Below are 144,179 nucleotides of genomic sequence, written 5' to 3' on the forward strand. Positions count from 1 at the left end.
TACACAGAGAAATCTATGTGTGTGTTTAGTGTTTGCATGTGTATGTATTGTTTATAGCTATGGTTTTTTGGTGACATTATATAATAGCATAAAGTTGATATTTTCACAAGCAGTGTAAGTTAATGTATCTCATAATACTTTGTTAATAGATATGATAATTTTTTAAAATTATCTTCCTATTCAAGGATATTTATATTATTTTTGAAACCTTGTTAATATAAAAATGCTACTATTAATACATGCACATGTCTTCTATTATTCCTCTACTGTCTCTTCAGGATAGTTTCTTAGAAGTGGTGTGGCTGCACATATATATGCACTTTAATTTTTCATAGATACAGAAGCATAATGCCCTAAAAATTACATATCTGCTTCAGTTAAGTTCAGTTCAGTCTCAGTCGTGTCCGACTCTGTGACCCCATGAATTGCAGCAAGCCAGGCCTCCCTGTCCATCACCAACTCCTGGAGTTCACTCAAACTCACGTCCATCGAGTCGGTGATGCCATCCAGGCATCTCACCTTCTGTCATCCCCTTGTCCTCCTGCCCCCAATCTCTCCCAGCATCACGGTCCTTTCTAATGAGTCAACCCTTCGCATGAGGTGGCCAAAGTATTGGAGCTTCAGCTTTAGCATCAGTCCTTCTAATGAACACCCAGGATTGATCTCCTTTAAGATGGACTGGTTGGATCTCCTTGCAGTTCAAGGGACTCTCAAGAGTCTTCCCCAACAGCACAGTTCAAAAGCATCAATTTTTGGCACTCAGCCTTCTTCACAGTCCAACTCTCACATTCATAGATGACCACTGGAAAAACCATAGCCTTGACTAGACGGACCTTTGTTGGCAAAGTAATGTCTCTGCTTTTGAATATGCTATCTAGGTTGGTCATAACTCTCCTTACAGGGAGTAAGCGTCTTTTAATTTCATAGCTGCAATCACCATCTGCAGTGATTTTGGAGCCCCCCAAAATAAAATCTGGCACTATTTCCACTCTTTCCCCATCTATTTCCCATGAAGTGATGGGACCGGATGCCATGATCTTCGTTTTCTGAATGTTGAGCTTTAAGCCAACTTTTTCACTTTCCTCTTTCACTTTCATCAAGAGGTTCTTTAGTTCTTCTTCACTTTCTTCCATAAGAGTGGTGTCATCTGCATATCTGAGGTTATTGATATTTTTCCCGGCAATCTTGATTCCAGCTTGTGCTTCTTCTAGCCCAGCGTTTCTTATGCTGTACTCTGCATATACGTTAAATAAGCAGGGTGACAATATACAGCCTTGACGTACTCCTTTCCCTGTTTGGAACCAGACTTTACTTTAAAGAAAATTTTTTTTGGCCATGCTGCCTGACAGTTAGGATCTTAATTTCCAGACAGGGATGGAAACCATGCCCCATATAGTGGAAGGGAGGTCTTAACCACTGGACTGCCAGGGAAGTCCTTTTCTTTTCTGTCATGACTGTAATAGAAAGACTACTTGATCAAAACCTTACGTGTACTGAGGACTGAATTCTTTGGTGGATTTCGGAGCTTTTAGTTACCTTTCAAGTAGAAATCTCATCATCTGCAGATAATATTTTATTGCAATGACCAGAAATTTCGTAATATTATATATATGCATATTTATGTCTGTATTTCTCTGACTCATCACACAGACACACACAGACAATACACAAACATATATATATATATATATATTTGTCAAATATGTAAATGTGATCAAAGTTGTGACAATTTCTGGGGACAAGAAAGCAGAGGGATTGGGAAGTCCATGTTAGGAAGCCTCTTATTTGACCTGATTTTACCTTTGAGGTGATTATTGATTTGAAATCAAGAGGTGAGAGTCTTAAAGGTTGACTCTAAGGTGTCACATAGGAGTTTTAGAACTCCCCCAAATCTTGCAGATTCTGAAGGCTATCAGAAAAAAAGATGGACCAAGTAGACATTTCAACTTCAGTTGAAGCTTGAAGGTTATGAAGATCTGCAACTAAGGAATAAGATTAGCCTGAAGTTGAAGAATATTTACAAGACCAGAGTGCTTCTTTACATAATTTCAGTCATTGATTAAATGCTTGTTGGAAAAGAAGAAGCAAAACTCTCACTGTTTGCAGATGACATGATCCTCTACATAGAAAACCCTAAAGACTCCACCAGAAAATTACTAGAGCTAATCAATGAATATAGTAAAGTTTCAGGATATAAAATCAACACACAGAAATCCCTTGCATTCCTATACACTGACAATGAGAAAACAGAAAGAGAAATTGAGGAAACAATTCCATTCACCATTGCAACGGAAAGAATAAAATAGTTAGGAATAAATCTACCTAAAGAAACAAAAGACCTGTATATAGAAAACTGTAAAACACTGATGAAAGAAATCAAAGAGGACACTAATAGATGGAGAACTTTCACCACTACTATTCAACATAGTTTTGGAATTTTTGGCCACATCAGTCAGAGCAGAAAAAGAAATAAAAGGAATCCAGATTTGAAAAGAAGTAAAACTCTCACTGTTTGCAGATGACATGATCGTCTACATAGAAAACCCTAAAGACTCCACTAGAAAATTACTAGAGCTAATCAATGAATAGAGTAAAGTTGCAGGAGATGTAAATTAACACACAGAAATCCCTTGCATTCCTATACACTAACAGTGAGAGAACAGAAATTGAGGAAACAGTTCCATTCACCTTTGCAATGAAAATAATAAAACACTTAGGCATATATCTACATAAAGAAACAAAAGACCTTTATATAGAAAACTATAAAACACTGATTAAAGAAATAAAAGAAGACAGAAATAGATGGAAAAATATACCATGTTCATGAGGTGGAAGAATTAATATAGTGAAAATGAGTATACTACCCAAAGCAATCAAGAGATTCAATGCAATCCCCATCAAGCTATCAATGGTATTCACAGAACTAGAGTAAATTATTTCACAATTTGTATGGCAATACAAAAAAAACTCAAATAGCCATAGCCATCTTGAGAAAGAAGAATGGAACTGGAGGAATAAACCTGCCCAACTTCAGGCTCTACTACAAAGCCACAGTCATCAAGACAGCATGGTACTGGCACAAAGACAGAAATATAGATCAATGGAACAAAATAGAAAGCCCAGAGATAAATCCACACACCTATGGACACCTTATCTTTCTCAAAGAAGGCAAGAATATACAATGGATAAAAAGATAATCTCTTTAACAAGTGGTGCTGGGAAAACTGGTCAACCACTTGTAAAAGAATAAAATTATACATGTTTCAGTGCCATTCTCCCAAATCATCCCACCCTCACCCTCTCCCACAGAGTCCAAAAGACTGTTCTATACATCTGTGTCTCTTTTGCTGTCTCACATACAGGGTTATCGTTACCATCTTTCTAAATTCCATATATATGCATTAAGGGTGGTGCACTGGGATGACCCAGAGGGATGGTATGGGGAGGGAGGTGGGAGGGGGGTTCAGGACTTGGAACACGTGTACACCCATGGCAGATTCATGTTGATGTACAGCAAAACCAATACAATATTGTAAAGTAATTAGCCTCCAATTAAAATAAATAAAATTTTAAAAAAGAATGAAATTAGAACACTTTCTAACACCATACACAAAAATAAACTCAAAATGGATTAAAGATCTAAATGTAAGAACAAAATCTATAAAACTCTTAGAGGAAAACATAGGCAAACACTCTGACATAAATCACAGCAAGATCTTCTATAACCCACCACCCAGAATATTGGAAATAAAAGCAAAAATAAACAAATGGGACCTAATAAAATTTAAAAGCTTTTGCTCAACAAAGTAAACTATAAGCAAGGTGGAAAGACAGTCTTCAGAATGGGAGAAAATAATAGCAAATGAAGCAACTGACAAAAAATTAATCTCAAAAATATACAAGCAACTCCCACAGCTCAATTCCAGAAAAATCAACGACCCCATCAAAAAATGGGCCGAAGACCTAAACAGACATTTCTCGAAAGAAGACATACAGATGGCTAACAAACACATGAAAAGATGCTCAACATCACTCATTATCAGAGAAATGCAAATCAAAACCACAATGAGATACCATCTCATGCCAGTCAAAATGGCTTCTATCAAAAAATCTACAAACAATAAGTACTGGAAAGGGTGTGGAGAAAATGGAACCCTCTTACACTGTTGGTGGGAATGCAAACTAGTACAGCCACTATAGAGAACAGTGTGGAGATTCCATAAAAAACTGGAAATAGAACTGCCATGTGATCTAGCAATCCCACTGTTGAGCATACACACTGAGGAAACCAGAATTTAAAGAAACACGTGTACCCCAGTGTTCATCGCAGCCCCGTTTTAAAGAGCCAAGACATGGAAGCAACCTAGATGTCCATTGGCAGACCAATGAATAAGAAAGCAGTGATACATATACACAATGGAGTATTACTCAGCCATTACAAATAATACATTTGAATCAGTTCTAATGGATGAAACTGGAGCCAATTATACAGAGTGAAGTAAGCCAGAAAGAAAAACACCAATAAAATATACTAACGCATATATATGGAATTTAGAAAGATGGTAACGATAACCCTGTATGCGAGACAGCAAAAGAGACACTGATGTATAGAACAGTCTTTTGGACTCTGTGGGAGAGTGTGAGGGTGGGATGATATAGGAGAATGGCATTGGAACATGTGTATTATTGTATGTGAAATGAATCGCCAGTCCAGGTTCAATGCATGATACAGGCTGCTCGGGGCTGGTGCGTTGGAATGACCCAGAGGGATGTGATGGGGAAGGAGGTGAGAGGGGGGTTCAGGATGGAGACCACCTGTACACCCATGGCAGATTCAAGTCAATGTATGGTAAAACCAATACAATATTGTAAAGTAAAATAAATAAACAGAAAATGAAATAAAATATATATACATAGAAAAAAGAAAATAAATTTAAGTTACTTGCTGAGAAAGCCATGAAGTAGTCAGTGTTCTTAAAGTTTCTACTCTCATCCAGGAAGTGGTCAGGTCCAAACACTTCTGGGTTGTGGATTCTTTGTCATCATGTAGCACAGAAGTCTAGAGAAGGCAATGGCACCCCACTCCAGTACACTTGTCTGGCAAATCCCATAGACGGAGGAGACTGGTGGGCTGCAGTCCATGGGGTCGCTAAGAGACGGGCACGACTGAGCAGCTTCCCTTTCACTTTTCGCTTTCATGCATTGGAGAAGGAAATGGCAACCCACTCCAGTGTTCTTGCCTGGAGAATTCCAGGGACAGGGGAGCCTGGTGGGCTGCCGTCTATGGAGTCACACAGAGTCGGACACGACTGAAGTGACTTAACAGCAACAGCAGCAGCAGCACAGAAGTCAGGGATGTTAATACATCTGTTCCCTGGAAAGAACAGATGAAGATAAACTGAACTATGAAGAAGTCATGGAGCTGGGAGAAATGTTACAAATTATTTACTCCAGTCTTATGATATAGATGAATGATCCTAGGTCCAAAGAAGGGCAGTGGTATTTTGAGGCAGAAGAAACAGGTAACAAACAAGGATAAATTTAAGACAAGTGGCAGCGTTGTCGCTAACGTGAACTTCGACAGCATCTGAAATACTCAGTACCTGAGTCCTAGGATGTCAGACCTTATGAATCCAATCTGATCATCATACTAGTATAAGTCCCCACCAGCTGCTTTATTTTATTATGTCAATTTTCACTCATCTCATATGTGGTTTATGACTTAATCTCATCTGTGGTTTATGATTTAAATCATTATTGTTAATTTAAAATATCTGGAGTTATAACCTCTTCTGTGATAACAACACTAAGCACAGTAACAAATATTAGTGTTTACCATTGCCTCACAAATTATTTGTCTTAATTTAAAAATACAGAGTAGACTTTATTAAAGATCAATCCTAGCTTTGAAACCCAGAAGGATGACAAAATTAGAAAAATCATTTTGCAGCAATTCAGCTTAGAATCATTATTTAAAGCAATTTTTATCTATTAATGCTAAAAACTGCTAGGTAAATGAATAAAAAGCATGATATTCAGAAAACCATAAAGAAACATTCAGTTAATTGAATATTAAAAAAAAAAAAACTTTTGTCACAGAGAAATCTGGCAGATACCACTTTATCATATGAACAACATTGCATAACCAACAATGGGATAAGTGATACTATGTGCTCCACCTCCCTAATGAATTTCAGTGGGATACACAAAGCACCCATGTAATTCTCTTACCAAATCATAAATCCTGGAATCTGTGTCCAGGAAACAATCACATAAAACCAGCCTGAGGAAAATTTTGCATGACTACTAAACTGAACTCTTCGCAAAGTTAAATGTACTAAAAGAAAACAAACAAGGCAAAGAGAACAATAACAGGAGGAAACAGGGAAAGATAACCAAATTATAGGCTTGCTCCTGGCTGGATATTGATTTGCAATGAAAAAAAAAAAAAGCTATAAAGAAAATCTTTTTTTTTTCCTTTGTCTTTTTTTTTTTTTTTCTTTCACGGGATTTAGATGCTCTCCGGTATGTGGGATCTTCCCAGATCAGAGATGGAACCTATGTCTGCTACATTGGCAGGCAGATTCTTTTTTTTTTTTAATTTAAATTTATTTATTTTAACTGGAGGCTAATTACTGTACAATATTGTATTGGTTTTGCCATACATCAACATGAATCTGTCACTGGTGTACACATGTTCCCCATCCTGAACCCCCCTTCCACCTCCCTCCGCATACCATCCCTCTGGGTCATCCCAGTGCACCAGCCCCAAGCATCCTGTATCCTGCATCGAACCTGGACTGGCAGTTCATTTCTTATATGATATTATACATGTTTCAATGCCATTTTCCCAGATCATCCCACCCTCTCCCTCTCCCACAGAGTCCAAAAGACTGTTCAATATATCTGTCTCTTTTGCTCTCTCGCATACAGAGTTATCATTAACATCTTTCTAAATTCCATATATATGCGTTAGTATACTGTATTGGTGTTTTTCTTTTAAAAAAAGAAAAAATGTTATCCGAGGAAAACTGGGAAACTTTACATATAACCTGTATATTAGATAGTATTGTTGAATCAATGATAACTCTTCTGTATACATGCTATTACTGCTCTGTATACAAAAATTGTTGAGGAATACATACTGAAGTAGGGAGGTAATGATGTGTAAATGAACAGATTGATAAATGAATACTAATGGAAGAAATTTTCACATATTGAGGTATGGGGAAGTCATTCTGGCTTATACATAACTTAACTTGAATATTATGTTAACTAAAATAAAGACAGTTTGTAGGCTACCAAACACACTCTACATTTGTTTAATCATTGAAGAAAAAGATGCACTGACCAGAAATAATGTCCATATTAAATATAAGGATTAAATGTCCTGTTCCTGGGACATCAATGCTGGGACTCCAGTGATAAGACTCCCCTCCCAGATGCCAATGCCATACTAACTCTCTGTGTCCATGCTGATCTTTTGTTGCTATTGTTTTAAACCTCAAAAGAATATATCCCTGACTTATTGATCTTCATTCTGACAAGGTATAAAACTGTGCGGAAAATCCAGAGCAGCTCCTCAGAGTTATCTGAGGCTGCCTTTTGGGTAATAGTCCTCAGTTTGAATCAAAAATCTTTCCTCTTCCTATTAGAGATTGTTTATTCATGATTTCCACCGACATTGCAAAGCAGATATAGATACAAGTTCATGTATTACATATACATAAACATGTTTTTAATGTTTAAACAATAATTAATGCAAACTTGGGGAAGATTTCCATCCCCTAATTTTCTTATATAAAAGGTCTGCAACTTTTATTATTCCCTTGTATATTTTTATACAAGTAATATGTGGAAATCTTTCTTTAAGGTACAAAAAAAAGGCTTCTCTGGTGGCTCAGTGGTAAAGAATCCACCGCAAATGCAGGAGACACCAACCACATAGACCCCTGATCCAGAAAGATCCTATGTGCTCTGGAGCAACTAAGTCCATGTGCTGCAACTACTGAGCCTGTGCTATAGAGCCCAGGAGTGACAGCTATTGAGCGCACGTGCCACAGCTACTCAAGTCTATGCACCTTAGAGCAAATGCTCTGCAACAAGAAAAGAGACTGCAGTGAAAAGCCCACGCACAGTAACTAGAGAGTAGCCCCCACTGGCTGCAACTAGAGAAAAACCCTTGTAGCAACAAATACCCAGCAGTCATACATAAATAAATGAGTAAATAATTTTTTAAAAGATACAAAACCCAATATACTCTCTACAAATGTTGCTCCAAAAATTGGATAAAATTCATGTTCGTAAAAAGGGAAACATAATCATTATTTTCCATCATAATAAAAATTAACTGAATGAATCAATAATCTATGTCTCCTGCATTGGCAGGCGGGTTCTTTACCACTAGCACCACCTGGGAAGCCCTGAATCAATCATCTAAATGTAAAAACTAAGATTATAAAGTTGTAGCAATAGTTAAGAGTAAATCTGGTGTGATCCCTCATCTAGAGCCAGACATCCTGGAAAGTGAAGGCAAGTGGGCCTTAGAAAGCATCACTATGAACAAAGCTAGTGGGTGATGAAATTCCAGTTGAGCTATTTCAAATCCTGGAGATGTTGCTGTGAAAGTGCTGCACTCAATATGCCAGCAAATTTGGAAAACTCAGCAGTGGCCACAGGACTGGAAAAGGTCAGTTTTCATTCCAATCCCAAAGAAAGGCAATGCAAAAGAATGCTCAAACTACCGCACAATTGCACTCATCTCACATGCTAGTAAAGTAATACTCAAAATTCTCCAAGCCAGGCTTCAGCAATACATGAACCATGAACTTCTTGATGTTCACGCTGGTTTTAGAAAAGGCAGAGGAATCAGAGATCAAATTGCCAACATTCGCTGGATCATGGAAAAAGCAAGAGAGTTCCAGAAAAACATCTATTTCTGCTTTCTTGACTATGCCAAAGCCTTTGACTGTGTGAATCACAAGAAACTGTGGAAAATTCTGAAAGAGTTGGGAATACCAGACCATCTGACATGCCTCTTGAGAAATCTGTATGCAGGTCAGGAAGCAACAGGTAGAACTGGACATGGAACAACAGACTGGTTCCAAATAGGAAGAGGAGTATATCAAGGCTGTATATTGTCACCCTGCTTATTTAACTTCTATGCAGGGTGCAGGGTACATCATGAGAAATGCTGGGCTGGAAGAAACACAAGCTGGAATCAAGAATGCAGGGAGAAATATCAATAACCTCAGATATGCAGATGACACCACCCTTATGGAAGAAAGAGAAGGGGAACTATAAAGCCTCTTGATGAAAGTGAAAGAGGAGAGTAGAAAAGTTGGCTTAAAGCTCAACATTCAGAAAACGAAGATCATGGCATCTGGTCCCATCACTTCATGGGAAATAGATGGGGAAAGAGTGGAAACAGTGTCAGACTTTATTTTGGGGGGCTCCAAAATCACTGCAGATGGTGACTGCAGCCATGAAATTAAAAGACCCTTACTTCTTGGAAGAAAATTTATGACCAACCTAGATAGCATATGCAAAAGCAGAGACATTACTTTGCCGACTAAGGTCCGTCAAGTCAAGGCTATGGTTTTTCCAGTGGTCATGTATGGATGTGAGTGCTGGACTGTGAAGAAGGCTGAGCGCCGAAGAATTGATGCTTTTGAACTATGGTATTGGAGAAGATTCTTGAGAGTCCCTTGGACTACAAGGAGATCCAATCAGTCCATTCTGAAGGAGATCAGCCCTGGGATTTCTTTGGAATGAATGATGCTAAACTGAAGCTCCAGTACTTTGGCCACCTCATGCGAAGAGCTGACTCATTGGAAAGACTTTGATGCTGGGAGAGATTGGAGGCAGGAGGAGAAGAGGGTGACACAGGATGAGATGGCTGGATGGTATCACTGACTCGATGGATGTGAATCTGAGTGAACTCCGGGAGTTGGTGATGGACAGGGAGGCCTGGCATGCTGCCAATCATGGGGTGGCAAAGAGTTGGACACGCCTGAACGACTGAACTGAACTGAACTGAAGAGTAAATCCCTCTCGTCAGGACTGTGGTTTTTCCTGTTGTCATGTATGGATGTGAGAGTTGGACTGTGAAGAAAACTGAGCTCCGAAGAATTGATGCTTTTGAACTGTGATGTTGGAGAAGACTCTTGAGAGTCTCTTGGACTGCAAGAAGATCCAACCAGTCCATTCTGAAGGAGATCAGCCCTGGGATTTCTTTGGAGGGAATGATGCTGAAGCTGAAAGTCCAGTACTTTGCCTGCCTCATGCGAAGAGTTGACTTATTGTAAAAGCCTCTGATGCTGGGAGGGATTGGGGACAGGAGGAGAAGGGGATGACAGAGGATGAGATAGCTGGATGGCATCACTGGCTCGATGGATGTGAGTCTGAGTGAACTCTGGGAGTTGGTGATGGACAGAGAGGCCTGGTGTGCTGTGATTCATGGGTTTGCAAAGAGTTGGACACGACTGAGTGACTGAACTGACTGACTGACTGACTGAAGAATAAACCTTTGGGATTCTGAGCTAGGAAATGTTCTTTAGAGAAACAAACAAAAAACCCAAACAAGACTCTTACAAACCAATCTCATAGCACTGTAAAGTGTTCTACTAGACAGACAGTCTTAGAGCTGACAACTCACATGCAAATATAGCCTACCACCTGGTTTTGTACAATGAGCTCTATATTTTAAATTGAAAAACATCAATGAAGAATAACATTTTGTTACACATGAAGATTATATGAAATCTCAAATTCAGTTTCCATAAAGACTGGAATACAGCCATTCACATTTGTTTAAATATGTCTATGACTGCTCCCATGCTGCAGCTGCAGAAGTGAATACTGGAATCAGATAGGGCAAGTCCCCAAATTCTGAAATATTTACACTTTGGCATATTAGAGAAAAATATTACCAACTCCTTTCTTGGACAATTATCTCTAGCTAGCTCAGTGGCTCAAGACTTGGATAAAAGAAGACACTTACCTGATTGGTAAAAAAGTAAAATCAGTCTGCCAATATTCTGAGATGGCCATACCGAAGGAAATGGTCATTTTCAATGTACACTTGGGAATATACGTATGAAAATATGTTGGTTATTTCCTAATACAGTGGATGTGAAAGATGAGTCAGTCCATTCTGAATTCTAGTGTATTGGTTCCATTTTACTTGGAAATAAAAGAGAAACCAAATTTGACTACTTATTACCTTAAACTCAATATTTTTAAAAAAGACTTTTTAAAAAATTATATCCTTTGGTGAAAAAATAGTGGATTTGAAGTCCTAACCCTTGCACAAAATTGGTGATCATTGAGACAAGTCCCGTAACCTCTTGGCACAGTCAGCAAGTCTGTCTTCTCCATAAATTATCATTAGTACTTGCAGCCTTACCAATCTCATTACTTACATTCCCCCAAAAACTATATTTGGTTACAATGTTTTCTAATATAAATAGCAGTATGTCTTGGCTTCACGTGGAATAGGGTAGTTTGCAGCGTACCAACTAGAAAGTCTGAATGTATACAGAAATTGTATGTTAGAAAACATTAGAAATCTGCTAAGACAAAAATCCATCTCAATATTCCATATTTGGGAGAATCTCAGAGAAGTAAGCTGATATCTAAAGTTAATTTTAGTCTGTGTCAATGTCCAGATTTCACTGAAAATGGGAGAGGTTGTATCATTCTGTCTGCCAAGGGGGAGAGGGATGACCCTTTCTGAAAGAAAATAAATACCATTCAAAACCCTGCATTTTTGTGTTTATAATAATGGATATTTAACCAAAAGTAACCAAGCATTTTGACGACACAACTAATTGGCCATAAGTAGAAGAGGGGAAGACAGCTAAAATTCACTCATATTATGGAACATTCTCATCTAATTTTATACTAGAATTACCTTGATAACAGAAATATGATGAGAAAATTTTGAGGAAGAAAAATTGTAGATCCAAAATTTCTAATGACTGTAAAGAGAGAAGTGCTGAACAAAAAGCAACATATCGAATCCAGCCGTATATACTTACAATACGTGTATTTAGTGGGAATATGAGGCCAATATCTTCAGACATACTAGTAGACAAAGTTGTCAAGTGAAAAAACTACATACATGTTCATGACTAAAAGAAAGCATTAAAAACGAGAGGGTAAGATTCCCTAATCTGAATTTAAATTTTATAACAAAATGTATACAAAAGTCATTCTCAATAGTGAGATGTTAACCTCTGCTCTACTGCAGATCAGAAATGAAACAAGGACAAAACAAAGGTGTTAATCCACAAAGCAGGACAATGTATAGAGAAATTGCAATTAATCTAAAGAGAAACTTTTGGCAATCATATTAAATTTAGCAAGGTTGCTACAGATAAAGACATCAAAATGATAACATTATATTTTCATATTTTAGATAAAAGACTGGAAGAGGGAGGCCTTTAAAAAATTTATAGTGACAGTAACAGATAGCAATTAAAAATAAATATAAGATTTGCAAGTCAAGTCAAATCACTGAAAGAAAACCATTACTGATAAAATTAAAGAAACCCCTTCAAAATTGGGGGCATTTATCAAATTCATTAGTTGAAAGATTCAACATGTCATAAGTCTTTCCATTGCATCTTCTGTCACTCTGATAAAAATCCCAGCAGAGTGTTCTGGTAAATTACAAACTGATACCAACATTCATTTGGAAATGTCAACAGCTAAGGTTAGCCAAACAAGATTAAAGAAGCAGAACAAAATGGGAATATTTATACTGTCAGCCATCAACCTGTTATAAAGTTTTATAGACTAAACTAAAAATAACACAGAATCCATTAAGCTGCCATAAATGCGAGTGTTTTTTTTTTCAACTTCTCTAATATTGTATTCATAGAAAATTTTACCCATACTTAAAAGGAGAACTTCAAGACCACCAAGGTCAGTATAAGAGAAACCAGTCTTACCTTGGGGATAAAGTAGTTTCTGATGTTAATGTCATAGGTCACCACATGGGGCAGACTGATGGGAGTCAGGTCAACATACCTCTGGATCTTGTGGATCACAGCATTCATGTAGGGCATGTAGCCCCCTGACCTGCATGCAGGGGCTCCAGCGTCTGCCAGTCACACAGTCAGTCTCTTCCTGGACCTTAGCTGATAAGAGAAAATTCAGACTGATGGAAAAAGAAAAAGGCACACCACATTTCCATACAAATTCAGAGATAAATAAGGCATTATGAAGATATTTCAATATCATTTTAAACATCAATTATATGCCCATATAACCTAAATATATAGAAGAAAAGGCCATAATATAGAGACATGTAAGTCTCCTGCAAGCTAGGCTTCAATTCAGTCAGTCAGTTCAGTCACTCAGTCATGTCTGACACTTTGAGACCCCATGAATAGCAGCACGCCAGGCCTCCCTGTCCATCACCAACTCCAGGAGTTCACTCAGATTCACATCCATCGAGTCAGTGATGCCATCCAGCCATCTCATCCTCTGTTGTCACCTTCTCCTCCTGCTTCCAATCCCTCCCAGCATCGGAGTCTTTTCCAATGAGTCAACTCTTCACATGAGGTGGCCAAAGTACTGGAGTTTCAGCTGTAGCATCATTCCTTCAAAAGAAATCCCAGGGCTGATCTCCTTCAGAATGGACTGGTTGGATCGCTTTGCAGTCCAAGGGACACTCAGAGTCTTCTCCAACACCACAGTTCAAAAGCATAAATTCTTCAGTGCTCAGCTTTCTTCACAGTCCAACACTCACATCCATACATGACCACTGGAAAAACCATAGCCTTGACTAGATGGACCTTAGTTGGCAAAGTAATGTCTCTGCTTTTGAATATGCTATCTAGGTTGGTCATAACTTTCCTTCCAAGAAGTAAGCGTCTTTTAATTTCATGGCTGCAGTCACTATCTGCAGTGATTTTGGAGCCCAAAAAAATAAAGTCTGACACTATTTCTACTGTTTCCCCATCTATTTCCCATGAAGTGATGGGACCGGATGCCATGATCTTCGTTTTCTGAATGTTGAGCTTTAAGCCAACATTTTCACTCTCCTCTTTCACTTTCATCAAGAGCCTTTTAATTCCTCTTCACTTTCTGCCATAAGGGTGGTGTCATCTGCGTATCTGAGGTTATTGATATTTCTCCCGGCAATCTTAATTCCAGCTTCTGTTTCTTCCAGTCTAGCGTTTCTCATGATGTACTCTGCATGTAAGTTAAATAAGCAGAGTGATAATATACAGCCTTGACGTACTCCTTTTCCTATTTGGAACCAGTCTGTTGTTCCATGTCGAGTTCTAACTGTTGCTTCCTGACCTGCATACAGATTTCTCAGGAGGCAGATCAGGTGGTCTGGTATTCCCATCTCTTTCAGAATTTTCCACAGTTTCTTGTGATCCACACAGTCAAAGGCTTTGGCATAGTCAATAAAGCAGAAATAGATGATTTTCTGGAACTCTCTTGCTTTTTCCATGATCCAGCAGATGTTGGCAATTTGATTTTTGGTTCCTCTGCCTTTTCTAAAAGCAGCTTGAACATCAGGGAGTTCATGGTTCATGTATTGCTGAAGCCTGGCTTGGAGAATTTTGAGTATTACTTTACTAGCATGTGAGATGAGTGCAATTGTGCAGTAGTTTGAGCATTCTTTTGCATTGCCTTTCTTTGGGATTGGAATGAAAACTGACCTTTTCCAGTCCTGTGGCCACTGCTGAGTTTTCCAAATTTGCTGGCATATTGAGTGCAGCACTTTCACAGCATCATCTTTCAAAAGTAATGAAAATAAAAACAAAAATAAACAAATGGAATCAAACTAAGCTTAAAAGCTTGTGTACAACAAAGGAAACCATAAACAAAATGAACAGACAGCTCTCAGAATAGGACACAATATATGCAAATGAAGAAACTGACAAAGGATTAATCTTCAAAATTTACAAACAGCTCATGTAGCTCAGCATCAAAATACAAAAACAAAACAATCCAATCAAAAAATGGGCAGAAGAACTAAATAGATATTTTTTCCAAAGAAGACATACAGATGTCTGACAAACACATGAAAAGACACTCAATATCACTAAGTATCAGAGAAATGTAAATCAAAACAATGAGGCATTACCTCACACTGGTCAGAATGGCCATCATAAAAAATCTACAATCAGAGAGGTATGGAGAAAAGAAAACCATCTTACACTGTTTGTAAGAATACAGACTGATAAAGCCACTAAGTAGAAAAGTGTAGAGGTTCCTTAAAAATAGAACTACCATATACCTAGCAATATCACTACTGAGTATATTCCCAAAGAAAACTGTAACTCAAAGTTATTCATGTACCCCAATGTCCACTGCAGCACTATTAACAATAATCAGGGCATGTAATCAACTTAAATGCCCATCAACAGTGAAAGTGAAAGTGTTAGTCACTAAGTTGTGTCCAACTTAGATGTCCATCAACAGAGGAATGGATAAAAGAGAAGTGGTACACATATATTCAATGGAATATTACTCAGCTATAAAAAGGAACAAAATTATGTCATTTTCAGAGAAATGGTTGGACCGAAGATCATGGCATCTGGTCCCATCACTTCATGGCAAATAGATGGGAAAACAGACTTTATTTGGGGGGCTCCAAAATCACTGCAGATGGTGACTGCAGCCATGAAATCAAAAGACCCTTACTTCTTGGAAGAAAATTTATGACCAACCTAGATAGCATATGCAAAAGCAGAGACATTACTTTGCCGACTAAGGTCCGTCAAGTCAAGGCTATGGTTTTTCCAGTGGTCAATTATGGATGTGAAAGTTGGACTGATAAGAAGACTGAGGGCCAAAGAACTGATGCTTTTGAACTATGGTGTTGGAGAAGACTCTTGAGAGTCCCTTGGACTGCAAGGAGATACAACCAGTCCATTCTGAAGGAGATCAGCCCTGGGATTTCTTTGGAGGGAATGACTCTGAAGTTGAAACTCCAGTACTTTGGCCACCTCATGCGAAGAGTTGACTCATTGGAAAAGACTTTGATGCTGGGAGGGATTGGAGGCAGGAGGAGAAGGGGACGACAGGATGAGATGGCTGGATGGCATCACTGACTCGATGGATGCGAGTCTGAAAGAACTCTGGGAGTTGGTGATGGACAGGGAGGCCTAGCATGCTGTAATTCATGGGGTTGCAATGAGTCGGACACGACTGAGTGACTGAACTGAATTGAAAGACTGTCACACAAAGTGAAGAAAGTCAGAGAAAAAAACAATTAGAATGGTGCAAAAGTAATTGCGGTTAGTACAAAAGTAATTGCGATTCAAAAGTAATTGTGGTTGGTGCAAAAGCAATTGCTGTTGGTTAAAAAAAAAAAGCAACTGAGATTTAAAAGTATTCTCAGTTGACTTTGCACCAATTGCAGTAACTTTTGCACCAGCCTAATATTATATATTAACACATATATGTGGAATCTAGAAAACTGGTGTAGGTGATCTTATTTGCAAAGCAGAAATAGAGACACAGACAAATCAAGAAAAAATGTATGGTTAAGAAGGGAGAAAGGGAGATGTGAGATGAATTTGGAGACAGACTGACATATATACATTTTCAGAATGCAGAGGCAAAATAGTCTTTCCATAGGAAAACCATTGTACAGCCCAGGTCATTTCATGCTACACATGAAATCCAGACGCTGCTGTGCTGATTTTGCTACAGCCCACAGTGTCTTCATCCTTTCAGTCATCTTCTCATATTATGCAAAGATGTCCCATTAGTATTTAATGAAGGATCCCTTCATTAAGTTGGAAAAAATTAAGCTGCTCAAACAGAGATTTAAGTAATTCTCTAAGATTCAAAAATGGAAAGCATTCCCAGTCACTTTCCAATATGTGTTTTGAAATCACCCTACCCACCATGTTATCATACCTGTGACCTCTGGATCTTTCAGCAGGAGGAGGAGCCCATATCTCAGTGGAGTGCTCATTGTCTCTGTCTCAGCTCCAAACAAAACAGATACTAGTGGTTGTCAAGTTTTCAAATGTACATTCCAATTGTTGGCTGTGCTTTCCCTAGGAGTGATTTCATTTAAAAATTGCAAGGTATATACAAAGCAAGTAAATTTTGACCATTAATGGCTAAAAGAAAAGAGAAGTTGACAGGAATCAACTGGGTTTCCCCGAAGAAACCCAGATATTGGACTTACTAGGTAAAAACTTTGAGATACATGTCTTAAGTATACTCAAACAGGTGAAGAAAACCATGTGCAAGGATGAAAGAACATCAGAAAACTGTATAAACAAGTGGGAAATAATGAGAAAGGTATTATAAAAATAAACGAAAAAATTAATAGCTTAAAAAAAAAAACACTTCAAATTTTTAAAAACTTACCAGACAGTTTCAACAGCAAACTGGAGGAAGCCCCAGAAAGAAATAGAAAACATGGATATAGGAGAACAGAAATTTCCTCTGTGACTATCAGGAAGAAAAAGGAATAAAGAAAAATTAACAGAACATAAGAGACATGTGAAATTCAATCAAGTGTACCAATATCCATTTAATGGGAATCTGAGAAAAGAGAGAGCAAAGGAACAGGAAATAAATATTTTAAAAAAGAATGGAAACTTCCCTGTTGGTCTAGTGGTTAAGACTTTGCCTTCCAATGCAGAGAGTGAGAGTTCAATCCTTGGTCAGGGAGCTAAGATCTCACATGCCTCCCAGCCAAAAAACAAAACAAAAAACCTCACAGAACAGAAAAAATGTTGTAACAAATTCAATAGACTTCAAACATTGTCCACATCAAAAAAATCTTTATGAAAATAAAAGAACAGCTGAAAACTTTCAAAATTTGGTGAAATACATGAATCTATGAATCCAAGAAGTTAAATAAGCTTCAAGAATAATAAACCCAAATAGACTCACAGCAAGGCACATTTTAATCAAACTGTCAAAAGCCAAGGCAAAAGAGAGAAAGCTTAAAGCATCAACAGAGAAATGCTTCATCATATACAAAGCATTCATAATAGGATAACAGTTCATTTTCTATACAAACTATCAAGACCAGAAATCAATGGAAAGATATAATTTAAATCCTGGATGTAAAAATGTCAACCAAGAAGTCTATCTCTGGCATAACTATCCTTCAAGAAAATAGAAGATATAAGATATTCCCAAAATAAAGGCTAAGGAGATTTCTGACAAATAGATTGACCCTACAGGAAATGCTAATGGTAATCATCTTCCCAGTTAAAAGCAAAAGGCACTAGATGATAATTCAAAGCCAGACTGACAAAGTTCCTTGTTAAAAAATAACCATGTAGGTAAATATAAAAGTTAATATTATCATATTATAATGTAAAAACTTCTTTTAACTTTCTATCTTATTTAAAAGAAAAATGCATAAAAACAATAATTAGAAATATATTATTCCAGAAAAAATCATATACAGATATATTCTGTGACACCAATGAGATAAAGTAGAATGAAAGTGGATGGGATCAGAATTAACATATACAATTTGAAGCTACAGTGAAAACAATTCACACTGGATTTTTCTAAATTTAAGAAGTTAACAGGATATCCCTGGTGGTCCAGTGGCTAAAAATTTGCCTGCCAGTGCAGGGGATATGAATATGATCCCTGGTCAGGAGAGATTCCACATGCCTTGAAGCAACTAAGCTCGTGTGCCACAAGTACCGAGCCTGCATGTTGCAACTCAAGAAGCCTGTGCACCTAGAACCTGTGCTATGCAGCAAGAGAAACTGCCACAATAAGAAGTCCACATATAGCAACAAAGAGTAGCCCCCACTCACCGCAAGTAGAGAAAGTCCATGCAAAGCAATGAAAGCCCACTGAAACCAAAATAAATAAATAAAATTATTTTTTAAAAGAGAATAACAATAATTCCCATTTTAAAGATTAACTGAAAAACATGCAAAGATTTGATAGGGGAAAAAACGCACACTAGAAAAGAAATGTTCATACAAAGAATAAGGCTATACTGGAAGAACTGAGAAACAAAAAACATATGTGAGAACAAAAACTAACAGCAGGAATAAGTCCTTTAGTATTAATAATCACTTTAATTGATTGGAACTCACAATTTTAAACATATATTTTAAGAATATATGTATATTTATATTTTGGCCACTCCACTTGTAGGATCTCAGGCACTCAACCTAGGCCACGGCAGTAAAAACCAGGAAGCTAACCATCAGCCTACCAAGGAACTCCCAAAATAATACATTTTTAAATTATGTACATAAATATTCCATTACATATCTATAACACACAATCCATACATATATAGAATATAATATAGCCATTAAAAAAGAAGGAAATCCTGACACTTGTGACAACATGGATGGGCCTTAAAGTTATTGTGCTAAGTGAAACATATCAGACACAGAAAGACAAATACTGTATGATCAATCTTGCATGTGAAATACTTTAAAATCTGATCTCATAAATACACATTTGGTATTGGGTATCAGTGCCTGCCAGAGATGAGGGGTGGTCAAAAAGAATGAAGGGAATCAAAATGTATAAACTTCCAGTTATAAAATGTGTTGCAGATAGACTATACCACACGATGACTATAAATAATACTGAATTATATATTCAAAAGTTGCTAGGAAAGTAAATCCCAAGAGTTCCATGACAAGAAAAATATTGAAACTATGTGTTGCAATGGATGTTAACTATGTTTATTGTGGTAATCATTTTGCAATATGCCCTTGTACTGAATCATTATGTTGTACACCTGAAATTAATGTCATGTCAATCACTCTCAATTTAAAATAACTGCATTTTGTCAATTCAAAACTCACTTTTTGAAACACAAAGACAAAAATATGTCAAATGAGACGAGGAAAAGAGACTTTTTCATGCAATGAATAGCCAAATAAAGCAGGAATGACCATACTAAGGTTAAGGAAGAAATGGTTTTTAATAAATAACAATTTAAAAGAAACAATAAGAATGAAATTGTTTGCATGCTAAGTTGCTTCAGTCATGTACAATTCATTGCAACCTATGGATCATAGCCATCCAGGCTCATGTCCATGGGATTATCTAAGCAAGAATACTAGACTGGATTGCCATTTCCTTCTCCAGGGAAACGCTTTATATTGGATTAAAAAAGTAAATCCTTCAAGAAGCAATATAATTATACACACACATATATATACCTAGCAACAGAGCCCCCAAATATATAAGGCAAACAGTGAAAGACCTAAAATGATAAACAGAGAGTTCTACAATAATAGTTACTGTTGTTCAGTTCCTCAGTTTCAGCATCAGGTCTTCCAACGAATATTCAGGGTTGATTTCCTTCAGGATTGACTGCTTTGATGTCTTTGCTGTCCGAGGGACTCTCAAGAGTCTTCTCCAGCAGCACAATTTGAAAGCATCGTTCTTCAGCACTCATCCTTCTTGATGGTCCAACTCTCACATCTGTACATGACTACTGGAAAAACCTGTAGTTTTTGACTAGACAGCTTTGACTAGACAGAGCTTTGCAGAGAAGTGATGTCTCTGCTTTTGAATAAGCTGTCCAGGTTTGTCATAGCTTTCCTTCCAAGGAATAAGCATCTTTTAATTTTGAGGCTGCAGCTACTGTCCACAGTGATTTTGGAACCCAAGGAAATAAAATCTGCCACTGTTTTCAATTTTTCCCCATCTATTTGCATGAAGTGATGGGACCAGAGGCGATGATCTTAGTTTTTTTGAATGTTAAGTTTTAAGCCAGCTTTTTAACTCTCTTTCACTCTCATCAAAAGATAGGCACCGGAAAATGAGCCCCCCATGTCAGTAGATCTCCAGTATTCAATGGGGAAGAGTGGAGAATCAGTCCCAGAAGGAATGAAGAGGCTGGGCAAAAGCAGAAATGACGCCCGGTTGTGGATGTGTCTGGTGGTGAAAGTAAAGTATGATGCTATAAAAAAAAAATTATTGCATAGAAACCTGGAATGTTAGGTCCATGAATCAAGGTACATTGGATGTGGTAAAGTGGGAGGTGGCAAGAGTGAATATTAACATTTTAGATATCATGAACTAAAATGGGCAGGAATGGGTGAATTTAATGCAGACTACCAATATAAGGTCCGTCTAGTCAAGGCTATGGTTTTTCCAATAGTCATGTATGGATTTGAGAGTTGGACTGTGAAGAAGGCTGAGTGCTGAGGAATTGATGCTTTTGAACTGTGGTGTTGGAGAAGACTCTTGAGAGTCCTTTGGACTGCAAGGAGATCCAACCAGTCCATTCTGAAAGAGATAAGCCCTGGGATTTCTTTGGAAGGAATGATGCTAAAGCTGAAACTCCAATACTCATTGGAAAGTCAAACTCCAGTTGACTCATTGAAAAAGACTTTGATGCTGGGAGGGATTGGGGACAGGAGGAGAAGGGGACGACAGAGGATGAGATGGCTGGACGGCATCACTGACTCGATGGACGTGAGTCTGAGTGAACTCTGGGAGTTGGTGATGGACAGGGAGGCCTGGCATGCTGCGATTCATGGGGTTGCAAAGAGTCAGACAAGACTGAGTGACTGAACTGAACTGAACCATTATATCTACTATTGTAGGCAAGAATCCCTTAGAAAAAAATAGAGTAGGAGGCAGTCCTAAGATGGTGAAGGAATAGGATGGGGAGACCACTTTCTCCCCCACAAATTCATTGAATGATCACTTGAACACTGGGCAAATATCACAAAACAACTTCTGAACACTGATGGAGAACACCAGACACCCAGAAAGGTAGTCCATTGTCTTCAAAAGGAGGTAGGACAAAATATAAAAGATAAAAAGAGAGGCATAAGAGTTAGGGGATGGAGATCTATCCTGAGGAGGGAGTCATAAAAGAAGAGAAGTTTCCAAATACCAGGAAACCCTCTCACTGGCGGGTCTGTGGGGAGTTTTGGAATTTCAGAGGGCAACATAACCTGGATGAAAAAATAAATAAATAAAACCCACAGATTACATGCCTAACTGCAAATCCCAGTGGAGAAGTAGTCCAGACACATGCCTCAGCCACCAGCAAGTGGTGGCTGAACAGAGAGGTCCGGGCTGCATTGCTTAGGGTAAGGACAGGGCCTGAATGCCCTGAGGGCAATCTGAGGGGGCTAATATGAGATAGCAACCCAAACTGTGGGATAGCCAGAGAGAGAGAGAAAAAAAAAAAAAAAAAAAGACGAGAGAGAGAGAGAGAACTTTCCTGCAAAAATCTCAAAGCTAAGGCACTGCCAGGCCACTCACAGAACAAAGGATTGAGTGAATACCAGAGGAGAACTAGTCAGCAAAGACCAGCCCATCCCACACTGGAGACAAGGAGGCAGGCGGGTGACAGCCAGAGCAGGAAGGCAAGAGGCAAACAGTCCCAGAAACAGCACCCTCTACCAAACTGCAAGCAGGCTCCCAGTTGCTAACCAAGTCTTCCTGGGATCCTGGAAGGTTGACATCTGCCAGGAGGGTCGCATCCAAAGTTCAGATCCCCAGAGGAGACACATGGCACACCTGAGACTGTGCTCCCGCTCTGCAACAGGGAAACTGCTTGCCTAGGGGAGGTGATAAGATGCACCGCACACCTGGGGAGTGTGCGCTTACCAAGCACCTGGTCAGCTGAGCTGCTCGGACCCAGAAAGGGCACAAAACGCAGGCTCAACCAAGTCTGTGCCTTTGTGGAGTACCCCAGAACCTGAACCTGAGCAGCGTAGACCTGGGAAGTGCATGAAACCCAGGGCCCACCTTAGGACAGTTCCCCTGCAGAGCAACCTGAAGCCTGAGCAGTGTAGACTGGGAAAGCATACACGTCATGAATGGGGGCAAACCCAGTGTGGCCCAGACACTGCAAGCACTCACCACACATGCCAGTGATATTTGTTTGTAATGTTCCTCCCTCCCTGCAGCAGAATTGAACAAGTGAGCCTAAATAAATGATCACCTTTGCCCCCTTGTTTCAGGGCAGAAGTTAGATACTGAAGAGACTTGCAAACAGAGGGAGCCAAAATAAACAAAGAAGAGGGAACCACTTTGGAAGTGACAGGTGCAACAGATTAAAACCCTGTAGTTAGCACTGGCTACATTGGAAGGGACCTATAGAACTTGAGAAGGATGAGCTAGAACAGGAACTATCTGAAACTGAAACGACCCCACACTGCCATCAACAGCTCCAGAGAAATTGCTAGATATATTTTATTATTATCATTTTTTAATATTTTTTGTTTTAAGTTCTTTATTATTCCTTTAATTTTCATTTTTAAAAGCTACTATTACCTTGCAGAAAAGACCCTATTTTTAAAGCAAGTTTCACATATATATATATATATATATAACTTTTGAATTTTGTTTTGTTTTTTAATATTGTATTTTTGAGACTCTAAGATCTACTCTAGATTTTTAATCTTTGCTTTTTGGTATTTGCTATTAATTTTGTACATTTAAGAATCCAATCTTTAGTACCCATTTTTACTTAGGAGTGTGATTACTGGCTTCATTGCTCTCTCCCCCTCTGATTCCCCCTCTTCTCCTCCTGGTCACCTCTATCTCCCTCCTCCCTCTTCTCTTCTCCATGTAACTCTGAACCCCTCTGGGTGTCCCCCATGGTGGAGAATCTTTTCACCATTAACCTAGATGTTTTATCATCAGTGCTGTATGGATGGAGAAGTCTTGAGGCTACTGTAAGAATAAGACTGAAAGCCAGAGGCAGGAAGCTTAAATCCAAAACTTGAGAACACTGGAAAACTCCTGATTTCAGGGAACATTATTTGACAAGAGCTTATCCAAAATCCTCCATACCTACACTGAAACCAAGCTCTGCCCAAGAGCCAATAAGTTTCAGAGCAAGACACACCAAGCAAATTCTTCAACAAAGCAAGAACATAACCCTTAACACAAAAATACAGGCTGCCAAAAGTCACATCAAATCCATAGACACCTCAAAACTCACTGCTAGACACTTCATTGCATCCCAGAAAGAAGAGGTCCATCTCCACCCACTGACGCCGATGCAAGCTTCCCTAACCAGGAAAACTTGGCAAGCCACTTGTCTAAACCCACTCACAGGGAGGAACCTCCACAATAAAGAGGAACCACAAACTTCCAGCATACAAAAAGGTCACCCCAAATACAGCAACCTAAACAAGATGAAAAGGCAGAGAAATATTAGGCAAGTTAAGGAACATGATAAAAGCGGACCAAACCAAACAAAAGAGGAAGAGATAGGGAGTCTAACTGAAGAGAATTCAGAATAATGATAGTAAAAATAATCCAAAATCCTGCAAACAAAAATGGAGATACAGATAAACAGTCCTGAGGCAAGAATTGAGAAGAGGGAAGAAAATTTAACAAGGACCTAGAAGAAATAAAAAAGAGTCAATCAATAATGAATAATGCAAAACTGAGATCAAAAGCGCTCTGGAGGGAACCAACAGTAGAATAACTGAGGCAGAAGATAGGATAAGTGATGTGGAAGATAGAATGGTGGAAATAAATGAAGCAGAGTGGAAAAAAGAAAATAGAATTTTAAGAAGTGAGGACAACCTCAGAGACCTATGGACAATGTTAAACACCACAACATTAGAATCATAAAAGTCCCCGAAGAACAAGACAAAAAGAAAGGCTATGAGAAAGTACTTGAGGAGATAATACCTGAAAACTTCCCTAAAATGGGGAAGGAAATAGCCACCCAAGTCCAAGAAACCCAGAAAATCCCAAACAGGATAAACCTAAGGTGAAACAACCCAAGACACATATTAATCAAATTAACAAAGATCGAACACAAAGAACAAATATTAAAAGCAGCAAGGGAAATACAACAAATAACACACAAGGGGATTCCCATAAGGATAACAGTGGATCTTTCAATAGAAACTCTTCAGGCCAGAAGGGACTGGCAGGACATACTTAAAGTGATGAAAGAGAAAAACCTACAAATCAGATTACTGTACCCAGCTAGGATCTCATTCAAATATGAAGGACAAATCAAAGGCTTTATAGACAAGCAAAAGCTGAGAGAATTCAGCACCACCAAATGAGCTCTTCAACAAATACTAAAGGATCTTCTCTAGACAGGAAACACAGAAAAAGTTTATAAACTCGAACCCAAAACAACAAAGCAAATAGCAACGGGATCACACTTATCAATATACCTTAAATGTAAATGGGTTGAATCTCCCCACCGAAAGACAAGGACTAGTTGAAGGGATAAAAAAACAAGCCCCCTATATATGCTGCCTACAAGAGACCCACCTCAAACCTAGGGACACATACAGATTGAAAGTGAAGGGCTGGAAAAAGATATTTCACACAAATGGAGACCCAAATAAAGCAGGAGTAGCATTACTCATATCAGATGAAATAGACTTTGAAATAAAGGCCATGAAAAGAGACAAAGAAAGACCTACATAATGATCAAAGGATCAATCCAAGAAGAAGATATAAGAATTATAAATATATATGCACCCAACATAGGAGCACCACAATATGTAAGACAAATGCTAATAAGTATGAAAGGGGAAATTAACAGCAACACAATAATTGTGGGAGACTTTAATACCCCACTCACTCCTATGGATAGATCAATGAAACAGAAAATTAGCAAGGAAACACAAACTTTAAAAGATAGAATGGACCAGTTAGACCTAATTGATATCTATAGTACCTTTCACCTTAAATCAATAAATTTCACCTTTTTCTCAAGGGCACACAAAATCTTCTCTAGGATAGATCACATCCTGGGCTATAAATCTAGCCTTGGTAGTTTCCAAAAAACTGAAATCAATTCAAGCATCTTTTCTGATCACAATGTGGTGAGATTAGATGTCAACTACAGGAAAAAAATATTAAAAATATAAACATAGAAGCTAAACAACACAATTCTGAATAACCAACAAATCAGAGAAAACACAAAAACCCAAAACCTATGGGATTCAGTAAAAGCAGTGTTAAGGGGAAGGTTCATAGCAATACAAGCCCACATCAAGAAACAGGAGAGAAATCAAATAAATAACCTAACACTACACCTAAAGCAACAAGAAAAAGAAGAAACGAAACACCCCAGGGTTAGCAGAAGGAAAGAAATAATAAAAATTATGGCAGAAATAAATGCAATATAAACAAAGAGACCATAGCCAAAATCAACAAAGCTAAAAGCTGGTTCTTTTAGAAGATAAATAAAATTGACAAACCATTAGCCAAACTCATCAAAAAACATAGGGAGTACATGTGCATGTACACCCGTGGTGGATTCATGTCAATGTATGGCAAAACCAACACAGTATTGTAAAGTAAAATAAAGTAAAAATAAAAATTAAACTAAAAAAAAAAACAAACGGAGAAGAATCAAATCAACAAAATTACAAGTGAAAATGGAGAAATCACAACAGATAACACAGAAATACAAAGGATCATAAGAGACCACTATCAGCAACTATATGCTAATAAAATGGACAATTGGAAGAAATGGACAAATTCTTAGAAATTCACAACTTTGCAAAACTGAACCAGGAAGAAATAGAAAATCTTAACAGACCCATCACAAGCATGGAACCGAAATTATAATCAGAAATCTTCCAGCAAACAAAAGCCCAGGACCAGATGGCTTCACAGTGGAATTCTATCAAAAATTTACAGAAAAGCTAACACCTACCCTACCCAAACTCTTCCAGAAAATTGCAGAGGAAGGTAAACTTCCAAACTCATTCTATGAGGCCACCATCACCTTAATACAAAAACCAGACAAAGATGCCACAAAAAAAGAAAACTACAGGTCAATATCATTGATTAACATAGATGCAAAAATCCTTAACAAAATCCTAGCAAACAGAATCCAACAACATATTAAAAAGATCATACATCGTGACCAAGCAGGCTTTATCCCAGGGATGCAAGGATTCCTCAATATTCAGAAATCAATGAATGTGATACACCACATTAACAAATTGAAAGATTAAAAACCATATGATTGTCTCAATAGATGCAGAGAAAACCTCTGACAAATTCAACATCCATTATGATAAAAACCCTCCAGAAAGCAGGCATAGAAGTAACATATCTCAAGCTAATAAAAGCCATACATGATAAACTCACAGCAAATATTTTCCTCAATGGTGGAAAATTGAGAGCATTTCCCCATAAAGTCAGGAACTAGAGAAGGGTGCCCACTCTCACCACTACTATTTAGCATAGTTTTGGAAGTTATAGCAATCAGAGCAGAAATAGAAATAAAAGGAATCCATATTGGAAAAGAAGAAGTAAAATTTTCACTGCAGATGACATGATCCTCTACATAGAAAACCCCAAAGACTCTAGCAAAAATAACTGGAGCTAATCAATGAATATAGGAAAGTTGCAGAAGATATAAATTAACACATAGAAAGCCCTTGCATTCCTATACACTGAGAAAGCAGAAAGAGAAATTGAGGAAACAATTACATTCACCATTGCGAAGAAGAGAATAAAATACTTAGGAATAAATCTACATAAAGAAACAAAAGACTTATATACTGAGAACTATAAAACACTGATGGAAGAAATCAAAGATGACACATATGATGGAGAAATATACCATGCTCATGGAGCGGGAGAATCAATATAGTGAAAATGAGTATACTACCAAAAGCAATGTATAGATTCAATGCAATCTCTATCTAGCTACCAACGATATTTTTTCAGATAATTAGAACAAATAATTTCAAGTTTGTATGGATGTACAAAAAGCCTCAAATACCCAAAGCCATCTTGAGAAAGGAGAATGCAACTGGAGGAATCAACCTGCCTGACTTCAGTGTCTACTACAAATCCACAGTCATCAAGACACTATGGTACTGCACAAAGACAGAAATGTAGATCAATGGAACAAAATAGAAAGCCCAGAGATAAATCCACTTACATATAGACACCTTAGCTTTGACAGAGGAGGCAAGAATATACAAAAGAGAAAAGACAATGTCTTTAACAAGTGGTGCTGGGAAAACTGGTCAACCACTTGTAAAAGAATGAAGCTAGAACACTTTCTAACACCACACACAAAAATAAACTCAAAATGGATTAAAGATCTAAATGTAAGACCAGAAACTATAAAACTCCTGGAGGAAAGCATAGGCAAAACACTCTCTGACCTGAATCATAGCAGGATCCTCTATGACCCACCTCCCAGAGTAATGGAAATAAAAGCAAAAATAAACAAATGGGACCTAATTTAAATTAAAAGCTTTTGCACAATGAAGGAAACTATAAGCAAGGTGAAAAGATAGCCTTCAGAATGGGAGAATAATAACAAAAGAAGCAACTGACAAAGAGTTTTTCTCCAAAATATACAAGCAGCTCTTGCAGCTCAATTCCAGAAAAATAAACGACCCAGTCAAAAAATGGGCCAAAGAACTAAACAGACATTTCTCCAAAGAAGACATACAGGTGGCTAACAAATACATGAAAAAATGCTCATCATCACTCATTATCAGAGAAATGCACATTAAAACCACAATGTCATACCATCTCACGCCAGTCAGAATGGCCGCTATCCAAAAGTCTACAAACAATAAATGTTGGAGAGGGTATGGAGAAAAGGGAACCCTCTTACACTGTTGGTGGGAATGCACACTAGTACAGCCACTATGGAAAACAGTGTGGAGAATACTTGAAACCTGGAAATAGGACCACCATATGACCCAGCAATTTCACTCCTGGGCATACACCTGAGGAAACCAGAATTGAAAGAGACATGTGTACCCCGATGTTCATCACAGCACTGTTTATAATAGCCAGGACATGAAAGCAACGTAGATGTCCATCGGCAGACTAATGAATAAGAAAGCAGTGGTACATATACACAATGGAGTATTACTCAGCTATTAAAAAGAATGCAGTTGAATCAATTCTAATGAGGTGGATGAAACTGGAGCCTATTATGCAGAGTGAGGTAACCCAGAAAGAAAAACACCAATACAGTATACTAACGTATAAATATGGAATTTAGAAAGATTGTAATGATGACCCTATATGCAAGACAGCAAAAGAGATTCAGATATAAAGAACATATCCTTCTTGCTCTGAAGTTATTTTTGAAGAAGCTCTAGGTTCACACAAAACTGGGCAACATGTATTCATCCAACCAACAATTTATCCATGCCCACTTCCCTGTCCCCTCTGAAAACCACTAGTTTGTTTAATATGTCTATGAGTCTGTTTCAGCTTTGCATACACATTCATTTGTTAAATACCACATTTCTCCCATCCATCCACTGATGGACATTGAGGATTTTCCACATTTGTCTACAGAGAATAATGCCAACTTGAACATGGGTATGTAATATCTCCTTAGCATCACGATTTCACTTCTTTTATTAAATAGTCCAAAAATGGGATTGCTGGGTGGTGTGGTAATTTCATTTCTAGGTTTTTGATTTACCTCTCTTCTGTTTTCCATAGAAGCTTCACCATTTTGTCTTTTCACCAACTGTATACAAGGATTTCAATTTCTTCATATCCTTGCCAGTACTTTTTTCTTTCTTATAATATTCAGCCTAAAAGATGTACGGAGCTATCACATTGTGGTTTTGATTTGCGTTCTCTGAAGATTACTGATGTTGAGCATTTTTTCATACACCTGCTTGCCATTCTTGTTTTTCTTTAGAGATACAGCTATTCTAGTCTTTGCCCATATTTAAAATGGGTTAATAGGTTTTCTACCTTTTACTATTGAGTTTTAAGAGTTCTTATATGTTTTTTAGATTAATCCCTTATCAGATAGGACTTGCAGATATTTTTCTCCTGTTCTCTATCTTGTCTTTTAACATTTTCGACTGTTTTTGCTTTCTGTGTAGATTTTTGTTTTTACTGTCTCACTTGTCTCAGATTGCTTTAGCTGCCTGTGCTTTTAGTGTCATAAGCATGAAATCATTGCCAGAATCAATGTTATGAAGAACATACACTGTGTTATCTTCTAAAAGTTTTATAGTTTCAGGTCTTATATTTAGTCTTTTTAGTTGACTTTTGGTCTGGTGTAAAATAAGGGTCCAATTTTATTTTTTTGCACAGGAGTATCTATTTTTCCTGCATTATTTGTAAAAGAGACTGTTCTTTCCCCACTGGGTAGTGTTGGCATACTAGATGATGATCACATGACTCTGTAAACTTGGATTCACTTCTGGGCTCTCTATACTGTTATATTGCCCTGTGTCTATTTTTATGTTAGTACAATACTGTTTAATTACCTTTTAAATATATTTAAAATCAGGAATTGTGATGCTTCCAGCTTTGTCCTTCTTTTTCAAGATTGCATTGGCTATTTGGAGTCTTGTGGTTCCACATGAATTTTAATGTTATGTCTATTTTTGTATAAAATGTCATTAGGATTTTGATGCATACTACATGGAATATTAGATGGCTTTGGGTAGTATGGACACTTGAACAATATTAATTCTTCCTACCTATAATCATGGAATATCTTTCCATTTCTATGTGTCTTTTGAAAGTTCTTTCAGCAATGTTTTGCATGGCTTGGTGTACAGGCTTTCATTTTCTTAGTTAAGTTATTAACTTTTTGATATTTTCCTTGCTACCACAGATGTTATTGTATTTCTAATTAACACATAGGTTATTATTGGTATATAGAGAATCAACTGATTTTTGCATGTTGGTCACCTTATGTTCTGCAAATTTACTGAATTATTTCATTTATTAGTTTTTACAGGATTTTATTATGGAACCTTTATGATTTTCTTCATACAAGGTCATGTCATCTGTGAACAGATATAATATTAGTACTTCCTTGTGATTTGAATGCCTTTTATTTTTATTTTCCTAATTTCTCTAACTATGATTTATAATATGATGTCAGGTATCAGTGTGAGAGTGGATTTCCTTCCTTGCTCCAGAGCTTAGTGAAAGAGCTTTCAGCTTTTTGAAATCTATGATTCTAAGTACTGGTTTTCATATGGCCTTATTATTCCTAGTCTGTTGAGTTTTTGGTAATGAAAGCTTGTTGAATGCTGTCAAATGCTTTTATTACATCTGTTGATGTAATCATGTGATTTTTATTCTTTGTTGTGGCAATGTTGTATATCACACAGTTTGAATTTTGTTTGTTGAAGCAGTCCTTCATGACAGGGATAAATCTTGAATAGCTATGATGTATAGTCCTTCTAATTTCCTGTTGAATTTGTGAGACTCTGTCCTTGTCTTTCCTTCTGGCTTTGATGTAGCAGAATTCATACTCACTAAGGGTACAGAAATTTTTCCACTAGTTTCCAGATTGTTATTTTACAAAGAGAATTTATTCATGTTGTTTTGAATCAATATGCCTACAGGGGAAAGTGTAGTTTAGCACTTCCTATAATGTCACATTACAGATATTATTCCTTGTGTACATTTGGTCAGACTGTGTACTTAAGAAATTGACCAGTGTCAATTAAGTCATCAAATTGGTAGACATAGAGTCATTCAGAATACTCTTTCATTATCCTTTTAATGTCCATGGCATCAAAAAGACGACTCCCCATTTCAGTGATAACTTGTGTAATTTCTGTCTTATATCTTCTTTGAGGGTTCAGTTCAGTTCCGTTCAGTCACTCAGTCGGATCCACCTCTTTGCGATCCCATGGACTGCAGCACGCCAGGCTTCCCTGTCCATCACCAACTCTCAGAACCTACTCAAACTCATGTTCAACGCATTTTTGAAGGTAGCCTAGCTATAGATTTATCAATTCTATTCAAATTTTCAAAGAACTAGCATTGGTTTCATTGATTCTATTTCGTGATTTCCTTTATACTATCTTATTGATTTCTATTCTGATTTTTTCTTTTTTTAATATAACTTTATTTATTTTAATTGGAGGTTGATTACTTTACAATATTTTATTGGTTTTGCCATATACCAACATGAATCTGCCACAGGTATACACATGTTCTCCATTCTCAACCCCCCTCCCACCTCCCTCTCCGTACCATCTCTCTGGGTCATCTCAGTGCACCAGCCCCACTGAAGCATGTATATCATATATGAAAAGAATAGCCAGTCCAGGTTCTGTTCTGATTTTCAATTGTAGTTTTCCTGGCTTACTTTGACTTTGAGCTTCCCTTGTGGCATGGCAGTAAAGAATCTGCCTGCAAATGCAGGGTACCCGGGTTCAATCTCTGGGTGGGGAAGAACCCCTGGAGAAGGAAATGGCAACCCACTCCAGTATTCGTGGCTGAGATATTATATCCCATAGACAGAGAGGCACATGGGCCACAGTCCATGGAGTTGCAAAGAGTCGGACATTACTGGGAAACTAAACAACAATCAACAGTGATCTCCATAATCCCTACAGGATGAAGATGATCCTGAAAACAATTTCTTTCACTTTCAAGTCCAAACCTCAAGTAACTCATGGTAACATGCACCTAAGGGAGCTTTTCTACTCTCATTCCCTTTGTCTTTCTCTGTGCTTATGAGGACCATGTGACATCTTTGTCTTTTCTTTTCTTTCCCCACTTGTCTGCAATATGCACAAAGGAAGGAAAGTTTGGTACTGGCTTGCCAAGTTATGTGTTTTATTAGGAACAGGCATAGCAGAAATAGTGCTGTGTTGTATAGAGAGCAATCATCTTGTTTTATTTTGATGGAGTATATAGTCTTATGCATGTAGAACTACTCAACATGAGATAATTATGTGTATTATCTGGTAGCCAATACAGATGTTACAGAGTATGAAGAACAGCAGATACATTTCTGCAGTGAAACTGCACAATGAATGAAGAAAGATCAGAGCAGGCAGTCTCCAGAAAGATGAGGGGAAGCAGGTGAACGATGCTGCAGATGAGAGGGAGTTGAAGACAACATCACTGAAGAAGTCAGATGATCTAACATTCCTCACATAGGAATGAAACAGAGCCAGTAAAAAGGTGGCACAGAAGCTAACCCATTGACAATTGGGGTGGTGTCGAGGTCCTTCAGATCAACCACAGATTTCAAGGTAAATTTTTGTAAAATTGTGGTCAGGAATAAAAAGAGCTCCAAGCAGGCCAGGCCCTTTCCCAAACAAACATGTTTTCCTAAAAATAGCAAACACAGAGTGTACATATTCCTTGAACTCTGTCTTTCTGGCTGTCAGAAAGAGATTATGTAGTAACCATTTCATGAATATTTGAATGGATGGATGGAAAGCAGGATGACTAGAGAGACTGATGGACAAAGAGTAGACATATATGCTATCCACCTGACATCTTACCATAGCAAATATTATTCTTGCAACAAATATTTACTGACTATTCCAAACACTTCTTTCAATTATTCACATATTATAACTGTAATTTCATATTTTCAAGTTTCTATCTATCTTTTTCTAGAAAGTCACAAATACTGGTTGTATTTTCTGATCCTAATCTAGTAGTCCCCCATGTTTCTTTCCATTCTTCACAGCGTCTGTTCTCTGCTTTATGTATACCTACTCTTCATCAACCTCCAATACACCTTGAGATTTTATAACACACGATTCTTTTTGGTTAAGATATGGTTCTCTTACATTTTCAGTTTCCAGCTCAAGTTTTATTTCTAAATTTGAAATAACTGGGTCACCTCACCAAAACTCCAGTAATCTAGCCCAAAAATGACGATGTCTCATGGGGAGGGAAAGTGCGTGGGCATTGGGATTGCTGCCCCTCATCATGGAGAAAGCATTTCTACCAGCCCCATAGGATTGCTATGTAACTCCCAACTGATCCTTAGAAAGTATCTTGTCCTCTAAAGGATTGAGGGGAAAAGAAAAAAAATTATTACCTGTAGAGAAAGCCATGAAATAGTCGCTCTTTCTAAAGTTGCCACACTCATCCAGGAAGTGGCCAGGATCAAATACCTCAGGGTTGGGGAATTCTTTGTCATCATGTAGCACAGAAGTCAGTGATGTTAATATGCCTATGCCCTGGAAAGAACAGATGAAGATAAACAAAACTATGGAGAAGTCACGAAGCTAGAAGAAATGCTGCAAATTGCTTAGTCCATTCTGAGGATCAGTAATGAGGAATATTCAGTCCAAAGAAGGGCAGTGGTATTTTGAGGCAGACAGAACAAGTAATTAACAAGGATAAGTTTAAGACTAGTGGCAGTGATGCTGCTAAAGTGAACTTCAACAGCATCTGAAAACCTCGGTATCTGGGTCCTAGGGTGTCAGACCTTATGAATCCAATTTGTTAATCACCACATTTGGATACAAGTGTCTATTCCCACCATGTGCTTTATTTTATCATTTCAATTCTCACTCATCTCATATTTGGATTATGGTTTAAAATGGAAGTCCCTATTGAGCTAGAGAGATCTGGAGTTGCCTGTTCATAGTGTTTTTATAAATGGATATATGCTCTTCTGTGATAAGAATAAGTCTGATAACAAATATTAATGTTTACCATTGCCATGCAGACTGTCTGTATATATTTAAAAATATATGGTAGGGCTTCCCTGGTAGCTCAGGGGTAAAGAATCCACTTGCCAATGCAGGAGACACAAATTCAATCCCTGGTCCAAGAAGATCCCACATGCTGTGGAACAGCTAAGCCAAGGCACCAAACTACTGAACCTGTGCTCTAGAACTTGGGAACCACAACTACTAAGGCAAATCACCACAACTAGTGAAGACTTTGGGCCCTAGAGCACAAGCTCCACAACAAGAGAAGTCATGCAAAATGGGAAGCCCATGCACTGCAACGAAATTAACCTCCACTCACCACAACTAGAGAAAAGCCTGAGTGTAGCAACAAAGATCCAGCACAGCCAAAAATAAATGAATAAATAAATCAAATTATATAAGAAAACAAAAATACAGTAGACATCATCACAGATTAATCCTAGATTTGAAACACAGAAAGAATGATAAAACTAAAAAATCATTTCATACCAATTCAGATTAGCATCATCAATTTAAACAAGTTTTGCTATCAAAGTTAAAACTGTTGGGTAAATGATTAAGAAACACTACACTCTCAATCACCCTGCTTATTTAACTTCCATGCAGAATACATCATGAGAAACTCTGGGCTGGAAGAAGCACCAGTTAGAATCAAGATTGCCAGGAAAAATATCAATAACCTCAGATATGCAGATGACACCACCCTTATGGCAGAAAGTGAAGAGGAACTAAAAAGCCTCTTGATGAAAGTGACAGAGGAGAGTGAAAAAGTTGGCTTAAAGCTCAACATTCAGAAAACAAAGATCATGGCATCTGGTCCCATCACTTCATGGGAAATAGATGGGGAAAGAGTGGAAACAGTGTCAGACTTTATATTTTTGGGCTCCAACATCACTGCAGATGGCGATTGAGCCATGAAATTAAAAGACGCTTACTCCTTGGAAGAAAAGTTATGACCAACCTAGACAGCATATTGAAAAGCAGAGACATTACTTTGCCAACAAAGGTCTGTCTAGTCAAGGCTATGGTTTTTCCAGTGGTCATGTATGGATGTGAGAGTTGGACTGTGAAGAAAGCTGAGTACCGAAGAATTGATGCTTTTGAATTGTGGTGTTGGAGAAGACTCTTGAGAGTCCCTTGGACTGTAAGGGCATCCAACCAGTCTATTCTAAAGGAGATCAGTCCTGGGTGTTCTTTGGAAGGAATGATGCTAAAGCTCAAACTCCCGTACTTTGGTCACCTCATGCGAAGAGTTGACTCATTGGAAAAGACTCTGATGCTGGGAAGGATTGGGGGCAGGAGGAGAAGGGGAGGACAGAAGATGAGATAGCTGGATGGCATCACCAACTCGATGGACATAGATTTGGATAGACTCTGGGAGTTGGTGATGGACAGGGAGGCCTGGCATGCTGCGATTCATGGGGTTGCAAAGTGTCGGACATGACTGAGAGACTGAACTGAACTGATACTCTCGAATCCCTAATGTACCATGCAATAGATTTTGGTGTATTAAGTGTAATTTTAAAAAAGGACTTCTGCTCTGGAGCAGTCTGGCAAATACCACTTTATCATGTGAATGGCTCTGCATAACCAATAATAATGGAATACGTGACAATATGGAGCCTCACCTCATTTATGAAGAAAAAAGAAAAACACTAGAAAGGTTGTTCCAAGAAAATTGGGATATTTTAAGTCTAGCCGGTGCATTAGATAATATCATTGTTTCAGTGATAAGCCATGCTATTATTCCTCTGTGTACAATAATCACTGTTATTGAGGTATGCATACTGAAGTAAGGAGATTTTGATGGATAGCTGGATATAGATATGTAAGTGATTATTAGTGGAAGAAGTTTTCACATATTGCAATATAGTGAAATAATTCTGGCTTATCAGTGATTTGACCTGAATTCTGCATTAACTAAAACGACCTGGGATGGTCTACCAAATATATATTGTCCGTGTTTCTGCTCAGTCATGTCTGACTCCTTTTGTCCCCATGGACTGTAGCCTGCCAGGCTCCTCTGGCCATGGGATTTTCCAGGCAAGAATACTGGAGTGGGTTGCCCCTTCCTTCTCCAGGGGAGTTTTCTGACCCAGAGATTGAACTGGTGTCTCTTGCATCTCCTATACTGGTAAGAGGATTATTTTACCACTAGGCCACCAGGCAAAAATATACATAAAACATCATTCCTAATAGTGAGATGTTAACCTCAACTTTCTTCAGATCAGAAAATTTTAAAAAGGATGATAGAAAGATATTAACCCAGATAGGCAGGATAATGTATATAGAAATTGAAATTAATTAGACAGAAATTTTCAGAAATGATTATAAATTTAGCAAGTTTGCCATATACAAGGTCATCAAAATGATAAAATCAATTACATTTTTATATTACATACAAAAAATAGAAAAGGCATTTAAAATTTTTATAACTACAATAACCACCTTGACAAAATTGTCCCCAAAATATTCAAGCCAATGCCTGGAATAAATTATTGAAAAACATTACAGAAAGCCCTTTAAAACAGGGAGACTATATCATATTCATATCATGATATTCAGTATTTCTAAATTGATCTAAAATATCACCATTCTATGGTGAAAAATTGAAAGCATTTCCCCTAAAGTCAGGAACAAGACAGAGGTGCCCACTCTCACCACTACTGTTCAACATAGTTTTGGAAGTTTTGGCCACAGCAATCAGAGCAGAAAAATAAATAAAAGGAATCCAAATTGGAAAAGAAGTAAAACTCTCACTGTTTGGAGATGGCATGATCCTCTACATAAAAACCCTTTAAGACTCCACCAGAAAATTACTGGAAGTAATCAATGAATATAGTAAAGTTGCAGGATGTAAAATCAACACACAGAAATCCCTTGCATTCCTATACACTAATAATGAGGAAATAGAGAAATTAAGGAAACAATTCCATTCACTATTGCAACAAAAAGAACAAAATACTTAGGAATATATCTATCTAAAGAAACTAAAGACCTATATAGAGAAAACTATAAAACACTGGTGAAAGAAATAAAAAGAAGACACTAACAGATGGAGAAATATACCATGTTCATGGATCGGAAGAATCAATAAAGTGAAAATGAGTATACTACCCAAAGCAATCTATAGATTCAATGCAATCCCTGTCAAGCTACCAACGGTATTTTTCACAGAGCTAGAACAAATAATTTCACAATTTGTATGGAAATACAAAAAACCTCGAATAGTCAAAGCAATCTTGAGAAAGAAGAATGAAACTGGAGGAATCAACCTGCCCTGCTTCAGGCTCTACTACAAAGCCACAGTCATTAAGAAAGTATGGTCCTGGCACAAAAACAGAAATATAGATCAGTGGAAAGAAATAAAAAGCCCAGAGATAAGTCCACACACCTATGGACACCTTATCTTTGACAAAGGAGGCAAAAATATACAATAGAGAAAAAACAATCTCTTTAACAGTGGTGCTGGGAAAACTGGTCAACTGCTTGTAAAAGAATGAAACTAGAACACTTTCTAACACCATACACAAAAATAAACTCAAAATGGATTAAAGATCTAAACGTAAGACCAAAAACTATAAAACTCCTAGAGGAGAACATAGGCAAAGCACTCTGTGACATAAATTGCAGCAGGATCCTCTATGACCCACCTCCCAGAATATTGGGAATAAAAGCAAAAATAAACAAATGGGGCCTAATTAAAATTAAAAGCTTCTGCACAACAAAGGAAACCATAAGCAAGGTGAAAAGACAGCCTTCGGAATGGGAGAAAATAATAGCAAATGAAGCAACTGACAAACAACTAATCTCAAAAATATACAAGCAACACTTGTAGCTCAATTCCAGAAAAATAAACGACCCAATCAAAAAATGGGCCAAAGAACTAAACAGACATTTCTCCAAAGAAGACATACAGATTGCTAACAAACACAGGAAAAGATGCTCAACATCACTCATTATCAGAGAAATGCAAATCAAAACCACTATGAAATACCATTTCACGCCAGCCAGAATGGTTGCTATCCAAAAGTCTATAAGCAATAAATGCCAGAGAGGGTGTGGAGAAAAGGGAACCTTCTTACACTGTTGGTGGGAATGCAAAGTAGTACAGCCACTATGGAGAACAGTGTGGCGATTCCTTCAAAAACTGGAAATAGAACTGCCTTATGACCCAGTAATCCCACTGCTGGGCATATACATCGAGGAAACCAGAATTCAAAGAGACACGTGTACACCAATGCTCATCACAGCACTGTTTATAATATCCAGGACATGGAAGCAACCTAGCTGTCCATCAGCAGATGAATGGATAAGAAAGCTGTGGTACATATACACAACTGAGTATTACTCAGCCATTAAAAGAATATATTTGAATCAGTTCTAATGAGGTGGATGAAACTGGAGCCTATTATACAGAGTGAAGTAAGCCAGAAAGAAAAACACCAATACAGTATACTGTTGCTGCTGCTGCTGCTAAGTCGCCTCAGTCGTGTCTGACTCTGTGCGACCCCATAGATGGCAGCCCACCAGGCTCCCCCGTCCCTGGGATTCTCCAGGCAAGAACACTGCAGTGGGTTGCCATTTCCTTCTCCAATGCATGAAAGTAAAAAGTGAAAGTGAAAGTGCTCAGTCGTGTCCGACTCTGTGCGACCCCATAGACAGAAGCCCACCAAGCTCCCCCGTCCATGGGATTTTTCCAGGCAAGAGTACTGGAATGGGGTACCATTGCCTTCTCCGTTACAGTATACTAATGCATATATATGGAATTTAGAAAGATGGTAACGATAACCCTGTATGTGAGATAGCAAAAGAGACACTGATGTATAGAACAGTCTTTTGGACTCTGTGGGAGAGGGAGAGGGTGGGTTGATTTGGGAGAATGGTATAGAAACATGTATAATATCATATATGAAATGAATCGCCAGTCCAGGTTCCATGCAGGATACAGGATGCTTGGGGCTGGTGCACTGGGATGACCCAGAGGGATGGTACGGGAGGGAGGTGTGAGGGGTGTTCAGGATGGGGAACACATGTACACCCGTGACAGATTCATGTTGATGTATGGCAAAGCCAATATAATATTGTAAAGTAATTAGCCTCTAATTAAAATAAATAAAGTTACATTAAAAAAAACACAGTTAGTGAAGGTTTACTTAATATGCCAAGCCCTGGTGAGCAACTGTGGTATAAATATGAATATAATATGGTTTCTGTACTGAGAGAAATTTTCACTTCACAAATATATAATTTTCTTTGCTGACAGATGTATTTGAGGGAGAAAATTATGACATGGATCAATATGACAATTCTTTCCTATGTCTGTGGTTCATATGATAAGGAGTCTGCTTGCAGTGCAGGAGACCTGGGTTCGATCTCTGGGTTGGGAAGATCCCCTGGAGGAGTGTATGGCAATCCACTCCAGTGTTCTTTCCTGGAGAATCCCATGGACAGAGAAGCCTGGTGAGCTACAGTCCATGGGGTCACATAGAGTCAGGCATGACTGAGCGACTAACACACACACAAATGCACGTGTTGACAGAAGTATCTGAGGGAGAAGATTATGACCATGGATCAAATATGATAATTTTTTCCTATACTCATATATCATGTTCATAGCACGAATGCATTTTTATATCTGTTCTCTCATTTTTTTACCTCAGTTCTTCCTTACTATCATGATATATGGGATGACATGAAATACTATGATTCACATTTGTAGGTGACAAAAGAATTTAATCAATGTAATAAAGAGCACAGAGCTGGTCTTTGATGTTTCTACTTCTACTTCATAGACTAAAACATAAAATCAGTATTTTAGGACTGAAAGTATCCTAAAAACACATGAAACACAACCAATACTTTATGGATAAAGTAACCGGGCACCAGAGCAATTAAGTGATTTCTGAGAGGGTAGAACATAGCTCAGCACAGGGTACACCTGTGATGTTTATTTATGTTTCTTGCATCAAAACAAAAATCAATCATTTTGTCATTCCCAAAGCAATTACCTTGTATGTTAAGATGCCAAATGAAGCATCAAACTCTCCCTCTTATCCTAGTTGTTCCCTGGCAGTACTCTCCCCCTTGAAGGAGATATTCTCCTCATTAAAAGTAGATATTTCTGCCAACTCATGTGCTTAAGTAGCAATTGTGCAATTGTGTGTGTGTGTGTATGTGTGCGTGTGTGTGTGCTAAGTCACTTCAGTCATGTCTGACACTTTGCCACCCCATGGACTGTAGCCTGCCAGGCTCCTCCGTCCATGGGATTCTCCAGGCAAGAATGCTAGAGTGGGTTGCCATTCCCTTCTTCTTGACTCAAGTATCAAACCCGCATCTCACACATCTCCTGCATTGCAGAAGGATTCTTTACCACTGAGCCACCGGGGAAGCCCTAAGTAGCAACTAAGTGGTGCGAAATTAAAATATCTCCTGCCATATAAATAAACAAGAAATATCATAGCCATTAGCGATTTCTGACCTCCAAATGTGAATGAGAGCTCTTAAACTGAGACCCGACAGATGCTGCCAGCCCTCAAAGTGACTGCTGAGGAGCTGGGGGAATGCAAGAAGAAGCTTAAAGAGACTGCCACGCCTCCAAGTGAACAAGGAAACCAGATCTGGCCCAATAGAGCTGAGGTGCATATGAAAGGAATGAATTCAATGAGCCAAGAGGTTTGCATCTTCTCATACACAAGTTAAATTCCTTAACTTGATATCCGATCTTTGATGTTCAGACTGCTTGCTCCTTTTGTTGCAAACTTGTATATAGCCTGACTCTCCTCCTGCCTCCTTGGAGCAGTTTCCTCAGAGCTACTGAGATGTGGTCACCTGCACTCGGAGTCCTAACCATTCCCACCAAATAAAACAACTCTCTACTTTCAGGCTGTGACTATATTTTTTAGTCAATAGTTGGGATTGATTGACAAGACTTGTGAGTAATGGGAGTCTTTCCAGAAGAATTTGGAAGTCTTTCTACTGCTGTGGGCATCCCTTTGGAGAAGTCACAAAAGTAGTTTCTGGAAACTGGTGGGGAAAACCACTGAACAGTGTCAATAGGACTGAACTGCAGTTCTGTATTCTGGGCATGCATTTTCTTGTCTATCATTAAAGGGCTCAACCATCAGCCCCAGATGAACACTCCATGATGCTAAGCTCTGGGCAAGACTGTGCTCTTCACACTTTCACCTCACAGCTTGGTGTACAGAGGGAGATCTGGATCTCATGGAGAAAAGAGCAGAAAAAAATTCCTCAAGAAGAAAGGAACTTGGCCTCACCTGAACCCATGGAAAGCTCAGAATCCTGAAGTTTTCATTCAATTTTTCCATTAGATTTAGAGAAGTCTGATCTTTATATTCAAAACAATTCTGGAAAATAATGGAGCAGACCACATTGCAGGGAGCACAGCACAGGAGGAAAGTGGGATCTCAGGATGAAGCTAAAAAATCAGAAACAATTTTAAGACATCGAAATATACAGATGAAACATTTGGTGTTTGAGATAGTTAAAGTAGTTTTAGAAACTTTAAATAATATCTTATCTATAAATTCCTTTAACAACATATATTCAACAAACATAAAATCAACACTTCATTTTTATCTTAGCCAAACATAGATTTCAGCGTAGGTAATTAAATAAGGGGTTGTTCTATTATTATTCAATTCATTGCTGTTGCCTTTTCTTGTACCCTTTTCACCCAAGATGCCTGTTAATTTGAAGAAAAAATGGTGAAAATACTTAAAGAAGTAATTTTAAAATACCACTTAATAACTAAAATTATGAGGCTGAATATCATCTCTCTGCAAAGCCTGTAATTAACCACTGATATACAACGAAGGAGAATAGTTAGGGACATCAAAATATTTTTTGTTTAATGAACAGCTGAAAGAATCATATGTTGAATCAGCAGAGGTGAAGCTAATGTTGGGGTCAGTGTGAGGAAAGCAGGAGAGACTCCATCTTGAAGCCTGTCGTCCATCTTAAAGACTAGATGTGAACTGAGCCTGAACCCTGCCCAAGAGTGAAGAAACTGTTGCTAGTGAAAACCAGGTCTCCTGGAGACTTCCCTCCCTGCAGATGACAAACAGGGATTGTAGTTGAGGTCAGGCTGCCCTGGTTAGATTAACCATGGAGACATTCCCCCTTGATGTATAATCATCGCCCCCACACCCCGTTAACCATACTTGTTTGTTCTCCTAGCACCTACTTGTTGTAAAACTCAATCGTATACAACAAAGAGGTTGCTAACATGTAAGCAGTCACGTAGTGGGGGGTATAAAACTGGGCCTCTCAGAAACATCAGAGTCCTTGTTGGGGACTGATTCCCCTTGGATCCGCTGGCTAATAAACTATACTCCACTGTCTTGAGTGTCCTCCTAGGTGTGTTTTACAACTCCAGATTCCACAACATTTCTGGTGCATTGGCTGGGAAGCCCTCAGAGAGACAGGCCACCTGAGCCTCCACCTCCAGCTTGCTGGGAGAGAACCTCCAGGAGGGGAAGACACCTCTCACTCCAGATTGGCTCTTGTTTTAGCAACTTGTCAATTTTTTTAATGAAATCTAAAATGAAACAGTTTCATTATCACTTATCTTCAACCGAAAATCATAGCAAGTGGCCATGAAACAATGTAGGATTTGCCTCCTTTCAAGCAGCAACAGTCCTGAATTTTGCCACCTCACCACTTTTTTAAAATTAATTTTTATTGAAGTATAGTTGCTTTATAATGCTGTGTAAGTTTCTGCTGTACAGCAAAGTAAATCAGTTATACATAAACATATATCCACTTTATTATTTTTGATTTCACTTTATAATGATGTAAAGATTTTTGTTCATGACAAATGTATTACTCTGTTCTAGTTCTGACAATGACAGACCAAAAAAAAAAAAAGCAATGGAAAGATCAGAATCAGAAATTTGATGTATGATGCAGGGAACCTAAAGCAGGTGCTTTGTGACAACCTAGAGGAGTGGGATAGGAAGGGAAGTGGAAGGGAGTTTCAGGAGGGAAGGTATATATGTATGACTATGGCTGATTCATGCTGATGTATGGCAAAATCCATTACGAATCTAAAGTAATTATCCTCCAATTAAAAATAAAATAAAAATTTAAAAAATCCACAGGGAGTGTTTGCTGTAATATGTTCTATTTTAATACTTTGCCTCAAGGAAGATATTTTATTTAAATGTAAGGGTTAATTTCCTTATTCTTTGCAAGCCAAGGAGGAACCTAAAACACACGTATATTGCTTAATGATTTGCTGATGTCCTTAACATCTAACTGTAGGATATTTCCAAGAATTGGGAGAGGCTTCCCTTTCCCAGAGCTCTGTTTCCAGAGTGAGAGGAGAAGCAGACAAGAGAGACAGAGCACCAGGACCAGAGCCAGATCCATTGACGCCTTCTCCTATAAAGTCAGCTTGAGCTAGCAGTCCAAGCTTTTATAACACTTCCTGCTAATCTACTTCTTACTCTTTCATTTGGGCTTCCCAGGTGGCTCAGTGGTAAAGAACATGCCTGCCAATGCAGGAGACATAAGAGACCCAGGTTCCGTCCCTCGGTTGGGAAGATCCCCTAGAGGAGGGCATGGCAACCCACTCCAGTATTCTTGCCTGGAGAATCCCGTGGACAGAGGACCCTGGCAGTCTCCAGTCCATCAGGTTGCTAAGAGCCCAATACGACTAAAATGACTTAGCACTCTTTCATTTGCAAACTGACTAATCGCCTAAGTTCAGTTCAGTCGCTCAGTCGTGTTCGACTCTTTGTGACCCCATGGACTGCAACACCTCATCCTCCCTGTCCATCACCAACTCCTGGAGTTTACTCAAACTCATATCCATTGGGTCTGTGATGCCATCCAACCATCTCATCCTCTGTCATCCCCTTCTTCTCCCTCCTTCAATCTTTCACAGCAACAGAGTCTTATCAAATGAGTCACTTCTTTGCATCAGGTGGCCAAAGTATTGGAGTTTCAGCTTCAGAATTAGTACTTCCAATGAATGCTCAGGACTGGTTTCCTTTAGGATGTACTGGTTGGATCTCCTTGCTGTCCAGGAGACTTTCAAGAGTCTTCTCCAACACCACAGTTTAAAAGCATCAATTCTTCAGTGCTCAGTTTTCTTTATAGTCCAACTCTCACATCCATAATGTACTACTGGAAAAACCATAGCTTTGACTAGATGGACTTTGCTGGTAAAGTAATGCCTCTGCTTCTTAACATGCTGTCTAGGTTGGTCATAAAAGAGCAAGCATCATTTAATTTCATGGCTGCAGTCACCATCTACAGTGATTTGGGAGGCCAAAAAAATAAAGTCTGTCACTCTTTCCACTGTTTCCCCGTCTATTTGCCATGAAGTGATGGGACCAGATGCCATGGTCTTAGTTATCTGAAGGTTGAGTTTTACACCAGCTTTTTCACTCCTCTTTCACTTTCATCAAGAGGCTTTTTAGTTCTTCTTTACTTTCTGCCATAAAGCTGGTGTCAGCTGCATATCTGAGGTTATTGATATTTCTCCCGGCAATCTTGATTCCAGCTTGTGCTTCTTCCAGTCCAGCATTTCTCATGATGTACTCTGCAAATAAGTTAAATAAGCAGGGTGACAATGTACAGCCTCTATGTACTCCTTTCCCAATTTGAAGCCAGTCTGCTGTTCCATGTCCAGTTCTAACTGTTTCTTCTTGAGCTGCTTACAATCAGCTTGATCAATCAGCTAGAAGCACTTTAATCTCTCTTCTGAGTGGACTTTGGCCCACTGATAAAGGTAAAAATAAACAGCTGTTTGGTCTTGCTTTTCTTTCTCCCAATGCCTCACCCTAGACACATCTTGGCTATGTCTCAGGTAGTGGCAATTTTTTATAAGAAGAAAACCCCAGAGGTAGTTACAGCATACAGCCAGGAGTGAGAATTACTGATGTAACTTATTTGATCCAAAAAACTGCCTGATATTCTGGCTTTTCAGACTGAAGATCAGTTAGGAAATTACTTTGAAAGAGATGAGTTTATTTTAAATCTTGTATGTAAAAATTTATCCTATAAAGATTTATCAAATGCTAGAATACATTGTCCTGTAAATGGAAGAAAGCCTTTTAAATAATTAAATGCACTGTACTAACATTACAGTCACCAAAACAAACTTGCAAATATAACTCATATATGAATGACCAAACAAGTAGTGACTTCTCTCAAAGTCCTGCAGTGTTCACAAAACAAAAGATTTCCCATTAAATGGAAATCCAAGGATAACAGGCTTATAGAAATTCAAGAAATGAAAATCAGATTAAGGTTGTCCCCTTCCATTACTAAAGAAGAAACTAGCTCAAGGACCTGGGAAAGAACCCATTTCAGAGAATTTAGGAGGGAGGACTTCCTCCCAGTCACCTCCAGGTACAGTTGCCTCTGTTGCTTTTTTTTCCTATCATATTCAGAAATAATGGAATGATGTATGCGCAGCAAGGAAAGGAGATTCTAAACAGAACAATGGGTGTGGATTCAGTGAAGGATGGGAGACAGGGACATCATTAAACTGACCCAAAGCCCAGCATTAAGATCTGAACAAGAGATGCCATTCAATGATCATGAGATTCTAATTAGCAGGGAATTATATACATCTCTTGAGAAATCTGTATGCAGGTCAGGAAGCAACAGTTAGAACTGGACGTGGAACAACAGACTGGTTCCAAAAAGGAAAAGGAATACGTCAAGGCTGTATATTGTCACCCTGCTTATTTAACTTCTATGCAGAGAACATCATGACAAACGCTGGACTGGAAGAAACACAAGTTGGAATCAAGATTGCCGGGAGAAATATCAATAACCTCAGATATGCAGATGACACCACCCTTATGGCAGAAAGTGAAGAGGAACTAAAAAGCCTCTTGATAAGAGTCAAAGAGGAGATCGAAAAAGTTGGCTTAAAGCTCAACATTCAGAAAACTAAGATCATGGCATCTGGTCCCATCACTTCATTGGAAATAGATGGGAAACAGTAGAAACAGTGTCAGACTTTATTTTTTTAGGGTTCCAAAATCATAGCAGATGATTGCAGCCATGAAATTGAAAGATGCTTACTCCTTCGAAGGAAAGTTATAACCAACCTAGATAGTATATTAAAAAGCAGAGACATTGCTTTGCCAACTAAGGTCCATCTAGTCAAGGCTATTGTTTTTCCACCGGTCATGTATAAATCTGAGAGTTGGACCGTGAAGAAAGCTGAGCGCCGAAGAATTGATGCTTTTGAACTGTGCTGTTGGAGAAGACTCTTGAGAGTCCCTTGGACTGCAAGGAGATCCAACCAGTCCATCCTAAAGGAGATCAGTCCTGGGTATTCATTGGAAGGATTGATGTTGAAGCTGAAACTCCAATACTTTGGCCACCTGATGCAAAGAGTTGACTCATTGGAAAAGACCCTAATGCTGGGAGGGATTCGGGGCAGGAGGAGAAGGGGATGACAGAGGATGAGATGGCTGGATGGCATCACCGACTCGATGAACATGGGTTTGGGTAGACTCTGGGAGTTGGTGATGGACAGGGAGGCCTGGAGTGCTGCGATTCATCAGGTCACAAAGAGTCAGACACAACTGAGTGACTGAACTGAACTGATATACATTACTAGATCAATAATGACCATGCTTGAGTGAGGCATGTTCTGTAAGGAAATTATCATATTGATTTTTTTTAAGTTGGCTAATGTGGTTACTTCTAAACTCTTTTCTTCTCTTTTTTTATTTTTTATTTTATTTTAGTTTACAATACTGTATTGGTTTTGCCATACATTGACATGAATCTGCCACAGGTGTACATGCGTTCCCATTCCTGAACCTCCCTCCCACCTCCCACCTCCATATCATCTCTCTGGATCATCCCTGTGCAACAGCCCCAAGCATCCTGTATTGGAACATAGACTGGCGATTCATTTCTTACATGATAGTATTCATGTGTCAGTGCCATTCTCCCAAATCATCCCACACTCTCCCTCTCACTCAGAGTCCAAAAGTCCATTCTATACATCTGTGTCTCTTTGGCTATCTCGCATACAGGGTTATCATTACCATCTTTCTAAATTCCATATATGTGTTTTAGTATACTGTATTGGTGTTTTTCTTTCTGGCTTACTTCACTCTGTATAATCGGCTCCGGTTTCATCCATCTTATTAGAACTGATTCAAATGTATTCTTTTTAATGGCTGAGTAATACTCCATTGTGTATATGTACCACAGCTTTCTTATCCCATTCATCTGCTGATGGACATCTAGGTTGTTTCCATGTCTTGGCCATTATAAACACTGCTGCAATGAACATTGGGGTACATGTGTCCCTTTCAATTCTGGTTTCCTCGGTGTGTATGCCCAGCAGTGGGATTGCTGGGTCATATGGCAGTTCTATTTGCAATTTTTTAAGGAATCTTCCACACTGTTTTCCTATAGTGGCTATACTAGTTTGCCATTCCCACCAACAGTGTAAGAAGGGTTCCCTTTTCTTCCACACCATCTCCAGCATTTATTGCTTGCAGATTTTTGGATCGCAGCCATTCTGACTGGCTGTGAAATGGTACCTCATTGTGGTCTTGATTTGCCATTTCCTCTGATAATGAGTGATGTTGAGCCATCTTTTCATGTGTTTGTTAGCCATCCTGTATGCTTCTTTGGAGAAATGTTTATTTAGGTTCTTTGGCCCTATTTGTTTGATTGGGTCAGTTGATTTTTCTGGAATTGAGCTTGCATAGAGTTGCTTGTATATATTTGAGATTAGTTGCTTGTCAGTTGCTTCATTTGCTATTATTTTCTCCCATTCAGAAGGCTGTCTTTTCACCTTGCTTATAGTTTCCTTTGTTGTGCAGAAGCTTTTAATTTTAAATTAGATCCCATTTGTTTATTTTTGCTTTTATTTCCAGTATTGCTGGGAGGTGGATCATAGAGGATTCCTGCTGTGATGTATGTCGGAGAGTGTTTTGCCTATGTTCTCCTCTAAGGAGTTTTATAGTTTCTGGTCTTACATTTAGATCTTTAATCCATTTTGAGTTTATTTTTGTGTGCGGTGTTAGAAAGTGAATCTAAGTTTCATTCTTTTACAAGTGGTCGACCAGTTTTCCCAGCACCACTTGTTAAAGAGATTGTCTTTACTCCATTGTATATTCTTGCCTCCGTTTGTCGAAGATAAGGTGTCCATACGGTGTGTGGATTTATCTCTGGGCTTTCTTGTTCCATTGATCTATATTTCTGTCTTTGTGCCAGGACCATACTGTCTTGATGACTGTGGCTTTGTAGTAGAGCCTGAAGTCAGGCATGTTGATTCCTCCAGTTCCATTCTTTCTCAAGATTGCTTTGGCTATTCGAGGTTTTTTGTATTTCCATACAAATCTTGAAATTATTTGTTCTAATTCTGTGAAAAATACAGCTGGTAGCTTGATAGGGATTGCATTGAAGTCTGATAGATTGCTTTCGGGTAGTATACTCATTTTCAGTATGTTGATTCTTCCAATCCATGAACATGGTATATTTCTCCATCTACTAGTGTCCTCTTTGATTTCTAAAAATATGGAATGCTTCATGAATTCATAAGGAAAACTTAAGAGCTGTCGAGATTCTAGCTACAAAATGTCTTACCCCTCGCATGTTTGCAGGAATACTGACAATTAGAAAATTTTCATACCCATCATATCCTTTCAGGTTCTCTTGATTAACTTTGCCTAATTTAAAATCATTCCTATTCTAAAGATGAAGAAACTGGGTCTTAGAAATTTAATACTTGGGCCAAGGACATGGTGTCTGCAGCCAGTAGAGCTGAGGCTGAATTCCTCTGAGGCCTGTATGCTTCCCTCTAAGTAAACCCTGATTCTGGGAAAGATTAAAGGCAGGAGGAGAAAGGGGCAACAGAGGATGAGATGGTTGGATGCTATCATTGGCTCAATGACATGAGTTTGAGTAAACTCCTGGAGATAATGAAGGACAGGGAAGACTGCAGTCCATGGGGTTGCAAAGAGTCAGACACAACTTAGCAACTGGACACAACAAAGCAAGCATTCAGTTTAAGCAAGGTGACCAACATGTACTGTGTACCATAATTCAGTATTCTGTGATTTGCCATAATCAGTGATGTTTAAAATAAACACTGAGTTAATAATTACAGCATCCGTTGATTAAAATAAGAATCAGAAATGTTGGTTTTGCAACCTTTGGTACTTGAATAAGCCCAGGTGGCAATGAAAGTTTTACCCAGGACAAAGAGCTGTGATTTGCTACCTGAATCACAGTGTACCCTCTGAAAGAGCCAAAATACTTTATTTTGGATTAAAAAAAAAAAAAGCTGAGTTGCTCTCTTTACAGTAATTATTTTATTACTCTTCCCTGCTCCTCCCTCCATCTGGGAAGTCTTCTGTTAATCATTTATCTTTCTGTAGAATGAAAGAATCATAGATATTTTAGAGGCAGGAGCATCTCAGAAAACCACTAGTCTCATTCTTCCTTCATTTTTAGGAATTTCTAACTTAGTGAGGTGGATTGGCACCAACATATCAGTACAAGACCCTATCTTAGCGTCTAGGTTTCCCAACACCCAGTTCAAGAATTTCTCCCATCAAAGAGATTTCCTATGGGTGTACAGGAACTTCCTTTCCTTGTAGTTCAGTCAGTAAAGAATCTGCCTGCAATGCAGGAAACCTGGGTTTGATTCCTGGGTGGGGAAGATCCCCTGGGAAGGAAATGGCAACCCACTCCAGTATTCTTGCCTGGATAATTCCATGGACAGAGGAAACCCAGTAGGTTACAGTGCATAGTCGCAAGAGCTGGCATGACTTAGCAACTAAACCACCAAGGGTGTCCAGGAGGACATCAACATGAAGTCCTCCACAGTCAAAGCTTGGGCAGAATGGTAAGTTGAAAGCTTCATTCTAATGAAAGTTTGCCTAGAAAATGTTGCCTATGTCTTAAATGTACAGCTTGGTGAATTACCATGTGAACATATACTGTGCAGCCAGCATACAGGTCAAGAAAAAGAATTAAACAGGACCCAGAAGTGCCTTTATATCCCCTCTACTCACTACTTACCCTGACCTGAAATGCATTGTTTCATGCCATAGGTTAGTTTTGCCTGTTTGCAATCTTTAAATAAGTGGAATCATAAATTTTCTTTTTTGTATCCATCTTTTTCCATTTGATAATTCATTTGTGAGTTCAGGCAAATTCTTTGCCATCTGAGCTTCCAGGGCCCGAGTTCATTTCATGTTGTTACAAGTAATAGTAGCAAGATTTTGCTTTGTGACTTGTGCTTTGAATAACTATTCTGCAGTTTATTTTTTGCATTGTATTATTATGGATATTAGATGTTCTAGATTGGTATTATTTTGAATGGTGTCATTATTAAAATTCTTTTTTCTTTCAAGATCTAATAACTAACATCAAAGGTCTGTCTAGTCAAGGCTACGGTTTTTCAAGTGGTCATGTATAGATGTGAGAGTTGGACTGTGAAGAAAGCTGAGCACTGAAGAATTGATGCTTTTGAACTGCGGTGTTGGAGAAGACTCTTGAGAGTCCCTTGGGCTGCAAGGAGATCCAACCAGTCCATTCTGAAGATCAGCCCTGGGATTTCTTTGGAGGGAATGATGCTGAGGCTGAAACTGCAGTACTTTGGCCACTGCATGCGAAGAGTTGACTCATTGGAAAAGACTCCGATGCTGGGAGGGATTGGGGGCAGGAGGAGAAGGGGACGACAGAGGATGAGATGGCTGGATGGCATTACTGACTCAATGGACGTGAGTTTGAGTGAACTCCGGGAGTTGGTGATGGACAGGGAGGCCTGGCATGCTGCGATTCATGGGGTCGCAAAGAGTCGGACACGACTGAGTGACTGAACTGAACTGAACTTTAACATCTCTTTCTATACTACTTTCTGTTTTAAATCCATTTTTACTGGAGTATAGTTGCTTTACAATCTTGTGTTAGTCTCTACTCTACAGCAAAATGAATCAGCCCTAGTTATACATGCATCCACTTCCTTTTGCATTTCCTCCCCATTTAGGTCACCACAGAGCATTAACTAGAGTTCCCTGTGCTATACAGGAGGTTCTCTATGCTATCATTTTTTTTTAAGATTTATTTATTTTTATTTTGGCTATGCTGGATCTTCATTGCTGTGCAAGGGCTTTTTCTAGTTGCAGTGAGTGGAAACTACTCTTCAGTTGTGGTGCTCAAGGCTTCTCAATGTGGTGCATGGGCTTTAAGGCATGTGGGCTTCCGTAGTTGTGGCATACAGGCTTAGTTGCTTCTCAGCATGTGGGGTCTTCCTGGAGTAGGGACTGACCCATGTCCTCTACCTTGGCAGGCAGATTCTCAACCATTGGACCACCAGAGAAGTCCAATTATCTAATTTTTACACAGTATCAATAGTGTATATGTGTCCATCCCAATTTCCCAGTCCTCCTAACCCCTATACCCTTATCCCCCTTGGTATTCATATATTTGTTCTCTACATCTGTGCCTCTATTTCTGCTTTGCAAATAGGATAATCTATACCATTTTTCTAGTTCCACATATACGTGTTAATATACGATACTTGTTTTCTTCTTTCTGACTTTCCTCACTCTGTGTGACATACTCTAGGTCCATCCACAACTGTACTAATGATCCAGCTCTGTTCCTTTTTATGGCTGAGTACCTCATGCGAAGAGTTGACTCATTGGAAAAGACTCTGATGCTGGGAGGGATTGGGGGCAGGAGGAGAAGGGGACAACAGAGGATGAGATGGCCGGATGGCGTCACTGACTCGATGGACATGAGTCTGAGTGAACTCCAGGAGTTTGTGATGGACAGGGAGGCCTGGCGTGCTGCGATTCATGGGGTCGCAAAGAGTCGGACACGACTGAGCGACTGAACTAAACTGAACTGAACTGAACTGCATATTTCATTGTATATGCACCACATCTGCGTTATCCATTCCTCTATTGATGGACTTTTAGGTTGCTTCTGTGTCCTGACTATTGTAAATAGCGCTGTTATGAACATTGGAGCACATGTATCTTTTTAAATTATGATATTCTCTGGGTAATATGCTCAGAAGTGGGATTGCTGGATCATAGGGAAGTTCTATTTTCAGGTTTTTAAGGAACTCCATTCTGTTTTCCATAGTGGTTGTATCAAATTACTCTCCCACCAACAATTTTTAAGTATGGCTTTTCGGCTTTTCCAATGTACTGCATTTCTGTTCAATACAGACTGACAAGTGGAATCGTTGGATAGGCATGTGTTCACTTTAAGTATATGTATGTGTGCTCAGTTGCTCAGTCATGTCCAATTCTTTGTGATGCTATGGACCCACCATGATCCTCTGCCCATGGGATTTTCCATAGGCAAGAATACTTGAGTGGATTGCCATTAATAAACACTGCCAAATAATTGGCAAAATGATTGAACCAATCTATGGTTTACTTTGAGAGTGCCAGTTCCTTCACTTTCTTGTCAACACGTAGTATAATCTTTTTCCATTTTAATCATTCTGATGGGTATATAATAATACTTCATTGACGTTTCAATTTGCATGTCTGTGAAGATTGTTTAACAATGTGGAGCACTTTTTCAGATGTCCACTAGCAGTATCAAATCTTTTGTGAAAGGCTTGTATATTTGGAAATGAACCCATAGTTGGCTCTCTCTATATAAACATACAGATATGTACATAATTATATTGTGCAAGTGTATAGGAAATTTGGTAGTATGTATTTTGAATAGGTTGAGAGTAAAATGCTGACCCAGTGTTCTAAAGATCTGAATACTTAGTATGCATTGTCTTAAAACTAGGTGATTTTCCTGCATGACCATGATACCAACTTAAATACAAACAGGAAATTAATATTGATGCATTTGGACCATCTAATTCTTATCTCTGTCTTTAACCAGTACATCCCAAAGATATTCCTTATTTCCAGTTCCTTAGAATCACATCCTGCAACTAGTTGCCCTGTCTCCTTAGTCACATTCAGTCTGGAAGAGTTCCTCAGTCTTTCCTTGATTTCCAGGACCCTGCCACTCTTGAAGAGTATAGTCTGGGTATTTGTAAAACGTCCCTCAGTTTGAGTTTGTCTGATGTTTCCTCATGATTGGATTCAGGTTGTGTCTCTTTGACAGGAATGTTACAAAATAATGTTTTTTCGTTTACTGCATCCTGTGAGGTGACAGTTTCAATCTGTTCATTATGGATGCTATTCGCTTTGATTACTTGGTTAGGTTAGTATTTGTCAGCCTCTTCTCATCAACATGGATGGGCTATGATTTTTCAAATAAGGTAGCTCCCCCCACCTGCTCCATGTGGGTGCCCTTCTTACCTCTCTTGGCTATGATACTCTATCCTGGAGTGTCCCACAGTGGGAGTGCTTTCTTCACCCTACCTCATGCTAAGTCCCCTCTCCAGGTTGTCTCATACTCTGCCTCTGTGCCTTCATCCCCAACCCAAACCAAGATAGCTCAATAAACAAATATTTTTTAAAATTAATCAAGCTTCAACAATAAAATTACAAAGTAATTTTTTAAATGTGCATACCATGAGACTTCCCTCGTGATCCAGTGGCTAATACTCCATGCTCCCAATGCAGGCGGCCCAGGTTTGATCCCTGGTCAGGGAACTAGATTCCGCATGCCTCAACTAAAGATCTCACACTCACATTTCACAATTAAGACCCTGTTGAGCTCTTTTAATGGACCGGAAGCCGGTGGTCCAGAGTTGACTGATAAGAAAGTAAAGGAGAGAGAAAGAGGCTGATATTCCTTGGTTTATGCAGAAAGCCAATAAAACCCCTGACACAGGGCTTGCTCTGTTCATGGAGGCCTCAGGCGCCCTCTCAATGGGGTGAAGGCACAGAGTCCCTTCTTGAGAGGGTCTTAGAAGCCTGGGCAGGAAAGTGAATTCAGAGAGCCTCTGTGTTTCCAGGGGATCAGCCTGAAAGAGAGAGAGAGAGAGACGGGGACCAAAGCTCTGATGGAACAAAGGTGTTTTAATCAACATGGTGTGGGCATATATCCTGTAGTTATTCTCAGCAAAGATAAAGATTAAAATTCCAGACTTACAAAACATAGGCGATCCATATTAAAGAGAGAGAGAGAGTTGTAAATACACTTTTACCTTATGGTTCACAAGAAGGAAGAAGGTACTTATCACCATATCCCCCTGTCTTTCTTTCTCTTTCTCAGGCTATTTCTTTGGAGCACAGAGGCTCTCTGAGTTCACTTTCTTGCCTGGGCTTCTAAGACCTTCTCGAGAAGGTGCTCTGCACCTTCACTCCATAGGAGGGTACCTGAGGCCTCCGTGAACAGAGCAAGCCCCATGCCAGGGGCTTTATTGGCTTTCTGCATAAACCAAGGAATATCAGCCTCTTTCTCTCTCCTTTACTTTCTTATAGGTTGACTGTGGATCACCAGGTTCTGGTCCATTAAAGGACCTCAACAAGACCCGACACAGCCAAATAAATTTTTTAAAAGTGTATATCTTGTAATGATAATTCACAAAGAAAGAAAAATGAAAGTGCAAGGAGTAGATGAAAAAAGTGATATGGCATAATTATTCATCAGGGATTCACATTTCATGAAAAATGCTAAATTTCAAAAACAGTGATAATTGGCAAAGTTCTGGGAAACCCAGTACTGTAAGATTCTAAGAAAAATGTAAAAGTACACCCGCTTTGGAAAAAGACAGGTACACATAAGATCTATATGATGTCTGGGGACCATGGGTTGAAGTGACAGCTAGAAAGACAGAACTGCCTGTTTCCCAGGCTAGTGGCATCCACTGGCCTGACCTGTTCTGGACCCCACAGAAGGGCAAGTTAAGAAGTTTAGGGAGAAGCACAGTCTCTTTAATTTTCAGTTTTCACATTTGGACATGAGACTCTCAGCTTCCCCTGAATAGAGCACCTATACTGGGGGTGGTGTGAGTCTGGTTTACATTACCCATCCCGCCCCGCCTCCCCAAACGTCCCATGAGTGTATGCTTTTCCAGCAGGGTTTTAAGCTGTACTTAGGGGAACCTTCTGCAGAGTTCAGAGTTCACTGTGCAACCTCAGCATTAGCCAATGATGGTTTTGTCCCTGCCTCACTCATTTCCTTCCTTATTGATTCATCCCACAACCATTGTTAATGCAAGTTTGTGTGCCCAATGCACAGTGAGGCTAAAGAAACAGAAAGGCTGGGATTTGGAGCAAAGAAAGATTTATTGCAACTTGAGGTGGTTCATATCCTAAAAAGCCTTGAGCTCCCTAAAGGGTTTTGGCAAAGCCTTTATTTAAAGGGCAGGTGTGGTGGGGCAGGGGGCAGGATGCCATCTGCAGGGTATGTGATCAGCCTTGTGCAGAGTTCTCCGACTGGCTGATGATGAGGTAGCAGAGCGGTGTCACAGGGGTTAATATTATCAGTCCTTAGGCTCCAGCAGGCCTGGGGCTGTGTATGTGCTTATGGTCATCAATCTGTTCCCCCACTTGTTGGTAAGGGGGATACACATCTGCAAAACAACTCAGAAAATGTGCATCAAATACTAGTATCTAGGTAACTCAGAGAGGAGCTAAAGCAGAGGATACAAGGGAAGGCTCCAGAGGGTCCTGCTCAGTTATATCATAAACAGGCACATCCCAGACAGAAGGTCTGCACTTCCCTCCTTCTTCAAAGAAACCCTCCAATAGAATCCAAGAGAATCAGAATCTGTCCTTTTACTCTTTATACTTAAAATGATAAAACATTTTCAATACAAGTAAGGCATCAAGACTAGCCCAACCCTATGTACTGAAACTATTACAAACTGAGAAAAGCCTCAGAGTCTGTGTTGAGAGGCCAGTCACACCTCTGCAGGAAGCTGGCTCAAGATCAAATTCCAGGCAGCTTCTCTGCTGGATGTGGGAGTGTGTACAGTAGGTAATTTGAAATCAAAGGACAGAGTAAAAGTTAATGATGTGGCAAAAAACATCTAGCAGAATGTTGAAGCATTATTGACTCAGTAGTGTCTAGCTCTGTGACCCCATGAACTGTAGACCGCCAGATTCCTCTGTCCATGGGATACTCCAGGCAAGAACACTGGAGTGGGTTGCCATACCCCCCTCCAGGGGATCTTCCTGATCTAGGGTTTGAACCCAGGTCTTCTGCATTGCAGACAGATTCTTTACCACCTGAGCCACCTGGGAAGCCCAGAGGACTTTGGAGGTAGGTTGCAAGTCAAGTGCTCATTTAACCATTCAAATCAAAGTGAACAATCCATCTTACACCAACGTGGCTGAGGAAGAGAAATAAAAACCCACCTGACATGTCATCATAAAACTTTCCAGACTAAAGAAGGCTTATTTGAAAGAGTATATCAACATGTTGAGGAAAAAGGAAATTAAATAACTGAACTTTATCAACATAAAAAAGGGTAGCGCCTGGAGGTATTATTACCTGTCAAGAGAGATTGTGGCTTGGAGCAAGAAGTGGGATTTTCCTTAAAACCTACAGAAAGTGACTTTAAAAACCTCAAAGAAATACTCCAAAGGATCATTTCTTTACAAAGGCAGATTCTGTTCCCTGGAACTAAAATCTCATGTTCTTTGGTTGAGATCTTGGGAGGTTGGACAAAATCTCTTCATCTGTGGAGAGGAGATTACAGACTTTACACAAAGATCTACCCACCTGTGATTGAAGTCCAGCTTCCAGGCATGGAATCTTAGGTAGCTGGTGATTCCCTTGGAGCATGTGCTTCATGATCCTTGTCCAAGGGTGCTGCTTCCTCTGAGACAGGAAGGCCCCACATTCCTTCCCTAGATCTTCCCCTTGAGGGAAGGCTGTCCTCCTTTCCTCCTAACCTGAAATTTCCCTTGGGTCTGAAAGAGCTGGTGTTAAAATCAAAAAAAGAAAGCCTCTCTTTTCCACACAACCCAAATTCAAGTCCCCACTTTGTGGTGGTGGTGGTTTAGTCACTTAGTTGTGTCCGACTCTTGTGACCCCATGAACTGTAGCCTGCCAGGCTCCTCTGTCCATGGAATTCTCCAGGCAAGAGTTCCCACTTTAGTTAGAACCAATTTTTGGAAAGCTCTGGGTCCCATTGCAGGTCCTGAGAATGAAAAAACCTTGTGAAGAACCTCACCTCAAAGTGTGGCCCCAAAGGACTCTCCCCTTCATTGTCTGAAGGGTTTACAGACATTCTGCGATCAGGCATTGAAAGCAGTTAAAACCAGCAGCCCAGTCTTATTCCCAAAGACTCATTCTAGGGCAGGAGCTTTGAATTGGAGAGGAAGTGGGTTATCCTTTCATTTATGTCCACTGATGTGGTAGAGAAGTTAATCCTTCTGATACCTGGCGAAGTGGCTTGATCAAACCAACCTTGCCACAGATAACAGTGTTTCAACCTAGAGAAATTATCCACAAGAACACAACTCACAGAAGTCACTGCAGAGTCACTTAAATTGGCATGTCCTAGAGAGGATAGAGTGATGGGGTGACACAAGAGGTGGATTCTCTGATAGTGAAGTTTTCCACCAGTTCCCTGAGTGATTTCACTTGTGTTCACTTCATACCTTATCAATATTATAGTTTTCTGAACAGTTTTATTACACAAAATAGTTTACTCATTTATGTTGTTCTTTGCATTATTTAGATAAGTAGCATTAAAAAAATTTTTTTTAACATTTTTGTCTGTGCAGGGATTTTTTTCATTATGGTTCATAGGCCTCTCTTGTTGTGGTGTATGAGCTTATTTGTCCCATAGCATGTAGGATCTTAGTTCCCCCTTCAGGGCTCAAACCTGCATCCCCTGCATTGGCAGGTAGATTCTTAACCACTGGACCACCAGAGATGTCCCAATTAGCAGCAAATTTTAATTCAAGAAATCAATCTACTTTCCCCTAAAAAATACGATATTTTCTGTGAGAGATCAGCCACAAGAATCATTTGAAATGTCCAAACACTCTTCCCTTTTTAAATGTTTTTTAGTGTGAAGAGCTCCAGGGTGCCCCCAGGCTTCTCCTCAGATGCATGAGTCCTCCTCAAAGGACCTGGAGGATCCAAAAGACCATTCACCCAGCCCTCAGCCCAAGAATTCAAGGCCAAGTCCAGGGCAGTGAGGAAAACACTACTCTTCACTTGTCCTGAGCTCGCTCATTGGGAGCAGTCACTTTGAGCCTGATCACTCCATTCCCCTCACACTGGGAGCCCCTGCACAGAGGATGCATAACTTAGAGCTGGCTTGAGGAAGGAGTCCCTGAATGCTCCACCTGCACTCAATAAATGAGATGAAGAACCCATTAGAAAGCACTGTGTGCAAAAATTCTCTACAAACAATTAGGTTCAGTTGTCACTCAGTACTGTCCGAATCTTTGTGACCTCACGAACCGCAGCACGCCAGGCCTCCCTGTCCATCACCAACTCCCGGAGTCTACCCAAACTCATGTCCATTGAGTTGGTGATGCCATCCAACCAACTTATCCTCTGTCGTCCTCTTCTCCTCCCACCTTCAATCTTTCCCAGCATCAGTCTCTTTTCAAATGACTCTGTTCTTTGCATCAAGTGGCCAAAGTATTGGAGTTTCACCTTCAGTATCAGTCTTTCCAATGAAAATTCTGGACAGATTTCCTTTAGGATAGAGTGGTTGGATCTCCTTGCACTCTCTCTCAAGTTTTCTCCAACATCACAGTTCAAAAGCATCAATTCTTTGGCACTCAGATTTCTTCAAAGTCCAACTCTCACATCCATACATGACCATTGGAAAAACCATAGCCTTGACTAGACAGAACTTTGTTGGCAAAGTAATGTCTCTGCTTTTTAATATGCTCTCTAGGTTGGTCATAACTTCCTTCCAAGGAGTGTCTTTTAATTTCATGGCTGCAGTCACCATCTGCAGTGATTTTGGAGCACCCCAAAATAGTCTAACACTTTTTTCCCCATCGATTTGCCATGAAGTGATGGAACTGGTTACACTCATCTCACATGCTAGCAAAGTAATGCTTAAAATTCTCCAAGCCAGGATTCAGCAATACGTGAACTGTGAACTCCCAGATGTTCAAACTGGTTTTAGAAAAGTAGAAGAACCAGAGATAAGATTCCCAACATCTGCTGGATCATCAAAAAAGCAAGAGAATTCCAGAAAAATATCTATTTCTGCTATATTGACTATGCCAAAGCCTTTGACTGTGTGGATCACAATCAACTGTGGAAAATTCTTCAAGAGATGGGATTACCAGACCACCTGACCTGTCTGTTGAGAAATCTGTATGCAGGTCAGGAAGCAACAGGTAGAACTGGACATGGAACAACAGACTGGTTCCAAATAGGAAAAGGAGTACATCAAGGCTGTAAATTGTCACCCTGGTTATTTAACTTATATGCAGAGTACATCATGAGAAACCCTGGACTGGAAGTAGCACAAGTTGGAATCAAGTTTGCTGGGAGAAATATCAATAACCTCAGATATTCAGAAGACACAACCCGTATGGCAGAAAGTGAAGAGGAACTAAAAAGCCTCTTGATGAAAGTGAAAGAGGAGAGTGAAAAAGTTGGCTTAAAGCTCAACATTCAGAAAACGAAGATCATGGCATCCGGTCCCATCACTTCATGGGAAATAGATGGGGAAACAGTGGAAACAGTGTCAGACTTTATTTTTTGGGGGGCTCCAAAATCACTGCAGATGGTGAGTGCAGCCATGAAATTAAAAGATGCTTACTCCTTGGAAGGAAAGTTATGACCAACCTAGATAGCATATTCAAAAGCAGAGACATTACTTTGCCGACAAAGGTCCATCTAGTCAAGGCTATGGTTTTTCCAGTGGTCGTGTATGGATGTGAGAGTTGGACTGTGAAGAAAGCTGAGCACTGATGAATTGATGCTTTTGAACTGTGGTGTTGGAGAAGACTCTTGAGAGTCCCTTGGACAACAAGGAGATCCAACCAGTCCATTCTAAAGGAGATCAGTCCTGGGTGTTCATTGGAAGGACTGATGCTACAGCTGAAACTCCAGTACTTTGGCCACCTCATGAGAAGAGTTGACTCATTGGAAAAGACTCTGATGCTGGGAGGGATTAGGGGCAGGAGGAAAGGGGGACAACAGAGGATGAGATGGCTGGATGGCATCACCGACTCAATGGACGTGAGTTTAAGTGAACTCCGGAAGTTGGTGATGAACAGGGAAGCCTGGCGTGCTGCAATTCATGGGGTCTCAAAGAGTCAGACACGACTGAGTGACTGAACTGAATTGAACTGATGGAACTGGATGCCATGATCTTACTTTTCTGAATGTTGAGCTTTAAGCCAACTGTTTCACTCTCCTCTTTCACTTTTGTCAAGAGGCTCTTTAGTTCTTCTTCACTTTCTGCCATAAAGGGTGGTGTCATCTGCATATCTGAGGTTATTGATATGCAACCTTGATTCCAGCTTGTGGTTCCTCCAGCCCAGCATTTCTCATGATGTACTTTGCATATAAGTTAAATAACCAGGGTGACAATATACAGCCTTGATGTACTCCTTTTCCTATTTGGAACCAGTCTGTTGTTCCATGTCCAGTTCTACCTGTTGCTTCCTGACCTGCATATAGGTTTCTCAAGAGGCAGGTCAAGTATTTCCATCATTTGAACAATTTTCCACAGATTCTTGTGATCCACACAGTCAAAGGCTTTGGCATAGTCAATAAAGCAGAAATAGATGTTTTTCTGGAACTCTCTTGCTTTTTTGATGATCCAGCAGACGTTGGCAATTTGATCTCTGGGTCCTCTGCCTTTTCTAAAACCAGCTTGAATATCTGGAAGTTCATGGTTCACGTATTGCTGAGATCTGGCTTGGAGAATTTTGAGCATTACTTTACTAGCGTGTGAGATGAGTGCAATTGTGCGGTAGTTTGAGCATTCTTTGGCATTGCCTTTCTTTGGGATTGGAATGAAAACTGACCTTTTCCAGTTTTTTTAACTTTAATTTTTAATTTAATTTGCTTTTCTTTTAATTTTAAATTTTCTAATATATATATTTTTAATTAGAAAAATTTTAATTTAATTTAATTTTTAATTGCTACAAACCATTAACAAGCCAACTACAGATAATGAATCATCATTGCATCCCTGGAATAAATCCCACTTAATCATGGCATATGATCCATTCAGTGCATTTTTTTTATTTGGCCAGAGTTAGGTGCCCTTCTCATGGCAGGTAAGGAAAGTCTTAATGAGTTTTACATTCTAAGGAGTTCTCAGACACACAGTGATGTGTCTAGGGGAAGAATTTCATTAACTCATACTCTAATTTTCTCAATTTGGAAGAACTGGATCATCTTTCAAAGCCTCAGTGATCTGACCCAATGGTGTATCATGAAGTATGGGGACCACGTGGGCTTAGGGACTGGTGCTTCTGCTTATGGACAAACAGCCATCCTAGCAGCCCCAGAGTGGGCACCATGTAAGTTCTATCTGATCTCAAAACGGTGTCTTGTTCCACGAAATACTGAAGGAAATAATTTTTTTTCTGCCAATTGCTCTTTTGCAAGTTGCCTGTCTCCTCCAGGAAGTGGCCAGGGTCAAGCCCCTCTGGGTTGGAGGATTCTTTGTCATTATCCAGCACAGAGGGTAGAAATGTAAATATGGTTGTGTCCTGAAATGTGTTATGAAGTCATGGAGTTGGAAGAAATGTTTCAACACAGCCCATAGATGAGGAAGCCTAGGTCCAAAGAAGAGCAGAGGCATTTCAAATCAGACAGACAATGCAATAGGCATGGATAAGTTTAATACCATAAGTTTAATGGCAGCAATCTTGTTAAAGTAGCCTCCCATAGCAAGTACCAAGGACATGAGTTGTTAGCTACCAGACCTGAATCTGTCCTGCTTGCAGAGAGTCTGGACACTGGTGTCGCTACCTATCTGCTGCTCTATTTCATTACTTTAGTTTTCATTCACCTCACCTGTGGCCTAAAATGAAAATCTCTGCTGGCACTTGAAATGTCCAAAGTATCTATTTCCAGGGCCTTTGTAAACATACAAATAATTCTGACCTAATGAAAAAGGACCTCTTCGGAGATAATGAGGAAAAGTTCAATTACAACTAAGGTGTGTTTATCACTGCAATGTAATTTGTTTCCCTTAATTAAAAAATATGGGGCAAATCGTCACCATGGATTGATCCTAGCTTAAAAACACAGAAGAGAGGATTAAATAGAAAAAAGAAAAAGATCATTTGGCAACAATTCAGATTAGGACCATCAACAAATGCAAAAGCTCTTGGGTGAATGCTTTGACTGTAGAATATCTGCAAGGTCTTAAAGTGCGATGCCATAAATTTTTATTAATTATGTATTAAATGATGAAACCTCTGCCATGAGGACATCGGGAATATCTCCTTGTTTAGTGAGGAGGTTGACATAACCAATAATGGGATGCATGATATTATGTACCTCCATCTTCTCAATAAGATTCAGTGGGACATACATATAGCATCTATGTAGTTCTCTTGCCAAAATCATAGCTGGAATTTAATCTCTAGAAAACAATAAAACATTTCACACGACTGCTAGCTTGGATCCCAAAATGGTAAATGTAATGAACGGAAGTAAAGAAACAAAGTGAATTTATTCTTGATTACGGGAGACCAAAAGGGAAAAGATAACCAAATTATATGCCGTTTTCTTCACTGGATACTGAATTGCAAAGGAGAAAAAAAGCTATAATGGATATTCTAGGAAAGTTAGAAAAACTTACATATTGATTATCTATTAGATGCTGTGTATCAATAATAACTTCTGAGCACAAAATGTTTTACTGTTATGAATGAGAAGATCTTTGCACTTGGAATATGCATAGTGGTATATTAAGGGATACACTTCTCCAAGTATAAAAGACTAAATCTCATTTGCAATTGAGGTTATAGTCATTCAGTGAGATTCTGACACAGGACAAGATTATGTATGCTTTTAATCTGCTATGCATATACAGAGTCTCCTTAAAGGTAAATTTCTGAAATAAAATTGTCCATAAAATGTAAAATTACTGGCACCCCAAGTTATTTTTTATTGAAAAAAGTGGAAGTGTCTAACTCTTTGCCACCCCAGGGACTGTAGCCCACCAGGATCCTCTGCACATGGGATTCTCCAGGCAAGAATACTGGAGTGGGTTGCCATGCCCTCCTCCAGGGGATCTTCCTGATCCAGGGATAGAACTTGGATCTCCCACATTAACAAGCAGATTCTCTACTGTCTAAGCCACCAGGGAAGCCCCCCTTTTTTTCTTAATTGCCATAGTTAACTCAAACTTCCATGGTGCCTCAGGCAGTAAAGAATCTCCCTGCAATGGAAGAGACCTGGGATAGATCCCTGGGTTGAGAAGATCCCCTGGAGGAGGGCATGGCAACCTACTCCAGTACTCTTGCCTGGAGAATGAACATGGACAGAGGAGTATGGTGGGCTATAGTCACAACTGAGTGACTAACACTTTCACTTTTTTCATAGCTAACTTAATACTATATTAGTTTTAGATGTACAACATGGTGATTAGATATTTTTACAGTTTATATTCCATAAAGAAGCACAAGCTGGAATCAAGATTGCCGGGAGAAATATCAGTAACCTCAGATATGCAGATGACACGACGCTTATGGCAGAAAGTGAAGAGGAACTAAAAAGCCTCTTGATGAAAGTGAAAGAGGAGAGTGAAACAGTTGGCTTAAAGCTCAACATTCAGAAAACGAAGATCATGGCACCTGGTCCCATCACTTCATGGGAAATAGATGGGGAAACAGTGGAAACTGTGTCAGACTTTATATTTTTGGGCTCCAAAATCACTGCAGATGGTGATTGCAGCCATGAAATTAAAAGACGCTTACTCCTTGGAAGGAAAGTTATGACCAACCTAGATAGCATATTAAAAAGCACTGGGATGACCCAGAGGGATGGGACGGGGAGGGAGGTGGGAGTGGGGTTCAGGATGGGGAACACATGTATGCCTATGGCGAATTCATGTTGATGTGGGGCAGAAACAAAACAATATTGTAAAGTAATTAGCCTCCAATTAAAATAAATAAATTTAAATAAAAAAATTAAAAGCAGAGACATTACTTTGCCAACAAAGATCTGTCTAGTCAAGGTTATGGTTTTTCCAGTGGTCGTGTATGAATGTGAGAGTTGGACTGCGAAGAAAGCTGAGTACTGAAGAATTGATGCTTTTGAACTGTGGTGTTGGAGAAGACTCTTGAGAGTCCCTTGGACTGAAAGGAGATCCAACCAGTCCATTCTAAAGGAGATCAGTCCTGGGTGTTCACTGGAAGGACTGATGCTGAAGCTGAAACTCCAATACTTTGGCCACCTCATGCAAAGAGTTAACTCATTAGAAAAGACCCAAATGCTGGGAGGGATTGGGGGCAGGAGAAGAAGGGGAAGACAGAGGGTGAGATGGCTGGATGGCATCATCGAATTGATGCACATGAGCTTGGGTTAACTCTGGGAGTTGGTGATGGACAGGGAGGCCTGGCGTGCTGCAACTCATGGGGTCGCAAAGAGTCGGACATGACTGAGTGACTGAACTGAACTAAAATTGTCATAACATTTTGGCTATATTCCATGTGTTGTGCATTATATCCTTGAATCTTATTAACTTTAATTTTATACTTAGTAGTTTGTACTTCTTAATGCCCTTCCTTTATCTTACCCTTTCCCTCTATCTCTCTCTGCACTGATAACCAGTAGCCTATTTTTTGTGTTGTGAGTCTTTTTCTGTTTTGTTGTATTAGTTCATTTGTTTTATTTTTGAGGCTGCATCGAAGACTCTTGAGAGTCCCTTGGACTGCAAGGAGATCCAACCAGTCCATCCTAAAGGAGATCTGTCCTGGGTATTCATTGGAAGGACTGATGTTGAAGCTGAATCTCCAATACTTTGGCCACCTGATGCGAAGAGCTGACTCATTTGAAAAGACCCTGATGCTGGGAAAGATTGAGGGCAGGAGGAGAAGGGGATGACAGAGGATGAGATGGTTGGATGACATCACCGACTCAATGGACATGGGTTTGGGTGGACTCCAGGAGTTGGTGATGGACAGGGAGGCCTGGCATGCTGAGGTTCATGGGGTCGCAAAGAGTCAGACACAACTGAGTGACTGAACTGAACTGAGTAAGTGAGTGTCCAGTATTTGTCTTTCTTTATCTGACTTATCTCACTAAGCATAATACCCTTCAGGATTATCCACGTTCTGAAAATGCTAAAATTTCATTCTTTTTTATGGCTGAGTTAAATTCCATTGTGTATATGATGTTACCTGTTGATTTGTTATAAATAGCCTTTACTATCTTGAAATATGGTCCCTCTATAGCAAGTCTGTTTAGAGTCTTTTTTTTTTATCATGAATAGATATTGAATTTTCTCAAATGCTTTCTTTGCATCGGGGAAGATGATCATGTGATTTTAACCCTTTGTTTTGTTAATGTGGCATATCACTTTGATTGATTTGTAGGTGTTGAATCATCCTTGCATCCCTAAAATTAACCCCTCTAGATCATGGTATATGATCATTTGTATGTATTGTTGAATTCAGCTAATATTTTTTTCAGGACTTCTTTGTTTATCAGAGATATTGACCTGTAGTTTTCTTTTTTAGTAGTGTCTTGGTTTGGTATCAAAGTAGTGATGGTCTCACAGAATGAGTTTGGAGGTGTTCCCTCCTCTTCAGTTTTTTGGAATAGTTTGAGAAGGATAGGTATTAACTATTTTTTTCTGGCTGTGTTGTGTAGCTTGTGGGTTCTTAGTTCCCTGACCAGGAATTGAATCTGATCGCCAGCTCTGAAAGCGCAAAGTCCTAATCACTGAATCACCAAGGAATTCTCAACTATTTTTTAAATGTTTGGTAAAATTCCCCTGTGAAGCCATCCAGTCCTGAACAGTTGTTTGGAGGCAGATTTTTTAATTACTACTTATTCAATTTCAGTACTAGTAATTCATCTGTTCTGATTATCTACTTCTTTTGATTTAGTCCTGGAAGATTGTATGTTTCTGGGAATGTATCCATTTCTTCTTGGCTGTCCAGTTCATTGGCAAATAATTGTTGGTAGTATTCTTTGATGAGTCTTTGTATTTTTGTGATATTGGTTGTAACTTCTCAATGATTTCTAATTTTATATGTTCCACTCTTAATTTCCGTAAAGAGTCCGGCTAAAATTTTATCAATTTTCTTTTCCTTATCAAAAAAAAAAATTCTTGGTTTTGTTGGTCTTTTCTATCATTCTTTTAGTCTCTGTTTTACTTATTTCCACTGTGATTTTTATTAATTCCTTCTTTATGCTGACTACGGGCTTTGTTTGATTTTTATAATTCCTTTATATGCCACCAGTGTTCAATATTCTATGATTCACACTAATCAATGATTTTCAAAATAGATATTAATACAGTTAATAATTACAGTGCCAGCTTATTAAAATGGAGTCAGAAAAGTTTGGTTCTGTAACCTTTAGAATTTAAGTGAACACATGTCTCAGGGAACATTTTAACCAAGACAAACCAAAATACTACTTTCCTATCTAAACCACATGGTTCTAACTCTAATAGAACCAGACCAGCTTCTTTTGAATAAAAAAGCTATTACTCTCTTGAAGTAACCATTTTATTCCCTGAGTAAGAGATGTCCTGCTTGGTACCTCCTTCCTTCTATGTGCACTTCCTCTCCCAGATGTGGGAAGTTTTCTGTCATTGTTAATTTCAATTAACTTTCCGATCCCTTTTCTTTCTCTCTTCTCTGTCTATGACTCCTATACTGCATGTATTGATCTACTTGATAGTGTTCTGTAAGTCCCTGAAACTTCTTTTCTTTTTCTTCCTTTTTTCTCTCAATTGAATAATTTCCAATGACTTATCTTCAAGTTTGCTGATGTTTTGTTCTGCGTGATCTAGTCTATTGTTACATTCTCTAATGAGTTTTTTAAATACAAAAAGTGATCTTCAGCTCTATGACTTCTGTTTCATACCTTTGAATTTTCTGCCCTGTTGTTGAAATTCCTACTTCAGTTGTTTACTGTTCTCCAGGCCACAGTGAACAACTTCATGACTTATTTTGAATGATGTTTTAGGTCAATCACACATCTCCTGTTTCTACATTTTCCTTGACTCTCTTCATTGCGGTTTGCACATTAGACAATAGCTCGTTTCAGTCTTTACTGACTAGTCACATGGAGGAGAAGAACTTCACCAATCAGCTCAGCCAGAGATTCTGGAGGTCTCTCAAACCTGCGTGCTGGCCCAGTCTGCTTCTTATGTTCTAGAAACTCCCAGGTATGTACAGCTCGTTGAGTCCTTTCAATGCTCCGAGACAGGTAACACAGAGGCCAGCTCCTCATGAAACTCCCCCACGAAGCTGAGAGGTTGGAATGCCAGATGTGCATGCCAACTCCTTTGTTCCTCAAGGAGAAGCTGAGAGCTTGGAGGGAGATACCTGCCCAATCACATGGCATATTGTTGGGCTTGGTAGTTGTGATGAGAGAGGATCTGCTTCTCTTTCTGGCTTTGATGTGACTAGGTTTATATTCACTAAGGGTACAGAAGTCTTTCAACTGGTTTCAACTAGTTGATGTTACTCTTTCCTGTGTGAATTTTGACAGATTGTGTGTGAAATTAACCGATATCATTGAACTTCTCAAACTGGTGGGCATACTGCTTCATAATAATCCCTTATTATCCTTTTAGTGCTCTGGGACTTAAAGTTATGGTCCCTCTTTTAGCAATGATATTAATAATGTGTGTCTTCTCTCGGAGTGCAGGATAGGTTACTTATGGGTTTATCAATTCTGTTCAACTTTTCAAAGACTTAGGTTTGGTCTCATTGATTTTTATCTTGATTCCTTGTTTGCAATTTCACTGATTTATGCTCTAATTTTCATTTGTAGTTTTCTGTGGCTTACTTTGGATTTAATTCCTTACTATCACTGATCTCAGTATTTTCCTATTGAGGCACTTCTGGACACAATTTCTTTCAGTTTCAAATCGAAACGTCAAGTAACTCTAGGTGACATGTAGCCAAGAGAACTTTCCTGCTTAATCTCCCTAGTCCTCTGTGCTGATCACTATGAAATCAACATGACTTCTTTGAATTACTTTCCTTCCTTTCTTACTTGTATTAGGCACACCATAAGGAAACTCTGAGAACTGGCTCATCAAATTATGCTTTTTATTAGGAACATACACTGGAATAATGACTCTCCATTGCCATACACTAATCATCTTGTTCTATTTTGTATTGACTACATAGTGCTACTCAATAATAGATAAAGCATTAGCATATGTGATGGCCGATGCAAATGTTACAGGACATGGAGAATAGCGGATACATTTCTGCAGTGAAACTGCACCATAACAAGAAGAGAGGTTGAGAAGGCATTCCTAGGCAGAAGAATGAAGAGGAAAGGAGGTGACCAATGCCCCAGATGAGAAGGAGAAGACAACATCATAGGAGACACCTCCTTACAGAGGAATGAAGCAGAGCTTGTAAGGAGGTGGCACAGAAGTGAACCCATTGGCAGTTGGGGTGGTGTCGATGTCCTTTGGGTCAACCACAGATTTCAAAGTAAATTTTTGTAAAATCGATGTCAGGAATAAAAACACCTCCATGCGGGCCAGGCCCTCTCCTGCACAAATCCGTTTTCCTGAAAATAACAAACACAGAGAGTACATACTCCTTGAACACTGTGTTTCTGGCTGTTAGAAAGAGTTGGCATGCGCATCTGGCATTCCAGTCTCTCCCAGCTGTGGGGAAATTTCATGAGGAACTGGCCAATATGTCACTTATCAGTGGTTAGAAAGTAACCATTGATGAATGGTTGAATGGATAAATGTAAGCCACAACAGTTAGATAGATAGATGGATGGATACACATGCTGTCCACATAAGTTCATATCTTAACGGCTACCCTTATTTACACAAATTTTTTATGAGCTTTGGCACTATGCCAAGTACTTCATTAACTATTCTCATGCAATTTGATATTTCATGTTTTCATCAATCTTTTTCTTCCCCTGGAAACACACAGTGTAGTTGTATTTAATGTTCTTAGTCTGATGTCCCCATCATCTTTATTTCTACTCCTCACAGCCCCTCTTCTCTCTGTAACTACATCTTCATCAATCTTCAATACCTCTTGAAGTTTCAAGTTTTACAACACATGGTTCCTTCTGGTTAAGGTGCACTTCTCTTATATTTTCAGCCCCTAGCTCAAATTTTATTTGTGAATTTGAAAGAATTGGGTCATCTTTCCAAAGCTTTGGTGACTTAGTCCAATAAAGATCATATATTATGGAGGGAAAGTGTGTGGGCATTGCAATTGCTACACCTGAGTGTAGAAAAAGAGCAGTTCAACCAGTCCCTGAATGGGAATTTTATAAGAAGTTCCAACTGATCCCCCCCTCCCCCACCCCCCGGAAATCATCCCTGGTGGCTAAGAGGTTCAAGTGTCTGCTTGAAATGCGGGAGAACTGGGTTCGGTCCTTGGGTTGGGAAGATCCCCTGGAGAAGGAAATGGCAACCCACTCCAGGATTTTTGCCTGGAGAATCCCATGGATGGAGGAGCCTGGTGGGCTACAGTCCACAGGGTCGCAAAGAGTCGGACACGACTGAGCGACTTCACTTTCACTTTCACTTTAAAGTAACGGAGGAAAAAATTTTGTTACCTGCTGAGAAAGGCATGAAGTAGTCACTCTTTTTAAAGTTACCGCTCTCATCCAGGAAGTGGCCAGGGTCAAACATTTCTGGGTTAGGAAATACTTTGTCATCATACAGCACGGAACTCAGTGATACTAATACACCTGTGCCCTGGGAAGAAAAGATGAAGATAAACTGAATTATAAAGAAGTCATGGAACTGGAAGAAATGTTATAAATTATTCATTCCAATCTTATGACCTACAGGTGAGAAATCCTAGGTCCAAAGAAAGACAATGACATTTTGAGCCAGACAAAGAAGTAATAAACAAGGAATATGCTTAAGGCAAGTGACAGTGATACTTGAAGTAGTGAGTCCATGGGTCCTAGGGTGTTAGACCTTATGAATCCATTCTTCTTATCATACTGGTGTCTGTCCCCATCAGCTGCTTTATTTTACTACTTTAGTTTTCACTCATCTAATACATGGATTCAGAGAAGGCAATGGCACCCTACTCCAGTACTCTTGCCTGGAAAATTCCATGGACGGAGGAGCCTGGTAGGCTGCAGTCCATGGGGTCGCGAAGAGTCGGACATGACTGAACGACTTCCCTTTCACTTTTAACTTTCATGCACTGAAGAAGGAAATGGCAGCCCATTCCAGTGTTCTTGCCTGGAGAATCCCAGGGACGGGGGATTCTGGTGGGCTTCCATCTATGGGGTCGCACAGAGTCGGACACAACTGAAGCTACCTAGCAGCAGCAGCAGCAATATGTGGACTATGGTTTAAAACGGGGAGACTCTGTTAGAGTTTGGGATGTCTGGATTATAAATTCATAAGACTTTTATAAACAGATTTTTCATCTAATTAATAATAACTTCTGTAATAATAACAATAAGTATAATAAAAAACTGCTGGTATTTATCATTGCCATGCAGATTGTTTGTCTTAAAGTATATGGCAGGGTTCATTAGAGATGGATGCTAGGTTTAAAACATATAGAAAAGTGGGGGGGTGGTCCTAAGATGGAGGAGGAATAGGACGGGGAGACCACTTTCTCCCCCACAAATTCATCAAAAGAACATTTGAGCCCCAAGCAAATTCCACAGAACAACTTCTGAATGCTGGCAGAGGAGATCAGGTGCCCAGAAAAGCAGCCCATTGTCTTCAAAAGGAGTTAGGACAAAATATAAAAGATGAAAAGAGAGACAAAAGAGGTAGGGACTGAGATCTGTACCAGGAAGGGAGTCTTAAAAAATAAAAGAAAGGTTTCCAAACACCAGGAAACACTCTCTCCGGTGGGTCTGTGGCGAGCCTTGGAATCTCAGAGGGCAAAATGATTGGGAGGAAACATAAATAAATAATTAAACCCCACAGATTACATCCCTAACAGCAACTCCCAGTGGTGCAACAGCCCAGAGGCTTGCATCCCCCACTAGCAAGCGGGGAGGGACAGGGAGGAGTAGGCTGTATTGCTTAAGATAAGGCATGAATGCCCTGAGGGCAATATGAGGGAACTAGCTTGAGATCGCAACCCAGACTGTGGAGTAGCTGTCCTGTGATCCCCCGAAAGGCCCTAACCACCGCCAGGCATGCTCACAGAACAAAGGACTGAGCAGAGCTAGCTGGCTGTGGACCCAGCCCATCCCCCACCGGAGACAGGCAGGTGAGGGCAGCCAGAGCCGGAAGGGGGCAATCATAGACCCAGGGAGGCATCATATACCAAACTGCAATCAGACTTCCTAGATAACCAAGACTTCTTGGGATTCTGGATGGTCGACATCCCCAGGGAGGGTCGCAGCCAGAGATCAGCTTCCCAGAAGAGACACACAGCACACCTGAGAAGGTGCACCTGTTGTACACCCAGAAAAATGAGGGGCTGGGACGGGGGAGGGGATAAGTCACAGCCTTCAACTGAGGGCGACTACACGTGCCAAGGACCTGGTCACCTGAGCTGCTCGGGCCTGGGACGGGTGCAAAATGCAGGCCCAAACAAGTCTGCACCTTTGTGGAGTACCCAAGATCCTGAACCTGAGCAGCTTAGACCTGGGAAGTGCATGCAAACCAGGGCCCACATCAGACAGTTCCCAGCAGAGCAAACTAGAGTCTGAGCAGCGTAGACTGGGAAAGCACACATGCTGTGAGCAGGGGAAACCCAGTGTGGCTGAATCACTGTGAACACACGCCAGTGATATTTGTTTGCAGTATTCCTCTCTCCCCAAAGCATGACCAAACAAGCTAGCCTAAAAAAAGTGACCACCACGACGCCCCTTGCGTCAGGGCAGAAATTATACACTGAAGAGATCAGCAAACAGACTAAGTTAAAATAAACAGAGGGAACCACTTTGGTTCAGGTGAATAGATTAAAACTCTGTAGTTAGCACCAACTACATAGGCAGGGGCCTATAGACTGTGAGAAGTACAAGCCGGACCAAGGAACTATCTGAAAATGAACTAACCCCACACTGTCCACAACAGCTCCAGAGAAAGTCTTAGATATATTTTTACTATTATAATTTTTTTAATTAAAAAAATTATTTTCTTTTTTTTGATATTTTTAAGTCCCCATTACGCCTTTAATTTTCATTTTTATAACCTACTATTACCTTGCAAAAAAAAAAAAGAAAGACCCTATTTTTTAAAGAAAACTTCATATATATATATACTTTTTAATTTCTGTGATTTTCTGTTTTTCTGTTTGTTTGTTTTTTGCTTTTTTTGTTTTGTTTTTCTTTATTTTAATTTTAATTTTTAATTTATTTTACTTTACAATACAGTATTGGTTTTGCCATACATTGACATGAATCAGCCATGGGCGTACATGAGTCCCCAATCCTGAAACCCCCTCCCACCTCCCACCCCATATCATCTCTCTGGATCATCCGCGTGCACCAGCCCCAAGCATCCTGTATCCTGTATCAAACATAGACTGGCGATTCATTTCTTACATGATAGTATAAATGTTTCAATGCCATTCTGCCAAATCATGCCACCCTCTCCCTCTCCCTCAGAGTACAAAAGTCCGTTCCATACATCTGTGTCTCTTTTGCTGTCTCGCATACAGGGTTATCATTACCATCTTTCTAAATTCCATATATATTCTCAAGTGCTCACAGAACCTTCTCCAGGATAGATCACATCCTGGGCCATAAATCTAACCTTGATAAATTCAAAAAAAAGAAAATCATTCCCAGCATCTTTTCTGACCATAATGCATTAAGATTAGATCTCAATTACAGAAGAAAAAACTATTAACAATTCCAACATATGGAGGCTGAACAGCACGCTTCTGAATAACCAACAAATCACAGAAGAAATCAAAAAAGAAATCAAAATATGCATAGAAACTAATGAAAATGATAATGCAACAAACCAAAACCTGTGGGACACTATAAAAGCAGTGCTAAGAGGAAAGTTCATAGCAATACAGGCATACCTCAAGAAACAAGGAAAAAGTCAAATAAATAACCTAACTCTACACCTAAAGCAACTAGAAAAGGAAGAAATGGAGAACTCCAGAGTTAGTAGAAGGAAAGAAATCTTAAAAATTAGGGCAGAAATAAATGCAAAAGAAACAAAAGAGATCATAGCAGAAATCAACAAAGCCAAAAGCTGGTTCTTTGAAAGGATAAATAAAATTGACAAACCATTAGCCAGACTCATCAAGAAACAAGGGAGAGAATGATCAAATCAATAAAATTAGAAATCAAAATGGAGATATCACAACAGACAACACAGAAATACAAAGGATCATAAGAGACCACTATCAGCAATTATATGCCAATAAAATGGACAACATGGAAGAAATGGAAAAATTCTTAGAAAAGTACAATTTTCCAAAACTGAACCAGGAAGAAATAGAAAATCTTAACAGACCCATCACAAGCACGGACATTGAAACTGTAATCAGAAATCTTCCAGCAAACAAAAGCCCATGTCCAGACGGCTTCACAGCTGAATTCTACCAAAAATCTAGAGAAAACCTAACACCGATCCTACTCAAACTCTTCCAGAAAATTGCAGAGGAAGGTAAACTTCCAAATTCATTCTATGAGGCCACCATCACTCTAATACCAAAACCTAACACAGATGCCACAAAAAAAGAAAACTGCAGGCCAATATCACTGATGAACATAGATGCAAAAATCCTCAACAGAATTCTAGCAATCAGAATCCAGCAACACATTAAAAAGATCATACACCATGACCAAGTGGGCTTTATCCCAGGGATGCAAGGATTCTTCAATATCCACAAATCAATCAACGTAATTCACCACATTAACAAATTGGAAAATAAAAGCCGTATGATTATCTCAATAGATGCAGAGAAAACCTTTGACAAAATTCAACATCTATTTATGATAAAACTCTCCAGAAAGCAGGAACAGAAGGAACATACCTCAACATAATAAGAGCAATATATGACAAACCCACAGCAAACATTATCCTCAATGGTGAAAAATTGAAAGCATTTCCCCTAAAGTCAGGAACAAGACAAGGGTGCCCACTTTCACTGCTACTATTCAACATAGTTTTGGAAGTTTTGGCCACAGCAATCAGAGCAGAAAAAGAAATAAAAGGAATCCAAATTGGAAAAGAAGAAGTAAAACTCTCACTGTTTGCAGATGACATGATCCTCTACATAGAAAACCCTACAGACTCCACCAGAAAATTACTAGAGCTCATCAATGAATATAGTAAAGTTGTAGGATATAAAATCAACACACAGAAATCCCTTGCATTCCTAAACACTAATAATGAGAAAGTAGAAAAAGAAATTAAGGAAACAATTCCATTCACCATTGCAACAAAAAGAATAAAATACTTAGGAATATATCTAGCTAAAGAAACTAAAGGCCTATATATAGAAAACTATAAAACAGTGATGAAAGCAATCAAAGAGGACACTAATAGATGGAGAAATATACCATGTTCATGGATCGGAAGAATCAATATAGTGAAAATGAGTATACTACCCAAAGCAATCTGCTTTTTCTTTTTTAATATTGTATTTTTGAGAATCTAACCTCTATTCAAGATTTTTAATTTTTAATTATTGGTATTTGCTATCAACTTTGTACCTTTAAGAACCCAATTTACAGGACCCATTTTTACTGGCCTGATTGCTCTCTCCCCCTTTTTACTCTTCTTTTTCTCCAAAAGGTCCCCTCTATCTCCCTCTTTCCCCTTTTCTTCTCTACCCAAATTGGTGAATCTCTTTCTGTTCTGAGCTGTGGAGAACACTTAGGGAACTGATTATTGGCTGGATCTGCCTCTCTCCTTTTGATTCCCCCTTTTATTCTCCTGGTCACCTCTGTCTCCTTCCTCCCTCTTCTCTTCCATGTGCAACTCCATGAACATCTCTGAGGGGTCCAGACTGTGGAGAGCACATAGGGAAGTGATTACTGGCTAGCTTGCTCTCTCCCCTTTTAATTCCCCTTCTTCTCCTCCTAGTCACGTCTATCTCCCTCCTCCGTCTTCTCTTCTCCATGTAACTCTGTGTACCTCTCTGAGTGTTGCTCACTGTGGAAAAACTTTTCACCATTAACCTCGATGTTTTATCATTGGTGCTGTATTGAAGGTGAAGTCTTGAGACTACTGTAAGAATAAGACTGAAAACCAGAGGCAACAGGCTTAAGGCCAAATCCTGAAAACATCAGAGAATTTCTGAATCCAGGGAACATTAATCGATAGGAGCTCATCAAATGCTTCCATACCTACACTGAAATCAAGCATCACCCAAGGGCCAACAAGCTTCAGAGCAAGACATACCACACAAATTCTCCAGCAACATAACTCTGAGCCTCAATATACAGGCTGACCAAATCACACCAAACCCACTGATATCTCAAAACTTATTACTGGACACTACATTGCACTCCAGAAAGAAAAAATCCAGCTCTACCCACCAGAACAACAACACAAGTTTCCCTAACCAGAAAACCTTGACAAGCCACCCATCCAACCGCACCCACAGTGAGGAACCTCCACAATAAAGAGGAACCACCAAATGCCAGGATACAGAAACACTACCCCAAACAGAGTAATCTAAACAAAATGAAAAGGCAGAAAAATACCCAGAAGGTAAAGGAACAGGATAATTATCCACCAAACCGAACAAAAGAGAAACAGATAGGGAATCTACCTGATAAAGAATTCCAAATAATGATAGTGAAATGATCCAAAATCTTGAAAACAAATTGGAGTTACAGATAAATAGCCTAGAGACAAGGATCAAGAAGATGCAAGAAAGGTTTAACAAGGACCTAATTAGAAGAAATAGAAAAAGAGTCAATATATACTGAATAATGCAATAAATGAGATTAAAAAAAAAAACACTCTGAAGGGAACTAAAAGTAGAATAAGGGAGGCAGAAGATAGGATAAGTGAGGTAATAGACATAATGGTAGAAATAAATGAAACAGAGAGGAAAAAGGAAACACGAATGAAAAGAAATGAGTACAACCTCAGAGACCTCTGGGACAATGTTAAACACGCCAACATTCAAATCATAGGAGTCCCAGAAGAAGAAGACAAAAAGAAAGACCATGAGAAAATACTTGAGATAATAGTTGAAAACTTCCCCAAAATGGGGGAGGGAAATAATCACCCAAGTCTAAGAAACCCAGAGATTCCCAAACAGGATAAACCCAAGATGAAACAACCCAAGACACATATTAATCAAGTTAACAAAGATCAAACATAAAGAACAAATATTAAAAGCAGCAAGGGAAAAACAACAAACAACACACAAGGGGATTCCCATAAGGATAACAGTTGATCTTTCAACAGAAACTCTTCAGGCCAGGAGGGAATGGCAGGACACACTTAAAGTGATGAAAGAAAATAATGTACAGCTCAGATTACTGTACCCAGCAAGGATCTCATTCAAATATGAAGGAGAAATCAAAGGCTTTATAGACAAGCAAAAGCTGAGAGAATTCAGCACCACCAAACCAGCTCTCCAACAAACGCTAAAGGATCTCCTCAAGACAGAAAACACAGAAAGGGTGTATAAACTCCAACCCAAAACAATAAAGTAAATGGCAATGGGATCATACTTATCAATAATTACCTTAAATGTAAATGGCTTGAATGCCCCAAACAAAAGACAAAGACTGGCTGAATGGATAAAAAAACAAGACCCCTATGTATGTTGTCTACAAGAGACCCACCCCGAAACAAGGGACACATACAGACTGAAAGTGAAGGGCTGGAAAAAGATATTCCATGCAAATAAAAACCCAAAGAAAGCAGGAGTAGCAATACTCATATCAGATAAAATAGACTTTAAAACAAAGGCTGTGAAAAGAGACAAAGAAGGCCACTACATAATGATCAAAGGATCAATCCAAGAAGAAGATATAACTATCATAACTATATATGCACTCAACATAGGAGCACCACAATATGTAAGACAAATGCTAACAAGTATGAAAGGGGAAATTAACAGTAACACATTAATAGTGGGAGGCTTTAATACCCCACTCACACCTATGGATAGATCAACTAAACAGAAAATTAACAAGGAAACACAAACTTTAAATGACACAATAGACCAGTTAAACCTAATTGATATCTATAGGACATTTCACCTTTTTCTCAAGTGCTCACGGAACTTTCTCCAGGATAGATCACATTCTTGGCCATAAATCTAGCCTTGGTAAATTCAAAAAAATTGAAATCATTCTAAGCATCTTTTTTGACCACAATGCAGTAAGATTAGATCTCAATTATAGGAGAAAAACTACTAAAAATTCCAGCATATGGAGGCTGAACAACAAGCTGCTGAATAACCAAAAAATCAGAGAAGAAATCAAAAAAGAAATCAAAATTTGCATAGAAATGAATGAAAAAGTAAAACACAACAACCACAAGCCTATGGAACACTATAAAAGCAGTGCTAAAGGGAATGTTCATAGCAATACAGGCTTACCTCCACAACCAAGAAAAAAGTCAAATAAATAACCTAACTCTACACCTAAAGCAACATTAAAATGAAGAAATTATGAATCCTAGGTTTAGTAGAAGGAAAGAAATCTTAAAAATTAGGGGAGAAACAAATGCAAAAGAAGCAAAAGAGACTATAGCTAAAATCAACAAAACCAAAAGCTGGTTCTTTGAGAAGATAAATAAAATTGACAAACCATTAACCAGATTCATCAAGAAAGAGAGAAAAATAATCATCAAATGGAGAGAAATCAAATCAACAAAATTAGAAATGAAAATGGAAAGATGAAAGCAGACAACACAGAAATGCAAAGGATCATGAGAGACTATTATCAGCAACTATATGTAAATAAAGTGGACAACTTGGAAAATATGGACAAATTCTTAGAGAAGTACAACTTTCTAAAATTAAACCAGGAAGAAATAGAAAATCTTAACAAACCCATCACAGGCATGGATATTGAAACTGTAATCAGAAATCTTCCAGCAAACAAAAGCCCAGGTCCAGATGGCTTCACAGCTGAATTCTACCAAAAATTTGGAGAACTAATACCTATCTTACTCAACATCTTCCAGAAAATTGCAGAGGAAGGTAAACTTCCAAACTCATTCTATGAGCCCACCATCACCCTAATACCAAAACCTGACGAAGATGCCGCACAAAAAAAGGAAACTACAGGCCAATAACACAGATGAACATAGATGCAAAAATCCTTAACAAAATGCTAGCAAACAAAATTCAACAACATATTAAAAGAGCATACATCATGGCCAAGTGGACTTTATCCCAGGGATGCAAGGATTCTTCAATATCTGGAAATCAATCAATGTAATACACCAGATTAACAACTTGAAAAATAAAAACCATATGATTCTCTCAATAGATGCAGAGAAAACCTTGACAAAATTCAACATCCGTTTACAATAAAAAAAATCTCCAGAAAGCAGGTATAGAAGGAACATACCTCAACATAATAAAAGCTATATATGACAAACCCACAGCAAACATTATCCTCAATGGTGAAAAATTGAAAGCGTTTCCCCTAAAGTCAGGAACAAGACAAGGGTACCCACTTTCTCCACTACTATTCAACATAGTTTTGGAAGTTTTGGCCATAGCAATCAGAGCAGAAAAAGAAATAAAGGGAATCCAGTATGGAAAAGAAGAAGTAAAACTCTGACTGTATGAAGATGAAATGATCTTGTACATAGAAAACCCTACAGACTCCACCAGAAAATGACTACAGCTAATCTATGAATATTGTAAAGTTGCAAGATATAAAATTAACACGTAGAAATCCCTTGCATTCCTATACACTAACAATGAGAAAACAGAAAGAGAAATTAAGGAAACAATTCCATTCACCATTGCAACAAAAAAATAAAATACTTAGGAATATATCTAGCTAAAGAAACTAAAGACCTATATATAGAAAACTATAAAACACTGGTGAAGGAAATCAAAGAGGACACAATTAGATGGAGAAATATACCATGTTCATGGATCAGAAGAATCAATATAGTGAAAATGAGTATACTACCCAAAGAAATCTATAGATTCAATGCAATCCCTATCAAACTACCAACGGTATTTTTCAGAGAACTAAAACAAATAATTTCACAATTTGTATGGAAATACAAAAAAAACCTCGAATAGCCAAAGCAATCTTGAGAAAGAAGAATGGAACTGGAGGAATCAACCTGTCTGAATTCAGCCTCTACTACAAAGCCACAATCATCAAAACAGTGTGGTACTGGCACAAAGACAGAAATATAGATATCACCATAATCCAAGTCTATGCCCCAACCAGTAATGCTTAAGAAGCTGAAGTTGAACGATTCTATAAAGAGATGTCCTTTTCATTATAGGGGACTGGAATGCAAAAGTAGGAAGTCAAGAAACACCTGGAGTAACAGGCAAATTTGGCCTTGGAATGCGGAATGAAGCAGGGCGAAGACTAAAAGAGTTTTGTGAAGAAAATGCACTGGTAATAGCAAACACCCTCTTCCAACAACACAAGAGAAGACTCTACCCATGGACATCATCAGATGGTCAACACTGAAATCAGATTGATTATATTCTTTGCAGCCAAAGATGGAGAAGCTCTATACAGTCAACAAAAAAAGACCAGGAGCTGACTGTGGCTCACATCATGAACTCCTTATTACCAAATTCAGACTCAAATTGAGGAAAATAGGGAAAACCGCTAGACCATTCAGGTATGACCTAAATCAAGTCCCTTATGATTATACAGTGGAAGTGAGAAATAGATTTAAGAGCCTAGATCTGATAGATAGAGTGTCTGATGAACTATGGAATGAGGTTCATGATACTGTACAGGAGACAGGGATCAAGACCATCCCCATGGAAAAGAAATGCAAAAAGGCAAGATGGCTGTCTGGGGAGGCCTTACAAATAGCTGTGAAAAGAATAGAGGTGAAAAGCAAAGGAGAAAAGGAAAGATATAAGCATCTGAATGCAGAGTTCCAAAGAATAGCAAGAAGAGATAAGAAAGCCTTCTTCAGCAATCAATGCAAAGAAATAGAGGAAAACAACAGAATGGGAAAGACTAGAAATCTCTTCAAGAAAATTAGAGATACCAAGGGAACATTTCATGCAAAGATGGGCTCGATAAAGGACAGAAATGGTCTGGACCTAACAGAAGCAGAAGATATTAAGAATAGGCGGCAAGAATTCACAGAAGAACTGTACAAAAAAGATCTTCACGACCCATATATTTACGATGGTGTGATCACTCATCTAGAGCCAGACATCCTGGAATGTGAAGTCAAGTGGGCCGTAGGAAGCATCACTATGAACAAAGCTAGTGGAGGTGATGGAATTTCAGCAGAGCTATTTCAAATCCTGAAAGATGATGCTGTGAAAGTACTGCACTCAATATGCCAGCAAATTTGGAAAACTCAGCAGTGGCCGCAGGACTGGAAAAGGTCAGTTTTCAGTTTTCATTCCAATCCCAAAGAAAGGCAATGCCAAAGAATGCTCAAACTGCACAATTGCACTCAGCTCACGTGCTAGTAAAGTAATGCTCAAGCCAACATCTGCTGGATCATGGAAAAAGCAAGAGAGTTTCAGAAAAACATCTATTTCTGCTTTATGCCAAAGCCTTTGACTGTGTGGATCACAATAAACTGGAAAATTCTGAGAGAGATGGGAATACCAGACCACCTGACCTGCCTCTTGAGAAATCTGTATGCAGGTCAGGAAGCAACAGTTAGAACTGGACATGGAACAACAGACTGGTTCCAAATAGGAAAAGGAGTACGTCAAGGCTGTATATTGTCACCCTGCTTATTTAACTTATATGCAGAGTACATCATGAGAAACTCTGGACTGGAAGAAACACAAGCTGGAATCAAGACTGCCGGGAGAAATATCAATAACCTCAGATATGCAGATGACACCACCCTTAAGGCAGAAAGTGAAGAGGAGCTAAAAAGCCTCTTCATTAAAGTGAAAGGAGAGTGAAATAGTTGGCTTAAAGCTCAACATTCAGAAAATGAAGATCATGGCATCCAGTCCCATCACTTCATGGCAAATAGATGGGGAAACAGTGGAAACAGTGTCAGATTTTATTTTGGGGGGGCTCCAAAATCACTGCAGATGGTGATTGCAGCCATGAAATTAAAAGACGCTTATTCCTTGGAAGAAAATTATGACCAATCTTGACAGCATATTCAAAAGCAGAGACATTACTTTGCCCACTAAGGTCTGTCTAGTCAAGGCTATGGTTTTTCCTGTGGTCATGTATGGATGTGAGAGTTGGACTGTGAAGAAGGCTGAGCACCAAACAATTGATGCTTTTGAACTGCGGTGTTGGAGACGACTCTTGAGAGTCCCTTGGACTGCAAGGAGATCCAACCCGTCCAATCTAAAGGAGATCAGCCCTGGGATTTCTTTGGAAGTAAGGATGCTAAAGCTGAAACTCCAGTACTTTGGCCACCTCATGAGAAGAGTTGACTCATTGGAAAAGTCTCTGATGCTGGGAGGGATTGGGGGCAAGAGGAGAAGGGGGCGACAGAGGACAAGATGGCTGGATGGCATCACTGACTTGATGGACGTGAGTCTGAGTGAACTCTGGGAGTTGGTGATGGACAGGGAGGCCTGCCTGGGTTGCAAAGAGTCAGACACGACTGAGCGACTGAACTGAACTGGAACAAAATAGAAAGCCCAGAGATAAATCCATGCTCCTATGGAAATCTTATCTTTGACAAAGGAGGCAAGAATATACAATGGAGAAAAGACAATCTCTTTTACAAGTGATACTGGGAAAACTGGTCAACCACTTGTAAAAGAATGAAACTAGAACACTTTCTAACATCTTACATTAAAATAAACTCAAATGGATTAAAGAGCTAAATGTAAGACCAGAAATTGTAAAACTCCTAGAGGAAAACATAGGCAAACACTCTCCGACATAAATCATAGCAGGATCCTCTATGACCTACCTCCCAGAATATTTGAAATACAGGCAAAAATAAATAAATGGGACCTAATTAATACTAAAAGCTTGTGCACAACAAAGGAAACTGTAAGCAAGGTGAAAAGACAGCCTTCAGAATGGGAGAAAATAAAGCAAATGAAGTAACTGGCAAAGAATTAATCTCAAAAATATACAAGCAACTAATGCATCTCAATTCCAGAAAAATAAACGACCCATTCAAAAAGTGGGCCAAAGAACTAAACAAACATTTCTCCACGGAAGACATAGAGATGGCTAACAAACACATGAAAAGGTGCTCAACATCACTTTTATCAGAGAAAGGCAAGTCAAAATCACAATGAAGAACGATTTCATGCCAGTCAGAATGGCTGATATCCAAAAGTCTACAAACAATAAATGATGGAAAGGTGTGGAGAAAAGGGAACCCTTTTACACTGTTGGTGGGAATGCAAACTAGTACAGCCACTATGGAGAACAGTGTGGAGATTCCTTCAAAAACTGGAAATAGAACTGTTATACGACCCTGTAATCCCATTGCTGGGCATACACACTGAGGAAACCAGAGTCAAAAGAGACACATGTACCCCAATATTCATCACAGCACTGTTTATAAGAGCCAGGATATGGAAGCAACCTAGATGTCCATCAGTAGATGAATGGATTAGAAAGCTGTGGTATATATACACAATGGAATATTACTCAGCCATTAAAAAGAATATACTTGAATCAGTTCAAATGATGTGGATGAAACTGGAGCCTATTATACAGAGTGAAGTAAGCCAGAAAGAAAAACAAAAATACGGTATACTAATGCATATATGTGGAATTTAGAAAGAAAGTAATGATAACCCTGTATGTGAGACAGCAAAAGAGACACAGATGTATTGAACAGTCTTTTGGACTCTGTGGGAGAGGATGATGGAGGGATGATATGGGTAATGGCGTTGAAATATGTAAAATATCATATGTGAAACAAATCGCCAGTCCAGGTTTGATGCATAATACAGGGTGCTCAGGTCTGGTGTACTGGGATGACCCAGAGGGATAGTATGGGGAGGGAGGTGGGAGGGGGGCTCAGGATGGGGAGCACATGTACATTCATGGCAGATTCACGTCAATATATGGCAAAACCAATACAATATTGTAAAGTAAAATAAATTAATTAATTAATGAAAAATAAAATTAAAAAGGAAACATACAGAAAGCATGAAAAAAGTAGAAAAATCATTTTATAACAATTCACCTTAGGGTCACTGACTTAAGCAACATTTACCTATTAATGCTAAAACTGTAGGGTGAATGATAAGCATGAAATTTATTAAGTTCTAGTACTTTGCCATAGATTTTTATTAATTAAGTGTAAAAAAAACGTCAGAACATAGGCCATGGAAAAACCTGACAGATACTATTTTATTATGTGAACAACAGTGCATAACCAATAACGAGGTAAGTGACATGATGTGGCCTCCCTCTTCCCAACAAATTTCAGTGGGATATGCAAAGCACCTATGTAGTTCTCTTGCCCAGTCATAACTGGAATCTAATTTCTAGAGAACCAGCTTGAAGAATATTTTACATGAGTATTGGCCTGGACACTTCACAAAGTGAAATGTACTGAAAGAAAACAAAGAGGGCAAAGAGAACTCATATTGGAAGACTAAAAAGTGAAGATAGCCAGATTTCATGCTTGTTCTTTGGCTGGATATTGAATTAAAAAGGGGAAAAAAAGACCATAAAGGATATTTCAGTAAAGGTGGGAAAAATTGAAACACAGGCTGGGGGGACCTCCCTGGTGGTCCAATGGTTAAGACTCATGTTTCCACTGCCTTAACATCCAAAGTTATCAATAATTTTAGTCTGTGTCAATGCCCACATTTTACTTAAAAGGGAGGTGTTATATCATTCCAAATATCCACTAGGAGAAGGATGAACTTTTTGTGGAAGAATATAAACATCATCTGAAACTCAGCATTTTCTCATTTATAACAATTGATACTCAACATAAAGTTATTAGGCACTTCAAAAGCACAGCTAGGTGACCACAAGTAGAAGAAGGGAAGACTTATAAAATATGCCCACCATAGGGAATATTTCTCATCTCACTTTATAAGGACAACGTTATCTTAATATCAGAAATCTGACAAGAAAAATTTGAGGAAGAAATAGAGTAGACCAAAATTCTTTACTCTAAACAGAGAAGTTCTGAACAAAATGTTGCAAACCAAATTCAGCTGAGTGTATACTTATAATATGTATATTTAGTGGGAAAGTGAGGCCATACAATCATAACAATACTTTCAGAAATCAATATGGAAAATTGTATAGCAATTATAACCTATAAATCATAAAAAATAAAGAGGATAAATTTTCCTAATCTAATTTTTTAAATCTACCAAAATATACATAAAACATGCTCAGTAGTGAGAGGTTAACCTCCACTCTCCTGTAGATCAGAAATGAAACAAAGATGAAACATGGATATTAACCCAGATTACAGGGCAGTGTATATAGAAATTGCAATTAATTTAGAGAAAGATTATTAGTAATGATTTTAAAATTAGCAAGTTTCCTGCCATTAAATTCATCAAATGATAAAAGCTGATTATATTCCCATATTCCAGTTAAAAGAAATAGAAAAGACTAAAAAGTTTATAAAAGCAAGAATGATATTCAGCACCTAGGGGGGAAACAAAACAAAAGATTTGCAAGCCAATCAGTACACTGAAAATTTTTGAGAGAACTATAAACCCCCCAAAACTGGAAGTATACACCAGATTTATTAACACAAAGATAAAATGAGTCATGATGTTAAACCTTTCTAAATAGATCTAATGTAACACTGATAAAAATCCCAGCAGAGAGCTTTGATAAACTGACAAACTAGTACTAACAATGTTTGGAAAAGTAAACATCTAAGATCAGAAAAACAATATTAACAAAGCAGAACAAATTTGGAAGACTTACACTGCTACCTGTCAAAGTCTGTTATAAAGCTTTCTAGACTAACCTGGAAACAATACACAAACTATTGAATTGCCTCACATATGATTTTAGTGCTTCTCTCATCTGTGTTCATTAAGGATTGCACACATACCACGAAATGGGAATGTCAAGACCACTGAAGTCACTGTAAGAAAACCCAATCTAACCTTGGGGATGATGTAGTTTCTGAATTCAATGTCATGGGTCACCATATGGGGAAGACTGGAAGGGACCAGGTCAATGTATCTCTGGATCTCATGGACCACAGCATCCGTGTAGGGCATGTGGCTTCTGTCCTGCATGCAGGGGCTCCGGTGTCTTCCAATCACATGGTCAATCTCTTCCTGGACCTTAGCTGATAAGAGATAGTATGACTAATGCAAAAAAGAAAAACGCATATCACATTTTCATACCAATTCAGGGATCAGTTCAGTTCAGTCACCCAGCCATGTCCGACTCTGCGATCCCACGGACCTCAGTACACCAGGCTCCCCTGGAGCTTGCTCAAACTCATGTCCATTGAGTCGGTGATGCCATCCAACCATCTCATCCTTTGTCGTCTCCTTCTCCTCCCACCTTCAAACTTTCCCAGCATCAGGGTCTTTTCCAGTGAGTCAATTCTTCATATCAGGTGGCCAAAGTACTGAAGTTTCAGCTTCAGCATCAGTCCTTCCAATGAATATTTAGGACTGAATTCAGGGATACACGAAGCATTATGAAGGTATTCCAACATCATTATAAACATCAGTTAGGACTCCCCTGGTGGATAAGAATCTGCCTGCCAATGCAGGGAGCACATGTTCAATCTCTGGTCTGGGAAGATTCCATACACTGTGGGGCAACTGAGCCCATGCCTTGCAATTACTGAGCCTACATGTTGTAACTACTGAAGCCTGTGTGCCCTAGAGCCTGTGCGCCACAGGAGAAGCCATCACAAGGAGAAGCCTGAATGCAGCAACTAGAAAGCAGCCCCAGTTGCTAAAACTAGAGAAAGCTGACATGCAACAACAAAGACCCAGCACAGCCAAAACTAAATGAATAAATAAACAAAAATTAAAACAAAAGTCAGTTACATGCCCAGAACTACACCCAGACATAGAGAGAAAATGACCATAATATAGATGTATACGTTTCCTACAAACTGTGTTTAAGATACATCTATACATATCTCTATATTAACATACGTGATAAAACAAATGATGAACTGTTTCAAAACATAAACAAAACATAACCTCAAGAATTATAGTCCTTGCTGAAAGAAAAATAGGAATCAGATGTTAATTTTTAACAAAATAATATAGAGGCAGAAAAGTTAAATTATACATTTTTTTGTGTATTTGTACAATTTGCAATGATACTCTTTTCATCTTCCAATTTCCATAAGCCACCACACTGAGTATTCTAGCAGTTTCTTCTGAAATTGATGCTATATTTCTAAATAATAATTCACTATTTCTATTTTTAACATACCTATTTCTAGACAATATTGTCCTGTGGGAGATGAGAATTTATTAGTATAGCTCCATCTCCACTTCATACAGAACACACATAATACACATAATTCCTGTTACTCCATTTCCCCCAATATATTTAGATCACAACTTTTGGCTGTTAGAATTTCATTTTATCATCATTCTGGCTACATAAACAAAGCTTCCTGATCAGACAACTATGATTATGTTTCATTTTTTGTATTTTCTTGGACTTAAATATGTCTCTTTATTTCATCTTATAAATTTCTGCATCTTGATCTAGAATTATTTCCAAATACTGAGATAAATATTCCAAACTCCAAATAACAGTTTTCGTTTTATAAGGAAATCTCAGGTCATCAATCACTTCTCTTTTGTTTGGTGTCTCCCTTCATAGCTGCTTTATCTATCTAATCCATTTTGAAGCAGGTATTTTCTATGCCTGATACCTAGCTATAGCCCTGACACTTTCATTCTCCTTCATGAGTTCTCAAGATTTCTGGAGCCATGACTTCCTGTGACATGACTTTAGGAATTTGGATGAGAAAAGGGAAAGAGTGGGTAAAAATTTTGTCAGACACACTGGTCTGAAAATACCCTTTATAAAATCAATACCCAGTTTGATAGTTGCTCTTGAATTCTGATGCTGTTGTGAACTCTAATCCTTTATCTATGACCTGCTACATTTCCTGAAAGTTTTTACAATTTTCTCTTTTATCTTGGTGTTCTGAAATTTCATTCACTCTGTTAGACATATCAAGAGAATTATCTATCTACCTGGCAATATTTAGAGGTCTTTTCTCCAGAGTGTTCACTCTTTTGAGTTTTTCTCTTGCTGCTGAATTTCAGGGAGCAGGATGCAGAATGGAGCTGAGTCTGAATTCAAGATGTGGATGCTTCCCTAAATTTTCTTCCATGCTGTGACCTCACTGTTTCCTCCTGTCTCTGCCCAGTGTCCTGGGCGTAGGGCCTCTTAGATTTCACTTCTCTAGAGAGATCCTCTTCTCTCATCCGACTGGGGGAACACAGTGATCTGATAAAGTGTAAGTGTTAGTGTCTCAGTCATGTCCAACTGTTTGTGATCCCATGGACTGTAGCCTTCCAGGTTCCTCTGTCCATGGAATTCTCCAGGGAAGAATACTGGAGTGGATTACCTTTCCCTTCCCCAGAGGATCTTTCCGATCAAGGGATCAAACCTGGGTCTCCTTCACTGCAGTCAGACTCTTTACCTTCTGAGCCACTAAGGAGTTGTCAAAGAGTTGTGGCTAGGTGAGCTACTTTTATCAGCCTTTGTCTCCCCCTCTTCTGTTTGTCACCTGCTACTTCTAAATGCGGAAACTTACAGGCTGGTAGGGATATAAACAACTTTTCCTAATTATGTATCTTCCTTTTCTGATATTTAGGGCACAACTTAATCTTCTCTGTGCTGTGCTTAGTCACACAATTGTGTCTGACTCTCTGCAACCCCATGGACTGTAGCCCACCAGGCTCCTCTGTAATGGGAATTCTCCAGGCAAGAATACTATAGTGGGTTGCCATGCCTTCCTCCATGGGATCTTCCCAACCCAGGGATCAAACTCAGGCCACATTGGAGATGGATTCTTTATCATCTGAGCTACCAGGGAAGTCCAAGAATACTGGACTGGGCAGCCTATCCCTTCTCCAGGGGAACCTTCCTGACCCGGAAATCAAACCTGGGTCTCCTGCATTGCAGGTGGGTTCTTTATCAACTGAGCTAGCAGAGAATTATCTTCCTTTTCTAATATTTAGGATACAACTTCATCGTCTCTACTGACTTTATTATCACCCCGCAATATGTTCTCTGTGTTTTAGAAATTTGTTAAAGATCTATCTGTTGCTGTTTCCTGGCTTCTTCTTGTCCAACTTTAGAAGACTGATTCTTATCTGGAATAGTTCATAGTCATTGTAGAGACATCCTGACACATGACAGGAGATTGTTTCTAAATTGCTATGAATAATCATAACTCTTTAAATGTAAATGTCTTATATAATGTTCTTTGTAAAAGATAAAACTATAGATCACCAAAGTTCTTATTTTGGCAAGCACTGTTTCTCTAGAACCAGACTTCTGGACTAATAAAATACCTTTACAGGCACCTTAAACCTGAATAGTACAATTTCTTGTGAATCTAAATTTTTAGATCACTTCCCAGAAAGTAGACGTTATGTCTGGCCACCTTACTAAATTTCTAGGATTTCCATTTAGGCTTCAGTATCACGGACTCTATGGACATGAGTCTGAGTGAACTCCGCGAGATGGTGATGAACAGGGAGGCCTGGCGTGCTGCGATTCATGGGGTCGCAAAGAGTCAGACACGACTGAGTGACTGAACTGAACTGAACTGAAGGAGAGTATCCAGAGAAGGAAATGGCAACCCACTCCAGTATTTTTGCCTGGAGAATCCCAGGGACAGAGAAGCCTGGTGGACTGCCATATGGGGTCACACAGAGTCGGACATGACTGAAGCGATTTAGCAGCAGCAGCAGCAGCAAGGAGTGCTTCCATTTTCCCTCTAGAAAACTTTAGAACATTGCATTTTCAGAATGAGGTGGCAACAAATTGGCCTTTCCGTAATAAACACATTATGCAGCCCCAGGCCAATTCATGCTGGGAGTGCCTGCTACACATGACCTCCCATGAAATCCAGATGCTGCTTTATTGCTTTTATTTTCCACAGTGTTTCACTTCTGTCTGTCATCCTCCTGTATTATGTAAAGATGTCCCAATACCATCCCTTCATTAAAACTGAAAACATTAAGCTGCTCAAACAGAGATTTACATAATTCTGCAAGAGCAACAAGATGGAAAACACTCCCAGTCTCTTTCCAATATCTCTTCTGCAGTCACCCTGCTCACCATGAACCATACCTGTGACCTCTGGGTGCTTCAACAGCAGGAGGAGCCCATATCTCAGAGTGGTGCTTGTCGTCTCTGTCCCAGCTCCAAACAAATCAAATACAGTGGTTGTCAAGTTTTCCAAAGTAAACTCCAATTGTTGATTTTGTTTTTCCTAGGAATGATTTGATAAAATTGTTTGACAAGCTAGCTTATCAGAATTGCCCTTAATCCACAATAGCTCATGGTGTTTTAAAGTTAAGGCAACATACAAACTACTGGGCAATTATAGGGAAAAAACCACTGTGTAGAAAAACAAAATACTGTAGATCAGTTGACTTAAATGTCATTTTCTCCTGCCTTATTCCTCGTTTGCCTAAAAGTTCCATTCATCAGCCTTTTCTGCATTTAGGTAGTGGTTCAGATAGTAAAGAATCTTCCTGCAATGCAGGAGACTCATGATTGATTCCTGGGTAGGGAAGATCCTCTGGAGAAGGCAATAGCTTCTCCATCCCCTCGATATTGGAATGGCTACCCACTCCAATATTCTTGCCTGGAGTATTCCACGGACAGAGAGAAGCCTGGTGGACTACAGTCCGTGAAGTTGCAAAGAGGCAGACACAGCCGAGTGACTAACACATTCACTTTCAGGCTATGCAGCTTAATTTTTTGCCAGCAAGATATAAATAGAAGCTTACTGGTACACTTCCTCTTTCTTACTCAAAACAAGTATTTGATAGATTGAAAGTGATTTCCATACAAATGGAAATCAAAAGAAACCTGGAGTAGCAATATTCATACCGGACAAAATAGACTTTAAAATAAAGACTTGGATTTCCCTGGTGGACCAGTGACTAAGATTCTGCACTCCCAATGCAGGGGGCCCAGGTTTGATCCCTAGTTGGGAAACTAAATCTCACATGCTGCAGCTAAGTGTTCACATGCCACAATTAGAAGATCCTGCATGCCACAACTAACACCTGGCACAGCCAAATAAATAAAGATAAACAAATAAATTAAATAAAGACTGTTATAAGAGACAAGGAAGGACATAATGATCAAGGATCAATCCAAGAAGATGTAACAATTATAAGTACATATGCACCCAACATAGGAGCACCTCAGTGTGTCAGGCAAATGCTGCTGCTAAGTCACTTCAGTCGTGTCTGACTCTTTGCGACCCCAGAGATGGCAGCCCACCAGGCTCCCCCATCCCTGGGATTCTCCAGGCAAGAACACTGGAATGGGTTGCCATTTCCTTCTCCAATGCATGAAAGTGAAAATGAAAGTGAAGTCGCTCAGTCGTGTCTGACTCCTAGCGACCCCATGGACTGCGGCCTACTAGGCTCCTCCATCCATGGGATTTTCCAGGCAAGAGTACTGGAACGGGTTGCTATTGCCTTCTCCCAGGCAAATGTTAACATCCATTAAAGGGAAAATGTATACTAACAAAATAATAGTAGGCAACTTAAACTTACAGCACTGGACAGATCATCCAGACAGAAAATTAAGGAAACACAAGCCTTAAATAACCCATTAGACTAGATAAACTTACTGTCCTAGATATTAATTGGAAATTCCATTCAAAGGCAGCAGAATACACATTTTTTGTCAAGCACACATGGAACATTCTCCAGGATATCATCTTGGGTCACAGATCAAAACTCAGTAAATTTTAGAAAATTGAAATCATATCAAGAAACTTTTCCAACCACAAGGCTATGAGATTAGATATCAATTACAGAAAAAAATGTATAAAACACAAATGGAGGCTGAACAATATGTTATTGAATAACAAATGGATTGAACATGACTGAGCATGCACCCACCACATTGCAGCCAATGGTATTATACATATTATACACAGAAAATCCTAAAGATGCTACCATAAAACTACTAGCACTCATCGATGAATTTGGTAAAGTTGCAGGATACAAAATTAATACATAGAAAAGAAATCTCTTTCATTCCTATACACTAACAATGAAAGATCAGAACAAGAAATCAAGGAAACAGACTCATTTGCCATCACACCGAAAAGAATAAAGTAGCTAGGCATAAACCTACCTAATGAGGCAAAAGATCTGTACTCAGAAAACTATAAGATCCCAATGAAAAAATCAAAAATGACATAAACAGATAGAGAGATATATCATGTTCGTGGATCAGAAGAATCAATATTGTGAAAATGACTATACTACCCAAGGCTATCTACAGATTCAATGTTCAGTTCAGTTCAGTTCAGTCGCTCAGTCGTGTCCAACTCTTTGCGACCCCATGAATTGCAGCACACCAGGCCTCCCTGTCCATCACCAACTCCCGGAGTTCACTCAGACTCACATCCATCAGGTTGGTGATGCCATCCAGCCATCTCATCCTCTGTCATCCCCTTCTCCTCCTGCCCCCAATCCCTCCCAGCATCAGAGTCTTCCTATGAGTCAACTCTTTGCATGAAATGGCCAAAGTATTGGAGTTTCAGCTTTAGCATCATTCCTTCCAAAGAACACCCAGGACTGATCTCCTTCAGAATGGACTAGTTGGATCTCCTTGCAGATTCAATGTAATCCCTATCAAATTACCAAGGGCATTTTTCACAGAATTAAAACAAACAGACATAAAAAGCACATGACAAGTAAAAGTGAGCAGGCTGTTTTAAATACTGAGTAGAAGGGACTGCTAACATGCAAAAACACTGTGAACCTGTCCTTAGGCCAATATTAACTTCACGATGCATTTGCAACCTCCAGTGGTCCAGTGCCATGTCTAATATTAAGTAATAAACACCTCAAGGGAGACCAAACACTCTGAATGAGTATACTTTTTAGAAAAAGTTATCGTCTTTGACTTTACACAAGCTATAAGCTTGTCAATTCAAAACTATTCTAAAGTCAGTTAGAAAGGCAGTGAACTCATAAAACAGTACTAGTATTTTGATTTCTTGAATTGGATTTGAAGATAAAGTCATTATGTGTTCATAGCCTATCATTCTTAGGCTATAGAAAATACTGCTGAAAGGAATTATATAAAACAATGTTGAAAGATTAAAGAAAACCTATATAAATAAAGGGCTTCCCATGTGGTGCTAGTGGTAAAGAACCCACTGGCCAGTGCAGGTAGATGGAAGAGACACAGGTTTGATCCTGAGTTGGGAAGATCTCTTGGAGGAGGGCGTGGCAACCCACTCCAGTATTCTTGCCTGGAGTATCCCATGGACAGGGGAGTCTGGCAGGCTGCAGTCCACAGATAGTACTGAAGTGACTTAGCATGCATACAAATAAAAAACCTTCCTTGATATAGATCAAAAGCACTCAGTATTATTATGATAGCATTACTGACTTAATGTCACAAAGAAGGCAGATAGGAAGTTTCAAAAATCCATCCCTCCACTGAAATAACAACTGGCCACGCACAAAGTGTCTGAGCAACTACTTTGAGACTCTGGAAACTAGTTAGACACTTGCAGCTGATGTGCTTAGGTGCAGTGTCTGATAAATGTGACATCTCCCATGCTGACTAACATTCCTCATAACCCAGCTCCAAGGCAGACAGTTATGGAGAGTGTGGACTTTATTTGTGGTGTAGCCAGTGGATCTCAGAACAAGAAACTGGACTACATTCTTCTACATTGGAGGCTGGCACAGAAATCAGCCATTGTTTCAATCTCCATGACTTTCATTGAAAACATAAAGAGAATGCTTTCTTTTCCCATTTACATTTAGGTACAGGTATTTAAGAGAATCTCTGTAGGGTCACTATCTGACTATGGAGATAACAGAACAGAGAGTCAAGTGACCACACAAGATAAGAAAATAGTCTTGGTAAAAATAATCTAGAAAAGTTACTACACAAAGGAATTAATACAGTCTTCATCAAATAACAATAACAATTGTTAGAAGAGTGTAAAATCTTATTTCCAGAGTTACCACATTACATTATATAAATCATGTAAGTATGGTCCATTAACAACTGAAAAAAAAATTAACACAAACCACTGTTGAGGAAACCCAGACAATGGATTTACTAGATTAAAAAATATAAGATAGATGTCTTAGGTATGTGCAAAGAGATGAAGGAAGCCATGTATGAGGAAATAAGAATATCAGAAAGTGTAAGAACAATTAGGGAATATCAATAATGAGAACAGCATTGTAATAAAGAACCAATAGAAATTCAGGAGCTAAAAGTACAGTACCATAAAAATTTAAAAACTTACCAGAAACTTTCTGGTATTGTACTCTTTACAATAAAAAGTAGTACACTGAAGTAAATCATTCACTACATCTAATCATTATAAACTGTGTAGATAAATATCCTATTTATAATGGAGTATAATATAGCCATAAAAAGGAAGGAAATCCTGCCATTTATGATTGCATGGACGGGACTTGAAGGCATTATGCTAAATGGAATAAATCAGGAAGAGAAAATAAAATATCATATTATCTCACCGTATACGTGGACTATGGGCTTTCCCAGTGGTGCAGTGGTAAAGAATCTGCTTACCAAAGCAGGAGACACAAGAGACTTGGGTTCGATCCTTGGGTCAGGAAGATCCCCTGGAGTAGGAAATGGCAACTTATTCAGTATTCTTGCCTGGAGAATCCCATGGACAGAGGAGCTTTGTGGGCTACAGTCCATGGGGTCACAAAGAGTTGGATACAACTGAGCGACTGAGCATGCGCACATATGTGGACTATAAAATAAAAATCTGAACTCATAAATGCAGAGAACACGTTGGTGACTCAGAGATGAAGAGAGGTCAAAATGAATGAATGTGGTCAAAAAGTACAAACTTCCAGTTGTAAAATATAAATAAGTCCTAGGAATATGCTATACAGCATGATAACTGTAGTTAATACTATATTGTAAATTTGCAAGTTGCTAGGAAGGTAAATCTTAAAAATTCTTATCACAAGAAAAAAATGCAATTATATGTGAGATGGAGGTTAATTAGACTTATCTTGGTGATCATTTGGCAATACATGCATATATTGAATCTTTATGTTGTACATCTAAAGCTAATATGTTATATGTTTAATATATTAATTCCTCAAATTAGAAATAAAAATCTACATTGTCTACAAGAAAGTCACTTAAGACCCAAATACACAAATATGTTGAATGTCAAAGGAGAAAAAAGATATTGCAAGACTGAGTAGCCAAATAAAGTCTTAAGAAGGCCTGTCCTCAACAGAAGCTAGTTAACCAGAGCCTCACCTGCTGGGGTTTTATCAGACACTAACCAAACTGAGGATAGAGAAATATCCCATCCAGTTAGCTCTAGCTGTGGGAGAAGTGAAATTCCCAGCTCTGGCCCACTCTCGCTTTCCTGCCCCATCTAAGGGGGGAGAAAAACACTGAGGAACACACATGAAGTTGAGTCCAGAGGCATAGGCTCACTAAAATTTTGCGATCCCTAGCAAAATCACTTTCTTGGTATAAATTGACAAGTTTATTCTAATATCCACATGGAAGTTTAAGAGACCACAAAAGCCAAAACAATCTTTAGAAAGAACAACAAAGTTAAAGGACATCTCAATTTCAAAACTAACTACAAAGCTAATAATTAAGACCGCCAGATGATGTGATACTGACGTAAGGACTGACAGAGATTATCGAAATAGAATTGAGATTACACAAATAAACCCCCACATTTTGAGTCAACTGATTTCTAACAAGGATGTCAAGATGATTCATGTGGGAAAAACAGTCTTTTCCACAAATGGTGCTCACAGACACCAACTTCCAACTCTGTATCTATGTCAATCCATTTTACTTTACACTCAATTAAGGTTTCTCTCTTCCATCCACCTACTCTTTCCCATCACACTTCTCTGCACTGCTGAACACAGCACATACCCATCTGAAATTCCCTCCCCTGTCTTTCAATGCAAATATATTATTATATTTCCAACCACTGGACATACAGGAAGGCCAGCTGCCTTAAGTCATTCTTTTCCATTCCCTCACACAGTGTGTGCGATTACCATGACCATCTTCATATTACAGCATGATATTTTGCATTTTCTCAAAATAATAGGATACAACTTAGCAAATAAACAACAACTTGTTTGTAATTGTTTACATTTCACCTGAGGTGTCATTCTGTCTCTCTTTGGGTAGATTCTTATTACACAAAGAGCAGGATCAATTTTTCTACTTATTGTGCACACAATATGTATTTAAACTGCTTGACAGCATTGCTTCCCTGACCATTGAAATAACTCTGATAAATACAGAACTAGTCAATGAACCACAGAATGCACAATCGGTCAGATATTAACATTTCACCTGCTCCATTTTGATCAGGAAACAATCAATATAGTCCCGAGGGTTGTTAATATCCAGGGATGCTTTGTGTTCCATTGCTTTCTCCAACACATAACTTTTTAAATCAGCAGCATTTTTAATTACTTTGTTATGACTTCCTGGTAAATAATCAATGAGTGCAGGGAAACTATTGCAAACCTAGGAGAGAAACAATTGTTTATTAAATAAAGATCACTTTAATAATACTTCTATACCATATGACCAAACCTTGTCAGAAATGGTGTTATAAGTATTAATATAATATGGTCTCTGTATTGAGGGAAATTCTTACCTTACAGGTACATAATTTGCTATACTGATAGATATCTATGAAGGAGAACATTCTGACCAGGTATCAAATATGATAATCATTTCCTATAATCATATATTATATGTATAGTATAAAAGCACTGTTATAAAAATTACCTCATTTTCTTATATCAATCTTCCCTTCTACCATGAAATATGGGATGGCATGAAATACTATGACTCACATTTTGTAGATGACAAACAACAGTAGTCAAGAGAGTTTGGACAATCTGATATACAGTCCAGAGCTGGTCCCAGATGTTTCTACTGTTGTCTCATAGACTCAAATGTAAGATCATATTTGAGGACTGAAACAATACTAAAAGCCACAAAACTTAACTCAGTGTGATAAAGTCACTGGCCCCCAGAGCAATTAAGTGACCTCTGCAAGCTCACATCATTGTCTTTTAGGTAGAGGGCAGAACATGTCAGCTCAGCAAAGGTATACCTGTGATGTTGGTTTGTGGTTCCTACACCAAACAACCCCAATCACCTTTGTCATCCCCAAAGCAATTACCTTGTCAGTTAAGATGCCAATTGAAGCACCAAACACTCCTATCCTAGTCAATGTCCCCTGGCACTACTCTCCCCCGTTGAAGGAGACATTCTTTTCCTTCCCAAACACAGATATTTCTGTGAACTTAATATGCCAAAGAAGTACTTAAGTGATGACTGGGTGACAAGGCTTGTGGGCAATGGAAGGCTTTCCAGAAGGACATGGATGTCCTTCTACTGCTGTAGGCATGCTTTGAGGAAGCTACCAAAATAGTTTATGGAAAATGGCTTTGAAAATTGGTGGGGAAACCACTGAAGAGTGTCAATAGGACTGAATTACAATTCTGTATTCTGGGCACGAATTTTCCTGTCTATCATTAAAGGGCTCCACCATTGTCCACAGATGAGCACTCCATGATACTAAGCTCTGGGCAAGACTGTGCTGTTCACACATTAACCTTACAGCTTGGTGTATCTGGACCTCATGGAGAAAAGAGCAGAAATGATTCCCAGAGAAGAAAGGACGTGGGCCTCACCTGAACCCATGGAGAGCTCAGAATCCTGAGGATTTCGTTCAATTTTTCCATTAGATCTAGAAAAATCGGATCTTTATAATCAAAACGGTTCTGGAAAATAATGGAGCAGATCACATTGCAGGGAGCACAGCCCAGGATGAAAGTGGGGTCACAGGGCAACCCTAAAGAATAACAAACAATTTGAACACATCATTAAAACATACACGAGACATTTGTACTTAAGATAACAGGTAAAGGTAATTTTAGAAACTCTAAAGCAATATTTTGGGCTTCCTTGTGGCTCAGCTGGTGTAGAATCTGCCAGCAGTGTGGGAGACCTGGGTTCGATCCCTGGGTTGGAAAGATCCCTTGGAGAAGGAAAAGGCTACCCACTCCAGTATTCTGGCCTGGAAAATTCCATGGATAGTCCATGGGGTTGCAAAGAGTCAGACACAACCGAGTGACTACCATTTTCACAAAGCAATATTTTACCAGCTAATTGCCTTAATAGCAAAGTATTCCAGACGCATAAAATCAACACATCACTTTTACCTTAACCTGAGTAGGTCATTTCACCTACATTCACCAATGTAAATATTGTTTTTGGAAAAAAAAAAATCAATTAAAATCCACTGCTTTAACATGTACTCTTTTCACCTAAGGGGACTGTTAAGTTGAAGGGAAAAAAAAAAAGAAAGAAAACAGTTTAAAAGACTATTTTTATATCATTTAATAACCTAAATTTATCAGCGCTGAATATTATCTGTTTGCAAAGCCTGTAGAAAATAAAGCACTGATAAAGAAAAAAAGAGAATAGTTGAGAACCTCAAAATGCTTTATGTAATGAATAGTTGAAAGAATCATCTCTAGAATCAACATGGAAGTTAAACAGAGACTGTAGGTGATTTCATGTATTTAAAGGAACAGATTTTTTTGGTCTTTTTTAAAACTATAAATTTATTTATTTATTTGGAGGTTAATTTAAAAAGCAGCATGTATCCATGCTGTATGAGAAAAAAACTAATACAAATGAACAATGTTGGCCACCACAACATTGTAAAGCAAAAATCCTCCAATTAAAAAAAAAAAAACAAATAAAATAAAAGAGAACAAGAAAAATAACTTTTTATAAAATGGGATTCTTGTCTAAAATATAAATTGTTGTTATTGTTCAGTCACTAAGTCATGTCTGTCTCTTTGTGACCTCACAAACTGCAGCACGCCAGGCTTCTCTGTCCATCACTATCTCCCTGACTTTGCTCAAGCTCATGTCCATTGAGTCAGTGATATCATTCAATCATCTCCTCCTCTGTCACCCCTTGCCTTCAATTTCCCCCACCATCAGGGTCTTTTCCAATAAGTCAACTCTTTGCATTGGGTTGGCCAAAGTATTGGAACTTCGGCTTCAGCATCAATCCTTCCAAAGCATATTCAGTGTTGATGATACCACTTTAATGACAGAAAGTGAAGAAGAACTAAAGAGCTTCTTGATGAAGGTGAAAGAGGAGAGTGAAAAAACCTGGCTTAAAACTCAATATTCAAAAAACTAAGATCATGGCATCTGATCCTATCTTTTCATGGCAAATAGACTGGCACAAAGTGGGCACAGTGTCAGATTTCATGCTCTTTAGCTCCAAAATCAGAGACTGCAGCCACAAAATTAAAATATGCTAGCTCCTTGGCAGAATATCTATGTCAAAGTGAGACAGTGTTTTAAAAAGCAGAGAGAGTTTGCATTCCCACCAACAGTGTAAGAGGGTTCCCTTTTCTCCATACCCTCTCTAGTATTTATTGCTTGTAGACTTTTGGATTGCAGTCATTCTGACTGGCGTGAAATGGTACCTCATTGTGGTTTTGATTTGCATTTCTCTGATAATGAGTGATGTGAGACAGCAAAAGAGACACAGATGTATAGAACAGTTTTTTGGACTCTGTGGGATAGAGAGAGGGTGGGATGATTTGGGAGAATGGCATTGAAACATTTATAATATCATATATGAAATGAATTGCCAGTCCAGGTTTGATGCATGATACTGGATGCTTGGTGCACTGAGATGACCCAGAGGGATGGGTACGGGGAGGGAGTTGGGAGGGGGTTCAGGATGGGGAACACGTGTATACTTGTGGCGGATTCATGTTGATGTACAGCAAAACCAATACAATATTGTAAAGTAATTAACCTCCAAATAAAATAAATAAATTTATATTTAAAAATAATAAAAAATAAAAAACAGAGACATCACTTTGCCCACACAGGTCCATATAGTCAAAGCTATGGTTTTTAAAGTAGTCATGTATAGACGTGTGAGTTGGACAATAAAGAAGGCTGAGAGCTGAAGAGCTGATGCTTTGGAACTGTGGTGCTGGAGAAGACTCTTGAGAGTCCCTTGGACAGCAAGGAGATGAAACCAGTCAATCCATATTAGGTGACCTGGTATTCCCATCTCCTTAAGAACATTCCACAGTTTGTTGTGAGCCACACAGTCAATGGAGAAAGGGAAAATTTTACCCACCTGAATAAGAGTTCCAAAGAATAGCGAGGAGAAATAAGAAAGCCTTCCTAAGTGATTAATGCTAAGAAATTGAGGAAAACAATAGAATGGGAAAGACTAGAGATCTCTTCAGGAAAATTGGAGATAGCAAGGGAACACTTCATGCAAAGATGGTCAAAATAAAGGAAAGAAATGGCATGAGCCATAAGATATTATGAGAGGTAGCAAGAATACACAGAAGAACAATACAAAAAAGATCTTAATGACCCAGATAACTACGATGGTATGGTCACTCACCTTGAGCCAGACATCTTGGAGTGTGAAGTCAAGTGGGCCTTAGGAAACATTATGTGAAAAAGATACTGGAGGTGATGGACTTCCAGCTGAGCTATTTCAAATCCTTAAAAATGATGCTGTTAAAGTGCTGCACTCGATATACCAGCGAATTTGGACAACTCAGCAGTGGCCACAGGACTGGAAAAGGTCAGTTTTCACTCCAATCCCAAAGAAAGGCAATGCCAAAGAATATTCAAACTACTGTACAATTTCACTCATTTCACATGCTAGCAAAATAATACTCAAAATTCTCCAAGCAAGGCTTCAACAGTATGTGAACCAAGAACTTCCAGATGTTCAAGCTGGATTTAGAAAAGGCAGAGGAACAAGAGGCCAAACTTCCAGCATCCGTTGGATCTTAGAAAAAGCAAGAGAATTCCAGAAAAACATCTACTTCTGCTTCGTTGACTACACCAAAAGCCTTTGACTGTGTGGATCACAACAAACTGGAAAATTCTTAAAGAGATGGGAATACCAGGCCATCTCACCTGCTTCCTAAGAAACCTGTACGCAGGTCAAGAAGCAACAGTTAGAACTGGAAATAGAACAATGGACTTCTCAAAATTGGGAAATAAGTATGACAAGGCTGTCTATTGTCACCCTGCCTATTTAACCTCTATGCGGAGTACATCATGGGAAATGCTGGGCTGGATGAAGCACAAGCTGGAATCAAGATTGCTGGGAAAAACATCAATAACCTCAGATATGCAGATGACACAACCCTTATGGCAGAAAGTGAAGAAGAACTAGAGTCTCTTGATGAAGGTGAAAGAGCAGAGTGAAAAAGTTGGCTTAAAACTCAACATTAAAAAAACAAAGATCATACTATCTGGTCCCATCACTTCATGACAAATAAATGGGGAACAATGGAAACAGTGACAAACTTTATTTTGGGGGGCTCCAAAATCACTGCAGATGGTGCCTGAAGCCATGAAATTAAAAGACGTGTGCTCCTTGGAAGAAAAGCTTTGACAAACCTAGATAGCATAGTATCAAACAGAGACATTACTTTTCAACAAAATTCCACCTTATCTAAGCTATGGTTTTTCCAGTAGTAATGTATGGATGTGAGAGTTGGACCATAAAGAAGGCTGAATGTGGAAGAGTTGATGCTTTTGAACTGTGGTGTTGAAGAAGACTGGGGGAGTTCCTTGGACTACAAGAAAACCAAATCAGTCAATCTAAAGGAAATCAACCCTGAATATTCTTTGGAAGGACTGATGCTGCAGCTGAAGCTCCAATGCTTTGGTCACCTGATGCCAAGAACTGACCCATTTGAAAAGACCCTGATGCTTGGAAAGATTGAAGGCAGGAGGAGAAGGGCATGACAGAGGACGAGATAGTTGGATGGCATCACTGACTCAATGAACATAAGTTTGAGCAAGCTCCAGGAGATGGTGAAGGACAAGGAAGCCTGGCATGCTGCTGTCCATGGGGTCTTAAAGAGTCGGACACAACCAAGGGACTAAACAACAATACACAGTTAAAAACGTTAGCAGAGTCAATGAAGCAGAATTCTGTCACCCAAAAAATCCTTTAAGCTAGGCTTCAGCAGTACATGAACCGAGAACTTCCAGATGAACAAGTTGGATGTAGAAAAGGCAGAGAAACCAGAGATTAAATTGCCAACATATGCTGGATCATAGAAAAATATGAATAAAATGTAAAATTTCTATTTCAAATATAAATCTGAGGTAAGTGAAGCAGAAAAGGTAAATTGATGAAAATATTTTTAAATTGTCTCCTTAGGAATTAAATGTTAATCATTTCCTTTCAGATCAAAAATTAATTATTTGGGCAGAGTTGCCCTATGTGAACATCTGGGATATTGTTCTGTGTAGCTAGCAACAGAATAGTATATTTCAATCAGTTTTAAATGCATCATTTAAATCTAAATTATCATATTTCCAGTAAAGAAATCACATTAGAGGAAAAGTTTACTTTTTTGGTAGGAGATCTATAAAACAAAATTGCTGCAATGAAATAATCAATGAAAATTCATAATGTGGAGAGATAAAATGTTCATATCTATAGATTAATAATTACTTGAATAAAAAATATACTGACAGAGTGACATCAGGAAGACGGTGACCTAGCCCTTGTTCTCCCATAGAAACACTGATTTAGAATCCAGTAAAGTGTTGCAGTACCATAGATGAGTACACAGCTAGGAACAGCCATATTAAAATTTATAGCAGTGCAATTTCATTTTTCCTGTATTAGCAACTCCCCCAACCTGGCACAACTCAATGCTGGAAGAGAATGGCCAAGGTGGTGAAGGCTCCATTGCAAGAAAGAGAAGGATGAAGCATGTATCCAATGAACTGACTTTTCAGGGGCTTCTTTAGGAAATGGTTTCTGTCTTAAATAACTTGGGGTGCTCTCAGAACTAGGATAGTATGGATGTCTGCGACCAGTAAGAATGAAGGAAAGTGAGGATCTGTTCAGTTCAGTTCAGTTCAGTTTCTCCGTCGTGTCCGACTCTTTGCGACCCCATGAATCACAGCACACCAGGCCTCCCTGTCCATCACCAACTCCTGGAGTTCACTCAGACTCACGTCCATCGAGTCAGTGATGCCATCCAGCCATCTTGTCCTCTGTCTTCCCCTTCTCCTCCTGCCTCCAATCCCTCCCAGCATCAGAGACATTTCCAATGAGTCAACTCTTCACATGAGGTGGTCAAAGTACTGGAGTTTCAGCTTTAGCATCATTCCTTCCAAAGAAATCCCAGGGCTGATCTCCTTTAGGATAGATTGGTGGATCTCCTTGCAGTCCAAGGGACTCTCAAGAGTCTTCTCCAACACCACAGTTCAAAAGCATCAATTCTTTGGCGCTCAGCCTTCTTCACAGTCCAACTTTCACATCCATACATGACCACAGGAAAAACCATAGCCTTGACTAGACGGACCTTTGTTGGCAAAGTAATGTCTCTGCTTTTTAATATGCTATCTAGGTTGGTCCTAACTTTTCTTCCAAGGAGTAAGAGTCTTTTAATTTCATGGCTGCAATCACCATCTGCAGTGGTTTTGGAGCCCCCCCACCCCATGCCAAAATAAACTCTGACACTGTTTCCACTGTTTCCCCATCTATTTCCATAATGTGATGGGACCAGATGCCATGATCTTTGTTTTCTGAATGTTGAGCTTTAAGCCAATTTTTTCACTCTCCTCTTTCACTTTCATCAAGAGGCTTTTGAGTTCCTCTTCACTTTCTGCCATAAGGGTGGTATCATCTGCATATCTGAGGTTATTGATATATCTCCCAGCAATCTTGATTCCAGCTTGTGTTTCTTCCAGGCCAGCATTTCTCATGATGTACTCTGCATAGAAGTTAAATAAGCAAGGTGACAATATACAGCCTGACGTATTCCTTTTCCTATTTGGAACCAGTCTGTTGTTCCATGTCCAGTTCTAACTGTTGCTTCCTGACCTGCATACGGGTTTCTGAAGAGGCATGTCAAGTGGTCTGGTATTCCCATCTCTTTCAGAATTTTCCAGTTCGTTGTGATCCACACAGTCAAAGGCTTTGGCATAGTCAAGAAAGCAGAAATAGATCTTATTTTTGGAACTCTCTTGCTTTTTCAATGATCCAGCAGATGTTGGCAATTTGATCTCTGGTTCCTCTGCCTTTTCTAAAACCAGCTTGAACATCAGGGAGTTCACGGTTCACGTATTGCTGAAGCCTGGCTTGGAGAATTTTGAGCATTACTTGACTAGCATGTGAGATGAGTGAAATTGTGTGGTAGTTTGAGCATTCTTTGGCATTTCCTTTCTTTGGGATTGGAATGAAAACTGACCTTTTCCAGTCCTGTGACCACTGCTGAGTTTTCCAAATTTGCTGGCATATTGAGTGCAGCACTTTCACAGCATCATCTTTCAGGATTTGAAACAGCTCAACTGGTATTCCATCACCTCCACTAGCTTTGTTCTGGAAAGTGAGGATAGTGGTTTGCTGTGGCCAGCATGGCTTGACACAATCTAGAGAAGGTGAACCACTTCAGAATTCTTCTTGAAGGGGATGGGAGAGGAGTAGAGCTTGCACCTGGTGCTCTGGCTTTTTGCAGGGCTACCCAAAGGAATGGTATCTGTCTCATCTGATTCAGGGTACTAAGGGGGAAAGTGCTTCAGACAGAAAACAAAGGGAACAAGAGATTACCTGAAATGAATTTGGCAAGCTTCACTAATTGTGAAATTCTACATTCAAGGCCAGAGAAGCTGCATCTTCATTTTCAAAAGGAAAAGATTTCAGAGGCCCCCAGAATGCCTAGCCAAGATACCTTGTGAGAATTTTGCCTCATATAAAGACTGGGCCACAATAATGTAAAGCAATTATCCTCCAATTTAAAATAAATTAATTAAATTTAAATAATTAAAAAAGAAGGCAGAATGAGCTGTGAACTACCCATTTAAGAAAAAAAAAAAAAAGAGTGGGAAGGTTGGCTTTTTTTTTTTTTCCTTTCAAAATCCTGGATTTTAACATGAAGTCACAAAACACAAAAAGACGCAGGAAACATGGCTCAAAGGTAGAAAATAAATCTCTAGAAACTGACCCTAAAGAAATGGAGATATTACTTATATGAACAAATAATTTTTAAAAATGTGATAAAGATGCTTCATCAGTTCAAGAGGATGATTCATGAACAAAATGAGACTGTCAACAAAGAGAGAAAACACAGAAAAGAATCAAACAAGGACATCCTTGGAAGTCCAATGGTTAAGAATCCACCTTCACATGCAGGAGACATGGGTTCCATTCCCAGTTGGGAAACTAAGATCCCATATGGCTCAGAGTAACTAAGCCCATGCTAATATTATTTAATCAGAAGATCAAAAGGCAAAAATATGAAAAAGAATGAAGAAATCCTAAGGAACTTAGAGAACACCAATAATTATATCAATATGCATATTATGGGGAAGAGAGACAGAAAGGGACAGAAAGCTTATTTGAAGAAATAGTAGCAAAAACTTTCCATATCAGGGGAAAAACTGACACTCGGAAACTAGAAGGCCAACACACTCTAACTAGGATGAACAAAAGAATCCACATTGAAAGATATTGTAATCAAATTGTCAAAAGTCAAAGATAAAGAGAGAAGTGTGATAGCAGCAAGGAAATAGTGATTTGTCTCTTACAACAGAAGCATCATACAACTAACAACAGGTTTCTAAGCAGAGATGTTGGAGGCCAGAAATGAGTGGGATGATAAAGCAAAAAGAAAAAAAATTGTCAACCAAGAAAGCTCTTAACATATCTGGCAAAACAATTCTCCAAAAAAGGACAAATAGAAGCTGAAGGTGTTCATCACCACTAGACATGTCTTACAAGAAATGCTAAAATGTGTCATTAAAGTTGAAACAATGGGGCACAGAACAGCAACACAAAAGCGCAAAAGTATAAAGCTTGCTGATATAGGTAAATATATAGACGAATCCAGAATAATACAGTAATGTAGAGGTGGTGCATAAACCACCATTACCTCTAGCATAGAAATTCAAAGATAAACTGACAAACCTTTACCTAGATTATCTAAAAAAGACAGAGAGAGAGAGAGAAGGCAGGGACTTCCGTGGCAGTCCAATGGTTGAGACTGCACTTCCAATACAGGGGGCATGTGTTTGATCCTTGGTCAGGGAACAAAGATCCCACATGCCATGCAGCCAAAACACAACAAATAAATAAATGGATGAAAAGGTGTACAAGAAAGTCTCACTCAAAATAACAAATGCTATTTAAAATTTTTTAATTAAAAAAGAGAAAATTCAAATGAAAAACAATCAAAAGTGAAGATGAAACATTACAACTCACACCACAGAAATACAAAAAATGTTGAAGCAACTACTATGATGTCAACAAATTGTATAGCATAGCAGAAATGGATAGACAAGCTGTTAGGACTGAATCATGAAGAAACAGAAAATCTCACAAACCAAAAATGATAAGTTGTCAAATCAGTAATCAAAACCCAACAACAACAACAAAAAGCCTAGAACCAGATGGTTTCACTGGTGAATTCCACAAACATATAAGGATTAGAAACATTGCCAATCCTTCTCAAACTCTTTTGAACATATGCAAATTTATCAATGCAATATACCACATTATTAAAATGAAAAGCAAAAATCAACACAATAGATGCAGAAAAAGCATTTGACAAAATTAGAAATTCTTTTTGATAAAAACACTTCTATATTACTCAACATAATAAAGTGATATATGACAAACCTACAGTTAATCACACTCAAAGGTGACAGTCTTAAAGCTTTTCCTCTAGGATCAGGAACAATAAGAATGCCCACTCTTACCACTCCTATTCAATATAGTACTGGAATCCTAGCCCCAGCAGTCTCTCAGTGGCAACCCACTCCAGTATTCTTGCTTGGAAAATTCCATGGAAAGAAAAGACTGATGGGCTACAGACCCTAGGGTTGTAGAGTTAGACACGACTGAGCATGCATACACACATAAAAGAAAAGGAAGAAGTAAAAAAGTCTTCTTGCACATGCTATGATCTTATATATGGAAAACCCTGAAGACCCTACTGAAAACTGTTAGAACTAATCAGTGAATTCAGTAAAGTTGCAGGATATGAAGTCAACATTAAAAAATGATTTGCATTTCTGTACTTTAAAAACAAACTGTCTGAAAAAGAAATAAAGAAAACAATCCCATTTTTCTCACAATAAAATGATAAAATGCTTAAGAATAAATTTAACCAATGAAATAAAAGTGTTTATATTAATCTCTCAAAGACAATGATGAAAATAATTAAATAAGGCATGAATAGCTATTTAGTGTCCATGAATCAGAAGTATTAATACTACTATTATCTCCATAATATCCAAAGCAGTCTGTAGATTCATTGTAATTTCATCAAATTCTATCAAATTCTAATGGCATTTCTTACAGAAATACAAAAAAATCATTCTAAAAATCCACATGGAATTAGAAAAAGACCCCAAATACCCAAAGAAGTTTCAAGAAAAATGGAAAATTCTGAACACATTAAAATTTCTGATTTCAAATCATAATACAAAGCTAAGATATCAAAAGAATATTGTACTGGCATAAAAACAAACACATAAACCAATGCAACAGAATTCAAAGCCCAGCAATAAACCCATACATATATTATCAGCTAATATTTGACAAGGGAGCCAAGAATACTCAGTGGAGAAGGATAGTCTTTTCAATAAATAGTGTTAGGAAAACTACAAATTCACATGCAAAAGAATGAAACAACACCCCTATCTTTACCACTCATAAAAGTTAACTTTAAGTGGATTAAAGACTTCAGTGGAAGACCTGAAAGCATAAAACTACTAGAATTAAACTTAGAGAAAACACTCCTTGAGAACGGTTTTGGGAATGTGATTTTTCAAATGTGACACCAAAAGCACAAGCAATAAAATAAAAAGTAAACTAATGGGACTACATCAAAGTAAAAAGCTTTTCTGCACAGCAAAATAAGTATGAAAGGAAACCTACAAAATGTGAGAAAATATTTGCAAACCATATTTCTTAGAAGGGGTTAATATCCAAAATATGTAGAGAACTCATACAATGCAATAAAAAGAAAAGCAACCTGGTTAAAAGTGGGCAGAGGAACTGAACAGACATCTGCCAAAAGACATGCAAATGGCCAACAAGTGCATAAAAGGTCCTCAACATTACCATGACACTATTGGAGTGAATGTAAACTTCTACAGTCACTGTATAAAACAGTGTGGAAGTTCTTCTATATATTAAAAATAAAACTACCATATGATCCAGCATTGCTACTTCTGAATGAAATGAAAACAGAATATCATAGAGGTTTCTATACTTCATGTTTATTGCAGCATTATTTACAATATCTAAGATGTGGAGACAAACTAAGTCTCCATCAACTGTTGAATGGATAAAGAAAAAATAAGTATACACACAAAGAGCTGACCCTTGAACAACATGGGAATGGAGCACTGACCCCCATCCCACGCGGCCACAGTTGAAAGTCCATGTACAACTTTGCAGTTGGCCTTCCACATCTGCAGTTACATGTTCCAGGATCCAACCAAGCATGAATCATGTGGAACTGTAGCAAATACTTACTGGAAAATATACACATATCAGTAGACCAATGAGTTCAAACCCACGTTGTTCAAGTGTCTACTGTATACACATCACTTTAAGTGCAGCGCTTGAGTGATATATACATATACACATACAATGGAATACTATTCATCCATGAGAGGAAGTAAATCCTTGTATTTGCTACCACTGAATGGATCGTGAGCACATTATGCTGAGTGAAATAAGACAGACAAGATAAATACTATATGAAATCACTTATATGTGGAATGTAAAAAACAAAAACAAAAAACTAACACATAGAAACAGAGTAGAAGGATGGTTTTTAGGGGGCAGGAGGTTGGGGAAATAAGGAGATGTTGCTCAAAGAGTACAGATTTCCAGTTAGAAAATGAATCAGTTCTGGGGAATCTAATGCACAACAGTATTAATAGAGTTAACATAGCCATATTACGTATCAAAAAATTGCTGAGACATTAGATTCTATATGTTTTCTAAAGAAAGGTAATTATGGGACTTGATGGAGGTGCTAGACAGTGCTATGGTAGTAATCTATTTCAATATATGAGTATATAAAATCAACATATTGTATACTTTAAACTTACACAGTATCAATTATATCTCAATGAACCTGGGGGGAAATATTGAGTATAGACCACATCCATTCAGGAAGCTGATTTTTAAAATCCTGGATATGTAGGTGTAGTTACAGCTACCATGTAGGGAAAATGTATGGTTCAGTAGAAAACTTTGCACTATCTATGTAGTTACTCTTCTGTAATTCTATGGGAGATATTTTGCAACTTTTTCAATTTTCAACAATAGATAGTGACACAAAATAATTCTTGTCTCTAGACATACAAACTCTGTTCTGTAGAGATTCAGTTGACTTTCCTAGATAGTTTTGTCTTCATTTGCACATTCATATCAACATTTTTTCACTCTAAATAAATCTGTACTTTTTCACCCTTGTCCTGTAACCTGGTTGGAACACTCTGTTACTACTTGTAACTTATTTCCTCATTAATGAGTTATATAATATTTTTAACTTGTGTTCATTAAAAAAAATAAAGATTGGTCAATAGGTATCTAAGACAATGTTAACATCACTAATCATTAAGTTTTGTGCTGGTCTCAGCTTATTAATAACCAATGGTGTGGTTGGACCAGCCCTTGTGTTCATATTTTGACTGTGGAAGCTCCTCAAAAACAGAAATATTCAATACAATCACTATATTAACCAGAAGCCCCATTTATAAGTTTTTATTCAAAAGAACTGAACTGATTTGGGATCTCAAATAGATATAGCCATGGGGTGGAAAGAACCTAAATACCCTCAATAATTAGCAAAAAGAAAATATGTAAATACACACAGTGGAGTACTATTCAGTCATAAACATGAAATAAATCTTGTCACATACTACAATGTGGATGACCCATGAGCATATTTTGCTAAATAGAAAAGTCAGTCATGAAAGGACCAATGTTGCATGATTCCACTTAAATGAAGTAGCCAAAGAAGTCAAACTCACAGAAATAGAAAGTAGATTGCTGGTTAGCAGGGCCTTGAGGAAAGGAAATGGAGAGTTCGATGGGTAGAGAGTATCAGTCATGAAGGATGAAAGTTCTAAAGGGCTACTGTGTAATTAACTTCCCTGGTGGTTCAGGCGGTAAAGCATCTGCCTACAATGTGGGAGACCTGGGTTTAATCCCTGGGTCAGGAAGATCTCCTGGAGAAGGGAATGGTAACCCACTCCAGTATTCTTGCCTGGAAAATCCCATGGATGGAGGAGCCTGGTAGGCTGCAGTACTCTTGCCTGGAAAATCCTACGGATGGAAGAGCCTGGTAGGCTACATTCCATGGGGTCACTAAGAGTCGGACATGACTGAGTGACTTCAATTTCACTGTGTGATTATAGTTAATAATACTGTCCTGCACACAATAATATGTTAAGAGGATAGATCTCATGTTATATGTTGTTTACTATAAAAATACTTTAATTCTGAAGAAAAAAATAAAACAGTGTAATTTGTAATACAAGCTGAAAAATCAGAGTCATTGTGACAAACACTTTGTGCCTGGTAGTGGGAAGTAAATATTTACCATAAATTTGTTATCAAAATCCAATAATGATGGAGCAACGTTTGGTAAACTGAAAACAGAGTCAAATTCTAGTTAGAGAAGACAGGGTAAAAAGGTATTAATTAGGTTGAAATATAGTTAAACATTTCATATTAATCACTTGGTTTGGTGTATTGTGCTGAATATGTTAGCATATATTTTTTCAAAATATAAATATAGTGAGTATTGAGTAACAAAAATCATTGATGCTGATATGTTTAAATAGTGCTGCCTTTACAGAGAGGGCTTCCCAGGTGGAGTTAATGGTAAAGAGCCTGCCTGCCAATGCAGAAGACTGCAGAGGGAGACACGGGTTCAATCCCTGAGTCAGGAAGATCCCCTGGAGGAGGGGACAGCAACACACTCCAGTATTCTTGCAAGGAGAATCCTATGGGGAGAGGAGCCTAGTGGGCTACAGTCCATAAGGTCACAAAGTGTCGGACATGACCAAAGGGACTTAGCACGCACTCATGCCTTTACAGAGAACTCATGATTGAGGAGAACTTCACTGAGATAGATATTCCTAATGGACTGAAATCATAGATGACATAACTATTGGCCAGAACTTCAGGCCTGGGTCCTGGAATAACTCTCAGATGTGTCTGTGAGACAGAATATAAGAATATAGTTTAATTAGGTAAATACATATGACACTTGTTTCATGCTCCCTAAGGGCATGAGGAGGTCATTCCCACCCTGTCCACTTAATAAGTATTCCCTGGTGAAATGCTCTAAAACAGACAACCACATTTGTGATACAGGAAAACCACTGTTCTCTCTTTCATGAAATGATTCAAAACCATTCTTAGTGATTTCTGATATTAAAACAGGGCTCAAGAGACACTATGAATAAATGACTTTTTGTAACCGCATGGTATGTGTAATCATAGAAGTCCACACCCAGCAAGCATAGATACACAAAAGCCCACTTGGTTCTCTTCTTCAAACACTCTCTCCTCCACATGAGGAGGAGACAGTCATGACCCACAGGAAAGATGTGGCCCATCCTGAAATGCTTCCAAGAGGCAACGTTGGAGAAAGAGAAGACTATTAAAGATAGAGCTATCAGAGCATAGAATTGCTCACCATTGGTTTTTCTCAACTCCTCCACCAGGCAGCGGGCTTCCTCTTGAACTCGGTCCTCAATGCTCCTCTTCCCCATCCCGAAATTTCTCAGGGTCATGAGGGAGAAGCGCCGCATCTCCTTCCATGTCTTCCCATTGCTGAAAAGGATTCCTACCAGGAGGAGAAATAGAACTAGGAGGGAGGTCCTAGGGAAGGAGAAGGAAGCTGACACTTGGCAGCCCCCAACATGGACCAAGCTCTGCTGGAGAGCTCTTCAAATTCCTGTTTCCATCCTGCCCACTCCCACTGCCAATGCTTAACACATACCATTTGTTACATTAGCTCTTTCAGCCAATGGAAATGTTCCTCTTCCAGAAAACTCTTCTCCCAGATCAATCAGGGCTTCTTTCACTGCTTCATATCCATGCAAGACCACGATGGGCTTCATGCCAAAATACACAGTGAACACAGGGCCATAGACTTTTGAGAGCTGTGAAGGGAGTCACACATAATAACAAAAGAAGTCAATATTTGAAACTACATTGTGCCTGAGGCAGAATGTATTATCATCCTACTATTATGCTCTCATTCTGCCACATACAGCCTAAATATTCCTGAATTTAATAAATAAGTATGATGGTAATTGAAAAGCAGAGACATTACTTTGCCAACAAAGGTCTGTTTAGTCAAGGCTATGGTTTTTCCAGTGGTCATGTATGGATGTGAGAGTTGGACTGTGAAGAAGGCTGAGTGCCAAAGAATTGATGCTTTTGAACTGTGATGTTGGAGAAGACTCTTGAGAGTCCCTTGGACTGCAAGGAGATACAACCAGTCCATTCTGAAGGAGATCGGCCCTGGGATTTCTTTGGAGGGAATGATGCTGAAGCGGAAACTCCAGTATTTTGGCCACCTCATGAGAAGAGTTGACTCACTGGAAAAGACTCTGATGCTGGGAGGGATTGGGGACAGGAGGAGAAGGGGACAACAGAGGATGAGATGGCTGGATGGCATCACTGACTCAATGGACATGACTCTGAGGGAACTCCGGAAGTTGGTGATGGACAGGGAAGCCTGGTGTGCTGCGATTCATGGGGTTGCAGAGTCAGACACGACTGAGTGACTGAACTGAACTGAACTGAACTGATGATGGTAATTGTTACCGTTTCCATTTCCATCTGTTATGCTAGGCAATGGCCCAAGTAACTGGTACCCAGATTACGATGAATTCTCATATCAGCACCTTCAGCAGGTTTATTTGCCCGGCTTATAAATAAGGAGTATATCATGAGAAATGCCGGGCTTGATGAAGCTCAAGCTGGAATCAAGATTGTCAGGAGAAATATCAATAACCTCAGATATGCAGATGACGCCACCTTTATGGCAGAAAGCAAAGAGGAAGTAAAGAGCCTCTTGATGAAAGTGAAAGAGGAGAGTGAAAAAGTTGGCTTAAAGCTCAACATTCAGAAAACAAAGATCATGGCATCCGGTTCCATCACTTCATGGCAAATAGATGGGAAAACAATGGAAACAGTGACAGATTTTATTTTCTTGGGCTCCAAAATCACTGCAGATGGTGACTGCAGCAATGAAGTTAAAATGTGCTTGCTCCTTGAAAGAAAAGTTATGACCAAACAAGACAGCCTATTAAAAAGCAGAGACATTACTCTGATGACATAAGTCTGTCTAGTCAAAGCTATGGTGTTTTCAGTAGTTATGTATGGATGTGAGAGTTGGACCATAAAGAAGGCTGAGTGCTGAAGAATTGATGCTTTTGAATTGTAGCATTGGAGAAGACTCTTCAGAGTACCTTGGATTGCAAGGAGATCAAACCAGTCAATCCTAAATGAAATCAACCCTGAATATTCATTAGAAGGACTGATGCTGAAGATGAAGCTCCAACGCTTTGGCCACTTGATGCAAAGAGGTGACTCATTTGAAAAGATCCTGATGCTGGGAAAGAGTGCAGGCAGGAGGAGAAGGGGATGACGGAGGACAAGATGGTTGGATGGCATCACTGACTCAATGGACATGAGTTTGAGCAAGCTCTGGCAGATAGTGATGGACAAGGAAGCCTGGCATGCTGCAGTCCACAGGGTCACAGAGTCAGACACGACTGAGCAACTGAACAACAACAACAATAAATAAGGAAACAGGCTGTGGAATTTCATTTCCTTTCCAGCGTCCCATGGCTACTACATAGATTTAAATTTGAAACTCTTATTCACCTTCTGATCCTTAATGAGCAAGGCATCAATCCCCGAGGTCCACCTTTAAACCATCACCTAGCTGGCTGCTTCAGAACCACATGCAGGGTTCTTCCAATGGGAATTCATATTCTCTAGCCCTGTGATGTGGAGAAGGCAATGGCACCCCACTCCAGTACTCTTGCCTGGAAAATCCCATGGATGGAGGAACTTGGTAGGCTGCAGTCCATGGGGTCGCTAAGAGTCGGACACGACTGATTGACTTCACTTTCAATTTTCACTCTCATGCATTGGAGAAGGAAATGGCAACCCACTCCAGTATTCTTGCCTGGAGAATCCCAGGGATGGGGGAGCCTGGCGGGCTGCTGTCTATGGTGTCGCACAGAGTTGGACATGACTGAAGCGACTTAGCAGCAGCAGCCCTGTGATAAATACTAGAATTCCATATTTTAAAAAATGAATTCAGATAACTCTAACGCCCAGCTTAGTTTGAGATCCAATGGTGTCACTAAGACAGACAGGGAGGAAGCATCATAGAGGCAGCGTCAGGACATGCATATCTCACGGAGGATCAATATCTTCCATTCTGCATTATTTACTGGGTACAGACAGGAGCTTCCTGCAAAATCCAAATGAGTGCTTCTGCTGCCAGTGGGACCCTGACTGGTGACTTCTTTCCCTCATTCACTCATCCTTGTGCTGAATGCAGAGCTATTTCCTTAATAGCAACCACAATGTACTTCTTCAGAAAAGTTCTATTTTCATGGCCATCTGAACAAAACACACAGCTTATATAGTAAAAGACTTCTGCAAGGAAATCTCTATCACAAAAAAAACTTACCATTGACTTTCAGTCCCAAATCATAGCGAAAGGCTGTGAAACAAAAAAGGGAAGTAACACATGCAGCTTTTGCCACTTTATTATTTTGTTTCTATTACTTGTGCAAAGACAACTATTTCTCTGCTCACAAAACACATTACTTCTTTTCTCTACTTATGACAATGACAGGCCAGAAAAGGCAACAGGAATACCAGAATTTACAGGGAATAATTTGCTGATCTGTTTTAACAATGTGCCCAGGACTTCCCTGGTGTTTCAGTGGTTAAGAATTCACCCACTGATGAAAGTTCAATCCCTGGTGCAGAAAGATTCCTTGTGCCAAAGGGCAACTAAGCCTGTTTTCCACAACTCCTGAGTCCATGTGCCCTAAAACCCATGCTCCACAAGAGAAGCCACCACAACAAGAAGCCTGTGCACCACGACTAGAGAGTAGCTCCAATCTGCCACAACTAGTGAGAGCTGTGCACAGCAAGGAAGACCCAATGCACTATTGTAAAGTAAAATCAAGTAAAAATAAACATTTTTTAAAATAAATAAATAAATAAATACAAACTAAAAGGTAAAAGAAAAAAATGTGCTCAGAGAAATATATATTACTTTTAAAACTGGACTTAAATATAAATTTATTTATTTTAATTGGAGGTTAATTACATTGGAAAAAAAAAAGATTTGACAACATAGTTGACCTGCAAAAAAACTGGACTTAGTTTACTTACCCTTTTCAAGCCCCTGGAGGAGCATAAAGGCTACTTACATTGGTTAAAGATTTGCTGATGTTCTTAACATCTAACTGTAGGATATTTCCAAGAATCGGGAGAGGAGTGGGGCCCGGCGGGAGCTTCCCTTTCCCAGAGCTCTGTTTCCAGAGTGAGAGGAGAAGCAGGCAGGAGAGACAGAGCACCAGGACCACAACCAGATCCATTGGCGCCTTCTCTTCTTACTCAGACGACTGTGAGCCTGAAATCTAAGTCCCTGCTGATTCAATATGGGTCTCTCTGAGGACTAAAGATATCAATCAATCACATCCACTTTATACTCTATTCTGAGTAGACTTTGGCCACTGATAAAGATAAAATTAAAGTGTACTTTGGTCTTGTTTTCCCTCTGTCCAGTAATAACTTTGGAGATTGTCATTTACTTGTACTGGGCTGGGATCCATGTTTGATAATTTAAAAAAAAAATTTCCATTGTGCAGTCAGGATTGGGAACCATTGAAATAAATAATTTGATGCCAAAAAAAACAGCTCAAAACTCTGGATTCAAGTCAACGATCAGTTGCAAATTTATGACTTGAAGACAATCAGTATATTCTATGCCATTTTTATTTATTTATTTATTACCAAATTGAACAAATTTATTGTAGTGTACTTGATTTACAAATGTTAGTTTCAAGTATACAGCAAAGTGAATAGGTTATACATATACGTATATCCACTCTTTTTATCCTTTAGATTATTTTCCTATACAGAAAATTATAGAATATTGAGTAGACCCCTGTGCTATACAGTAAGTCCTAGTCAGTTATCTATTTTTTAATTTTTAAATATTTTTAGTCCTTTAAATTGTGAAAGTATGATACCACATTTACAGGCGACTTTGGCAAAAGCAAGAGAGTTCAAGGAAAACATCTATTTCTGCTTTATTGACTATGCCAAAGCCTTTGACTGTGTGGATCACAATCAACTGTGGAAAATTTTGAAAGAGATAGGAATACCAGACCACCTGACCTGCCTCTTGAGAAACCTATATGCAGGTCAGGAAGAAACAGTTAGAACTGGACATGGAACAACAGACTGGTTCCAAATAGGAAAAGGAATACATCAAGGCTGTATATTGTCACCCTGCTTATTTGACTTATATGCAGAGTACATCATGAGAAACGCTGGACTGGAAGAAACACAAGCTGGAATCAAGATTGCCGGGAGAAATATCAATAACCTCAGATATGCAGATGACACCACCCTTATGGCAGAAAGTGAAAAGGAACTAAATAGCCTCCTGGTGAAAGTGAAAGAGGAGAGTGAAAAAGTTGGCTTAAAGCTCAACATTCAGTAAACGAAGATCATGGCATCTGGTCCCATCACTTCATGGGAAATAGATGAGGAAACAGTGGAAACAGAGTCAGACTTTATTTTTTGGGGCTCCAAAATCACTGCAGATGGTGATTGCAGCCGTGAAATTAAAAGATGCTTACTCTTGGAATGAAAGATATGAAAGCAGAGACATTACTTTGCCAACAAAGGTCCTTCTAGTCAAGGCTATGGTTTTTCCTGTGGTCATGTATGGATGTGAGAGTTGGACTGTGAAGAAAGCTGAGCACCGAAGAATTGATGCTTTTGAACTGTGGTGTTGGAGAAGACTCTTGAGAGTCCCTTGGACTCCAAGGAGATCCAACCAGTCCATTCTGAAGGAGATCAGCCCTGGGTTTTCTTTGGAAGGAATGATGCTAAAGCTGAAACTCCAATACTTTGGCCACCTCACGCGAAGAGTTGACTCACTGGAAAAGACTTTGTTGCTGGGAAGGACTGGGGGCAGGAGGATAAGGGGACGACAGGATGAGATGGCTGGATGGCATCACCGACTCGATGAAGGTGAGTTTGAGTGAACTCCAGGAGCTGGTGATGGACAGGGAGGCCTGGCGTGCTGCGGCTCATGGGGTTGCAAAGAGTTGTACATGACTGAGAGACTGAACTGAACTGGAAAATATAGAACAAATTTGCATATAGTTCCACTGTGTATTGCAATGATTTTTTTAAGTAGATAAATTAAGGTTTTTAGTTGGAGTTTCAATATCAAATTCTCAAAAATTAATAAAATGAATAGAAAGAAATGTAGAAGTATACAGTAGATCTAAAAAGCACTATGAACCTATTCAACATAGTTAGATTTATACAGTTTTCACACAATAGCAGGGTGCAAATTCTATTCAAGTTCCTATATACTATACACCAGGAGAGAATGGAACATATCCAGGAACATAAAACAAGATGCAAAAACTTCATGATCTAAAGATATTGAAATCATACAGAGTGTGTTCTCTTACTGCTGTGGATTATGTCAGAAATCAATATCAAAAGATATTTTAAAATAGCCCACATATTTTCAAGTGCAATGTGACATTTATCAAGACAGATCTTTGACTTAGCCATTGAAAACCTTAAAAAGGTTTAAAGAAAAAGCACTGAGGGTGATTGAAGAGAAAAAAGCATCTAAATGAGAAATTAATATCAAGGATAATATTGTAAAGTAATTAACCTCCAATTAAAATAAATAAATTTATATTTTAAAAAAATAAAATAAAAACTCCAGGTATGTGAAAATTAAGTATTCACTTTTAAATGATGAGTATATCTAAGAAGCCATAACAAGGAAAATTAAAAAAATATTTGTAATGAAATAAAAATGAAAACAGCATTTATCAAAATTTGCTGCATGCAGCCGAAGCAGCTCAAGGCAACTAAATACAATGTGGAATCTTGAATAAGGTATGAAAACAAACAATGGACACTAGCATAAAATTTTGTGAAATTTGAACAAATTCTGTGCTTTAGTTAATACTGTGCTGTGCTGTGCTGTTCTGAGTTTTGCTGAGTTGCTCACTCATGCCCAGGTTGCTTTGTGATCCCACGGACTGTAGCCTACCAGGCTCCTCTCTGTCCATGGGGATTCCCTAGGCAAGAATACTGGAGGTGGGTTGCCATGTCCTTCTCCAGGGGATCTTCACAGTCCAGGTGTCAAACCCAGGTCTCCCGCACCACTGGCAGATTCTCTACTGTCTGAGCCACCAGGGAAGCCCAAGAATACTGGAGTGGGTAGCCTATCTCCAGGGGATCTACCCAACTCAGGAATGAACTGGGGTCACCTGCACTGCAGGCAGAATCTTTGCCAGCTGAGCTACCAGGGAAGTCCAGTTAATACTGTATCACATGTTAATTTTCTGTTTTGTTTTTGTTTTTTTACAACATAGTATCTCTTAACTCTCTTTCAGAATTGGATTAGAAGTTTCAAGCCTCATTCAAATTTTTTTAAAAATCACTAAGATAATAAGCTTTCTAGAGTTTCAGCAGTAATACTTGATGCCAGAATAAATGGAATTATATCAAAGGTTTGAGTGAATATAAATTAGAATTCTAGCATTCTATTTATACATAGTAACACAAGTGGAATCATAATGTCATATATTTTTTAGCTAAGCAAAAATTCTTGTTTTCTAAAATATATATATTGCATTATACATATATAAATGACAGATTTTCTGCTATACGTGATAAAGGTTTGAGAAAGAACAACAACAAAGACAGAGAAATCAGAAAACATACACTAAATGAAATTGGAGCACTGAATATGAAAGAGAAAAAGTGAAACAAACTAGATAAAAATAAAAGATTATCATATTATCCAGTTACTTTTAAATATGGCTGCTCATTAGAATCACATCTGGAACTTTGGAAAAAATAACAATACCTAAGCATTTGCATTTTTCAAAAAATTCAGAGATAATTCTAATGTGCATCTGGATTTGAAAAAGTGATTACAGGTTTTTCTATTAAATGATAGTTTTAATGATATAGTATTCTATTATTTTCTGTTGACCAATCATGACCCAATGGTATTAAATGAGCAGTAGTCATCTAATCACAACAATGAAAAATGTTTATCAGTTTTCACAATTAATAGCCAGACAAAAAATATGTAATTGCAATTGCAAGCCATAATGGAAACATGATTAACCTAACAGTATAAAATAATTACATTTTGGGGGCTTAAGTAGAGTGATGTGGTAAGTGGAAATGCATACATGCATATATTTCATCTTTCATCCACCCAGTCTGTCTTTAGGCTGGTGCATTTAATCCATTTACATGTAAGGTTATTATCAATATATATGCTCCTATTACCATTTTCTTAATTGTTTTAAGTTTATACTTTGTAGCTTGGTCTCTTCCTTCTCTTGTGTTTCCTGCCTAGAGAAGTTCCTTTTTCAATTGTTGTAAAGCTGGTTTGGTGGTGCTGAATTCTCTTAACTTTTGCCTTTGTAAAGCTTTTGATTTCTCCTTTAAATCTGAATGACAGACTTGATGGGTAGAGTATTCTTGGTTATATCTTCTTCCTTCTCATCACTTCGAATATATTGTGCCATTTCCTTCCGGCTTGTAGAGATTCTGTTGAGAAATCAGCTGATAAACTTATAGGAGTTCCCTTGTATGCTTTTTGTTATTTTTTTCCCTTGTTTTTTAAATATTTTATCTTTGTCTTTAATTTTTGTCAGTTTGATGACTATGTGTCTTGGTGTGTTCATCCTTGGGTTTATCCTGCCTGGGACTCTCTCTGCTTTATAGACTTGGCTGAGTATTTCTTTTCCTATGCTAGGGAAGTTTTCAGCTATTATCTTTTCGAATGTTTGCTCAGGTCTATTCTCTCTCTCTTCTCTTTGTTGTTCGTTGTTGAGTCGCTCAGTCATGTCTGACTCTTTGCAACCCCATGGACTCCAGCACTCCAGGCTTCCCTGTCCTTCACTATCTCCTGGATTTTGTTCAAGCTCATGTCCATTGAGTTGATGATGTCATCCAACCATCTCACCTTCTGTCTTCCCCATCTTCTTCTGCCCTCAATCTTTCTGAGCATCAGGATCTTTTCCAATGAGTCAGCATCAGGTTGCCAAAGTATTGGAGATTCAGCTTCATAATCAGGCCTTCCAATGAAGGACTCCCCTTCATCAGGAGGCTCTTTAGTTTCTCTTTATTTCTCTCATTAAGATGGTATCATCTGCATATCTGAGGTTACTGGTATGTCTCGATTCCAGCTTGTGATTCATCCAGCCCAACATTTTGAATGACACACTTTACATGTAAGTTAAATAAGCAGGATGACAATATACAGCCTTGTCTTATTCCTTTCCCAATTTTGAACCAGTCTGTTGTTCCATGTACAATTCTAACTGTTGCTTATTGACCTGCATATAGGTTTCTCAGGAGGCAGGTAAGCTGCTCTGGTATTCCCATCTCTTTAAGAATTTTCCATAGTTAGTTGTGATACATGTGGTCAAAGGCTTTAGTGTAGTCAATGAAGCAGAAGTAGATGTTTTTCTGGAATTCCCTTGCTTTTTCTATGATCCAATGGGTATTGGCAATTTGATCTCTTGTTCCTCTGCCTTTTCTAAATCCAGTGTATACATCTGGAAGTTCTCTGTTCACATATTGTTGAAGCTTAGCTTTGAAAACTTTGAGTATTACCTGGCTAACATGTGAAATGAGTGCAGTTGTGCAGTAGTTTGAATATTATTTGGCATTGCCTTTCTTTGGGATTGGAATGAAAACTGACCTTTTTTCAGTCCTGTGACCAATGCTGAACTTTCCAAATTTGCTGGCCTAATGAGTGCAGCACTTCTACAAGCTTCATCATTTAGGATTTGAAATAGCTCAACTGGAATTTCATCACCTCCACTAGCTTTGTTCATAGTAATGCTTCCTAAGGCCCTTTTGACTTCTCTCTCCAGGTTGTCTGGCTCTCGGTGAGCGAGCACACCATCGTTGTTGTCTGGGTCATTAAAACATTTATTGTATAGTTCTGTGTATTCTTGCCACTTCCTCCTAATGTCTTCTGCTTCTGTTAGATCCATATCATCTCTATCCTTTATTGTGTCCATCTTTGCATGAAATATTCCCTTGGTATATCTAATTTTCTTGAAGAGATCTCTAGTCTTTCCCATCCTATTGTTTTCCTCTATTTTTTTGCTTTATTCATTTAGGAAGGCTTTCTTATTTTTCCTTGTTATTATTTGAAATTCTTCACTCAGACGGTTATATCTTTCCTTTCTCCTTTGCCTTTCACTTCCCTTCTTTTCTCACTGATTGGTAAGGGCTCTTCAGACAACCATTTTGCCTTGTCGCATTCCCCACACCCCTTGGGAATGGTTTTGATCACTGCCTCCTGTACAGTGTTGTGAAGCTCTGTCCATAGTTTTTCAGGCACTCTATCAGATCTAATCCCTCGAATCTATTTGTCACTCTACTGTATAATCATAAGAGATTTTATTTAGATCATATGTGAATGGTCTGGTGGTTTTCTCTACTTTCTTCACTGTAAGTCTGAATTTTGCAATAAGGAGTTCATGATCTGAGACACAGTCAGCTCCCAATCTTGCTTTTTGCTGACTGTATACAGTTTTTCCATCTTTGGTTGTGAAGAATATCATCAATCTGATTTTGGTATTGACTATCTGGTGGTATCCATGTATAGAGTTTTGTTGGAAGAGGGTGTTTACTATGACCAGTGTGTTCTCTTGGCAAAACTCTGTTAACATTTGCCTTGCTTCATTTTGTATTCCAATACCAAACTTGCTTGTTACTCTATGTATCTCTTGACTTCCTACTTTTGCATTCCAATTCCCTATGATGTAAAAGACATCATTTTTGGTGTTAGTTCTGGAAGGTCTTGTAGGTCTTCACAGAACCATTCAACTTCATCTTCTTCAGCATTAGTGGTTGGGGCATAGACTTGGATTACTGAGATATTGAATTGTTTGCTTTGGAAATGAACTGAGATCAATCTGTTGTTTTTGAGATTGCACCCAAGTACTGCATTTCAGATTCTTTTGTTGACTAAGGGTTACTCCTTTACTTTGAAGGGATTCTTGCCCGCAGTAGTAGATATAATGGTCATCTGAATTAAATTCGCCCATTCCTGTCCATTTTAGTTCACTGATTCCTGAAATGTCAATGCTCACTCTTGCCATCTCCTGCTTGACCACTTCCAACTTACCTTGATTCATGGTCCTAGCATTCCAGGTTCCTATACAATACTGTTCTTTACATCATCAGACTTTGCTTTCACCACCAGTCACATCCACAGCTGGGTGTCATTTCTGCTTTGACTCAGCCTCTTCATTCCTTCAGGAGCTATTTCTCCGCTCTTCTCTAGTAGTATATTGGGCACCTAGCAACCTGGGTTTTCATCTTTCCATGTCATGTCTTTTTTCATTTTCATACTGTTCATGTGGTTCTCAAGACAAGAATGCTGAGGTGGTTTGCCATTCCCTTCTTCAGTGGACCATGTTTTGTCAGAATTCTCCACCATGACCCCATCCATCTTGGGTCACCCTACATGGCATGCCTCATAGTTTCATTAAGTTCCACAAAGTTGTGATCCATGTGATCAATTTGGGTAGTTTTCTGTGATTGTGGTTTTCATTCTGTCTGCACATTGATGGATGAGGATAAGAGGTTTGTGCAAGCTTCCTTATGGGAGGGGCTGGCTGTGGGGAAAACTAGGTCTGCTCTGATGGGCAGGGTCATGCTGAGTAAATCTTTAATCCAATTTCTGCTAATCAGTGGGGCTGTGTTTGGCCTAGGCCAAACTATGATAGGGGAAATGATGACCTCCCCCTAAAGGACTTATGAAAGAATGTCTTAGGGCTGCTGCTATCAGTGCCCCTGACTGCATGCCAGCCACTGTCAACCTACAGCTCCACCAGAGACTCCAAGACACTCACAGGCAAGTCGGACTTAGTCTCTTGTGCAGTCACTGCTCATTTCTCCTGGGTTCTGGTGTGCACAAGGTTTTGTATGTGCCCTCCAAGGATCTCTCGTGGGTATGAGGCTTGATTTTATATATGACCACACCCCGTCTACCATCTTGTTGCAGCTTCTCCTTTGTCCTTGGAGATAGGGTATCTTCTTTTGGTGGGTTCCAGCATTCTCCTGTAGAGGGTTGTTCTTAACAGCAATTTGTGATTTTGGTGTTCTCGCAGGAGAAGATGAGTGCACATCCTTCTACTCTCCCTTCTTGAACCTGTCTTCCTGTCTTCTCCTTCTGGAACCCTTATAATGCAAATGTCAGTGTGTTTAATGTTGTCCCAGAAGACTCTTAGGCTATCTTCATTTTTTTCATTCTTTTTAAATATTCGGTTTTACAGCAATGTTTCTACCTTTCTGTCTTTCAGGTCACTTATCTGTTCTCTGCTTCAATTATTCTGCTATTAATTCCTTCCAGTGTATTGTTCATCTCTGTTTACTTGTTTTTTAGTTTTTCTAGGTCTTTGGTAAACATTTCTTGCATCTTCTCCATTCCTTTTCAAAGATCCTGGATCATCTGCACTATTATATCAAGTCTTGGAGTTTACGGGCTCTATGATAGGGTTTTCATTTTGTCTTCCCTCTGATGGAGAAGGATAAGAGGCTTGTGGAAGCTTCCTGATGAGAGAGACTGACTGAGGGGGAAAGTGGGTCTTGTTCTAATGGGCAGGGCCATGCTCAGTAAACCTTTAAACCAGTTTTCTGTTGACGGGCTGGGCTGTGTTCCCTCCCTGTTATTTGACCTGAGGCCAAACTATCAGTTCAGTTCAGTTCAGCCTCTCAGTTGTGTCCGACTCTTTGCAACCCCATGAACCACAGCACACCAGGCCTCCCTGTCCATCACCAACCCCTGGAGTTCACTCAGACTCACGTCCATCGAGCCCATGTTGCCATCCAGCCATCTCATCCTCAGTCGTCCCCTTCTCCTCCTGCCCCCAATCCCTCCCAGCATCAGAGTCTTTTCCAATGAGTCAACTCTTCGCATGAGGTGGCCAAAGTACTTTGTCCTTAGACATAGGGTATCTAATGGCCAAAGTACTTTGGCCACCTCATGAGAAGAGTTGATTCATTGGAAAAGACTCTGATGCTGGGAAAAAAAAAAAAAAAACAAGTAAACAGAGATGAACAATACACTGGTGGAGGTATTTAAGATAATGGCGACCTCTTTCAAAAGGTCCCACGCACCCACTGCTGCACTCAGTGCCCCCAACTCTGCAGCAGGCTGCTTCTGACCCAAACCTCTGCCAGAGACTCCTGGATGCTCATGGGCAAGTCTGGATCAGTTTATTGTGGAGTCACTACTCCTTTCTCCTGGGTCCTGGTGCACACAAGGTTTTGTTTGTACCCTCCAAGAGTCAGTTTCCCCAGTCCTGTGAAAGTTCTGGTGGCTCTATGGTGGGCTTAATGGTGACCTCCTCCAGGAGAGCTTATGCCATACCCAGGTGTACTGTACTCAGAGCCCCTGCCCCTGCAGCAGTCCTCTGCTGACCTGTATCTCCACAGGAGATACTCAAACACAGTTCTTCTCAGTGTCTGGGTTTTTTTGGGTCCTGGTGCACACAATGTTTGTTTGGGCACTCTGAGCATCTCTGGCAGGTATGAGGTTTGATTCTAAACTGATTTTCCCCTCCAGCTGTCTTCCTGGGGCTTTTCCTTTGCCCTTGGACATGGGGCCTCTCCTCAAAGTTGCTCCAGCACCATGCAGCTGCCACTAAAATGAATACCCTCTTGCTGGTGCTTCTCTGCCCTTGGAGGTGGGATAACTCCTCAAAGTTGCTTCAGCACCATGCAGGCGCTGGAGAAGACTCTAAACATGGACATCACCAGCTGGTCAATACCAAATCAGACTGATTATGTTCTTTGCAGGCAAAGATGGAAAAGCTCTATACAGTCAGCAAAAATAAGACTGGGAGATGACTGTGGCTCAGATCATGAACTCCTTATTGCGAAATTCAGACTTAAATTGAAGAAAGTAGGGAAAACCACTAGACCATTCATGTATGACCTAAATCAAATCCCTACGATTATACAATGAAAGTGACAAATAGATTCAAGGGACTAGATCTGATAGAGTGCTTGATGAAGTATGGATAGAGGTTCGTGACACTGTACAGGAGGCAGTGATCAAGACCATTCCCATGAAAAAGAAATGCAATAAGGCAAATAGTTGTCTGACAAGACCTTACAAATAGCTGTGAAAAGAGAAAAGGCAAAGAATAAAATGAAAGATACACCCTTTTGAATGCAAAGTTCCAAAGAAGAGTAAGGAGAGACAAGAAAGCCTTCCTTACGTTTCCTCGGTGTGTATGGCCAGCAGAGGGATGGTATGGGGAGGGAGGTGGGAGGGGGGTTCAGGATTAGGAACATGTGTACACCCGTGGCGGATTCATGTTGATGTATGGCAAAATCAATACAACGTTATAAAGTTAAAAAAAAGAATAATTTGTAGATATGAGTTAAATTCAATAAATATGAGTATGAAAATGAGAGAGGGACTTCAATACATTACCTTTGTGACAGCCGCCCCCCCCCCCTCAAAAAAAGAAAGCCTTCCTCAGTGATCAATGCAAAGAAACAGAGGAAAACAATAGGATGGGAAAGACCAAAGATCTCTTCAAGAAAATTAGAGACTACCAAGGGAACACTTCATGCAAAGATAGGCAAAATAAAGTACAGAAATGGTATAGAACCAAAGAAGCAGAAGATATTAAGAAGAGGTGGCAAGAATACACAGAATAACTATATAGAACAGCTCTTCATGACCCAGACAACCATGATGGTATGATCACTCACCTAGACCCAGACATCCTGGAATGCGAAGTCAAGTGGGCCTTAAGAAGCATCACTATGAACAAAGCTAGTGGAGGTGATGGAATTCCAGTTGAGTTATTTCAAATCCTAAAAGATGATACTGTGATAGTGTTGCACTCAATATGCCAGCAAATTTGGAAAACTCAGCAGTGGCCACAGGACCAGAAAAGGTCAGTTTTCATTCCAATACCAAAGAAAGGCAGTGCCAAAGAATGCTCAAACTACCACACAATTGCACTCAGTTCACATGCTAGCAAAGTAATGCTCAAAATTCTCCAAGCCAGGCTTCAAAGGCACATGAACCCTGAACTTCCAGCTGTTCACGCTGGATTTAGAAAAGGCAGAGGCACCAGAGATCAAATTGCCAACATCCATTGGATCATTGAAAAAGCAACAGAGTTCCAGAAAAAATCTACTTCTGCTTTATTGACTATGCCAAAGCCTTTGACTGTGTGAATCACAATAAACTATGGAAAATTCTGAAAGAGATGGGAATATCAGACCACCTTATCTGCCTCCTGAGAAATCTGTATGCATGTCAAGATACAACAGTTAGAACTGGACATGGAGCAACAGACTGGTTCCTAATAGGAAAAGGAGTACATCAAGGCTGTATATTGTCACCCTGCTTATTTAGCCTACATGCAGAGTACATCATGAGAAATGCCAGACTCGATGAACCACAAGCTGGAATCAAGACTGCCTGAAGAAAAATCAACAACCTCAGACATGCAGATGACACCACCCTTACAGCAGAAAGAGAAGAAGAACTAAAGAGCCTCTTAATGAAAGTGAAAGAGGAGAGTGAAAAAGTTGGTTTAAAACTCAACATTCAGAAAACTAAGATCATGGCATCCAGTCCCATAACTTCTTGGCAAATGAATAGGGAAACAATGGAAACAGTGACAAAATTTATTTTGGGGGGGGAGGCTCCAAAATCACTGCAGATGGTGATGGCAGCTATGAAATTCAAAGATGCTTGCTCCATGGAAGAAAAGTTATGACCTATCTAGACAACATAATAAAAAGCAGAGACATTACCTTGCAAACAAAGGTCGATCTAGTCAAAGCTATGGTTTTTCCAGTAGTCATGTATGGATGTGAAAGCTGGGCTATAAAGAAAGCTGAGCACAGAAGAATTGATGCTTTTGAACTGTGGTATTGGAGAAGTCTCTTGGGAGTTACTTGGACAGCAAGGAGATCTAACCAGTCCATCCTAAAGGAAACCAGTCCTGAACATTCATTGGAAGGACTGATGCTGAAGCTGAAACTCCAATACTTCGGCCACTTCATGTGAAGAAATGACTGATTTGAAAAGATCCTGATGCTGGGAAAGATTGAAGGCAGGAGCAGTAGAGGACAACAGAAGATTGATGATTGGATGGCATCACTAACTCAATGGACATGAGTTTGAGTAAACTCCGGGTATTGGTAATGGACAGGGAGCCCAGGTGCTTGCAGTCCATGGGCTCACAAGGAGTCAGACATGACTGAGCAACTGAACTGAACTGAACTGAATGATAGGGTTAATAGCAACCTCTCAAGTGGGCACTTGTCAAGAGGCACCTCCCAGGACAGCTGCTACCATTGCCCCTGTCCATCTATGTTGTTGCATGTGGAATTATTTTGTTCTTTCTATGGCTGAGTAATAATTATATTGTATATATGTATCGCATCCTTTTTATCCATTCCCCTGTTGATGGACATTTAGGTAGATTCCATGTCCTGACAACTGTAAAGACTGCTGCAGTGAATATTGGGGTGCATTTTTTTTGAATTATTTTCTATGAGTATATGCCCAGGAGTGGGACTACTTGATCATATGATAGCTTTATTTTTAGATTTTTAAGAAACCTCCATACTGTATAAGAGGGTTCTCTTTTCTTTCCATCCTCTCCAGCATTTATTGTTTGTAGATTTTTGATAGTGGCCCTTTTTACCATTGTGAAGTGACACTTTATGACAGTTTTGATTTGCATTTCTCTAATAACTAGTAATATTGAGTATCTCTCCATGTGTTCTTTGGCCTTCTGTATGTCTTCTTTGCAGTAATGGCCATTTAGATCTTGTGCCCATTTTTGGATTTTTTTTTTTATATTGAGCTGCATGAGCTGTTTGTATATTTTAGAGATTAATCACTTGTCAGTTACTTCCTTTGCAAATATTTTCTCCTATTTTATGGGTTGTCTTTGTTTTGTTTATGATTAGCTTTGCTGTGCAAACGATCCCAATCCCTCCAATCTCACAAGTAAGTAATCATTCCAAGTCTCAACCAGATTTTTTTCTTAACAAAAGCACCTTATTTTCTGTGAGCTCCAATTGTATTTTTTTTTTCAGTTTCTTTTTTTTTTTCCAAGTTGTGAGGTATGCAGGATCTTAGATCCTTGACCAGGAATCGAACCTGTGCCACCTGCAGTGGATGTATGGAGACCTAACAACTGGACCACCAGGGAATTCCCACCAATCATAATTCTGACAAACAATTTATGTAGCCGTGCAGTTTTTTGCCTTTATAAGATTCTCCCATTTGGTAATCTGGTGGGACTCAATTCAAGTGCTTCTTGAAACTGTGTTCCCTGGGCTGAAGTCTTAATAAAACTCAATTAGGCACATCTTTATTTCAACCAGGTTTCTGTTCTTGTAATTCTTGGTTAACACTAACATAATTCAAACATCTTAAATTACCAAACACAAATTGAGTAATTAACTAACTAAATTTACATGCCTCTTATCATGAAATCTTCCTTTTTCCTCTACAAAAAATAAATAAACACTGGAAAGCAGAGATTATTATTTCATATTTTTCCAATGAGGGAAACAAAGCCTCTGGGAGAGCAGGAGAGATTTCCAGGGTCACACAGCTATATTTAATAAAACTAGGATTGAAACTGAGATCTTCTTGTGCCCATTTCTTGCACTCAGTTATTACCAAAGAAGAAAAACTTTAGTAAAACCAAACTAAACTGCTGCCAACACAAACAATCAATTTGGTTCAATTTAGTCGCTCAGTCATGTCTGACTCTTTGCAACCAAATGGCCTGCAGCACGCTAGGCTTCCCTGTCCATCACCAACTCCTGGAGCTTACTCAAACTCATGTCCATCAAGTTGGTGATGCCATCCAGCCATCTGATTGCCATCCCCTTCTCCTCCTGCCTTCAGTCTTTTCCAGCATCAGGCTCTTTTCCAATGGGTCAGTTCTTCGCATCAGGTGTCCAAAGTATTGGAGCTTCAGATTCAGCATCAGTCCTTCCAGTGAATATTCAGGACTGATTGCCTTTGGGATTAACTGGTTTGATTGCCTTGCAGCCCAAGGACTCTGAAGTGTCTTCTCTAACACCAGAGTTCAAAAGCATCAATTTTTCAAAGCTCAGCTTTCTTTATGGTCCATCTCTCACATCCATTCATGACCACTGAAAAAAAATCATAGCCTTGATTAGACAGACTTTTGTTGGCAAAGTAATGCCTCTACTTTTTAATATGCTGTCTAGGTTGGTCATAACTTTTCATCCAAGGAGAAAGCGTCTTTGAATTTCATGGCTGCAGTCACCATCAGCAGTGATTTTGGAGCCCCCCCAAAATAAAGTTTGTCACTGTTTCCATTGTTTCCCCATCTATTTGACATGAAGTGATGGGACCAGATGCCATGATCTTAGTTTTTTGAATGTTGAGTTTTAAGCCAGGTTTTTACTCTCCACTTTCACTTTCAAGAGGCTCTTTAGGTTACCTTCACTTTCTGCCATAAGGATGGTGTCATCTGCTTTTCTGAGGTTATTGATATTTCTCCCAGCAATCTTGATTTCAGCTTGTGCTTCATGCAGTCCAGCATTTGGCATGAACTACTCCGCATATAAATTAAATAAGCAGGGTGATAATATACAGCCTTGACATACTCCTTTCCCAATTTTGAACCAGTTCATTGTTCCATGTCTGATTCTAACTGTTCCTTATTGACCTGCATACAGATTTCTTAAGACTGGTCAATGGTCTGGTATTCCCATCTCTTAAATAATTTTCCACAGTTTATTGTGATCCACACAGTCAAAGGCTTTGGCATAGTCAATAAAGCAGAAATAGATGATTTTCTGGAATGCTGTTGCTTCTTTTATGTACCAATGTATGTTGGCAATTTGATCTCTGGTTCCCCTGCCTTTTCTAAATCCAGCTTGAAGAGCTAGAAGTTCTTGGTTCACATACTGTTGAAGCCTGGCTTGGAAAATTTTGAGCATTACCTTGCTAGTGTGTGAGATGAGTGCAATTGTGCAGTAGTTTGAATTTTCTTTGGCATTGCCTTTCTTTGGGACTGGAATGAAAACTCATCTTTTCCCGCCCTGTAGCCACTGTGGAGTTTTCCAAATTTGCTGGTATATTGAGTGCAGTGCTTTAACAGTGTCACCTTTTAGGATCTGAAATAGCTCAACTGGGATTCCATCACTTCCACTAGTTTTGTTTGTAGTGATGCTTCTTAAGGCCCACTTGACTTCACATTCCAGGACATCTGGCTCTAGGTGAGTGATCACACCATCGTGGTTATCTGGGTCATGAAGATCTTTTTTGTACAGTTCTTCTGGGTATTCTTGCCATCTCTTCTTACTATCTTCTGCTTTTGTTGTGTCCATACTATTTCTGTCCTTTATTGTGCCCATTTTTACCTGAAATGTTCCCTTGGTATCACTAATTTTCTCGAGGAGATCTCTAGTCTTCTCCATTCTATTGCTTTCTTCTATTTCTTTACATTTATCACTAAGAAAGGCTTTCTTGTCGCTCCTTACTATTCTTTGGAACTCTGCACTCAGATGAGTATATCTTTCCTTTTCTCCCTTGCCTTTCACTTCTCTTCTTTTCTCAGCTCTTTGTAAGGCCTCCAGAGAAAACCATTTTGCTTCTTAGAATTTCTTTTTCTTGGGGATGGTCTTGATCACAGCTTCCTATACATTGTCATAAACCTCCATCCATAGTTCTTCAGGCACTCTGAAGATCTAATCCCTTGAATCTACTTGTCACTTCCTCTGTAAATCATAAGAGATTCGATTTAGGTCATACCTAAATAGTCTACTGGTTTACCCTACTTTTTTCACTTTAAGTCTGAATTTTGTGACTAGGAGTTCATGATCTGACCCACAGTCAGCACCTGGTCTTGCTTTTGCTGACTGTATAGAGTTTCTTGTTTTCGGCTGCAAAGAATATAATCAATCTAATTTCAGTATTGACTGTCTGGTGATATCCATGCAAAGAGTCGTCTCTTGTGTTGTTAGAAGAGGGTTTGGTATGACCAGTGCATCCTCTTTGCAAGACTCTATTAGCCTTTGCCCTGCTTCATTTTGTGCTACCTTGCCAAACTTGCCTGTTACTTTAGATATCTCTTGACTTTCTACTTTTGCATTCCAGCCCCCTATGGTGAAAAGACATCATTTTTTGGTGTTAGTTCTAGAAGGTCTTTTAGGTCATCATAAAACCATTCAACTTCAGCTTTTTCAGAATTAGTGGTGGGGCATAGACTTGGATTACAGTAATATTGAATGGGTTGCCTTGGAAATGAACAGATATCATTCTCTCTTTTCTGAGATTGCACCCAGATAATCACAACGATGTGATCACTCACCTGGAGCCAGACATCCTGGAATGTGAAGTCAAGTGGACTTTAGAAAGCATCACTATGAACAAAGCTAGTGGAGGTGATGGAATTCCAGTTGAGCTATTTCAAATCCTAAAGGATGATGCTGTGAAAGTACTGCACTCAATATGTCAGCAAATTTGGAAAACTCAGCAGTGGTCACAGGACTGGAAAGGGTCAGTTTTAGTTCCAATCCCAAAGAAAGGCAGTGCCAAAGAATTTTCAAACTACTGCACAATTGCACTCATCTCACACACTAGTAAGGTAATACTTACAATTCTCCAAGCCAGGCTTCAGCAATATGTGAACTGTGAACTTCCAGATGTTCAAGTTGGTTTTAGAAAAGGCAAAGGAACCAGAGATCAAATTGCCAAAATCTGCTGGATCATTGAAAAAGCAAGAGAGTTCCAGAAAAACATCTATTTCTGCTTTCTTGACTATGCCAAAGCCTTTGACTGTGTGGATCACAAGAAACTGTGGAAAAATCTGAAAGAGATGGGAATACCAGACCACCTGACCTACCTCTTGAGAAACCCGTATGCAGGTCAGGAAGCAACAGTTAGAACTGGACATGGTACAAAAGACTGGTTCCAAATAGGAAAAGGAGTACATCAAGGCTGTATATTGTCACTCTGTTTATTTAACTTCTATGCAGAGTACATCATGAGAAACGCTGGGCTAGAAGAAGCACAAGCTGGAATCAAGACTGCCAGAGGACTATCAATAACTACAGATATGCAGATGACAACACCTTTATGGCAGAAAGTGAAGAAGAACTAAGGAGCCTCTTGATGAAAGTGAAAGAGGAGAGTAAAAATGTTGGCTTAAAACTCAACATTCAGAAAACTAAGATCATGGCATCTGGTCCCATCACTTCATTGCAAATAGATGGGGAAACAATGGAAACAGTGGCAGACTTTATTTTTGTGGGCTCCAAAATCACTGCAGATGTTGATGCAGTCCTGAAATTAAAAGACACTTACTCCTTGGAAGGAAAGTTATGACCAATCTAGAGAGCATATTAAAAAGCAAAGATATTACTAAAGTTCTGTCTAGTCAAGGCTATAGTTTTTCCAGTTGTCATGTATGGATGTTAGAGTTGGACTATAAAGAAAACTGAGCACAGAAGAATTGATGTTTTTGAACTGTGGTGTTGGAGAAGATTCTTGAGAGTCCCTTGGACTACAAGGAGAACCAACCAGTCCATCCTAAAGATCAGTCCCAGGTGTTCATTGTAAGGACTGATGTTGAAGCTGAAACTCCAATACTTTGGCCACCTGATGAGAAGAGCTCACTCATTTGAAAAGATGCTGATGCTGGGAAAGACTGAGGGCAGGAGGAGAAGGGTCGACAGAGGATGAGTTGGTTGGATGGCATCACCAATTCAATGGACATGAGGTTGGGTAAACTCCAGGATTTGGTGATGGACTGGGAGGCCTGGCATGTTGCGGTTCATGGGGTCACTAAGAATCGAACACGACTGAGCAAGAACTGAACTGAACTGCTTTTCGGACTCTTTTGTTGTCTATGAGGTCTACTCCATTTTGTCTGAAGGATTCTTGCTGACAGGAGTAGATATAATGTAAATCTGAATTAAATTCACCCATTGTAGTCCATTTTAGTTCACTGATTTCTAAAATATCGATGTTCACTCTTGCCATCTCCTGTTTGATCGCTTCCAATTTGCCTTGATTCATGGTTCTTACAATCCCAGTTCCTATGCATAAATTATTGTTCCTTACAGCATCAAACTTCACTTTCATCACAAGTCACATCCACAACTGGGAACTGTTTTTGCTTTGGCTTCATCCCTTCATTCTTTCAGGAGTTATTTCTCCACAATTCTCAGTAGCATTTTGGGCACCTGCCAACCTGGGCAGTTCATAATAATAAACAAGCAATAAGCAGTCTATGATAAAGAATGAAAGTGAAAGTGAAAGTCATTCAATCATGTCCAACTCTTTGTGACCCCATGGACTATACAGTCCTTGGAATTCTCTAGGCCAGAATACTGGAGTGGGTAGCCTTTCCCTTCTCCAGGGGCTCTTCCCAACCCAGAGATCGAACCCAGGTCTCCCACATTGCAGGCAGATTCTTTAACAGCTGAGCCACAAGGGAAGCCCATAATACAGAATAGAAAAGAGTATTATCTGAGTCAGGCTGAGAACTATAGCCCAGGAGACAGTCTCTCAGTAGCCTTGAGAAACTGCTCCAGACAAGGATGGTTTCATCACAGTTTTATATCTCATCAGATGAAAGGTCATACATCAAACATGACAGGGGTACATACCTTTAAGGTTTGAAAAGAGACAGATTAGCATGTACACAATGAGGTAGTGTGACCTCGGCATCTGAGAAGGAAACCTTGTCTTCAATGGACTACTAGTATGAGTACCATAGGAAGGGAGGCATTTTACCCCTATTTTCAAAGTGAACATCTTTACTTCTGAATTTTATCTTCTTTTCATTAATGGTTAAAGTAGATGTACAACATATGATAACCTAAAGCCATAAGACAGGCTCTTCAAGTTATCATAAAATTCAGGTTAAATCATGTGTAAGCAGAATGATTTCCCTGTATCTCAATTCATGATAATTTCTTCAATCATCTCCAAACATGTTACTCTGAATGTACACCCCACTGACTGTTCACAAAAACTAGACTGCATATTAAATAGATGCCTCTTGACTCCAAGGATTAAAGGGTCATAGATTCTCAAGAGAGTAAATAAAAGATAGGAATTCTCCCCCTCTCCATCACTGCAGAGGTGAAACTTGCTCAGGTACTAAGGAAAGAGCCAATCTCAAGATTTTAGTGCTGAAACTTTGAAAAACTATGGCTCAACCCTCCTAACTGCCTTCAGACACACAATTGCTTCTGTTCTTTTGAAGTCTCTCTTTGTCAGAGATAATAGAATGAAGTATGCACAGTGTTAACCAAAATTCTAGAAAATGAAGACCTGATTGAAATTTTAAAAAAAATGTTTTTTGGAGGTTTGTTAGTACTGTACCCTAGGAGACAAAGACACAAGAAATACTTGACCCTGGACAAAATAGGGGAAGCTTATAAGTGTGAAGATTGCAAGGTTACAGTTAGTCACTTGAGTTGTTTATCAAGAAGTATAATTGACAGTGGAAAGAAGTGTCCTGAGTAAGTATTGGTTGGTGTCTCAAATGGTTGCAGAATTTAAAAGGGGAGACCTTGAGAATACAAAGATGCAGCTGGTATGCATTGTTCTGAATAGGGCTTGTCCTGTCCTTGGGTTTGGACCAGGTCAAAGAAATGCCAAGTTCTCAGTGATACAAAGACACACCCAAGACCACATCCCCAAAAGCCCTCTGACTCCATTTTTGTATGTCTGAACTGTAATTATTCCTTTATAATATCAATTTGTCATCAAGAGCAAGGGAGGGAGATTTTACATAGAACAACAGGTGTGGATTCAGTGGAGGGTGGGAGGCAAGGATTTCATTAAACAGATGCTCAGCACAGAACTACCAGACATGAACAGGAGAGGATAGTTAGTGGTCATGAAGATCTAAATATCACTGGGATGGTAAACATCACTAGATCACTAACGCTGGTACTTTACAAACGTATGTTCTACAAAGATATCTTCATATTAGTTTACGGTGATAAGTGTATTTATGTCTAAGTACTTTTAGTAAAGAAAAAAATAAGTTTCTGTCAAGACCTAATTATAAAATATTTTGTTCCTAACGTTTACATAGATTCATGTTTTATTCCTCATGTAACTGAGAATTGGCATATCAGTGATAATTCTTTGGATTCTTTCAATTACCTCTTCCTGAGACACTCATGCTTCTCTCTAAGCAAACATTCAGTCCTCCAGGTGCACTGCATTTACTGGTTATGTACTATGACTCAGTATTTTGTTATTCATTCCAGTAATGACTTTCCAAATATATCAATTTGGTTAATAATTGCAGCATCAGTTGAATAAAATGAGGGTCAGAAAAATTTAGCTGTGTATATGAACTTCTTTAAAATATACTGACTCTGAGACTCTGTGTAATATTTACTTAGGACAAAGAGAATCAGTAACTTGCTGCCTAATTCACACAGCTCTATACTGTAAAAGATGTACACAACTTTATTTTGGATCAAACAAATTTGGTCACTTTCTCTAGAGCAATCATTTTATTCTTTGGGGAAATATTGTCCTTGTTCTGTCCCTCTTCCCCTCTGTTGAAGCTCATTTCTTTTTATGGAATGAAAGAGTCAAATGTAACTTAGAAATAAAAGGAATCTCTGAGATTAGTCTAATCTTTATTTTTCCTAAAGAGCAATTGGTGACAGTGAGATAAAGTGTCATCACTGTGTTAGTACAAGACCTTGTCTTACAAACCCGTTTCCCAACTTTCAGTTCATTGGCACTTCACATCAAATAGCATACTCATTGTTTTTCAAATGATCAGGAGGTCATCAACATCAAGCCCTCCACTGTCACAGACTAATGAAAATCAGTTAGACTAATTTGACTAGAGTTGTGGATTAAGGATTTTTTTTATTAATATAATTTCTTTTTTGGAACAGTTTAGGTTCACAACAAAACTAACCAGAATGTACATAGTTCTCACACCACACCTCCCCCACCCAATACAGTCTCTGCTACCACCAACAACCCTCACCAGGGTTGTATATTTGTCACTATTGGTGAAACAACATCGATACATTATAAACCAAAAATCCATAAATAACATTAGGGTTCACTCTTAATTTTGAGACTTCTATGGATTTTGACCACTGTGTAATGACATGTATTCACCACTAAAATCATACAGAACAGTTTCACTGCTTTAGAAACTGTCTGTACTTCATCTCTTCATCCATCCATCTAACCAAGACCCTGATAACCACTGATTTTTAATTTTCTCCAAAGTTTTCCCTTTTCTAGAACATTATAGAATTGGACAATAGGTTTCTTTCAGTTAGTAACATTCAGCATGTCTTTTCCTGGCTTGATACCACGTTTCTTTCTATGAGTGAACAGTATTCCATTGCACTAATGTATCACAGTTTGTTTATACATTCACCAATTGAAGTATTTCTTGGGTATTTCCAAGTTTTGACATAAACTTATGAATGAGGTAGCTATAACCACTTTGCTAATGAATAAACATAAATATAAATAAACATAAATATCATTTTGCTCATACACACACATTTATGAATAAAGCAACTATATATGTTCATGTGCAAGTAAGCAAGGGAATTCCAGAAAAACATCTATTTCTATAAAGCCTTTGACTGTGTGGATCACAACAAATTGGAAAATTCTTAAAGAAATGTGAATACCAGAACAGCTTACCTATCTCCAAAGGAACCTGTATGCGAGTCAAGAAGCAACAGTTAAAGCTAGACTTGAAACAACTGATTGGTTCAAAATTGGGAAAGACGTATGACAAGGCTGTAGATTGTCACCCTGCTTATTTAACTTATATGCAGAATACATCATGGGAAATTCTGGGCTGGATTAATCACAAGCTGGAATCAAGATTGCCTGAAGAAAAATCAATAACCTCAGATATGCAGATGTCCCCACCCTAATGGCAGAAAGCGAAGAAGAACTAAATGGCCTCTTGATGAAGGTGAAAGAGGAGAGTGAAAACGTTGGCTTAAAACTCAACATTCAAGAAATGACGATCATGGCATCAGCGGATGCCATGCCAAAAGGAAACTGACAGACTTTATTTTCTTGGTCTCCAAAATCACTGCAGATGGTGACTGCAGCCACCAAGCAAGCCACCAAGATGCTTGCTCCTTGGAAGAAAAGCTGTTACAAACCTAGATAGCATATTAAAAACCAAAGACATCACTTTGCTGACAAAGGTCCATCTAGTCAAAGCTATGGTTTTTCCAGTAGTCATGTAGGGATGTGAGAGGTGAATCATAAAGAAAGCTGAGGGCCAAAGAATTGATGCTTTCGAACTGTGGTGCTGCAGAAAACTCTTGAGAGTCCCTTGGACTGCAAGGAGATGAAACCAGTCAATCCTAAAGGAAATCAACCCTGAATGCTCATTGGAAGGACTGATGCTGAAGCTGAAGCTTCAATACTTTGGCCACCTGATGTGAAGAGCCAACTCACTGCAAAAGACCATGATGCTCAGAAAGACTCAGGACAGGAGAAGAGTGAAACAGAGAATGCGATGGTTGGATCACATCATTGACTCAGTGGACATGAGTTTGAGCAAACTCTGGGAGATAGTGAAGGACAGGAAAGCCTGGCATGTCCCAGAACAACTACAAATCACATATGCATTAGGCAAACATTCTATCCCAGTCTGTTGCTTATCTTATTATTCCCGTGGCTGTGTATTTCACAAAGCAGAAGTTTTTAACGTTAATGAAATCCAAGTTATCAATTGTTTAATGGATGACGATTTTAATGATGTATTCAAAAGGTAATCACCAAACTCAAAGTAATCAGATTTTCTCCTCATGTTGTCTTTTAAAAGTTTTGCATTCCACATTGAGTTCTATGATCCATTGTTGAGTTAATTTTTGTAAAGTATGTAACATTTGTGTGTAGACCTTTTTTTGTTTGTTTGTTTGCATGTAAGTGTCCTTCTGTTTATCAAGTCAAGGAAGTTCCCTCCTTATTCCTGTTTTCCAGAGAATTTTTATCCTGAATGACTTTGATTTTGCCAAATTGTTTTCTACATCTATCAGTATGATCATGTTGATTTCTCTTCTTTAACCTGTTGCTATTGAACCTTAATTGATCCAAATGATGGCTCAATCTTACATACATAAAGTAAATCCCACTTGGTCATAGGCTATAAATCTTTTCATATATTCCTGAATTCTATTTGCTGTTTTCCAAAAAGCTATACTGAATTCTTTAGTGACTAGATCATGAGAGTCCATGAATTTGTGCTTAGTTGTTAGCTGCTGCTGCTAAGTCGCATCAGTCAAGTCCGACCCCATGGACGGCAGCACAACAGACTCCCCCGTCCCTGGGATTCTCCAGGCAAGAGCACTGGAGTGGCTGCCATTTCCTTCTCCAATGAACGAAAGTGAAAAGTGAAAGTGAAGTCACTCAGTCGTGTCTGACCCTTAGCGACCCCATGGACTGCAGCCTACCAGGCTCCTCCATCCATGGGATTTTCCAGGCAAGAGTATCAGAGTGGGTCGCCAGTGCCTTCTCCATAGTTGTTAGAGAATCACTGATTTCTTTTGGCAATGGCCTGTTGCCTTCATTTATCATGTTCTTGTAGTTTTCTTTTGTTGCTTTCATATTTGAAGTAGCAGACACCTTCTTAAATCTTAACTGGTTGCCTACAGATGGTGGTATTATTTATTGGTGTTTCTCTATCTGAGGTGTCCTAGGTTTTGTACTGAAAACTCACATTCTTTCTTTGCTCTCTCTTATGGCAGAATTCTTAATCTTCTATGTTTTCTCTTGTTCTTAAAACTAACCAGACTTGCTGGTGGAAACCTCTTTTATGTTTTCCAGAAGATAGGACTAAAGCTTCATTTTATAGCTTCTCACTTGTCCAACACAGCCTGGTCTGATTTTCTGAGTACTCTGATTGCTAGCTCTGCCCACACCACTACAATAGACAACAGACATTAGTATGCAACTATAGTGTGCAAGTACTGGATTTAGCACTCCAGCCAGTGGTAGTGCCTGCAGACCTTGTGGGGAGACCCTCAATGTGAGGCATTGCCAGAAGCTTGTGGGTACACTCCCTGCTGAAGTCATGAACAGTCAGCAGGACTGTGTCCCCTGTAATATCCTTGAAATTATCTGCTTTTCTTCCCCTGGTCATGGGAGTCCTGCTGTAGTACTCTGGTTGCTGCTGGAAAGAAATGAGTTTCTTTAGCTGCATCCCACATAACTAAGGTGGCCAGGCACTCACTCACTGCTTTCCACCTTCTCCCCAGTAGAGGACGCTGCCACCACACAGCTCAATCTCTGGCAATGGGGCAAAGGGAGGGGTGTTTGATGGAGTTCTTCTCTCTTCACTGCATCTAAACTCATATCCTTCTTGCTCTGATGCTATGTTGGAATTGTCCCTCAGACACACTAGACTTCTAGAAATTCCCTCTCATCGGTGGATATCTGCCAAAGTCAGCACTCTCCGTGTTTTTACCCTGATGGCAGCAAGGGGTAATGGGGCAGTTTCACTGACTCCTTTGCATTGCCAGCCCTTACTGAGGTCTGTCTATTTTCAGGGGCACAGGTGGCCCCACAGTTCCTCCTGATGCATTTTATTCATGGATAGTTGTTAAAGTGGGGAGAGAAAGGAGGAACATTTTAAGTCACCATGATGCTGACATCTCTCATCCTCTGTCTTTTCTGATTACTTATACCTGCTTTATTACTTCTTTGGTGATGGTTTCCCTAGGGCTCCCCTAGTGGTCCAGTGGTAAAGAACCCACCTGCCAATGCAGGAGACTTAAGGGATGTGGGTTTGATCCCTGGATCAGGAAGGTTCCTTGGAGGAGGGCGACCCACTCCAATAGTCTTGCCCAGAGAATCTCATGGACAGAGGAGCCAGGCAGGCTACAGTCCGTGTGGTCACAAACAGTCAGACGTGACTGAAGTGACAGCCCATGTTTATGCAGGCTAGAATTTTCAATATACATTTACAATTAATCCAAGTCCACTTTACAATAACTCAATACTGTTTTATAGGGAGTACAAGTACCTTGTAACAGAATATGTCTACGACTTCTCTCCCCTTACTTGTATCATTTTTTTTCATTATCTCACTTTTCCTAAGATATATTCACAAAATACATTACTGCTATATTTTCAAATAGACTATTCTATTAAATCAATTAAAAATAACAAAAAAGAAGTTGTTATGTTATCTTCCATTATATCATGAGAAAATATACAAAAATAAACTCAAAATGGATTAAAGATATAAATATGACCATAAAACTCCTAAAATGGGGGAGGTTGGGGAAGTCCTAAGATAGCGGAGGAATAGGACAGAGAGACCACTTTCTCCCCCACAAATTCATCAAAAGATCATCTGAATGCTGAGCAAATTCCACAAAACAACTTCTGAACGCTGGCAGAGGACACCAGGCATCCAGAAAGGCAGCCCATTCTCTTTGAAAGAAGATAGGACAAAATATAAAAGACAAAAAGATAGACAAGAGTTAGGGACATCCTGGGAAGGGAGTTGTGAAGGAGGAGAAGTATCCAAACACCAGGAAACCCTCTCACCTGCGGGCCTGTGGGGAGTTTTGGAATCTCAGAGGGCAACATAGCTGGGAGGGGAAAAAGAAAGAAAGAAAAAAAAAAACCCCACAGAATACATGCCTAACCACAACTCCCAGCAGAAAAGTAGCCCCAGACACTTGCATCCACCACCAGCAAGCGGGGCTGAACAGAGAGGCGAGGGTTGCATGCTTAGGGTAAGGACTGGGCCTGAATGCCCTGGGGACAATCTGAGGGAGCTAATGTGAGATAGCCACCCAAACTGTAAGATAACCAGAGAGAGGGGAAAAAATGGGGGGGCGGGGGGAGAGAGAGAGAGAAACTTACCGCAAAAAGCTCTAACCTAAGGCACAGCCTGGCCTGCTCACAGAACAAAGGATTGAGCGAATACCAAAGGAGACAGCTAGCTGGCTGCAGACCAGCCCACCACCGCGCCCCACGCCCCCCACCCCCCCGGCCGCCCCCACCAGCAACCGCCAGAGCCTAAAGGCGAGGGGCAATCTCGGCCCCAGAGATGGCCAAACTGTGAGCCACCAAACTGTGAACGGGCTCCCAGTCGCTAACCAAGTCTTCCTGGGATCCTGGATGGTTGACACCTGCCAGGAGGGTCGCAGCCTGAGATCAGCTCACCAGAGGAGACACACAGCATATCTGAGATGGTGCCTTTGTGGTGCACCCAGGATACCAAGTGGCCGGGACTAGGGAGGGGATTAAGATGCACAGACCACCTGGGACAGTGTGTTTGCCAAGCACCTGGTCACCTGAATGGCTTGGACATGGGAAGGGCACAAAACGCAGGCCCAACCGAGTCTGTGCCTTTGTGGAGTACCCGAGAACCTGGACCTGAGCAGCTTAGACCTGGGAAGTGCATGAATCCCAGGGCCCGCTTTGGACAGTTCTCCTGCAGAGCAACCTGGAGCCTGAGCAGTGTAGACCAAGAAAGCACACACCCCGAGAACTGGGCAAACTCGGTGTGGTTCATACACTGCAAACACTGCCCCCACGTGCCAGTGATGTTTGTTTGCAGTGTTCCTCCCTCTCCACATCACAACGGAACAAGTGAGGCTGAATAAGTGACCTCTGCGCCCCCTTGTGTCAGAGCAGAAAATATACACTGTAGAGACTTGCAAACAGAGGAAGCCAAAATACACAAAGAGGGAACCGCTCTGGAGGTGACAGGTGCAACAGATTAAAGCACTGTAGTTAGCATTGACTAAGCATTGGAAGTGGAGAGGGCAATGGCACCCCACTCCACTACTCTTGCCTGGAAAATCCCATGGATGGAGGAGCCTGGTAGGCCGCAGTCCATAGGGTCTCTAAGAGTCGGACAAGACTGAGAGACTTCACTTTCGCTTTTCACTTTCATGCACTGGAGAAGGAAATGGCAACCCACTCCAGTGTTCTTGCCTGGAGAATCCCAGGGATGGGGAAGCCTGGTGGGCTGCTGTCTATGGGGTTACACAGAGTTGGACATGACTGAAGCAACTTAGCAGCAGCAGCAAGCATTGAAAGGGGCCTATAGACCTTGAGAAGAAGTATAAGCTGGAACAAGGAGCTATCTGAAACTGAACTGACCCCACACTGCCTTCAACAGCTCCAGAGAAATTCCTAGATATGTTTTGTTATTATCATTTTGAAATTTTTTAATTTTTAGGTTCTTTATTGTTCCTTTAATTTTCATTTTTTTTAATTTTTATTTTTACTTTATTTTACTTTACAATACTGTATTGGTTTTGCCATACATTGACGTGACTCCACCACGGGTGTACATGCGTTCCCAAACATGAACCCCCCACCCCCACCTCCCTCCCCATAACATCTCTCTGGGTCATCACCGTGCACCAGCCCCAAGCATGCTGTATCCTGCGTCAGACATAGACTGGTGATTCGATTCTTACATGATAGTATACATGTTACAACGCCACTCTCCCAAATCATCCCACCCTCTCCCTCTCCCTCTGAGTCCAAAAGCCCGTTATACACATCTGTGTCTTTTTTGCTGTCTTGCATACAGGGTCGTCATTGCCATCTTTCTAAATTCCATATATGTTAGTATATGTATTGGTGTTTTTCTTTCTGGCTTACTTCACTCTGTATAATCGGCTCCAGTTTCATCCATCTCATCAGAACTGATTCAAATGTATTCTTTTTAACAGCTGAGTAATACTCCATTGTGTATATGTACCACAGCTTTCTTATCCATTCATCTGCTGATGGACATCTAGGTTGTTTCCATGTCCTGGCTATTATAAACAGTGCTGTGATGAACATTGGGGTACATGTGTCTCTTTCAATTCTGAAAACTCCTGACTCCAGCGAACCTTAATCCATAGGAGCGTTTCCAAAAGGCTCCATACCTACACTGAAATAAAGCTCCACCCAAGAGCCAACAAGTTTTAGAGCAAGACATACCAAACTAATTCCCCAGCAATGCAGGAACATAACCCTGACATTTAAAATACAGGTGGCCAAAAGTCACATCAAACCCAGACACCTCAGAACCCACTACTGGACACTTCGTTGCACTCCAGAGAGAAGCGATCCAGCTCTACCCACCAGAACACTGATGCAAGCTTCCCTAACCAGGAAACCTTGACAAGCCACTTGTCCAACCTCATCCACAGGGAGCAATCTCCACAATAAAGAGGAACCACAAACTTTCAGCATACAGAAAGGCCACCCCAAACACAGCAATATAAACAAGATGAAAAGGAAGAGAAATATTCAGCAGGTAGGGGAACATGATAAATGCCCACTAAGCCAAACAAAAGAGGAGGAGATAGGGAGTCTACCTGGAAAAGTATTGAGAATAATGATAGTAAAAATGATCCAAAATCTTGAAAATAAAATGGAGTTACAGATAAATAGTCTGGAGACAAGGATTGAGAAGATGCAAGAAATGTTTAACAAGGACCTAGAAGAAATTTTAAAAAAGAATCTCTCAATAATGAATAATGCAGTAACTGAGATCAAAAGCACTCTGGAGGGAATCAACAGTAGAATAACTGAGGCAGAAGATAGGATAAGTGAGGCAGAAGATAGAATGGTGGAAATAAATGAAGCAGAGAGGAAAAAAGAAAAAAATAATTAAAAGAAATGAAGACATCCTTAGAGACCTCTGAGACAATGTCAAATGCCCAAACATTCAAATCAGGAGTCCCAGAAGAAGAAGACAAAAAGAAAGACCATGAGAAAATACTTGAGGAGATAATAGTTGAAAACTTCCCTAAAATGGGGAAGGAAATAGCCACCCAAGTCCAAGAAACTCAGAGAGTTCCAAATAGGATAAATCCAAGGCAAAACAACCCAAGACACATATTAATCAAATTAACAAAGATCAAACACGAAGATCAAATATTAAAAGCAGCAAGGGAAAAACAACAAATAACACAAGCGGATTCCCATAAGGATAACAGCTGATCTTTCGGTAGAAACTCTTCAGGCCAGGAGGGAATGGCAGGACATACTTAAAGAGATGAAAGAGAAAAACCTACAGCCCAGATTACTGTACCCAGCAAGGATCTCATTCAAATATGAAGGAGAAATCAAAAGCTTTACAGACAAGCAAAAGCTGAGAGAATTCAGCACC

The 144,179-nt window shown here is 39.2% G+C and overlaps 1 protein-coding gene and 1 pseudogene across 2 annotated transcripts; both read right to left on the minus strand.

Moving 5' to 3' along the window:
* LOC102172882 lies at nucleotides 1,876-67,664 on the minus strand (annotated as a pseudogene).
* LOC102188304 (cytochrome P450 2C9) lies at nucleotides 68,572-115,348 on the minus strand. 2 transcript variants are annotated; one of them, XM_018041338.1, is made up of 9 exons: nucleotides 115,146-115,319; nucleotides 111,674-111,836; nucleotides 111,368-111,517; nucleotides 97,286-97,446; nucleotides 95,928-96,104; nucleotides 89,670-89,811; nucleotides 85,475-85,662; nucleotides 69,942-70,083; nucleotides 68,572-68,921 (listed from the first exon to the last, which is right to left on the minus strand). In XM_018041338.1, exons 1-9 carry the CDS (start codon nucleotides 115,311-115,313, stop codon nucleotides 68,740-68,742), a joined length of 1,473 nt encoding a protein of 490 aa, XP_017896827.1. In that variant the 5' UTR covers nucleotides 115,314-115,319; the 3' UTR covers nucleotides 68,572-68,739. The 2 variants fall into 2 exon arrangements, with proteins under 2 accessions (XP_017896827.1, XP_017896828.1); XM_018041339.1 differs by lacking the exon at nucleotides 95,928-96,104 and having other exon boundaries at nucleotides 115,146-115,348.

This window comes from Capra hircus, chromosome 26 (genome assembly GCF_001704415.2).
Source record: "Capra hircus breed San Clemente chromosome 26, ASM170441v1, whole genome shotgun sequence".
Lineage (NCBI taxonomy): Eukaryota > Metazoa > Chordata > Mammalia > Artiodactyla > Bovidae > Capra > Capra hircus.

Excerpts from the sequence above, each read along its gene's own strand:
- LOC102188304 (XM_018041338.1), bottom strand. The coding sequence starts at position 115,313 with ATGGATCTGGTTGTGGTCCTGGTGCTCTGTCTCTCCTGCCTGCTTCTC. Across the intron at positions 97,447-111,367 it reads GGAGTTGAGAAAAACCAATG|GGTTGCCCTGTGACCCCACT; the intron begins GTGAGCAATTCT and ends GTTATTCTTTAG. Across the intron at positions 85,663-89,669 it reads GAAGCACCCAGAGGTCACAG|CTAAGGTCCAGGAAGAGATT; the intron begins GTATGGTTCATG and ends ATCTCTTATCAG.